Source organism: Melospiza melodia, chromosome 3, assembly GCF_035770615.1.
Source record: "Melospiza melodia melodia isolate bMelMel2 chromosome 3, bMelMel2.pri, whole genome shotgun sequence".
Classification (NCBI taxonomy): Eukaryota; Metazoa; Chordata; class Aves; order Passeriformes; family Passerellidae; genus Melospiza; species Melospiza melodia.
Genome location: NC_086196.1, coordinates 21,444,261 through 21,558,194, shown reverse-complemented (window position 1 = coordinate 21,558,194; position 113,934 = coordinate 21,444,261). Strand labels below are relative to the sequence as shown.

Sequence of the window (113,934 nt, the reverse complement as noted above, 5' to 3'; positions counted from 1 at the left end):
TGTTTGCAGCTTTGTTTTAATTAGTTGTAATAGCCCAGTATAAATGAATTGCATCCTCAGAAGAGAGGTCAAAGAAAAAACATAATAGCTGTCATCAGGCTAGGCAACTCCTCTGTCAGATTGCTGCTGTAATGGCCTCATGGCAGAAACACGATTAATCATTGTCTGTATTTAGCCTGAATTTCACAAACGGCTCCCTCTCCCCCAGCTCTTTTCTTTCAAGATTCAACAGTTACAAGTACTTTATTCCATACCTGTGCAGGAGTGACATTTCTAATACTTCATTCAGAACTTCAAAAATATTTAGTACAGGACAAGCTGTCATCTACAGCAATGTTTAAATCAGCATAGGGTCCTATTTGAAGGATGTATATTTATACGTCACAATTACACCACAGAATTGAAACTTGTCCTGGCTCCCTGTCTTGTTCTCAGCCCAGCAAAATGGAGCTTCTGGCATGTGGCAAAGAAATGACATGAGAAAAAGGAACAGTACTCATTAGTCAAGGCTGAACTGATTATAGGAAAAAGAATGTGATTGACTGAGGAGGTTGATAATAGTGGAGGAAATAGACCAAGAGTGGTTGAAACAAAGGACAGAGGAATTTGTTTCTGCTGGCTGATGTTCCTCCACTTTTCCAACTAAGATTTTAACCAATAAAAAACAAACCACGTTTGTGGTGTTGTCACAACAGTTTCCAGTTAAAGACAAATGAAGTCAGGATAAACTTCCAGCATCCCTCATTTTGGTTGGTTGCTAGCCAAATGAGGAGAACCCAAAATACAGTTGGTTTACAAAGTCATTTGCAGTTATTTGCAGACGACTTCTTACAGAGTTCTTATAGATCAGCATTGACCCACATTCCATGCTTTGAAAGATATGGCACTAGGACTTGATTCTTTCAACAGCCAGAAAAACAGCTCCACAAATTCCTTACTATCACTGGCTGTATTCTGGTGATCCTTGCTGTGTCCAGCTGGTGACAGTTTTTCACTGCCCTTTAGCAATCATCTGCAAGGCAGACTCTGACCAGTGCTCTTGGCCAGCTGGAGGGAGCTGTGCTGTACCCAAAGGGTCCAGCCTGTGACCCTGTGTAGCTGCTAAGACGTCCCTAATGGAGTGTCTGCAGAGGGTAGGAAGAACAGGAAAAACAAAGTTTGCTTTGGTTCTTTGACTAATGAGAGAATCTGAGAATCATTAAAGTTGGTAAAGACCCCCAAGATCATTGAGTCCAACCTTTGACTGCAAACCACCACATCAAGCAACCCAAAGCACTGAGTTCCACATCCCGTCTCCCTTGAGGAGTTCCAGGGATGGTGACTCCACAACCTCCCTGGTGGCCCCTTCCAGTGCCTGACCACCCTTTCACTGATGAAATTCTTCCTGATGTCAGTCTGAACATCCCCTGGCACAGCTTGAGGCCATTTCCTTTTGTTCTGTCCACCCCTACCTGGCTGTCCCCTCCTGTCAGGAGCTGTGCAGAGCCAGAAGGTTCCCCCTGAGCCTCCTTTTCTCCCCTTTCCCAGCTCCCTCAGCTGCTCCTCCTCAGACCTGTGCTCCAGAGCCTTCCCCAGCTCCTTTCCCTTCCCTGGACCATGCAACTACCTCCATAACAGGTTAAAAAAAAAAAAAGGTTCAATATTAGTATGCAACCTTCTTTTCCCCCTTGCTTGAAAATCTGTATTTTGATGCAATTTTTATTTACAAAAACCCCCTTCTCTGTGGTTTTATATTTTCTGCCTTATTTTTTTAAATAAGAGTCCTGCCTCCTTCTGTGGAATAAACAGATTCACTCTTCACTGATTATGCAGTGAAGGGAAAAGTACTGTGTGCATTGAATGAATATTTTTCCAAGTTGTACGTTTTAAAATGAAATATATCTGCTGCTGCTTCAAACCAGCAGAGGGAGTTTGCTCATCCAAATTAAAATTTTTAAACTTCTCAACACAACCCTATTTTTTCAGTGCTGTTGTTACCTGGTAAGATCTGCTGCTGAAAAGAGAAGGTGAAATTTTACCATCCAGATTGTTTAACTTCTTAGTCCTTGAGGCTGCTTGCTTCCAGTCAATTTCTATGGATGTCATTGTGCAAGAAGTTGCTGCAATGAAAAATTCATTAGAGAATAAAAACATGAAAAATCAACTCAGCTGGAATGTTTGGGAACCAACTACTTGGTTCAAGGGGAATATACAATTATTGCAGTGCATGTGCCACTCAGAAGTGCATGAAAACACTGTGTGGTAACAGCTGACACACTTTTTTTGGGGGGGAGAAAAAAAGTCAGTTCCTTTATTTTTTGCACTCTAGAGAGAAGCTTTGAAAGTTCCTGATTTAGGTTTCTTTATTTGGAAATACTGGAGTAGTTTTAAGATGACCACAGTGGCAAAAAGGTCAAGTGAAATGTTCACTGTAGAAGTAGTAGGGAAAGACTAGTTTTTTGTTTGTTTGGTTGGTTGGTTTTTGTTTGTTTGTTTTTTTTTTTTTTGTGAGATAAAATAAATCAGTTCTTGTGGTGACAAATTGTATCATTCTTATCTTCCGTTATAAACCTGCATAGCAGGAACTATACAATGATCTCTCTTGCAAAATAAAATTATAGCAGTTACTGATGTTAACAGTGGATATTATCTTGATCTGCAAGTATGTCACAACTTTTCCTCTCTCAAAAACAAGGTAGAAATTCAGATATTCCGTTAAGCTTAATCACAAAACACTTAAAATGCTAATCTTTCATTTAAAAAAGTTTTCTTGGACAAATTTGTGAGACGATTGTGTTATTTTTGGGAACCTAATTGGATTTAAAAATACTCTGAAACAAATATGCACTTTTATAATTCCATACAGTCAGAATATCAATTCTCTACGCCTGGAACTGAAAGGAAGGTCAGAATAAAAAGCAAGAGCCAGTGTTCCCTGTATATCTGCCCAAATATGAGTAAAACTATTTTCAAAGGACTGCACAAATACCAATATTGACTAATATTCAAAGGAAAATGGCTTATTACAATTTTCAGCTTTTACCGAAGTGGAAAATGAGGAAGGAACTCATTGTAGGTGATTTAGAAGGCGATTTTCAGTAGATAAGCATTTAGCACATGCCACTAGACATAGAGAAAAGAAAGAAGTTGTCACGTGATTTAACAGTTGAGTGAAAATAGTCAATAGGCTGGCACAGATGTATTTTCTTTACATGTGTTACAATTGCTCACCCTTATGAGATTGCTAAATACAGGTCCCCATGTTGCTCTGAGTCACACATGAGCAGACTCCTGCACTTTTGCAAACCTCATTGCCGTGAAGTCTTGTCAGACTCAGCAAAGCGTGGGGCAGACACAGCTGCCAGTGCCCCACACCTCACAGGGCACAGCCCAGCACCAGACAGAAAACTGCTCAGGCTGCAGGGCGTGGATTCAGCAGCATTGCCCACAGACAGACTGGGGCTCAGCAGCCCCCACAGGGGCTCCCTCAGGAGCCATCCCATTTCTGCCTCACTGGCACTGGAAAGAGGATGGAGGCTGAGGCACAGGACCAGCAGATGCTGGTGCTTTACCATTGGAGCAGATGGCTCAGAATAAAACTCAGGTTTTGTACTCAGGCTGCTAAGAAGCTTTGAGCTAGACCTGGCCAGAGTTAGCAAGGCATGTTGAAATAAAACAGAATTTCACAAAGCCAGTATTTTACCTGTCCACAGCGTAAGAACCAAGAACCAGGGCTTTGCTCTCCCGTCTGTTCTAGGCTGAAGGGAGGGGCAAAGGCAGCTCTGTGTCAGCATAAGTGCATAAGAACGGGAATGAGATTTGGCCAACTTCCAGAAAGAAGGGTGGATGGAGTTCCCTCAATGCTTTTTAAACATGTATATTGCTTCCAGAAAGAAGGGTACGTGGAGTTCCCTCAATGCTCTCTAAACATATACACTATTGACATTTTATTTCTCACCTCTTGTTCATGCACTGTCGGTTTCTCGGTTGTTTCAAAGACCTGGAAAGGCCCAGGGTGGCCTTGGGCAGCCCGCGCTTCAAAGGACGAGGAGAGACTTCTGATCTTGTTTTGGTCTCAGTGTTTATTAATTGTTTATCTAAAAGATTTTCTTTCAGCCCTGCAGAGGTCTGCACAGCAAGTCAGCCATGGGCACACTGAGAGCCCCCGGGGCGGTCACTTATCTTTATACCCGAAGTTACGTGTACAATATTTATAATTTTTCCCCAATACCTTCTACCCTTATTAACCGGTGCACTTTTAGTAAAGACCAATCCCAAAGTGCCACCATCACCACAGAAGATGGAGGCCAAGAAGAAGAAGGACAGGACACGCCCCAGTTCCTCCATCTTACTTCTCTAGACCCCCCTGTACAGAAATCCTAAACCCTGTGTTTTATACTCTAACTAACTTATCCCTTCACCATTCACCCAGTAAAATCCTCCCAGTCCTCATACAGATGTCATCTCCTGTGTAGGATCAAAGTCCAGCCACCAGACACTTCTGGCAACATTCCAGGACTCCCGAGCCCCCCAAGGGTGGTCTCGGTCACTCTGCACCCTCATCCTGAGGTGCTGAGATCCCACAATGCACACTTAGCTTTGTGGCAGAGTTTAATAAAGTAAAAACTGCTACATCAGATAAAAAATATAATTCCCCTTATCCTTTATCCTTCTTTTTTTAGCACATAGCTCTATAAAGGAAGTGGAAAAAAGTGATACATTAGACAGATGAGGATAATTTATTCTCATGGAAGTTATTTTCTGAATTTTTATTGGAAGAGACTTCACTCTAAGGCTGATGTTTCCTTTCTGTCCTGAAAGAAAAGAAGAAAAGAAGGAAAGAAGAGGACCTCCTCTTCTTAATAAGTACTTTAAATCTGGGGGTGCGGGAGGGTTGTAGTTTTATAAAAAATAAATTCTCCTTTTAAAGGTAGCATCGTGGAGCCATTTATCAGCAAAACACTGCACCTGCTTCAAGGAAATTCTGTGACTTGTATATTCTCAGTTCTGCAGTTGAAAAAAATGGGAGCACCTGCCTCAAAGTGTGGTAAAGCAGATAAAATACCATAATAAAATGTGATATATAGTTGTTTATACTCTCAGACTTCATGTGGTGTCTTTAGTGCTCATGATCTGACTCATTTTCCCTTTCTGTGCCATGAGAAAGATGCTAAGCAAAAGCTGACTCCTGGAAATACTTGACATTCTTTTCAGGCTAATTTTGTCCTGAGCTTGGCTGAAACAGCTCATTTGGAACCACTCATAAAAGGATGTCTGCAGCCAAAAAGAGGGAATATTTTCACTTCAGAGAGCCCTGCTGTGTTACATTCCCTGATTTTCATCAAAACCAGACCATGTTTACTTGTCCTTTTGGCCTCAGGGTCAGGGTTTTTTCTTTACATTTCTTCAGTTCTAAGTAGTTGTTTCACTCATTCCTGAGTTTCCCACAAAAACCTAAACAGTGGCAGCCTGATATAGCTTGGAGCACTTTCCTACATGCATCTGAAGTAAAAAAAAAAAACCAAAAAAACCCACCCAACAAAAGAGACCCCTACCCCATAAACTCTTCAAAAGCAGTGCACAAGCCCACAAACACGTGCGTGATGTTAATGACATTGGCCAAGGGGATGGTTAGGTTGATGTCTCAGATCATCCAGTCCAACCTGTGACCAGACAACACCAGGTCAGCTAGACCCTGGCACTAAGTGCCACATCCACTGCTTGCTGAACATCCCTCCAGGATGAGATTCCACTGTCTCTGAGCTGCCCATTCCAGTGGGCAATCAACCTTTCTGTGAATTAACCTTTCTTCAACCTGAGCCTCCTCAGCCTTTCCTCCTAAGATTTGTGCTCCAGACCTAGAGGAAGAAGAGGACTTCATGCTGGGAAGCAGGGCAGGGATGTGGGGTGGCCCCAGCAGAAAAGGGAGTGATGAGGGGGATGGTGCTGTTCATGAGTCCTTGAGGCCAAAAAGGTGAAAGGAACCCTGTGTGCTTTAGGAAGAACATTGCCAGCACATCAGAGAGATGATCCTGCACCTCTGCTCAGCCCTGCTGAGGCATATCTGGAATGCAGTGTCCTGGTCTGGGTTCTGTGAGAGACATGGAGCTCCTGACGTGAGCCCAGTGGAGACTATGGAGATGATGAAGGGAGTGGAACATCTTTCTTACAAGGAAAGGCTGACGGGGTTGAGGCTGTTCAGCCTTGAGAGGGGCCTCATCCCAGTCTGTCCTTTCTGCAGGGAGGGCTCAGAGCAGGGCCCAGGTTCTGCTCCAGGGGCTCAGCAATGGCACCAGAGGAATGGGCAGGAGCTGATCCCAGCAAGTTCCACCAGAAAATGAAGAAGGACTTCTTTACGGTGCAGTGACCGAGCGCTGAACAGATTGCCCAGAGAGAGTGTGGAGTCTCCCTCACTGGAGATATTCCAGAACTGTCTGGACACAATCCCGTGCCATGTGCTCTGGGTAATTCTGATTGAGCAGGAAGGTAGAATCACTGCGGTCCCTTCTGACCTGTCCTGTTCTGTGATTGCATGAAGGGGGTGATGAGGGGATGTGAGGAATGGTGAGATGGGTTATGAGAAAGGAGGCTGACTGGGGAGTGATGAGGGATCTGTGAGGGGGTCATGAGGGGTGATTTGATGAGGGCGGTGATGAGAGGAGCACGGAGAGGCGGATGAGGCGTCTGACGCGCCGTCTAACGCGCCGTCTAACGAGGGGGACGATGAGGGTGTGCCGGGGGCGGGGCCTGCTCTGAGGGGCGGGCCCGGGGGCGGAGCGAGTTCTCCCGTGGGCGGAGCCGATGGGGTGACGTCACCCCGCCTGGCAACGGCGTGGGGGCGGTGGCGGCGCGCGGCTCTCGCGGGACTTGGCGCCCCCCGCCGTGGGCGGGGCGGAGCCGCCGGTGCCCGAGCTCGGCTGCGGCGGCGGGAGCGGCGGGACGGGACGGGCGAGCGGCGCCTCTGCCCCGGGCCGCCCGGGGCTCGGAGCCGCCCCTTCCACGCCTGTAGCGTCACGGATGGAGCCGTACTGCCAGGCTTGAGCGTGTCGGCGGGACCCAGAGCCGCTCCGCCGAGCCTGGGCGGGCGGTCGCAGCATGGGTGAGCGCGGCGGGGCGGGCGGCGGGACCGGCCCCCTCTTCCCGCTTCTTCGGGGGCGCCTTCGCCGCCCTTTGTGTGAGGGGAGGGCGCGGACCCGCGGAGCCCGGGGCAGCCCCCGAGATGCCCGGGGCGGGAGCGGTGTCGGTACCGGTGGAGGAGCTGCTGGGCCGGCGAGTGCGGCAGGTGCTCGGTGAGCGCTCCCTCCCGGGAGAGGCCGGGGCCGCCCCGTCCCGCCCCGGGGGCTGCGGAGGGGCCCGGGCTGGGAGGAGGTGCCGGGGGTTCCGTGCGTTTCCGTGGGGAGAGCGAGGTAGCTGTGCAGCAATGCCTGGTGCTGCTTGGAGGGAGTGGCTTGGTGAAGCATAAAAGTTTTTATGGCTAAATCCAGCCCTTTCGCCTTTTTTTTTTTTTTTTTTTTTTCCACTCAGCGTCAATTTGAGCTGCGCCTTCGCCCGTTTCTGCACCAAGGCGGAAGCACTCGCTGTTTTTAAAGAGAGTGAGTGTAGAACCCCTGGGAGTGTTCCTGTGTTCAGGATGTGCCAGTTCAGGTTCACACTGGGAACAGTCATTTGTGATGGGTCTGGTTTTTAGTGTAAGCGTCGGCATGGGGAAGTATCAACGTGTGAACTTAAACATCGCTCTTGAGAGCCCTCTTTGCTTATAGCGACTTCCCCTTTATAGAGATTCCGGACCTCACCGGGGTCCAGAACGGTGCGGGGATCAGTTCGTGTGTCTCTCCCACCTCCATCCTGCTGTGCTGTGCTGTGCTGTGCAGCCCCGCTCTACTCGGGTGGCAGCGCTGGGCTTCAGTGTCCGCTGTGCTTGTGCTGCTCTGTGCGAACATGCCCCATCAGAACGGGAGTAAAGCTTTTTCCGTGGAAGGGTACCTGGCTTCTTTTGGACAGCCTTTCTGCCTCCCCGTTGTGCATGGAAATGAAGAAGTGCACGGTGTACAGATCAAACGTGCAGTTAGTGAAGCGAGAAGCGCTCCTCCTGGCTGGTGTTCTGCTGATTATCAAGATCTGCTTTCAGAGCGTTCATCTCAGTGGAAGTTGTCTTATGAGGTCAAAGCACACTTAAAATGAAATCTGAAAATAGAAAATGAATTAGTGTTTTAAATTCTGGTAGAAGACAAACATCTCACTTTTAGATGCTTTTTGTGGTTATTCAGAATAGGTAAGACTTGCTCTTAATTTCTTTTTGGGCTGCATTGTTTTATTTGCAAGTGAGAAATGTCTGCCCAGGTCATTATAGTGGCCTGTGATGGTAGTTCCTAAAGCATAAAGGCTTAGTGTGCTAATTAAACATATTGAACTCAGGCTGTAATACTGAAATGAGAAATACCTCAGGATTGACCCATGGTAGGTTTGGGTTATTAAAATCCTTAGTATACCCAATTAGTACAGTTAGGAATACTGTATAGCGACTGAGTCCAGTTCATGATTGTATGTGACTATTCTATGACATGGTTTTACGTATTTTTGTCCTTAAGTTTCCTTTTCTAAAGGAAATCCTCTTCTCATGAGCATAATGAGCATGTTATTACTGTTCTAGATATGACTGAATTGGGGGAGTGCACACACTGAGTATTGCTGTTGTGTGGGTTATTTATTACCATAACAATTTGTGTGTATGTGCAGTTACAGAACAGTTCCTGCAGGATGGTGACCAAACTCTAGAAAAGAGTGTATAATAACCTCAGAGTCTTTTAAACAGATTTTCTCTGAAGATGTTGTCCTTTATTCAGATTTTCAAGTATTTCTTTATTGTGGTCCAAAGGGGTGAGGAATGTACAATAAAACAAAAAAGTAAGAGTGGAAAAAGAAGTAACTGTAGTGTGCTCTGCACTCACTGTAATTAGTAGTTGCCTCCCAATTTATCTCGAGAAGTCATTAGTTGATTATTTTATTACTGGTCTCATGGTAGAGTTGGCTTTTGATAAGAGATTGTCTGTTATGTCAGCTTGTGGAAGGGATTTTACATGTAAGAGGTAGCTTAGAGGGGAGTGTTGAGATATCTTTGATGAACTCAAGGATTTTTGAGATTTATGGAGAAGTAAGAACAGCCAGTATGACTCTGGAGGAACCAAAAGGAGAAGGGAGAAGGGCAGAAGTACAGAATGCCTTGGAAACAAGTTCTTTTCATGTTCTTCTGGTAGCTGGAAATTAATGTTTCAAGAGCACGTGTCATTCAGGCGTCTGAAGGATGGGGAGGGGGATGTGATCAGAGGTGACACACACAAGACCATATAAAGTTTTTGGTAATGTCCAGTGACACCCTTGAGTCCTGTCATTATAATTCTCTACCTTCTGCACTACAGTAATCATATGTGTATGACTCTAGAAACAGCTTGGTAAACAGATTAAAGGGAAAAAATGTATTCAGATGTTCTAGGTAGAAAAGACTTTATTTATTGAATTGTCTTTTGCTGTTTTGGGTTGATATTAACTTGGAGAGATTAGCTTCCAGCTAACTGTCATATGGCTTTATAGCTAAGAAGGAAACATTCCAGCAGCAGCTGATAAAGTGCCACAGTGGAAAACTGCAATCCACTGAACATCTGTCAGTATCTTCTTAGTTATATGCATCCTCCCATCTTTTTTATTTCCAAAAATTTGTGCAGACTTTGATTTGTGGTTCCCATGGTTAGTATATCTGAATTTGCTACATGTTCTCTTCAGAAAAAATTATAATTTTGGGATACTTTAAGAAACCAGACATACTTCTTCATTGCCAACAGAATAAGTATAAATATATTTGGTCTGCAGAGTAAGTTCAGTGAACATTAAACTTGTGTGACGCCTTTTGCTAGCTTCATGTTGGCAACAAAAAACAATCTAGGAGGTTTTAGTAAGCAGACTTAATACTTCTGACATGTTGCTGTGAAAACAGTGACAGTTTCAGTATTCCTCAGTAGTATTCCAAGAACCTGTTAGAACATTACTTCAGGATTTGCTCTTCAATTCAAAAAGAAACAAAAACCCCCTCACAGAACAGTCCCCCAACCAAAAATATACTCCATATACCCCCAAACAAATGGGTAGGATAGATGAAGAGTCCTGCACTGCTGCTGTTTTTACCAGGAAATATGTAAGGTGGGATGTGCAGTTGAGTGCATTTTGTAGAGTAAAATGATTATCAGAAGTTCAAGTTGTTAAAAAACCCTTCTGCACTAAGGTATTTGATGAGCCTGATGTTGACCAGCTGTACCTGTGGTGCTCAGCAAAGTGATTTTGTACTACCATTTTCTTTATTGTAGACAAAACCATAAGGGAGGGTGATGTAAAACTGACTCTGGAAGATAGATGCCTATGCTACTGGGAAACCAATTTACAGTAACTGGGAAGAGTTGATGGATCCTGACTTTGGGTGAAGACTGAGCAGAAATTGCTTCAAAAGGTGCTAGAGAATCTGTCAGCTCAGCTCTTGCCTTTTTTGTTTTTTGGGTTTTTTTCCCCCAAGAATGTAAGAACTGCTGTGCTGAGAGTCCTGACTGTGGAGACAGGAAGGAAGAAAAGGATATGGAAGGCAGGTTTGTAGTGGAAAGTTTTTTTTTTGTTTCTTTTTTTTTTTTTTTTTTAATAAAAACCCCTAGTCTGGCAGTAAGTGATTTATGAACTTTCTCAGAGGTGTTTGTGGTTTCACGAGATCATTTTTTATACATAGTTCAAGACCGTGGTTGTCCATCCCTGAGGGGCTCAAAAAAGCCTTGTGGTTTTTGCCAACCACTCTCTGTGACAGTGGGAATCCCTGTTTAGCATATATGGAAATGAGTGGGGGAAATATGTCCTTTCAGCATGAGGTTTTTTTGCTCTGAAACTGCTCCTTGTTCTGCCAGACTTCTTTGTGTTTTTGAGAAATGGTGGGTGATTGTTTGGTGGCTTCATACTGATGAGTCTCTCTACATGTACTTTTATCATGTGCCAGTCATTCCAGGTGCTGGTCACCTTTACTGGATAGTTATTTTAGTACTGACCATTTTTTCATCTTGTTGAAAAGAGTTTTTCATGTTTTTCAGGAGTTAACTTTGTGCAGGGGTGGAACTGTATTTACTGTCTTGATTTGTTTTCCATACAGTTCTTGAGAGCTTTAGTTTCAGCTAGGTAGGACCTTGCCCTCGAATTACCCTCACCTTCACGGGCTTTCTCCATTGTCTGCCTGTGCTGGGTTTTTTTTTTTCCCTTAGTGGGTTTTTGTTGCATAAACACAGGAAATGTGTGGTCGGGCACGCTGTGCTGCCTGGGGCTAAGTGAGGTGGCTGCTCTGTCCTGCTCCGGCTGCCACAGCTCCGCTCTCCCCATTCATTTTACCTCCTCGAGATGCTGTCACATGTGACTGCTGGTCTGCTAGTCCCTTAACCTGGCTTGATAAAAATGATTTGTTAGGAAAGAGCAGCAATGAAAAAGCTTCAAGTGTCTCAAATCATCTTGACAGAAGTGGTGAGTCAATCAGGTGAAATTTGTTGCTCGTGGGTCTGCGGTGTAGCAATTTCTGTCAGCTGTGATTGTTGTCTGGGCACTTAAAATGTGTTCTGGGCCTTGGCAGGGGTTAAACTTTTTTCTTCTGCTCCTTTTAAAGTGGGTATTTGTTTGTCATTTTTTCAACTGCATCCTGTAATACTGGAATCATCTACCAAGGGAGGTGGTAGAGTCACCATCCCTCGAAGAGTTTAAAAAAAGACTGGATGTGGCACTTGGTGCCATGATCTAGTTGAGGTGTTAGAACATGGGTTGGACTTGATGATCTTAAAGGTCTCTTCCAACCTAGAATTTCTGTGATTCTGTAAGGTAGCTAAATTCCATTCTACTTTTTCTTTCCATAATGATGTTGTGAATGTGCTAATGATCTAAAATGTTCCCAGCATTCAGTGGAGGTGACGCCTGAGCCTTTGCTGTCCCTTACTTTGGATGTAGTGTGGTGAGACACAGATTTCCCCAGTGCTGTGGTGGTGGGAGCACAACTCTGCTTGAGCATCACCCGTGGCTGTCCTGGTGCACTGGTGACAGCAGGACTGAAGCACTAAAACTGCTTTTCCATTTGCCTCTTTTCTGATGTGAACTCTTGTTATGTTAATAAGTGTCCTTTCACCCTAAATTATTCCCTGTTTCCCAGCATAAACTTCAGACTTCATTTCACCAGCATGGCTATTTACTTTCTCTGACTAATGTCAGGAAGAGTTTTTGGGTGGGATTGTGTTTTACTTCACTACTTCCATGCAGAATTGACTTTCTTCATATACAGTCAGTATGAAATGTTTCTTTTTCAGGAATCTTGAACAAAGAAAAGGATGCACTGTAGATATTTTTGAACAAAAATGTAAGTCTTGCCACTGCCAGAGTCCTAAATCAGGCTGAAGGAAGAACTGCAGGATGTGTCTGTCTGCTAAATTAGTTAAATCTTTCCACTTTGGGGTGATGTACCCTGTAGAGAGTATAATATGAGGTAATTTAGAATATTAAGTTCACTTTTCTTAAAGGAATATTTATTGCCTATAATATGCTCATGACTCTGAGATTGGCTCAGCTCATCAGAGCCTGGTGCTAAAAACAGCAAGGTTATGAGTTTAGTCCCTGTATGGGCCATTTATTTAAGAGTTGGACTCAATGATCCTTGTGGGTCCCTTCCAACTCAGAACTTTCTGTGAAATCTGTATTAGGCCAGGACTGCTTTCAGCAGAATAAATTAGAATATAATATTTTGAATAATGTAAAAATGAAGCATTTTCTTGTAATTTCAGCAGTTTATGCAGTGCTGAGCTGTGGTGTTACAGATGAGGGCTGCAGTTGCTTTCCACTTAGTGCTGAAGAACTTTGTGATTGCAAATTGAGTTTAAATTTGACATTTGTTGAAGAAATTCAAAGTGAATGTTATTGCTTTCTAGTTTTAGCTAGATGAAGTGTTGCATTAAATTATTTAAATGACTTAAGACTGCACTGTTTCTTAACAGTAAATAAATCCCTGTAAACATGGTACATTTTGTCATTAGAGGCAAATGGTTTTGGAATTAAGCAGTGCTGGGCAATCTCATTATTTTTGCTTCTGCAGCAGCTGTGAATAGGTTTTTGTGGATGGCAGTTATTAATGATTTTTGCTTTAATTTTAAATAAAGCAGTTTTGCTAGAGTTCCTGGAAACTTGCCTGGCTTACTATTTAAAGAAGACTTTTAAGTCATCAGTTTCTGCCTCCTTGATAAAGTTACTGAGTGGTTGGCCTTTGTCAAATGTTTTTGATTGTGGATATAGTTCGATCTTTTTAAGCTGGCACTGAAGTCTGAGCCTTTGCTTACCTCTGACTAATAAGCATTGTTCTCTTCCCTTGCTTGTATGAACGAAATAATCTGAAACTTCCCTGTCTTCCTGAATCAGCTTTCAGCAAGGCTGGCTGTCCAAAAACTGAGACTGAGCTCATGGCTGCAGGAGGAGGATGAGGATGCTACTGACACTGACACCAGCTGCAGCACACTTACAGCAGTTGTCAGTTTGGACACAACAGAAGTTTTTTATCTTCCAGTTTTGGCTCTTCAGTTCAATTGTGGCTTTGTAACATACCAATATACCTTCATTCCTCTTAGTGTGTTTTTATTTCCCCAAGTTGCGCTGTTTCTTCATTTTTCAGGAAAAATATGAAAGAAAACATTCTTGTCAGAATATTTCAAGTTGTTTCTTCTCAATGCACCTTTGGCACTCAGGGAGAAGGGTCTCCCTCTTTGCTTGAAGAAATAAAACCGCTAGTTTTGTGAAGCGGGGAAGAATCTCATCACTTAACTCTGAACTTGTACCTTGAGCTATGAACAGATTTGTTTGAAGGCTGCTTTGCATATAATCTCCCTTGTCACACCGTGGGTGCAGTTCCAGGCTGTGCTTCAGAGATAACTCCAGGCTGCTGCTGGGGCTGTGCAGTGCCTGTGGCTGGCTCCAGTGGCCGTGAGCCCTGCTGGGAGCTGAGCTGCCTGGTGGGGACAAACTCCTGTGCCAGCTTGGCCATCATGGCAGCAAGCTGGATGCAGTCCTTACCTCCTGGGCAAGAGAGTGGATGGGACTGAATTTCAGGAGTCAGGGAATGTAGAGTGTTTCTCTGTTTCTGTTTTAACCTGCAGTTACTTTGCACTAGATCCATGCTATAATTTCGTAAGTTTCTTTGGTGTGTCTATGTTAATTGTTCTCCCTAAGTGTTGATGATCCCCCAAACTGGTTATTTCACAGCATTCTTTTTCTGAATCTTTCAAGGGTTTTTTTAATCCCTCCCAATCCATTTTAAGCCAGCTAAATGTTCCTTTTAAACTGTACCTCTAATTTGCAATTTTTTTATTGATTTAATAATACCTTTAAAGAGAAAATAGATTCTAAACAACTAAAACCTGTTACTGAGGTGCCTTTTGTATTTCTGTAGGTGTTGGTTTTGGTTGTTCTCAATAATGTTCTCAATAGAGAAGAGGACTGAGCACAATATGTAAAAGTATGCTATGCATCTGTTCTTCTCTATCCTGATTTTTTGCAGTTGGGCTGGACTTGCAATGTTCCCATCACTTAAATGCTTTTATGTAGTTTGGCTTTTTTAGCACTATCATAAACCAGTAAATGCAAGATTAAGCAGAATAAGCCTGCCTAAAACTTGAGGTAAATCACATTGCTATTTGCACTCATTTCAACATCTAAATGTTTCTGTCAGGGAAGTTATTAATTGCTAGAACAAATTGCCAGGGGAATGCTAGATCCATCATTTGTTGGTATGGGCAATCCCTGGATAATGCAGATATCAGTGTGTTCTTTAATCACCCATTTTGGCAGGTTTAGTGATCATGTGTCCATACAATGATCTAGTCCAAGACACTGGCTAAGGCTGAATCCAGCTGGAAGAAAACCAGCCGGCTGATTTGGCAGCAAGCTAGACTGACACACCCTGGAGCAGCACAACTGTGAGACCAGCGCAGGGGAAGAGGTGGTGAAATGAGTAGGGAGAGACCATGCAGGGTCATGGCTTTAGCCTCAGATTGGAGTCACTGTCAAACTCTGGTCTCTGTAAGTGACTAAAGCCATCGTTCCAGAAAAGCAGAGCCTGTCTGTTTCCCTTTCCAAAGAGGTTCAGTGAAGAATATTCTTTTGTTAAGAGATTTTGGTACGGGACTTGACAAAATTAGCAGGATTTACAAGCTGCATGAGTGTCTGCAGGGTGAGCCGTGGGCTATTTGTTTGAAAGCTCAATGTCCCATGCAACACTTCTTGCTGTGTTCAGCTGAGTTTGTGCTGTTCAGAAGCCAGGTGGAATGAGATTCTGTGCTGGAAGTGGGGCAGTGGAAGTGCTGAGGTGAGCAAGGCTTTTGAAGCCATGAAGATAAAAGCAAGTATGTTAATCCCATGCTCTCCTGGGTATGGTAGATAAAGAGGCAGCAGATTTTCTTGAGAAGTGCAAACAGCAGAATGTAGCCTTTTAATTAAGGATAAATTATCATGAACTGTGCTGTTTTGCTCTTGAAAATCAAATACAGGGCTTCCTTTGCCTGACCTGCAGGTTACTGAAAATACATCTCATCCTTCAGCACAGGGAAGGAGAGTGTCTGTGAAGGGGAAGATTATACTAAAAACCACTACATTGACACATTCACATTATCAGAAGCCTAAGTGTAACAGGGTCTGCTTTTACAGCCTACCAGTATCTGAATAAGGATGTGGGGTCAGGAAGTAGGGGAATTGGAGACTATCTCAGTTGAGACCCTTTACAGCTTGAGGAGAGCTTGAAGGCATTTTTTAAATCATTGTATGCTATAGAAATGAATATATAAAAATTGAACTGTGTGGTGTTGTCAAGCAAAAGCACAATTAAGAGTGTATATAAAATTGCTTCCTCTTGTTTTCATGTGCTCATCACCTTACTAGATGCTTATTCTGTGGGAACAGTTTGCTGTTCAGTCTTAGCACTTCATCCTTACTGAGAGACAACTATAAGGTACGTGTATGGATTGTAAAGTAAATAGCTTCTAATGTGTAGGTTGTAGGAGAAAACCTGCCCTGGTAGATAACCAGTAACAGAAAGCCTCAGGCTGGATGAACAGCCGATGAAATAAAGCTGTTTATGAAACAGGAGACATGCTGTCAGTACAATGAGGCACAGCCTACCGTCTCCATGCAGCAAGGAGACTGGACTGATTTCCCATCAACACAGAGCTGCTGGATCCTGCTGTTCACTGCTGTATCCTGGTTTTTCAGTTCTGAGCAGTGACTGAAGTGGTAAATCCTGAACCTTGGTGTTTGAAAAAGCTAAGGTTATATTGTTGACTCTTCTCTCTTGATTTCACTTTTTTTTTTTTTTTTGGTGTATGTAGTTGGGTTCCCAGGATTATGCCTGTACTTGTGAATATGTGGGAACAACCAAGAGTATTTCCTTTGTGTTTCTGAAATCCAAACTACTCCTTCAAGTGACTGTATTGAGAACAGTGGAGGTGAGGGTTGGCTTTCTGTGAACTTGCCTCAGGTGCTTTGTCTCCTGATGGCAGCAACTGCTATCCCTTGCTTTTCTGCTATCCCAGACTGCTTTTCATGAACTCCTGCAAGGCCTCTGATCCCTTCTCAAATTCTTCAAATACCAATGGTGGTGTTACTATCAATGAACTCTGTGAGACACAGCACATGCTGTAGTTGCTTCCAAGCTGCATATTTGGTGATTAGCCAGCCATCAGGTTAGACGGGTAAGTGTTGGGGCAGTCCTGAAGTCTTTTTTTTGGAAGGACTGACATTTGAGTGCTTCAGTGCTGACTCTACAAAAAAACCTAAAAATAAAAAATACACAGCTCTTACTTTTAGAGATGCTGCTCTTCTGGCACGTTTCAGCCAAATGGGTGTACAGGGGAAGAACTGTTGGGAGTGAAGCAGGAGGATGGGCAGGTAGGGATGCTCACATAACACTGATTTCTTCAAATGCTCAAGATTATGACCAGGTACCTAAAAAAACTCCCCAGTGAATGGGGTGGAGGATGATTGGTGTGCTGCAGTAGTAATGAGCTACCTTACTCTCTGCCAGGGGGCACGGGCAGGACGGTAGCCAGCAGGTCCAGGGAAGTGGTTGTTCCCGACTCCCTGGCACTCATAGGCAGGCTCTAAAATACTGTGTGCAGTTTTACTCCTCCCTCCCCTCACATGCAGAGGGAATGCCACTGAACTGGAGAGTTGAGGGTGGTTGGGAGGCTGATGCATGTGGTGTGCAAGGAGTAGGTGCAGCCTGGAGAGAACAACCTACTCTCCTTGGAGGCACGGTGAAAAATTATGAACCAACACCTGCAAGTTAGGACAGAGGTAATTCCCACTGAATATAATGTAGAAAAATTATTATGAGAATTCAGTATCAGAAAAGGTGCTTGTGGTAGCTGTGTTATCTCCATCTTTTCAAGGCTTCTAAAATATAGCTGGACAAAGCCTTGAACCAACCTCATTTGACTTTGGGATTAACCTTGTTCTGACCAGTTTGGAATAAGTAAACTCCAGAGGTCTTTTCAATCCCTATTTTCCCGTGATTGGAAGCATTGCAGAATGAAATAATGATCTTAATAAGAATTACTTAAATCCTTCTAAATACATGTGGAAATAGATGTTTGAAGGATTTGCTCTCTGAACTTTTGGAACATAATTGACCTAATGAAACAATTTTGCCTCCTTTAAAACTGTCTGATTGAGATTGTAGGGTGCCCTTGAGCGTTTGCTGTTTTGACTGGCTTTTGTGAAATCCATTTCATAGAGATTTCTTTCTGCTTTTCTGTCAGATATTCATTTTATTGTCTTGACTAAAATGTCCACAATAAAAAGTAAATGAACTTTATGTCACAATTAGTATGCCCTGACAGCATTGAGTCAGATACAAACACTTGTTCCTGTTGTAATGCTAAGCATATTTTGTGGTTTTTGCAAAATTCCAATCTGGGACCATTCAGACTCTTGCATCATGTCTGTTTTTACAGATGAAGGGAACACTTTGTGCATGCTCCAAATTATGCTTTTAAGTTCCTGTAAATTTATTTCAAAGTCAGATTCTTGCCATGTTTGCACAAGTACTAATTGTCATTCAGAATTAGAGATGTGCCAAATTGTAGGCTGTCGGTTAAAGCATTTCTGCATTTCTTCAGAGCATAAAAGGAGTTTTCATTTAAACCCAAAAGGCTTTCAGAGATTTTCTTGTTTTCATAACTCTTGAATTCATAACCTGGGGCTATGATCATGATGTCCTTTTTGGCTAGGAGACTCCTGGAAAAAAAAAGTCTGCAGCAGAAGCTCAAGCTTTTATAGTAGTGTGGAGTCCTGACAGAAGAAAGGAAACTTCAAATACAATTTTTTAATTTTTCAGGGGAATGACTTTGTTCAAAGAGTTCTCAGATAAGCAAGTTTCACACTTATTTTTGTGAGCTAATTATCTAGTGAAGGCTTTAAGGGAACACGAATAAATATGGTGTTGACCTTAAGGTACTTTCACTGCTTATTTGGTGCTTTGGATTTGAACAAAATATAGATGAGATATGATTCTTTTGTTCTTCAGTGCTTTTTGGCATGGCTTTGTTTTAGCAGAACTTGTAATTTGGTGTTTTGTGACTCACCTTGAATGTTTTGCCAAATAGATGTTACAAAATTAACTTAAGGAAGGAACAGAGGAAGAGGCATAAATCTATATATGGAACAATGTCTGAGTCATGGCTTCAGAAAATGTGGTGTGGTTTTTTTTAAATGAGTTCCCCTGTGCCCTCAAAGATCCCTGGTTTTCTCTGCAATGTGAATTAGTAGCATTTTTTCACTTCCGCTCGTGGAGATATTTGCTGCCTTTCCTGCAGGTGTCACCTCTCATTTCTGGGCTGGTTTCTTGCTCTGACTGAAGGAAATAACTTGCAGCACAAACCATCACATTCTGCTTCATGTCACTTCCCAGGCAAAATGTTTTGACCTCCTCTATCCTTATAAAGTATTAAATACTTGGAGGTAGTTGAGGTTTTATTCTAATACTTCCTGTTTCATGTCTTGTGCTGTAAAGGGAAGGGCCCAGCAATGCTGCTCATAGAAGTGGGGGTTAAATTAAATCCACAATTGTAACATTTATTAAATTTATGACTGAGTTTAAGACAAGTATTTCTGATAATGTTGGAGGAGACTTGATGGGGTACCTGTAGAGTTGATAAATCTGGAGTGAGGTATCCCTAAAACAGTTTTCTTCCCATGTGGTTGTCAATGGTGACTTATCTACAGCACACAGTTGTAAAATTATGAGGGTATGTGTGAAGACAATTTGCTTTAGGTAAGTGAAAATTGACAAACGTTCAATTTCCAGTTGTGTTTTATCTTATACAGTGTTAAGCACTATACTGCACTCCAGAAGATTACAGGAGCCTGGAGTGGGAAAATGAGGCGTATGTGGTTTGTGTCTTTCAGAGCAGGCTGCTGGGCAGGGTTTCTGCTATACTGTTTAGTTTCCTTCCCAAAGTCTCTTGCTAATTGCACCCGAGCCGGCACAAGAAACTGATGTTTGAGGTGGTTGCTGTTAGAATGCAATGAGTTTCTCATTAGTTAAAATAATGTGAGAGGAAAAGCGTACATTTTAAACTGTTTTCAACTGTTCATTTTCCTAATTATTCCAGGCATTCTTACTGAGCTGTAAAATTCAACACAAACTTTTTATTAAAAATGCATGGTGAGTCATATCTTGGAGAATGCACCAGTGCCTTACCCAATCTAAAAATGCCAGGCGGATCCAGGGCGGCTTCCAGATGGACGAGTTCTGTGCTGACAGTCCAAGTCTCCTGGCTTTAGACTGTCTCAAGGGTAGACTGCTATTTTTGTTTTTATTTTCCTTTTTTTAGGCAAGCTATGGATGTAGAGGAATTGTTGCTTTAAGCAGAAAGCTAGAACTGGGTAATGCAGCACAGAGCAAGTTAGAAAATAAGTAAGGAAAATTAGCAGATACTGCAGGGTGGACAGAAAGAAAAGGAAAAACAAACTTTGAATAAAGTTGCCTTGTCACAGACTTGAGACACTGGCACAGACTGCTCAGAGAAGCTGCAGATGTTTCATCCCTGGAAGTGAGCAAGGCCAGGCTGGATGGGGCTTGCAGCAACCAGGTCTGGCGGCAGGTGTCCCTGCCCATGGATGTTCTTTAAAGGTCATCCAAGCTATCCTGTGATTCAGGCACAAATGTATTTTATGATTTTTTTGTTATAAAACATACAAATAAATTAACAAATCCCTGCCATTAGCATGTTCTTTTCAGAGACATCCTGTAACTTTGTCAGATTTCTTATAATCCATGAGATCTCTCATATACCTCACTGAAGTTTCTTACTTACACTTTTGATTTTACCTTTACAGCTGACAGGAAATTCTGCAAAAGTTGGCCCAACTGAAATTAGTCTCAGCCACTAAACACTTCTCCCAAAAGTACCTTCTCACTGCAATGCCACTGACATCCAAATCACAAACTCTCAGACAGTACAATCCCCAGCCAGCTCCTGGTGCTGTCTCACCACCCTCAGCAGCAGGGGTTCCTTCCTGAGGTCTAATCTGAATTTCCCCTCTGTCAGTTTAAAATGAGTGCCTCTAGTCCTGTCAGTACAGACCTTGGGAAAAAGTATATACTGAAAGGATGCAATAAGGTAGTTATCACTAGAAAGGAGAAAATGTGGTGAGACCAAACAGGAAAATAGCAGAAGTGCCTTTGTGCCAGCTTGTTCCTTCCTCTCTTGCAATGGTGGTTTTTTTCCCTTTAAGTTCAAAGGACTTAACGTGGGAAGCTGACAGTGGCAGGGCTGTTGGTGCTCAAGTGTGGGGAAGCAAAGACTCACATGAGATAGGAGATAGTGAGTTTCAAAGTTGCTGTGTTGCCATTTTTTGGTTTGCTTATTGTTGCTGGTTTTCTCTGGGGTGTGTGTTTATTCTCGCTTAATTATTTTTTTTTCCTAAAAGCTATCTTTATAGCAGTTTAAAATATCCTCAGTGTAAGCACTAGAGACTACTTACAAAGTTTTTAACAGGTCTTGTAAACTATCACATATCCAGCAGTTCTGGCTGGTCAGCCCATGTGCTGAGGAAGCAGAAAGGGATTTGTTGAGAATTTAGCCTGAGTGCAGCAGTGTCTGACTGCCCTCACTCATCTAATGCTGTTTTGAACTGCTGAGCCTTCTGACATGGGGTGTGTGGAAGAGAGTGAAGGCTCATACTCACTTCAACATGAACTTAATTTAAACAGAGCAAATCCTGTTGTATCCAAACTGAGTCCCCACTGGGTGACAGCAGGGTGTTTGTGGTGCTTCCAGAGACTGGGGGGACAGAGCTGAGCTGGTTTTATGTAGAATCAGCTTGGGTCCAATGCTGTGTGTTTGTATGTATTGGAGGCATCCTGCTTGAAAGGATGGTTTGTTTGCCCAGCAACCTGAACTAATAAATTGTACAGATTTAGGTTCTCTGTCTTTGAAATAATCCATGACTGGAATAATTAGCTTACAGCTGTTTGGGAATTAATTGTGTGTGCTTTAAAGAAAATGTACATAAAATGGCATGAAAATATTTCTTTTTATTGGCATTGTGTTGTATTATTTTAAACTAATGAAAGAGTTCTCATGGCTCTGGGCATTTTGCTTAAAATAAGGCCATAAATCAATATTTGAATAAATGAGGTCAGCATTGTCTTAAACTGCAAAGAACCTCCTCTGCCACATCCCTTCCTTGTGGCAGCAGAGTTTGCTTGGCTGGCACATGGGATCAAAGCTTCAGGAGCAGGAGGAGGTGTGACTGCTTTGGTATAAAGCTGTTTATCTGGACTGGAGCTGGCACAACTGGTGTGGCTCCCTGGGGAGGAGGCACAGGTAGAAATGGCTCTGCCATGTGTCACTGCCATGTGTCACTGCCACTCCGGGGGCTGTACAGGAGACACCCGACCTCCTTCTGAGCTCCTGTGCAGGTAAAGCATGTCATTGGTGCTGCTCAACGCTTGCTGTAGCCCTTGTGATGCAAGTTTGTAAGTCCTCCACGTGGAATGTGTGATGGCTCTGCATGGCTCACCTCAGTGAAATGTCTGCTCTTCTGTGTGGTGTGGCTCAAAACTGGTGACTGTACAGTTAAATATGTGTGGACTGCATGGTCTCCATTAGCTAATTACACTTGTTCAGTTTCATAATAGCATGGAACTGCATCCTTACCATCAGAGTTGACAAGAATCCAGTGGCCTTATATCAATGATGTGTTATGTTGGGATGTGATTTCATGGCAGATATTGGCTTTGAGCAAAGCAGCAAGTTGTGGAGGGGCAACTTGAGTGGATCTGTAGGGGGAAGTTGCTCGTGTGAGGGACCACACTCAGATTTCAAGTTTTGGACATTTTTATATCATTGTAGTTTTAATCTTGTCCCATGGACACAATGCCTGTTAAAGATTAATGTGCATCAAGTGTGTTCCTGGGTTTAGTTTCAGTGAAAATTCCAGATTACTTTGTGAGACTGTTCCGCACTGAACCGAACCACCACAAATGAGGGTGGTTTGGAGCTTCACTGAGCAGGGTGCTCCTGATCTGGGATGTAACAGGGATGTAGAGGTTGATCTAAAGTGGGTTTGGAGCAGTCCTATGTCTGACCCTGCAGTGAGATGTCTTAAGGAGATAAACTTGCAGAAAGTTGTCACTACAAGTTTTCTCTTGAACTGCTTTCTTTATCTGATTCCCCAGTATTATAAATAACTACTAATTTAAGCAGAGAGCAGGGGAAGGGACCACTGAATGCACATAGAAGAAAGCAGGGGATCACAACATCCTTGGGTTAAGCTGCCTTGGAAATACAGCTCCGTGGGTTTCCCCACTCTGTTGGTGATGTAGCTTTATTGGGCACCATGAGAAGGGAAGTAGGAAATACTGAATGTTTCCATCTGTTCAAGGTTCAGTCCCTCAGGTGTTTCTCAGTTGGATGGTTATTGGGGTGTGGAGGGAAGGCAAGGACTTGTGCACAAGACCAGTGCTCAGAGTGGTTTCCCTGATAGTGAGACATGTGAGGCACTCCTCTCTGATTGAGGGAGAGCAAACCTACATCTGTACCCCAAAGGAATACTTGGATCTTTGGGGAACTGGTCATTCTGGTCATTTGTAATCAGGAGTGTGAAGCAGACGCAGAGCCTGGAGGGAGCCTGGCTGCAGAGCAGTGGGAGCTCTTGGCCAGGAGGGATTTGTCTTTGGTTCCCAAACCCTGGTGCTCACCTTGTGCATGTGTCTTTACAGGGGAGCTCTGTAGACAAAACTCACAGTTTGAGGTCAGGAGCTAGAATTTTAAGGGTAGTGGGAAGTCTGTCAGGCCTTTCTATTTAAGCATCTGGGTTGTCATCAGTGACTCAGGTCAGGGTGACAGGAAATTATATGGTATTGAAGTGGAAGGAAAACATTCTTATAACCACGTCTTATGTTTAACACTTACGGAAGTGTTTTCATTGTTCAGTGTTTAAACACCTGAGCTGCTTTTTCAATGTTAAGGTCTGTCTTAAGTGGCTGAACATATACTATTATATTAGGATTAAACCAGCTGGAATTCCTACAACTCATAAATGGTAGAAGCATTTTTGTGGGAAAGCAGTTGGAAAGATCATTCTCCTTAAGTTCAGCACCTGATTTTGAAAGAGTTGTGAAGAAGAGTATGGTAGTGAAAAGGGTAAGATTGTGTCCACTGCGGTTCTTTTGTCTTTAGTCCAAACTTGGTCTGTGACAAGATAAAATAAAATATCTTTGTAACTCTATTCATACATATTAACAAAATTGTTAAGCTTTGTTTTATAGGAGACTAAACTTGGCTGGTTTTATGTGATAAATGTACAAGTGGAAATAACAGTACTAATGAAGTTTGTTTTATTCATCTAGCAACTGTCTGTTGTGATAAACTGGAAAAGCAAAAGCTCAGTTTCTAACATAACTGCAGTTCTGCTGGCAAGGTACTTCTGGAGGTCACACGACTTTCCAGGGTTGTTGTTCCAATAAATGACTTTGAATTGGCCTGAAACCTGCCTGAAGAGACCTTTATGGAGCACCGCAGCAATTCTTGCTGCTTCACAATTGGACTCTGTCCCTCCAGGCCTGCAGCAAATTTCAGCAAGTCTTCCCATTATATACAAGGATTTCAGTTATCTGATGAATCCCTCTCCCATCTTTTTAAAAAATGTATAAGCTAATAAAGTGTGTTTTTAATGGACTTTATTTTAAATCTGGTCTTTTTTGTCTACAACAGAAAAGTCACTGGGTTCTGACAACATTGTAATACCCTAAACAAAGTACCAAGAATGTAACATTGTGCTCTTTGCTGGATGAGTGCCTATTTCTATTGAAGACACAGGCATGCTAGAATTTTGATATGTTTTCCACTCTTCCTTGATCTGTGTTTTAATTTTTATTTCAGGGCTACCAGAGGGACTTAGTTACCTCTTACAGGCAACTTCAGAAAGTGTCTGAGTAGCTGAAGGCGTTCTTTGTTTAAAATCAGAGAAGATGGGTATAATGTGGCCATGCTTTTTGGGAGACTTGGCCTCTGTCTTGGCGCTGAAGAGCTGCTTGTGTAAGGTTTGGCCAAGTGGGGAGCCCAGCTGTGCCAGCAGTGGCTGAGTGCCTGGTGCAGGCGGTGTTGCTGACTTGGCTGACAGTGGGAGCTGTTAGGTAGGAGGACACTTTGTGCTGTGGGGAATAACCTAGTCTGTAGCTGCTGCTGCCTGGCTTTGATGGGTTTGGTGTTTTATCACAGAATCAGCCAGTTTGGGAAAGACTTCTGAGATCATGGAATCCAACCTATGACCAAACACCATCCAGACCACTAAGTGCCACATTCAGTCTTCCCTAAAACATCTCCCTGGGCTGGCCATTCCAATATATGAGCACTCTTTTCACCCTTTTATGAAGAATTTCTTCCTAATGTCTAACCAGTTGTTTCACTCCTGTTTCATTAGTGAGGTTGTCATCTTATTAAAAAGCAAGAGCTGAGCAGACCCCTCCCACAGAGCCATCTTCCTCCAAATATATCCAGTCAATACTTTTTTTGTAGCTCTGTTGATTTTAATCAGTCAGTTGCCCCTGAAAATAGGTCAGAACCTTCAAAAAACACCATCTGGAAGGTTTCCTGAGTATGTCGGAAAGCTGTCATCAGATGACAGTGTGTTTATATATGTTTAAGTGGCATTTGTTTGTTTTCATTTTGTCCCACTGCCTCTTGTGTTTTCATTGGGCACTGCTTGGTCTTTTCCACACCCTGACCGATGAGATATCCCTGAGCTTTTTCCCAACTCTTTCAGCCTTTCTTGTATGCAGATACTGTGAAAAATCGGGAGGAAATTGTCTTCCTCTCTCAGGTGAACTTTAGTGTTTCTGGATGTGCTAGAAAAGCACAATAAACCTCAGAGTGTTCCTGCTTAAGCCTATTTTTCATTTGAAGCTTGATCTTTATGGACTTTAAGCTCGAGATAATTGATTTGAGTGAAGTTTGTAAAGGAGAAAGCAGTGTAAAAAGCAGAAGGGAGATAAGATAGGGGGGTTTGATAGCTTGTGTTGCTGAGGGGTTCTGCACCTTATACCAGTTGAGAATTTTTAAAAACTGTTTTGACCAGCTTTTACTGCTGGAGTCCACCTTACTGCTGACTGATTGCAGTGTATCTGTTCTTGAGTAAAACTTTTAAAAGTGAGAACCTGAAGCATTCAGAACTACTACAAGCATTAAGAAGTATAATCAGTAAACTAATGTAATTTCTAGTTAGTGTTATTATAAGGAGTTGTGATTCCTTAAAAACATTTTCTGTCATTGCTGGACTCTGTTTTTACTTGGGTAAATATAATACTCTGGTATTTTTCAGAGATTTATTTAATCTGGACTGGTTTGGCAGTACAAAGGTTTCTTGCCCATCACCGGGTGATTCAACTAGTGCTACTTGCTAATATTAAAAAACAAAACTTGTAAGTGTTTTGAGGACCACATGGTAGCAAAACATGGGATGTGTAGCTCCTTGCTGATCCTCTGCCATCATATGAAAAAAAATCTATGGGATGAAACTATTTTAACATTCCCCATGGTCCCTTCCACTTCCACAGACAACAGGTAACAGAGTTCATACCTGTTTTGTCTATGTATCCATGAGAGCAAGGGTGGCTTTGGGTATCACTCACAAATACAGGAGGAAATTCAGCACCTCAATTTCAAATGTAAGAAGCTGATGATTGTTTACTGCTATTTGTCTTTGAAACATAAAGACATGTGGATGATGACTGGGAGGTTTTTCAGGTTCTCTGTTTGTTGGTGGCATGACCAAGTAAGTGTTTTGTAGTCTGGAAAGGTGACCACATGAATGTTCTGTGCATTTCAAACACAAATACAGGAACATTCTCCTAAGGGAATAAATAAGCTTTCAATAGAATTGGTTCATGTTGACACAGTGTGGGTGTGATTATCTACTGCTGCTGTGGAAAAAGGACCAGGTGTTTGGCAGTTCAAGTCACTGCTCTGAGCATTTACCATGACTTACACTGTTTTGATCCATTTTCCATGTTTAGCTTTGTAAAGCTGTTCTATAGGATATGCTATCTGCTAATGTGATTCAAAACAGTATATCATGAGAGAAATATGTGACATGGATATTTCTTACATTTTTCTGCATTTATAGGTTTCCAGAATGGCTGGGTTGCTTTGGTTGGAAGGTGATGTTTTCATTTGCAGACTCTTAGGTGATGAATGACTGTTGTCTTTATGATTTGTGACTGCCAGAATTTTATGTATGTTTGGCAATATTTTGTCAGCCACTCAAGAGACAATTGTGTGCAGAAGCAAGACAGAACTACTCTGCTTGCTGCAGGCAGTAATGGGGGAATATGATGCTTTGAAACAAGCTTAAAGAGTACATTTGGCAAAGGTATATATCTACAGTACAGAAAGATGTGCTAGAAGTTCCAAGTGCATATCATAGGCAGACAACTCTGGTGATAACTTCTGTGCATAAGAAAGAAAATGATTGTTTTTTGTTAAAGAAAGAAAGTTTAAAAATTGAGTCTTCAAAAATCTTCAAATTAACTCTGGCAAAATTAAGTCTTCATGTTGATGTCTACTGCTTCCTTTGTTAAAGGGTGCATTCAGAAAATAGTTTGCCTGACATATCGTTCAAGCATCTCTTGCATTCATAGCACCATCACGTAGTTCTGTTTTTCACTAAGGGTTTTCTGGCTGTCCTTAGGCAGCAGAGGGATAAAGGCTTAATTGCAATCACTGCAGCTGCACTTGTAATTAAAACTGCCCACTGATCAGAATTACACATTGGTTTAATGCAGCCTTAAGTTCAATAACAAGGAAATAATGCTTCTTCCTATTTGATTCCTTCATTTTAAATTAATTGTTGGGTATTATTATGCACTGATAAAATAGATTAACCTGGGAAAAAAACTTCCACAACCTTTCAGAATTTCTGTCTTTTAACCTTGTGCTCTCGTGCATTGTGATCTGCAGAGGCGAGGGAGGTTTCATTGAGGACAGTGTTTTAACATTTGGCAGTGCCTGGATATTTGACTGAATTTGAGTGAGAGGGAAGATTATTTGATTGCTGCAGGTTTGTGGAAATTTCAGGCATGAACAGAATTCCTTGATGAACAAATGAGTCTTTATTGCCAAACAAGCCTCAAGCTGCCAGTGAGCAACTCTCATGGACCTTGTGCAACAGATGGATAAGTGTGTGAATGCACTGCTGTGCTCCTCTGAGTAAACTTAATTGTACCAAAAGTAAAGCTCACTTGCTTATTCTACTTCAGACAAACCAAATTACTCTGAAGGAGGGTCTTTTTTTACATATTTGCAATTTAAGTTGTATGATACTGCCAATCACACACCTTCTGGCTGTATTGAATTTCTTGGATCAAACCTGCAAAAATTCTGTGTGTGGAGCAATTAGTTTTTTGCAGACATAGTAGCAGGCTTAAGTATGAGGATTAACAAAGCATTGCAAGTATGTACCATACACACAGTGTCTGATCCTTGGCCCCAAATGGGCACTGAGTCAGAAGCACTTGCCCTGTGGGCAGTGATTCATAATTGGTAAATCTTCAGCTGGAACTTGGTGGGGAAAAAAATCATTGCCAGCAATTCCTTCTATGAGACATGAACAAAAACTTACCCACCACCACAAAAATACGACCTGATGTCCTCTTCCTAAATTTACTTTATTCTGATAGGTGGCTATCCAATTGTGTCTCCCTCTCAAAAATACGTGGGAATGTCACAGTTCACAGATGAGCATTGCTGTGAGGGAGATGCTTGTTGTTAGCATTCATTGTTAGGTTTGCCTTTTGAACATGCATGGCTTTCAAGTTGCATTTCCCAGTCTGGGTTGTTTTAATGGTGTGTGTTTTTGTTTTCCTTTTTAGTGGACTATATTGTGGAATATGACTATGATGCAGTGCACGATGATGAGTTAACAATCCGAGTTGGGGAGATCATCAGGAATGTGAAAAAACTGGAAGAAGAGGGATGGCTGGAAGGGGAGTTAAATGGCAGAAGGGGCATGTTCCCTGACAATTTTGTGAAGGTGAGTTTTCTGCATTGCCTTGATTTTACTGTGGTGGTGTGGCTGGGCCACTGTTACTGAAATAGTTGGAATACATAGATGTTGTATTTGTAACAGGATGGTTTTTTTTAATGGGAAGACATTCAAGGTGCTAACATTTTTTAATATGCTTTTGTAGATTTTTTAAAATTAACTTCTGCTGTCTGTTCTTACTTTAGCATTTATTTTGGCCTGTATCCTTGAATGATGTGTTCTCTGTCACTCTGACTTCAACCAAATTGTCTGTAGCCATGGTTATCTGCTTTAGTGGGATGAACTAATTAAAAAAAACAAGAATATAAAAAAACCCTAAACCTACCCCTGCATAAGACATCCAGCCATGAGAGAGTTGGCAAAGTGGAGTCACAGCTCATCTATAATGAAAAACTGCATCCTCAGTTTTGTGAGGATCCACATCCTCAGGCTTTGCTGATGTGGATTCTTCAGCCTGGATCAAGCTGCTTTATTTGAAGGGGCAGTGCTGTTTTACCCTGGACTCTGCTGCTGGCACTGCCTTTTTTGTGATTCTGCAAACTCCTTGGTGTAACACTTCCATATAGTCCAAGTGAATGTAGGTATTCCTGCCCCTTTTGAAGTGAAATTAATTCCTTTCAAACCAGAATTGTCCATTGTATCTTACTGTGATACTTTCATGTTGCGAAAACCTAAGGGGATATTGGTCCAGTGCTATAAACACTTTTTTACACTTACTTTAAATTTGACAATTTTTCTAAAAAATTGAAATTATTATTTTCTGATTTACTGTGAGGGGTTTTAAGATTTTCCTTTTAAAACTGGTGGGGGCAATCCAGTTGTTCTTAGAGAGAGTCTCCTACCAAGGGAAAGTTTGTACAAATGCTTTTCACTTGTCTAACATTTTCAAGTTGTTGGTAGTTTAGTTCAAAGTAATTTTTGGGTTTTGAGTCCTGTATAAATAGTAATTTGACCTCAAGTGGTGTTTGATGATTACTCTGCTGGTGTTCTTAATTAGCTCTCAAGTGCTGTGTAGAGAAAAAGCATTAGCCTTGGCTCTTTTCTGCTCTGTGTGTCAGCAGCTTGTCCTGGGTCGGATGTGACACGTTTCTGTGTTAATTGCCATGCTTGTTGGATCTTTTCTTCCCCTTCTGCAGCTGTGGCTTTTATAAATTTTGTTTAAAATTATTTCCATCCTGACATCTCAGCTGCAGGTATTTTTAACTTACCAGCTGTTTATATGTGCATGGCATGGTCGGATGTCCTGAATTACAGAGGACAGTCAGTTTTCTAGAAGGTGTAGAGGTTTGGAGAAGCAGAAGGGAAGTTGTGTAGAAGAAAATGATCACTTTTGTTTCATGACAACAGGGGTAACTTGCCTTCTTGGTGCTGGAGCTGAGTGCAGTTATGAGGTTGATGTTGGGAACTTTTCTTCAAGATAGTACGTTTAGGCTGGAAGGCTGTTGTGCAGTGGTGAGATCATGGGAAAGCATTAATTGTTAGGGCCATGAAAGTTGTGTGTTTTCTTCATGGTTAATTTAATTATACTTTCTTTGTAAAAGTTAATTTACAGATAGTGATAGTTTGAGAGAGACTTTCTGGGAAAGCTGTTGCACAAAAGTGTTTTGGTGGCGTGTTGTTTGTTTCTTGTGCCTCCTCCCAAATCATTCTCATTTGCTGCTGTGGTGGGTTGTTGGATCATGCTGCAGGATCTATGGGATATTTCTGTGACCAGACTGCTGCAAGTACCAAGCCTCAGCAGCTAAACTCAAATGCCCCTTGTTGGCCTGGTGTGCTGCTAACACCTGCAAGGTGTGGGTGGCCTGCTGGAGGGGGTGGAAATGAGCTCAGGCAGGGCTGGACTTTGGCCCTGTGAATGAGGAAAGTCCCTGGAGAGATGGATTTATTGGTTTGCTGCTGAGAGCAGCCACCACCATTGGGAGTGGTAAGAACTGTGAGGATGCTGACAAGAAATGAGTATTGCTGACTTGTCATGACCCACATGAAAGGGAAGGAGCACAGAAGTCTGAAAGAGGTCAGAAATGTGACCAGAGAGCACAAATTGCTGTGGGCAGTACTAAGGGTTGCTCCAAGTTTTACAGGTTTGGTTGCAAAATTCTGGGGCTCTACTTAAATATTTATCACTTCCTGAAAGGATCATCTTACTCTCCTGTTATGAGTGTAATTTCATGCATGAAATGAGGATCTGGCCTTATAACCTCATAATCTGAATGCATTATGAGGTTAAATTTGTGGCTTATTGGTGTAATATATATATACACAGTGGTTTGTTAAGAATTGAACTGTGGCCAGGATTTAGCCTCTCCATGGATGGTAAATTTTAATTTGTGCTGATCTGTAAAAGATTAAAATTTGAAGCTGAAAGTGCACGTATTATCCACTAGATTTGCCTTCATGTGTAAAATTAAAAAATATAATAAATATGACAGATTGAACTGGGTAAAGACAAACATGTTTTCTTTTTAAAATGTTAGATGCTATTAGAAAAGATAAAATTTTTTTTAATAAATAAAAGCCTTTGATTTTCATCAACTGGAAGAGAACTGGGAGAAGGTTCTAATTCAAGCCAGTTGGTTTTGGCTAATTTTGTTAGTTTGTCTGTTCTTCATCCTGTGTGAGGGCAGGAAAAGAGCTTGTTGCCTTGGTGCCAGCTGCAAACTGTCCTTGGCTGCTGGGCAGTGCAAGGATGCTTCTTGCCTGTTAGAAGGACAAGCAAAATGTGGGCAGGAGGATTATTGCTGCATGCTGCCCGAATATGTTGGATGCCCCAGATTCAGACTGTATCCTCACTGCTAAAGCAGATCAGTCCCCTTCTGTTCCCTCCTTCTGGGCTCTGCCCATACATAGGATTTACTGTCATTTTATGCCATTTCTCATGCTTTGACAAGTGCATCTTTTCTGTCTGAAGTATGACTAAGTGTTGTCAGCTTCATTTTGGGTTGTTAAAGCAGGAAATAGATTTTTGATTATGTCTTCCTTTTATTTCTCAAGTCTTCTAAATATGCACAATAATTTTAAATTGTGGTGGTAGGCTTGTTTCATGCAGTGGTAGCAGTTGGGTCTTTGCTGTCAGAAGTGCAGCAGAGGAAGCTGAGACTGTGGTTTGAGTTGGGTTAATTTGTTGTACACTGTGGGTGTGCTAAGCACTATGTGACTTTGAAGCACTCCTGTGGAGAAGGGAATTAATGGAAGCTTCTTGTGGATACTGGTGTAATGCTGACACTTGTTACCTTATAACATCATCTGGTAACTTTCTGGTTGGGTTTCAATGGCTTCTACTGAAGCCTTTTGCATATTGATGGGGAGATCCTGGAGAACTACCCGAGCTTGGTGATGTCTGGTTCCTGGTGCCAGCTGGGACCAGGATGTTTTCTGTGAGCCCATCACTTGCTGGGTTAATGAGCAGTCTGAGATGGTCTGTCCCAAAAGGTGCAGTTCTTGGTGCTGACTTGCATCATTTTGCTTTAAAAGAAAGAGAACTGGTAGTCTCAGTTGAAGGGAACCCCATAAAGCTTCTGAAACATCCTCAGATACTACTGTGCAGTGCCTCTGAGTGGGGTGGGGAGTGGGAGGTGTTGTAAAAGTTGGCTGTGAACTCTGTGTGTGGGATGTCCAAAGCAGACCTAAAACCAGGAGATGGTGGTAAATGTACAGTTGAATACAAGCAGGTTAAAAAACAGTGCAAGCAAAAAATTACACTGCCTACTTGTGAAGCTCATTTCCTTGAATTCTCTTGTCAGTGCTGCAGCTTCATAAAGATGTTCTGCCTGTATTGCAGAGCTGGGTTTTGGAGTGCACATGTTTCCAGTGTTATTAACAAAACCTCGTCTGAAATTCCTGCTTAAACTTTGTGCATGTCCTCTTTGAGTGGGGTTGAAATAGAGTTCTTGTTTCTGACATTGTTATTGCCATTTATCGTCTTCTTCCTGTATGGGCAATTTAAAATAAACAATTTCATAAATTCCTGAAAGGATTTAGCAATGGAACCTAGCAGACTTTTATTGTTTTCTTTGAGAGCAGCTTTTCCTTTCTAAAATCCATCACGGTGAAAAATGTGCACACATTTGTTTGTTTCCAATGTAATTTAGAGAAGTGTAGTAATGCTGTTAGATGGAATGTGTGAGGTTTTTTGAGATATTAATGTGTGTGAAATGTGGAAGACTTTTTGATTTTGGGTTGGGTTTTATCTCTGTTTGCTTCTAGACTTTATGTAGACTTTACTTTCAGTTCTCTGAAAGTAAAGGTTAAGAGTCCAGGCCTCCTCTCCTTCAGGAAATTCCCCAGACCTACCTCTTTTCTCTGGCCCAATGAGTCTTAACTCCTTTTTTGCATTTACTTTGACAAGATGGACTAAGATTCGTTTTTGTTGATTTATTTGTTTTGAGTAATTCTGTTCACTCTCCAGACACCTGTTGTGTTGATAACTGAAAGTGTTGATTTCATATTCATCCTTCTGCTCATTTTCTTAAGGTTTTTGTCTCTACATAGCTGAGAAGTTTTTTTTAAGAACCGAAGTTCCTTGTTTTATTTCATTTATTGCTATCTTAGTTTTGTAAATAGTTGTATTGTGAGTAATAGGCTTTACATGGTAGTAAAACCAGTTTGATCATAAGCTCAGGGCAGTAACTGGGATGAGGGAGGAGCAGAGCACAGATTAATCAGTAGCTCTCATTGGTTAAGGCAGAGGAGTTTGCCAGCAGGCTCTGGGGACGTTTGGGTGAGCGGGCTGGGCACTGCTGTGAGCGAGTCTGGGCCATGCAGCCCCTCAGCCTTGGTGCTGCTGCTGCAGGAACAGCCTCCTGCCTGCACAGGTGGGAGCAGCTGCTGCTGCTCTAGCACCGAGCCTGGAGCCTCTCCAGGTTAGCACGTGAACTTTGCTCACTGTGACATTTTTCTTCCTCCCCCTAAATAAAAAAAATCTGCAACACTGGGTGTGTTCGAGCAAATATGTCCTTGGAAGTGGTAAGCTTGTTTAATTTTCCTTATGTTTTTAACATCAAATGTTGTAAACAGACTTTGTGTTTCGAGATAGTGAATGGAGACAGCATGAATTTAAAAATTATGCTTGCAATATGGTTTTGAGAGTTTATTTAGTATATGGTGGAAATTTATGGTCTTAGAATTGTTTGTGTAATAAAATTACTTGGAGTTGGTTTAGTTCATGTCCCCTTCTGTAGTATAGGGAGATGCTTGGAGATTGCAGACAGCTACTTTGCTTGCAGAAGGAGTTCCTTTCTAAAAGGATGATTTGTTTTTAGTTGATTCTTTATATTCAACTTCCTGGTATATGTGTTTGTGAAAACAAAACACAGCCCAAGTCTCTTTTCTTCCCTTTTCATCACCCTTAGATGAAGACTTTAGAGTAGCACAGCTGACCTACCTTCTTAAGGCTGTGTTTGCTGCCTCTGTCCTGTATTATCACTGTTGGCATGCTGGTAAACACAAGTGTGCTCTGAGCCAGTGAGAGAAGTTTTGGCTGAAAGCTCTTTCAAGCATCGCATCTCCCTTAATTCCTTTTTAAAAATTGACCTCACCCAGAACTGTAAACAGGACTCATGGAACTGGGAGGGATCACAGACAAGATGGACCCTTCTAGGTTAGTTCTAATCTGGGCATGATTAAAAAGTGTAGTAACATCAGTTAAAAAAGCAGATGAATAAATAACCCTTTAAAGCAATGGGTATAGGTTAAGCCATATTTAGTTTGAAATAAATAAGATGTATTTAAGGACTAGAATAAAATACCTATTTCCAAAATGTTGGCGTCTGCTCCTTAAAGTATTCTGTCCACAATCTTTGCATCCAAGTAAGGCTTGGAGAAAGCAAGATATACAGCAATTTATTAGTCCTGTTGGTCAAATTCCATTTCAGTTTATACAGCCTTTTTCTTTGCTTTATTATTGTTTTGAAGAAACTGTCTCCACTAGCAGTGGGTTGTGTAGAGATGTGACAGAGTGCTCGGAGCAGCACTGCTTCCCAGGCAGAGTAGGCAGCCCTGCTGGTAAGGAGATGTTTGCTTCAGAGCTGGCAGTTCTTGTTTCTCAGAAACAAAGATTACATGCAAGATTGAAAGCCATATTAAGTAATTTCAGTTTCAGTGCTGAGTATATGAGAGAAACGTTGGGCTCTTTGTCTTCAGGCAAGGAGTGAAGCTGAGCACTCAGGCTGGTGCTTTAACACCTGTTGCCAGTACTATGATGTCAACCCATTGTTCCTGCTGATTTTTCTTCAGGCTTTTGGGAGAAATAGGGCCACTGGAGGACAGTGTCATTTCAGGGGGTACCTTGTGGGTTTGCCTGAGCAAATCCTGCACCTGCTAATCCCATCCATTGGCACATGCCTGAGATTTGTGAGAATGGTGATAATGATTCCTGTGCTTGTGGGGTGAGAGACAAGTCTCTGCTATCCAGCTGTTTTGGCCGGAATAAACAAGGAAAACAGTTTTTTTCCAATTGGAAAGTTGATAATTGGCTTGGGTGAGCCTTGCTTAGGATGTGGAAACTATTGTTTCTAAAAACAACAGTAAAGAAAATTAAATCAGCTGAAAACATTGACAGATATAACGAGTGGCACAGATATGTCAGCATTTTCACTGTCTTTCAGAGCTCACTATAATTTATTCCTACTCCTGTGATTTTCCAGTTGAATCACTGGATTGACTGCCTGGGTTCAGACCAGTTGGGTCCCAAGCCTGTGAAGTCCCTTTGTAATGTGACTGTCACTGTCATGGAGAGGGGGAGTCTGGAGGTGTGTTTGATTTAGCACTGTAGAGCTGCTGTTGCTGACCCAGCTCTGCCCACACAGCCATTTGTGGGCACCCGTGTGTCAGGTTGTCTTTTCAGCTGTCACCACATCCACACAGGAATTTCCTTTGTTGGTGTTGGTTGGGGATGTGTGAATTATTTCATATTCCAAGGCAGTATAAGTGTCTTGTTTAGTAAGAAAGAGCATGCAAGTGAGTTGACTATTTGAAATATTTGTCTTGATGGACTGTTAGATCTGAAGTGTCACAGATGCTTTCCTCAAAAGTGAGCTATTTAACTGCAGGAAATTTGTTGAAATGATGTGCCCCTTTCCTTGTCCAAGATGACCTGTGCTTTAAGATGTTGAAAAAATCACCTGAGAAAAAGATTTCACTTTGCATTCACAAACTATTGTTTTATTGTAAGAATAAAAATCTGTGGTGTTGTGAAGTCTTCAGTGGCTGAATGTGAACAGAATAGGGAAAACACTGGTGATTCTTGTAATATTTAGTATATTTTCAAATATGGAATATATATATATGTTGGTACTGTGATGTCAAGAGCATGAGAGAAATGGAAAAAGCTCCTAAGTTTTGGCTCAGTGGCAGCACTGATATAGAACTTTAGGGAACTTAAGGTGCTGTTCTGAAGGACATCAGGATAAAGCGTGATTAATGTGATTAATGACCTGTGTGAATACTGCTTAATATGCTAATCATTCCCTCTGATTTGAGTTATCCAAGTTTGTTGCTTGTACCTGTGCCTCTTGCTTTCCTAAATGCCATATCAGCTTGTGATGTTGTTCTGTGGTAGTGGCACACTCCTGGATACTCCCGAGCTGCTCTGATTGAGCATGATGGTTTGTGTGGAAGGAGCAGCAGGTTTATACATGTCCTTAGTCATGTAATCACGTGAAGCAGTCTGCCCCTTTTCCATCCTTATTTAGTTGTTACACTTGATTCATGTGTAATTTTATAGCTTTCTCTCCACACAGGAGCAAGGCAACCATTCCCTGCCTAGAGGCTGCAAAGAGGGTGTGCTTCGTCAGGAGGTGTTTGCAACCATCACTGAGTAAACTGTGCAAGGTATTGCTCAGGCAGCACAGACTGAGTGGGCTTGGGCAGGAACATGACTTTTAAATTTAGACTTTCCCTGTGTACAGAAGTCTAAAATGCAGCTATAAATATGCACTCTGGAATTAGCATATGTAATAAGACCAAAGAGGTTAGTTATCCAGGTACTGTTTGCTGTAAAATGTTTGTTACATCCCAGGAGGCTCTGGCTGCACATTCCAGCCATGTAATTGTAGTCCTTTGCCATATGTCTCATAAATCAACGTGTGTGTACACCCAACACAGTTAATGTTAAATCAGTCAGTTTTTTTGCTTTTTATGAGCTGGAATGAAGTAATCTAAGTGTGAACTTGAAGCTTAAACCTGCACAAGGGTAGCTCATCTCTGTCCTGTCATCTCTTAATATTTGCACCAATTGTGTTTTTTTTTTTGTTTGGCTGCTCATCATTTTGGAGGGGGAGGTTAGGTGTTCTCTACTACAGTGCTTTCAGTATTGAGTTTCAAATGTATGTGTTCCTTGAACACTGGCTTTATTCAATATTATGAACTGATGTGAAAGTTTATTATGGTAAATATTTTCTAGGTTTAACAAGTTTTTTTGATGCTTTTCACTTTGTAAAAATGTATTTTGGTGTATGCATGTGAATTCATTGTACTTGTTGTAATAAGCTTTTGAATTCTTGGAAACTGATGGTGATTAGCATGTTACATAGATGCTTTCAAAACAGGACCAGAAAGCAAGATGCATTTTCAGTTAAAACTGTTAGTTAATGTATGAATCTCTGGTAATGCCTAATCTTTAAACCTTTTCTAATCTCCACTGAGACTCCAGATTTATATTTTTAGCCCTTATTTGACAATCTCTTAAGTATTTAATTTTGTGCCCTGGGCAAGACTTGTGGAGGGATGTGGATGTGTCAGTGTTTTAACTTGTGGCCATGAGTGAAATGCTGAAGGTTTTATAGGGAATGCAAAGAGATGGTGCCTTGGAAAAAGGATGCAGGGAAGAAGAAAGCTGGGTGCACCAGAGTGGAGGCAGAAAGACAGAATGATGGTGAGAAGGAACTAGGGATGTTCTGAGTTGAACATCAGAGTGAACCTGTAGTGGTTACTGGATCCCACATTTCTCTGGACCAGCAGGAGAGGCAAGTAACTGGGAGAAGGGAAAGAAATGTCTTCCAGCCTTCCCGTGTGGGGAAGCGGACAAAACACGTGTGCTGTGGGAGCTGGAGCTCTGTCTTGCCTTCTACCACGTGTGATTCTTGCTTTCATTGATCTGAAGCACTATTTTGTGGCTGGTGGTTGACAGGACATTAACTGTTATTCTATAAAACAATTACAAGAAATATAATTAAATTTTCATATATATGTATTAGCAAATATAATAGAGAAGAAATGTAACCAGCTTTTTAAAACAGTTTTATCTGACTATGAACATGACAACACCATAAAATATTCTTAAGGTATTCTTTTCAGAAGTATTTTAAAATGAACTCTTTTCTAAATTAAATGATTGGGAAACACTGATGTAAAGATCTGTGCTTCCTCTAGTTACTCCTGTTAATTTAGGATTACTTGCTCTGCTGTTGGTAGACCTGGTGAGCTGACTGCTGAGCTTTCCTGCATCTGGGCTTTCAGGTTTTGTTTGAGGTCTCTTTTGCATTTTGCCAACATTAACAAGACTTCATGTCCGATTCTGTTTTGACGCTTGCTTGGTGCAGAGTCTGTACATATACAATTCTCCATGAAAAAATTGAATTATTTGTATATATAAAAACTATATGCATGTATTTTTATAATCTGTATCAAAATGTGAAACTTTGAGCCTACTTCTACATTACCTCTATAGAGTGTTCCTTATGTAGAAAGTTCAGCTTTTTCTCTGCTCTTGACCTTCAAGTATCACAATTATTTGATGACTCAGGTTTTAGTCTGTAAATCTGCAGCAATTCAGTTCATTTTTTATGCTTCCTGGAGATCCCACTTACTCCACATGTTGCATATTGTGAGAAAGAAGTGATGGCTTGCCTGATGATTGTTTTCCTCCCACACAAGGAGACAGTATGTTTAAAAGATCTATATTTAGCATAGATTATAACACATGTAAAAATATTGGTAATTTGTTAAGTTGTGTTATGTGATGTGGGTGTGGTTTAATAGAAAGCAACAAGTCAGACTGTGAAGAGACAAAGGCAGGGAGTGATGCTGCCTCTGTTAGTTCAGTGTGATGGAGGGTCAGCACTTAACCCCAGTGATTCACTGTTAAACATTCCCTACCTATTCAACCTTAAATTAAGCTCCCCAAAATCAACCCATGACACCTGTTGCACTTTCCAGGAGGTAAGTTGTCTTGCAAAAAAAAAGGTTATCTATCTTGTCTGTTGTTCAGATGGTAGCTGCTTTCATCTTTAGGTGATTTGTTTCTATTTTCAAGAATAATGTTTAATTCTCTGGAGGGTCAGGGGCAGCCTCTCACCTCTCTCAGCCAAGCTCTTCTCCTGGGAGCTGGAACCTGCTCTGATCTCCTGAATGCTCCAGGGAAGGAGCTCAGCAGCTTCTCAGCTATTTTGGTCCCCTTTAGCTCAGGTAAAGTAATGAGACAGGTCGGAATAGCTGCACATTACTCATCTTTTCTTTTGTTGCCTTTATTAAATATTTGGCCTCTGGGCACCAACATTGAGGATGAGAAATCATGTTTTCTACTCAAGGTAGAGACACAGGCAAAATGAAAGGGTGTGGGATATCTAAGGTTTAAGTGACTGGAGCTCTTTAGGCTGCCCTGTGCCTGCCTGTCTGTTGCTGTTACTAAAACTGGAAATGAGGTGCTTAAATAATTAGTTATGTGAAGATTTTTGTGCTTCAGGAACTGAGGTTTCATTGCTCTTGAACAGGTTACAGATAACAATCTCTCCTCTGTAGGCAGCTGTACAGATTTTGATATATATTTATGTACAGTCACATTTCTATGTGGCTTTTTCAGGAATGGGACTTTGCAGGCTGTGAACTTGTATAAACAGAACTATTGCCTGCTTCCAATTCGTCCCTCTCCCCTAAAATGACAGGTTCAATTCTGAGTTACTTATTTTCTACTCAGGAAAATGTGAGTTGTGGGCTTAATTTGTCAGTCCATGAGTTCTTCATTGCTGTTCTGATGGAGAAGAAAAGAGATAATTGTATGCGTAGAGTCAAACATTTGCCTTTGTGTATTCTTTATCTCAGCCTCTTTAGAGATTGAGACCATTATCTGCTGCTTGAGATCTTGCTTTAAAATGTACTCGGCCACGAGGAGTAATGCACATCATTTTTGCACAAAGTGATGTTACAGTGGAATTAATATAAGAAGTCTAAAGATGATTGTTCCTTGTGTAATGGCATATATAGCAGGAGATGGCAGCTGACGCCTTAATATTTGTGCTTGAAGAATCTAGCTAAGGATTTAGATTTGCTGGATAATGAACTTCTCTGTGCCCTATAATTCAGGAATAGAATTTGTATTTTTAACTCTTGGCCTTTCAGACGCTCTGACCTGCTTTCTGCATCTCCACTGCCTGCCTGATTTGAGAGCTCTTGGCTTCTGGCGAGGGCAGTGGGGAGGATGCAGCTGTCGCCGCTGGAGCCGTGGTGGGCGGGCAGTGCTGGAGGCCAGGCTGCTCCTGCTCGCCTCGGAAGTAGGTCAGGAGTGCCCGCTTGTTTCAACGGCATCGTGAGCCTGTGCCTGTATTTACATGTGTTGCATTTCTGTCTGCATATAAAGAATAGTTCTTGCATCACATATTGCTGCACGTAGAGAATTTTGAGATTTTTATTTGTTAACGGACATTTCCTTGAGGGATTATAAAACCGTGACAGATACAATTAAAGCAAAAACCACTTTTTTTTGTTTGGCTAGTTAAATTTATATACTTGTTTTTTGCCTGTCAGGCTGCAGTGAGTCTGTAAGTGTTGTGAAATACATGTTTAGTAGAGATTATGAAAACTTCAAACCTTTATTACTACTGCTGTAGTTCACAACAGAGCAAGTGGGTGGTTGCTTCCCAGTGGAGTGTGTTTCACGCCAAGAGACAGTCTGTATTGACCTTGTACTGCCAAGTCATAAATGCATAAAATCTGCGCTGCTCATGGAAATACTGACAAGCCTTGAACTGCATTTGGACTGGCAGAATAAAAATATTCAAATTTCCAGCTGCAGTTAATGTCATATTTCCATTTTGGTTTTGCTGGCATTGGCCTCACCTCAGAACAAGATGAAGTGTCCTGGAGCTTTTTGTTGGTATTGTCACAACACAGACTTTCTCTGATAATTTGTGTAAACAAGGCTGACTGCCTTGTGAAACCCATGGACAGGAGTCTTGGGCATTGTGGTACCTCAGAGGTGGCACCTGTAGGCAATGTCATTTTCCAACACTGAAGTTCAAGCAAGCTGTTTGGAAGAGATGTAAGAATTGCAAACTCCTATTAATGTCATTAATAGGGCATGAATTAATGTTTGCATCAATAACTGTCAGTTTTGAGAGATCTTTGTGTAGAAACTACTTCCTTTGTAGGATGATAGCCAGGATGAAGATGCTGGCAGGGGTGATGGATGTGTATGTGAGAGGATCCTGATGTGTGCTTTTGAAAATGAATCTCGGAGCACTTCCCTGCTGTTAGAAGACTGATGTGAACTACAGGGTTGTGGTGTAGTGGATCTCATGCAGGTGTGGAGACCAGGGATTCCTGAATTTGTTTCAGTTTTGGTTTAATTTTAATATGGTTTATTATGCCCCAAGGAAGGATAATTAATGTTGCAGTTCTTCTCTAACAATGAGAACAAAAAAATATTCTTGCTTTACAAGAATGTTACGAAGGGTAGAGGGTTAAATATGAAAAAAATAGTTCCTGGCCCATTTAGTCATTGCTTACTGACACCTTCTGTAGTTCTTTGTCAAAACTAGATTTATGCCTGGCTGCTGTGGCAGAACTCTTGTGTGGTTGTTTTTTCTCTCCTTGCTGCAAACAGCTCCATGTGATGCTCCAGTGCTGTTTTCTGATACACAAAGTAGAATGTCACAGTCGACTCTGATTCAAACCTAGCTGGTACCAGTCCCATACTGAACGTCTGCTCCTTGTAAATCTGACAGATTTGCAGTCTCTGCTCCTGTTTTTATCACAGTCACCTTGAACTTCTCCTTACATCCTCTTTGCTTTGTGTGTCTTGGATTAGGCTGATTTCTCTTAGTTGTGTATTGAAGTGTTCCCAGCTTTCCTACCCTGGCTGTGGTAGGAAGGTACAGAGAGTACCTTGTGCTGCCGGGCTCTCCCACTGTCTGGTTGTTCTTTTTGATGTCTGCTGAGGAAATTCTTCATCAGTAAATCTTCAGCCTTTGAATCAGGCAACAAGATTTTCTGTGTGTAATGACTATACACAGAATTATTTTAGATCCTTTGTTTTAATGTAATTACAGTGTACTTCCTGCTAAAATTTGCTATTTTCTTGTGTTAGACCCACAGTATTTTCTACCTGTCACTACTTCAGGTGGGCACTCAAGCCTGGCAAGAAAGTTGCTCAAGCATTTCTCTTTTTAGTTTTGGGTCTTGGGTCTTTTGTAGTAGGCAGTGCTTTTGTCTGAAATAATTTCCTTTTATTTATAACCTATCCATTATTTTCCTGCCCTTGATGCCGGACTTAAAAGCATATTGTCTGTTTAATTCAAATTACAGATTAAAGTGGTACTTATCTCACAATATTTTCTAGCATTTGGAAGTAGTGTGTCTGTTGGTTTTTGTTCTTTTTTCATCTAATAAATTAATTTTAGAAAAAAAGTCATGTTTTGACCAAACTGCCTGTGTGGAGCTTGCCCACTTCCTTTTTGCATCTCTGTGCTTTTTACAAAGCAACTGAAGCAGCTGCTTCTGAAGTCTTTTGCAAAGTGCTGACCTCTGGAAGGAGCCTGGAGCTGACTCCTCACTGGAAGGTGTTAAAATTGAGAAACCTGGGGAAGTACTAGTTCCTGGTGCAGCTTGGAGATTTCAGAGCCTGTATAAATTGCATAGCAGAAAGAAAAAAAAAATTAAAGATCCAGGGACAGGCAGAAGCACTCTAGGCAGATTTTCAAGTACCAGTATGTTTTTAAGATGAGCAGAATGGCCTTGTCAGCAAGGCAGCTAGAAAGGCATTTTGGAGGTGACAAACTTTTCAGCTGTAGCCAAATTTAATTGCTTGTGGTTTTATCAGACTTCTAAGTAATGGACCAAAAACCAGCTGTAGGCCTGAAAATGACAAAATCTTTGAAATGTGAAATGTCTACTCAAATGGGAGGTAGGCAGGATACCTGTGCTATTCAAGAGGAATTGGTTTTTAGTTTGTTTTGGGGTTTTTTTGAACTGGGAAGATGGCATGGATCTCAGCAGAGCTAAGATCTCCAGGGCAGAAGTCACTGTGGAGGAAGGAGAGTAACAGCAGGAACTACTCTGGACTGTTTTCTAAAAAGCCTTTTTTATGTAATGTAGATGAGTGGGAGGAAAAATCCTGCTGTCTGTAGTCTTGCTCTGTTCTTTTGAGAAATTGAAAGATGCTTTGGTCTCTTTAACTTGAGGTGCATAGTACATTTGAAAGCATCAGTGGGTGTTCAGACCTGCTGAGTTTTCCAGCTGGACAGCTACAAGTAAGAAAGCTGGGCTGTAATAGTCCAAAAAGCACCAGACAGACAGGTCCTGGGGAATATGTTTCTCATATTTTTGGCATTTTATCAATGTAAGGACTTTGTTGTCTTGAAGCTCATGTTCAAGAGTTCACATGACAAGAGTAAGTGTATATATATGCCTTGCCAATTCTGTTTTCAAGTATTAAATAATTTATTGCAGCTACAGCTGCAATAACTCCTGGAGTTGTTAACCAGTGGCTACTGATGGTGGATACAAGAATTGTTGTGAAGTGGATCACAAAAAGCTGCAAGTACTTGTGGGTGTTTGCATCCCCAGGGGTGCTGTGGAGCAGACAGGACCATGGGTTAGGATAGGGATTCAACAGCTCCAGCTGCAGGCACAGGAGGGAGGGGAGGTGATCCATCTCCCTGATGGAACCCTTATGGGTGCTCTGGGAACATGGGAGGATCTGAGCTGCAGGAGCTCTAAAGAGCTTCTGGGATTTTGGCTGCTGGAAGCTGTGTTCTGCAATAGATGGGCCATTGATCCGACTTAATGGGTTTGTTCTTGTGCAAAGTGATGATTTCCTTCTTTCAGAGTATCTGTTCTCCAGTGGAATCCCATTAAATGAGCTGATGCAGTAGAGTGACTGTTGCTGCTTGGCCTTTTTGACAAGAACTGGTGTTTTCATGTTTGTAGGCTTTTCAGTCTTGTTTGGCACAATCAATTTCAGTGCTACCATTCTAATTTAGAAAGAGTAGGAGAGTGGGAAACGTTAAGCAGACAAATGGTATCTCTTTTATTTTCCTCTTAGATCTTCCCCCTCACTTGCTCCCACTCTGTTTCTTGGAGCTCACTTTCTTTTCTGCTCACACCTTTCAGCAGTGCAATTGCATCTCTTGTCTGTAAACACCTTGGAGCTTTCTGGGGCAGAGATGATCACCTAATACAGCTTTATGTATGAAAATATTGAATGGTCTGTCATTCAAGTAATATTTATATTCTTAAAAATGTTTTCAAGTATGAGCTGTTTCATAAAAGTTGTAATATGAGACTTCTGGATTCAAAGCTCCTTTTCTGAGATTTAGAGTAGATGGTTGAAATACTGCGCCTTTTTCTGAATTTTCTCAGCACATTACCTGTTTACTAACACAATTGTATGGAAAAGTCAAATTTATTACAGCCTTGGGTATGTTTAGTTGTAGGATGAAGGCCATGATTTTTGAGTATAATGTGTCGTTATACCCCAAAGGGTAAGTACCTGAAATGTGTCAGTCTAAGGTGCACCTGTTTAAAACCACTGACCTCTTGGGTGATTTAAGTGGCCAATGAGTCTTTCAATCTCTTGTTTCAGGAAGTTAAGAAGGATGTAGAGCCCAAGGATGATGCTGTGCCACTCAGGAGGGAGAAATCTGGCAATGTCGCCAGCCTTGTGCAACGAATGAGCAGCTATGGGCTTCCAGCAGGAGGATTTCAGCCTCATCCCCCGTCCAAAGGCTTCAAGAAGAGTACGTGGTCTTTCCAATTCCTTCAGTTGTGCATGCTGCTGACGTGCATTTTAAAAATAAACATGAATTAGTTTTAAGGTTACATGGAAAACTATTAACATAGGAAGAAAAACTGATTCAAAGACAAATTATGCTCCTGTATGTATGGGCAGAAAGCTCAAATGTAGCTTTTAACACCAGTAATAGGGATGAATTTTCCTGTGAACAGGATTTAGACTCCTTCCAGATGACAGAGGGCTTTGTAACTTTATGTGAGCTCTGTTTGTATTATCAGATACGTGAATGGAGAGCTGCAGGCCTGTTCATGATAATAAAAAATTTTCCTGTGGTCATTTTAAAAGAAAAGTTGAAATATGAAAACATCAAGTTTTGCAACAAATTCAGGGCTTTGACAATAAAGGGCTGTATAGTTCGGATTCTTCCTGATAGACTTGCTTCTGGTGTGAAATAAGGTGCAGTTTGTGGTATTACAAAAAAATGGTAGTTTTCCTTTTGTTCTAACAAATAGGATGGCAGGAGTGTAGCACTGGTGCTTCTGTATCCGTGATTTCTTTGTTATAATGCCAGTTTTTATATCAAGGTGACTGAAGGCTACAGAAGAAAGCTTACCATTCCCTGCATCCAGCAAATGGGCTTGTGATTTGTATTTGGTTATACCAATCTCTTGTAAGATATTCCTTTAAATTACTGTGGCTTCCTCTGTCTAAAAAGGTTTTGAAGGCATTTATTATTTAAGCTTGCTTTTTAAAAAAGTTCAGAACTTACTGGTTCTGGCATGTGTATGCTTTGAGGTTTTGCTTATATTCCACTAGTTGTTGTTTAAAACCCTGATACAGGACCACCACCACCTTTACAAATTTTTTGAGACTTTGTTCCAGGAAACTAAGGATTTAAAATCACTTTTTAGTGACGCTGATCTGTGTTTGCATGTTGGCAAAAGCGTGTAGGTGCCTGTTGGGTGTTTACACAGCAGGCTTTGGAAAAATCCAACCTGAAAGATTAATGCTGGTCCTAGATAAATACAGCCAGGCTCTGAAAGGGAAACAATGTGATCTTATGGGTGCTTCCACCTGGAGATACTTTGGATTCTGTGAACATGATCTCACACCAGTTCAGCTGTCAGCTATTGTTCTGGTCACCCTAACCCTGGAATGTTTCCATATCTTCCATGTCACATCCTCATGCTGGTGGTGGTGGCCAGGGTAGAAGGTACAGCTTGGTCTCTTTGCAGGGCTCTGGCTGCTCTCATCCTTCTGGAGAAAATGGTGTTCAAGCTCTTCCCTTTAGGCACACAGCTGTGCACCTGCTGCAGCGACAGTCTCTGCATTTCCATTTCACTTGCTGTTCCCTTTTTCCTGGAAGACTGTTTGAACAGCTCCTGCAGATCCTGTTTGCTATGTGCCTGGGCAATCACTTGCTTTCTAGAGCTAAGTTGTCTCTGTGTTTCTGGTTTTTCACTTGCTGAAATGAGGTTTACAATGTTAAAAGCAGAGTTAAGTTTCTTTCATGCAGCTCTCCCTGAATTCAGGTATTTTTGTGTCAGGTGGGTGGTAAGCTGCAGGCAGAATTCCTGTCAGTTAGATGTCTGCATGTGTTTAGCAGAAAGAAAATACAGAAGTTGTGCTAAGTAACAGCAACAAAGACCTAAATTTGGTTTACCCTATACAAAACAAGCAAAACCTGAAGCCAGACAAGTTGTTTTGGGAAGGGACAGAATTGCCTGCAGGCTGCCAGCCCAGCAGTCCTGCAGCAGCTTGTTAAGCTGGAGTTCTGTTCTCTGAGAGGACAGGTTCCCTTCCTAGGTTATGCTAGGGATTTTCAAAAGTGGGAGGCAGTACTTCCTAAATTGTGTCACTTGAAACAGACCTCAGAGGAGAGGGAGGTTTCTGGATGTGAAATGCATGCATGGGCTCCCTCCCACTCCCATTTAGATATAATTACACTAAGTAAAGGAACACTGAGATCAGATTTATGCCAAATGGCAGTGACTTTTAAATTTTCCTTTTTTTGGTATCGGTTAATCTCCTACCAAACAGAAGCCTTGAAAGCACTGCAGGAGACAGTAAAGACTATTGAACCATTTATTGCAATTACTCTGAACTGAGCAATCCCTCTGGGCTCGTGCAGGAGTTCCAGTGGAGGTAAAAGCAGGGTATATTATGTGGCCAATTATGTGTTACTAGAAATAACCCATAAAGCTTCATATTTCTGGTTTATTTGTTTCTTGCATAGATCATATACCAGCATGTAGAAAATTCTTGATTTGGTGAGCCCTCTCTCAGAAATTTTAGATGCTTGATGCCTGGCCTGTTTTGTACGGAGAATGCTGGGTGTGGTTTTCTAAATGCCTTGCTCTGGACTTTGAACAGTGCTGTAAAAAGGCAAGGATCAATCTTGGAGGCAGTGTCTGTGTTTTGAAATGTTTTTACACAGCTAATCTTAATTGCTGAAGCTTGAGTGTGGAAGGAGTACAAAGTATTAGAGAGAGAGCGTGGAAATCACACAGCTCCTGTAAGCTTAGGCTTTACCACTTCAAACTTTTGATTGATATTTTCATTTAAACTGTGGCAGATGGTTTTTTGAGGAGGATAGGGAGCATGCATGGGTCATAGCTCAAGATGATAATTGTCTTCAAAAGCATGCTGGCTGCTGTGTTGTGGAAAAGGTCTGAAGGCATGGCCTCTTGTTTGAAGGAGAAGTGCATAAACTGTCTGGGTTCAGCAGGAGCAGCGCTCCAGGATACGTGCAGAGTAATTAGGCAGTGTGGGTTCACACCACTGTGGCTGCAGGGCTTGAGTTCTCAGAAGCCACTTCAATGCTCTCCCCTCTCAGGATGTCATTTTGCCTTTTTAATGTCTGCAGTGCTTTAATGGTATGGGGCAAACAACTAAAAACTGCACTTGATTTTAATCTTGTCTTTGTCGAAGACTGCTAATGGACAGTTTCAATTATTGGGTGCCATACTGGCACTGAGCAAAGGTAGGTTTTTTTTTTAATTCACAGATAAAAATGAGTTCATATTTTGAAATATGAGCCCAGCAAATGTTGGCATGACTGCACAGCTGTGGTTAGCAAGGTCCTTGTTAGAGGCCGGAAGGTCTGTGAGCTCTCCAGTGTAGTGCATAACAAAAGCTGTTCCTGCTTTCAGGATTACTTAAGGACTGGGAGCTCAAACTTATACCTTTTCTTCTTCCAAGTAGATACTAACTGGCAGTGATTGCCATTCCTGCAAATTTTGGTTGGGAAATAGCTTGAGAAATCACTGTAGTGGGGATTTACCTGCCTTGCTTGTGTCAACATGCTTTTTATAGCAGGTTGGTAATTGGCATAGTGTTCATTTATCAGAACCATGGCTCCCTAGCCTAAGGTGACCCAAGCAAACCACAAAATCAGCATCAAAAGCCACATAGCTTTTTGGAATGGTTTCTGGGTCTTCAGGAGCAGGGTGTAGGAGGGATGGTTCTCCTTTATGAGTGTTCTTACTTCTGATGTTTCCCTTGGATCAGGGTCCAAGAAGCGGCAGTGCAAAGTGCTCTTCGACTACATCCCGCAGAATGAGGATGAGCTGGAGCTTAAGCTGGGGGATGTGATTGACATCATTGATGAGGTAAGGTGTTCTACAGAGCTGGCCATTCATGTGCTGAGAGTCAAACCACTTTTTTGGCTGATTATGTGTATTACAAGCTTGTCGGGAAGATAGCATGGGAAGTAGTGATTTTGCAGCTAAAATTAATAATTCTGGAGTTTTTTCTCTCAGGATCTAATACTAAAACCATATATGCTAGATGTTTATCAGAAATATTTTATCATCACAGTAATAAATTGTGATCTATTACACAGATTCATTGTTTGAAAGGGTTTTGCAGTCCTTTGGCCCTGTGTGTGTGCTCCTTGGCTTTAGGATGCTTTGTGGTAAAACTGTTGGACCAGTTTCTTTAGGCAGACATACTCCAAATTGGTACAGGTGAAAAATGTTATTTGACTTGATTTGCCAGTTTGAAGTTCTCTCGTAGACCCATTGAATTGGAGTGGTGGTTTCTTATCTTTTCTTATCCATGTGCTTCCTTGGTGGCTGTTCCATTCAATAGCAGTGGTGGGAAGCTTTTATGTGTCAGAGGAGTGTCTCTTCCAAATGTGAAATCTTTCAGGGAAGCTGTGGACAAGATCAGAGTGATTGTGGAAGGAACATTTTTAGAACTCAGAGGAAAACTGTCCACAGCAGGCTCTGACCTTCCCTGGTGCCATCTCTTCCTCCCTGAAGCTCTGAGGAGGGAGAGTGAAGTTTTCTTTCTAGCCATGTGCTATTGGTGATGCTTTTTAAGTAGCTGTATGAGACTGTTTTTCATGTGCATGACCCTCTTTGGAAGGGAGTGCTAACCTGACAGTTGCCAGGAAGGACTCGTCCATTTTCCTAGCAAGGAAAAAGCTATGTCCTTAGATGCATTTGTACTAATACTTCCAGAATTTAATATTTGAGAGTAAACAGAGCAAGTGACTTGCTAAACCTGCTCACTGAACTCGCAGTTTCATAAATGCCTTTGTGTGTGGGTGTTTTTTGAGGAGTGTTCCTGGGTCACCTCAGCACTTTAATTTGTGGATGGTGCCTGCACTGGCAGTTGTGACTGGATGGTCCAGTGTAAGCATTCATGAGAGAGCACATGCAGTGAACTATTGTGGAAACAACTCTTTTGCTTGCATGTGTTGGCATCTGGAATTATTTTCAGAGGGGAGTGTGCTGTCATGTACCAGAGATGGCCAAGTAGCCAAACAGAATAAAAAAATCAGAGCATTTCCTCATCTAGTTTCTTAAGGAAGTGTGGATTATATTTTATTATTTATATTTTTTTCTGTTAGTTTCCGTGCTTATTCCTTTTTAATAATTTGAAAATAAATTTTTGTAGTACCCAGTCTTTGCTACTTCTTCAACAAATTTTTAGGGAAATGCTATCTGATAGAAAAATAGTATGGTTACAGAACTGTTTGCACACTGTTTTCATGGTGATGTAGAAAAGACCTGACAGGTGTAGACTATGTCTGTCTGCTTCATGAAACTGTACTGATGGGACAAGAAATGTAAAGAATGGTGGAAAATACTGTCCATGGGTTGTGCAATATGCTGGGATAACTTGTCTTAGGTAATTTGTCCTCAGTACTATGAGATAGTTTGCTTCTTTGTGTTTATATGTAAAAGGTGCTGTTTCTGTGCATGCAGATGACTTGTAACTTTTACTTCAAGGAAAAATTGTTTGGTCACCTTTGCCTGTGGGGAAAATAAGGTAAAATAAGCTCTGTGAGGGGGATTGGCTCTATCAGTTACTTGAGAATAATTCAGTATTTAGCCCTTGAGTGCTTTTTGTAAATTGAGTTGATGTAAATGACACCACTGATCATGAAATCAAAGGTGAAGGCAAATGAGTTCAGTAATTAAATGGTTGATATTGAAGAGAGCAGAAGTAACTTTTTGGGAAGAAAATTTTGCAATGTGCTGGCTGAATCCACAGGGCTTTTTGTTTCTAGAAAGTCACGTGGGTTTTACTCATGAAGAACATGCACAGAGTGCATATGGTGACTGTCATTGCTCTAAAACCTTGGTTTCTCCTTTATAGCTTCCCCTCTCTCCTGTCAGGAGCAGCACTAAATAGCAGATTTATTTTTGTAGCATTATAGTTTTAGTATTTGCATGCTGTTTTTTCAAGTGAAATAAAATGTCATGTAACATCATTAGGGAAGTTTTTAGAAAAAAAAAAACATAACAGATTGGTAAAGCTGCTTATTTCAGCCTTCTTCCCCATTTTTTCTTTGGAAGACTGCGTTTTTTGTGCAAATAAGTTGATGGGATTCACACTGAAAAAAAAGTTCTGGTGTGTGTACCAGAGCTGTACCGCTCTCTTGTGGAAATTGGATCATATGATAATATTTTGGAATGGAGGAGAGGGGTTATGAAATTGTCATCTGTGTTGCTGCTGCTAACAGATGTGCAGATGTTCTCCACCAAAGCATGGACAGCTTCTTTAGCCTGTGTCATAATGTTGATGAAAGAAACCATTTCTGGCAATGCAATTTGTGTCTAGTCAGGGGTTTATATAAAGGCAGTATGGTGAGGAGGCTGAGTAAGTGTGCCCAGGAAATTCTGGGTTTGTTCCTGAGTGCCTCTGAGTTGGCATCACTTTGCTTTGCTGTAAAGTGCTTTGCTGACCACATCTCTTGGCAGAGGAATAAATGGATGCTCAGGTCACTTTCTGTACTGTAACCATTAAAAGTTCCTGTCTCGTGGCTCCTGAGTGAGTGGTGTGGGTGAATCAAGGCATTTTTATTTTAATTTTCTGTTATGTGTTCCATCAAACCTGAGGTGCCAGAGCCTGGGCAGCACTTGCCAGAAATCTGTGCCTAAAATTTGTTTCAGAGGCCCAGTCTCTGAGTTTGAACCATCCACAACAAAGCTGTATTTTCACATCAGGATGCCTTTAAAAACAACAGTGCTCTTTTCATTGCCTATGTCTGCAGCTGCCAGGTTCTCCTTGGGCTCTGCTTGCCTGGAGGTGGACTGGCATTTAAAAACTGTGCCTGTGTGTCAGGCATAGTGACCTAAAAAGACAGGCTATAAAAAGATAATGCAAACAGCTGCTGCTTGGTTTGCTTTTCCCTTTTCCTCTTGCTTTCCTTTCTTAAGAACAGCTTTCCAGCCTCAAAACAGGACAACCTAAATAAAAGATTCTGAAAATTTATCTTAATTGTAGTTTTTAACTAGTGCTCATTAGGTAAATAAACTGAATTTATTTAAGACATTTTGAAAACTGTTCATAAATTCAAAGGGCACAATTCTTAGTCCTTTGGCATCATTTTACCCCATCACCTCTTGTTGCCCTGCTTTTGCTTGTTCTGCTTTAGACAATGTGGGGTATTCCTGATAAGCTTTCCAATATGTTGCTGGCCTTAGGACTGTGGTGTAGCACCACAAAATCCTTGTGCACTTGGCGAGGTTGGTCAGCTCTGATGGGGCAGGTCCCTGCCCCTGTGGTACATCTAGGGCCAGGCTGTGCTGTTCAGTCTCCTGCTAGGTGGTGGATCAATTAATTTTCCATTTCTCTGATGTCCTTAAGGGCTTTTCTCTGTTCTACTCCACATTATCTGTAGAAGTTTAATCTTTCAAACTCATCTTTTGATCAAAATTGTATGAAGCTGCCCCATGGATGAGGCCAGTCAGAGCGGGACTTGTAGAAACTGGACAAGACAGAGGAAAAGACAGATGGACAGCAAAAACACATAAAAATTTCCATGGACACACAGACTCAAAGTTTCATCTGTATTTCATGAACAAATTAATACTTATTTGTTGTGTTAAATGTGCAATGCCTCTTATTCTGTTTTGAGAACGTTGATGAACATTTTGCTGCTTTTTTGGGATTAACTGAAATGGGCCTAATGTGCTGTTAGGATCATTGCTGTAATGATACAAGTAACAATTAATTGTTTTCTTCCTCTTCTTTTTGTCTAATACTTCTGCATGTTTGGTAGATTTCTTTCTAAAGAAATAATGATAATTTGAACTTTCCCTAAAGTTGGTTGTAGAGTTTGTATGGAATTGAAAGGAATTTCTTTTTTACTCCATTGGTAATGTGCAAAATATTTCTATACAGGTAGAAGAAGGATGGTGGAGTGGAATACTGAATGGCAAGGCAGGGATGTTTCCTTCAAACTTTGTGAAAGAATTGGAATCAACGGATGATGGAGAAACACAGGATGCTCTGGATGACACAGGTAGTGTTCTGTTTGTGCAAACTCTTAGCAAAGTAAGTTTTGATTTCTGGTATAATTTGGGGTATTATGGTTAAAGTACAACCAAGCTGTAAAGAATTCAGTCTTCCTAAGAATGATGTTCCCATTTCTTTCCAGAAAGTGTTAATGCTGAATATGAGGATACATGTCTGCTCCCATTTTCACTCATAATAAAATTGCAGTCAAAGTCTTAATCTTGCAAATGTGTGGTATACACTTTATCATTAGAAATTTTATAATATTCAAAGTTGATATTTTTTAGACTTGGATATAAAATTATTCTTTTGTTTAACAGCTTTTTTTAGTCTTATTCTCACAGACATGAGCTCTCTAAAACAGAAAATTCAAGTGTTTAACCAAGTTATTTGGGAATCAAAACAGTGTGGAAAGCCTCAACTTAAAATAAGGAAGGAGATCCCTGTTGAGTTTGTGAGGTCCCCAGGATGAAGTGAGAGATGAGGAATCTGACTCCATGTCCTCAGAAGGCCGATTTATTATTTTATGATATTGTATTATATTATATTAAAGAATGCTATACTAAAACTGTACTAAAGAAAGAGAAACGATACAGACAGAAGGCTTAACAAGAATGATAATGAAAAACTCGTGACTGACTCCTCAGAGTCCAGCACAGCTGGCTGTGATTGGTCATTAAGTAAAAGCAAGTCGCAGGAAACCAATCAAACATGCACCTGTTGGTAAACAATGTCCAAACCACATTCCAAACACAGGAGCAGCAATCAGATAATTACTGTTTTCGTTCTTTTCTGAGGCTTCTCAGCTTCCCAGGAGAAGAAATCCTGGTGAAGGGATTTTTCAGAAAATATGACCGTGACAGATCCCAGTTCTTAGGCCTTAGATTATATTTTAATCTAACAATAAGATGTTTTTAAGGCAGGATTTACATTTGGCTGTCCTTTTCTAGCCATGACTGTGTAGCTGGGGCAGAAGCAGATCTTCTGTGGCTGAGCAGTGGCCTGGGTGGTGCCAGGCAGGTCTGTGCTTTACGGGCAATTACTCTGTTCCCTTGAAAATGCACTTTAGAAACATTTCAATCTGTGAAGATCAATTTGAAGGGGACTTGTCATATGGTATTGCTGAAACAGGAATGTTTTTTGGGAACATCATGGCAGGAGTTAATTGATTTTTAAAAGACAGTGGTCTAACATTCGAGAAAAACAGGTTGTTTTTTTTTTTTACCTTGTGGTAATGTGCACCCTCATTTACGTGGTGTCCAGTACTGATTGCTTCAAACAAGATCTTGCTCAGACATAGGGAAGAGCCTGGCTTGGAATTTTTTTTGGAAGTTGTGGAAATCACGGTAGCATAAAATTAGACCTTGACTTGAGCAGTCCCAAATAGCTCTGTGGCTGTTTCCTTGGAGGTCAAGTTCCCTGAGTTTAGTGGGGTCTGGTGCAGTGAATTTACAAATGGGTATATATTGATCTTAATTCCTGTTTTCTGAGATCAGTGACACTGCACAGTAATTAGAAGTAATTGTATTTCCTGTCAGTTCCTAACAAGTTGGTGTGTTCAGCCCTCATCCCCCAGGGGTTGTATTTAATGCTCAGTACTTTCACAGTCAGGGTCTGGAGTACCTTTTGGTTCCCTCCTCACTCTTGGGAAACAGTGAAACTTCCTTTCACTCACTTGTGGTCATTCAAAGGTGCAGCCTGGACTTTGCCCACCAAAGGGATGTTTAACTGTCCTGTGAGATATGAGGGGGATATAACTAAATAAAGAGCAGCTGGGTGGACAAAAGGTGAGCAACTGAAGTCAAGAGAACTTAGCTTCACGATACCATCAAAATATCTTAAATTAATGATAGGAGGAAGAGGCTTTAATCTTTATTGCAGTTCACAGGCCTGCATGGGCTGAAAAGAACTTCACCCAAAGGCTAAAAGACGTGGAGGCCATTTTGACTCTGGTTGATAAAAGCTGTCTGCTTTTACATGACTGTCTCCTGTCTGCATGCAAAAGTTGCTTGACTATGTATACTAATTTATGGACTTTAAAGATCTAACCATAGTTTAAAAACTTCTTTAAAAAAGTTGCAAAGCTCTTAGCAACAAAATTAAGTTATTCTCTGAAATACGTTTCTGGGGGGTGGATAAATGCTGTCCCTTAAAACTGAAAGATTAAAAGAATTGTAAATAGTTGAATTATCCAGCAGTGATTGATTTCCAACAACTGTATCTGGTTTGAATGCTTGGAGCATTTTGAGCAGTAGGAAAATGTCTCTGGTTCCTTGAGAGGCATCACTACCACTGAAATACACTCTGTTTTCCTGTGACAGTTGAAAAATGTTTGGATTCATTATGAACCTTTATTGATTATTGCTTTCTGTGGTTGCAGCTGTTCAAATGAGAAGCTTTTAAATGTTGGACTAAAATGCCATTTTCAGAGAGTGCATAAGCAGCGTTTCATACAACTAATGGAAAACAGTGATGTTAACAGGCTGTGGATCCTGAGTGATAATTGAAATAGCAAGAATATTAGTGTGCTGTTGACTTAGTTGCCAGAGTAATCAGGACAAAACTGGTGTGATTTAAGTTGGTCTTACATTAAATATAAAATGAGAACAAATATGAGGTGTTACAGCTACAGTGGTGTTCCTTGAAAAGCTCTTTATCAGGAGGAGTGCACAAAGCTGTGCTGCTTCCACTTTTTTCCCAGAAGAGCAAATAAATAATTTCAGCTTTTAAAATAGCTTTCCCTTTCTTATTTTATTTTCAGAGCCTGTTTTCAATAGTCCTACCTCACCTGTGACCTCTCCAGGAAATGGGAGTGAACCTGCTTTGGGACCAGCACAGCCAAAGAAAATCCGAGGTGTTGGGTTTGGAGATATCTTTAAGGAAGGCTCAGTGAAACTTAAAACAAGATTATCCAGTAATGAATCAGAAGATAAAAAGCAAGATAAGGTTTGTAGTGGTACATATTGTTCTTTTGAGATTTCCTGTAAAAATAATTTAGGAGATATGGAATCTGACCATTACCCTCTCATCGGGCTCTTGCCTATAAAACAAAACAAATCTCCTTGAATATGTTTCACAGTAAGTTGTATTTAACATTGATTCCAAAAGGTCTATTCAAATGTCTTGATATTTAAATCATTAGAGACTAAAAACCAAGCTGATACATAAATTCTCTTTTCAGAGCCATGACAGTGGCATCTCAAACCATCTGCAGTGTGAGGTCCCTCTGGTTCACCTTGTAACAGACTTTATGTATAGTCTGGGAGAAGATTAGGTCTACGAATATAAGTTAAACTTGTTTTTTAAAACAAGGAATATTTTGGCATTTCATTTTGTTTTGGCTTATTTGGGGTTTTTTTCTCAACTTTTGGTGGATGTTGAGACTGCTGTTCTAGGTGTCAGCTGCCATTACCTTCAGTGAGTGCTGCCAAGCTTCATAAATTACTGGTTGTGTAAGCCTGTAAGCCTTATACAGAAATGCAGTTCTAGGATTTTGCATTTTCTTTTCCCCATTTTTTTTAATGGTTGAGTGGGAAAAGGAGCCCTTTTATTCTTTGTTTGAATTTTATTTTGATCTGAACTCAAGAGCGTCCTTACTCCTTGGAAACACAGCAACAATGCACAGTCCTTTCACTTGAGCTTACTATTCCAAGAGCTTATATGTGGATTTTCAGCTTTTGGTAATTAAAGGCAGCTGAGATAGTCCAGTTTTGACTCAGGTGATAGAGACAGCTTTTAAAGCCTTTGTCTATTTCAATTTGTTTGTGGGTTATGGTAATTAATGCTGTTCTGGTGAGTGATTTGTTTTCCTCTGCCATGGTAATAATTGTATTGATGTAGGGCAAAAAGTGAGACGAGTCCCTTGGAGGAGGGGAGGATCAGAGACTTCCTTGAATGTGTTTTTCTTCAGTAGCAATGCTCAGAGCAATGGCATGGTGTGTGTAGTGTTTGTTTCAGAGCATCAGATGATTTTGAAAAATTGCAAGTGTGTTGCCTTCTGTTGAAAGCTTGGGGAATGTTGCTTCCTAAAGAAGGTGTTGTTTCGAAAAGGCCTGTGGCAGACCTTACTGCAGCCTTTCAATACATAGATGGATATATAGATGGAGAGAGACTTTTTACTGAGGTCTGTAATGAGAGGACAAGGGGCAATGGTTTGAACTAAAAGAGAGGAGATGAGGAAGATGCTCTTCATGGTGAGGGAGGTGGGGTGCTGGAACAGATTGTCCACCCAAGTTATGGTTACCACATCTTTGGGATTGTTCAAGGCCAGACTGGATGGGGCTTCGAGCAGCCTGGATCTATAGGAGGTGTCCATGCTCATGGTGGGGAGTTGGACTTGGATGGTCACTGAAGGTCCCTTCCAGCTCAAACTTCTCCATGATTCTGTGAAGTCACATGGATTCTCCTCATTCCTCCCCTTTGTCCCTTGATGTGCTGGGCTGTGATCACGACTGAGATGTTCATGTGAATGCTGTTAGAGTAGGTTTTCAGGACCTAGCTTCCAGATTGCTTTCTTGTCATGAGATTGATCATTCAAAAGGGTGCCTCCCTACTGACTGCCTTGTCACTTGGGAACATAAAGAGCCTTTCCAAACTTGTGCAATTAATATGAAGTCTGCTCAGACCTTTTGGATTGTTCTATTTGACTGTATATATGCAGTGACATATGCTGTGCAGTTTTGGTTGGCCTGTCTGGAAAGGTCTGATCATTTCTCATCAAGAGAGGAAATGAAGTGAGAAAACAGTTTTGCATAGCTTAATGTTAGAGAAATAAACAATTTAGTTTAGCACTTAATATTCCACTTATACTTATTGCCAAAGTCATTCCAAAGGTGGGCAGACTTACAGAACAGCATGGAGAGCCCAAGGGAGATAATTCTCATGAAGCTCCTGTAAAAATAGATGGCTTCCTTGGATTTGTGCTTAACTTGCTTTGGTGTTAGCTGATGAAATGCTTGGAGAGCACTGTCAGTCTTTTAAGACAGTAAGAAAAAAAAAGAAGGCTGTGTAGAGGAGAGGTCTCTTTTCTCTTGGAAAATTCAAGCTGTTCAGCGCAGGAAGGCTGAGCACTGATGGATATGAAGGGCCCATGAAGGGCCCAAGAGTGTATATGCTGCTGCAGGAAATCCTTCCAGCTCTCCCAACATCCCACATGGGCTCAGGCTATTTATACCCTGTCTGCCTAAACTTCCTCTCTTATTCCTAATTGCATCTTACATTGGAAGGGGGAAATGCAGAGAACTATTTCCATGTTGGAGGTGTTTAATCTCAGAGGAGGGTTATTTTAGTGCTTCCTTCATATACCTTTCTGGAGAGAGTTAAATTGCATTGGAACTGCAGGAACATCCCAAATGACCTTGGCTTCTTCTATGGTATGTCAGAGGCACCAAACATCAGCCTACAGGCATTGTCTGGCTCTAAGGAGAGTAAATCCAGGTTCTCTGACAGTAGAAGATCTGCAAAGTAGAACTGTAGATGAAAATGAGCAGAGTAACTAAAGGCAGTGGGATTTTTCATATCAGTAATGCTGTTAGGGCTGCTCAGGTGAGTACTGACTGTAAGATCATATTCTGTGTTTGTAGCTCTTGGTGTGAAGAGGTGGATGCAGCTGAAGCTGTCGGAATCTGCCTGGCAGCTCAGTAAGTTTCTGAGGGGAAAAATTAAATATTCTGTAATACATTTTAGTTAGATGTTAAGCTCTGAAACTTGTGGCAGTGCCTCTTTGTTTTTTTCATTTAGGGGAAATCTGTAGTGACACTTGAACTGTTCTGTACAAATTGCTGAGAGTGAAGGGAAGCTGGGACGGGGTTTTCATGTTCTTTCATTTGTCTGAAGTGCTGTATGGCTGCTGAGTATCCCTGCCTTATTCCAGTTCAGGGTAAGCATGGCCAGAGAGTTACTGAGAGCAGAGCTGTTAAATAACTGCTTCTGTTATGTGCTGGAGGAGGCAATATTCAGGCTAATGGGAGAGTAACACCTGGAACTGCTGAAATACAATGGCTAAAGTGTAGTTGGCCATATCCTGAGATCAGCTTCCAGTTTGAAAGCTGTGCTCTGTTTTTGACCAGTGGACAAACTATTTACAGTGTCTGCAGTGAAGTAAATACAGTAAGCTATGTACTTAGTGGGAAAACTCATTAAATCTCTTGGAGATGGTAATTTTCATCATCTCAGCTAATGAAAAATTCAGTATCTTCCGTAGCCTAATAACAAACAAAACTCGAAAGAATTTTTGTTAATTTTTCTTTTTCCTTAATACAGCCATTACCTAACCATCCTTCTGGAACAAAGTTAATTCATTTCCCCAGTACAACAAAAACTGAAAACACACCTGAAGTAATAAAACCAGAAGCTGAAAGTAAACCAAAAGGTAAGGCTGATGGATATTAAATCTGATATGTGGTAGTCCTTTCTTATGAACTATTTGGTTAGCAATTTGTTTTTTTTGGTGTTAAAATCTAAAATGTCTGTGTGTACTGAAGTTTTGTGTAATGTTCTGTACCCTTGAGGAGTTATGCAAGTGCAAAAAAGTCTAAACTAATTTTTGCTTACATTTCTTTAGAAAAAAAATCAAAAACATTTGTAGGGTTATCTCCCAGAACAAAATAAGGCTGGGATAGGACTTTTATTGCAACAGTCATTTTGCATTAATTTTCTGTTGACATGTTGTTTACTTTCTGCCTGGTTTGATTCTGATGGGATGCTGGAGACCTATTTCCATGGAACAGTCTCCCAGCACAATTTCTGTCCCCAGGTTACACAAGTTCCTTTGTAGGGATTTTCTGTGGAGGTGGCAGCATGCATCTGAAAGTTGGTGCTTGGGTTGTGTTGAGGTCTCTTCCCTTCATAAGCCAGTTCCATTGTGATTCTGTTTATGCTGGTTTTTTATTTTTCTTTTTTATCTCTTAAGAATTTATGACTTCATTTAGCTGCCAAATTGCACACTTTTATCAAGAGAGATATTTTTAAGTCAGTCCAAAACATCTTGTGGGAGTGCCATTCCCTATAAAAAATTAACTTTGATTATGTGATGTGTAGACTGCTCATTTCCCTGGTTCCAGAGCAGACATTCTGTCAACTTCTGTATTGTAATTTTAAGTATATTTTTGTTTTATGTGGAAGTACCTTATTTTGGTGTGTTGTTTTCTGTGGAATGCATAATTTGCAGAAATAAGAAAACTGCAACATCTTGCTTTTAAACCATTCCAGTGCTATTGCTCTAAGAACCAGCAAGACAATGTGCAGCCCTGAGCATTGTGAAATTTGACTTGTCTAAAAATATGCATAAAAATTAACTCTGCCTAGAAAAAAAATCCCAACATGCAATGCTGGACACTCAAAGCATTCAGTATTTAGCTCCTTTAATAGATTCAGGTGCATCTCATGCTAAAAGCGTGGAAGTTGATCTAATCCTGTAGCCCTGCTGAGTCTCTTTCCCAGAGAAGCAAATATATCAGAGAGGAACTTAAATATGACAGTAATGGAAGCTGTAGGAGAACATCAGTAGGTAATACCTATAGACACCAGATAAGAACCTCTTAAACCTTAGGCTTATTTCTCTTCCTTAGTGTTTTATTTAAATATAGACCATAGTGTAGTTGACGTGTCTCACCCTCAGTTTTGAGAGACTAGGTTTTAAAATAAACTGTGTTCATCTCTTAGCATATAAACACAGATCTCTGAAATGTTTAGGCTAGGTTGGCTTATTTTGCAGTGAGGCTCTTCTCGTTTTGGAAGTTTGTTTTGGCCTCCGGTGCAAGGATATAAAAATATTTTCTTTAAAAAGTAAAATTATCACAATTTGATCCCTCTTCCCTCCAGTTATGTTAGGATACAAAATCTATATTTCTTTTTCTTTGTGAATACAATTTGGGCATTTTTAAATCTAAAGATGTGTATCTTGATTAAACAAAACACAGCAACAGCAAAAAGGTTTGACTGCAACTGATTTATTCTCTTGGCACCCAGCAAAAGCTATCATTAAGAATTGCAGATGATTCTGTGATTCGGTGACTTGATGGTGTGCTGCTCTAACTGGAGGGTGAAGCAGCTGCTCATTGTGCTGTCAGTGCCAAACACCTGATAGGTTATGGCAGCAGCTAAAGAGTCCTTTTTGTTTGCTTCCTCTTTCTTAGTGTGTCAGATACAGAAATGCAACCTTTTTAGCTGCTAAATTGTTTAAAATGTGCTGGGGTTAAAAAGTCTATGTTTATGTATTTTGGCCTTTCTCATGGTTGTTTTTGTGCCAGTGTGGGAAAGGAAAACAAATCCTCTTGCCTTTTCAATTGTTACCACAATTTAAAATGGATTAGTTTTGAACTGTTCCAAATGGAAAGAAAAGAATTATTCTTTCTGCTTTTGCAGAAGAGCCTGTGGCCGACAGTTGATGGCTCAGATGAGCTCTGGTTTCAGGTGCTTAGCCAAGGAATGCCTTTGCTTTAGTTACTTAGTTTCACTGCACAATTTCTGAAGTCTGCTGCCTGAAATTTCTGTAGCTGTACATGTTAATAAGGGATATCACTTAATGAAGGATGTTGAAGATAGCTGCCTGTATTTAATTAGGACCACAAATTTGAAATTTAGATCTATTTTGAGAAAATACATAAAAACTCTAATAAGCTTGAAATAATTTTTGTGTAAAGTAGCTCAGAATTGAATATATAAATGCTATTCAGGGGGTAGATGTGCTGTTACAATTTTAACTGTTACACTTTTAATGCCTCTTTTCTCCCTCTGAAATCAGATTGCTTGAATTAAGTTGTGAAAAAAAAGGCTTTGGGGCTTATACTTCTGCCTTCTCAAAGAACTATTTCCTTTGCTCAATAAGTATATAATCTTATTTTTCCTTTCATTGAATATTCATAAATCATTCTCAGGTGGCTGGTCTAGAAGGAAAGTGTGATTATAGTGTGAATTTCTCAGCTCTCAGACAGCATAAGTGAGCTGTTATAAGGAATGTTACTGCCCATGGTATCCAGATTAATTGTGCTCCTCTGTTGCAGCCAAGGAATATTGCAGGACAATATTTTCCTATGATGGCTCAAATGATGAACTTAGCTTTAAAGAAGGCGAGATCATTCAAATAATCAGTAAGGTAAGAAAGCTGGGTCTGCTCTGGCCGTGTGTATGGCTTTGGTGAATTTTGTACAGGGAGGTTGTGTATGAACTGAGAAGCAAGAGGGTCTGTTGGAGCAGATATTCCTGTAGACTGATTTCTCTCATGTGAGAGTCAACTCTTCGCTTCTGCCCTTGATGGAGATACATATGACTTCAAAGATTGTTCCAGAGTGGGAGTTATCTTGGGGTCCTCAAAGGCCATTGGGATCAGTGTACACTCAGTACCAAATGCCTTTTCAGTGAGGAAATGGGAAAAGCTTTCCAACAGCCCCTTTACCTTCAGAAACAGTTCTTGTTCCCTGAGGACTCAGAATAACCAGACAGAAATTAGTGATGCTTTCTGTCTGTAAGAGAAACGTGATTATTTTGTTGAATGTTCTCATTTGTGTTGAATTCTGAAAGCACCTTTTTGATAGATCATTTTGATGCAGAGATGATTCTAAACAGAAAATAAAGCTATCCATAATTAATTTCCCTGCGCTATTCTGCAGACTTTTGTTAGTCAATATGCTTGCCTATATTAAGAAATAATGACTTTTCTAAAAAAGTGGAAAGCTTAATCTTCAACTTTCGCTCAATTGCAGAAGAAGACTTAACACATTTTTCTTTATTAAAACTTTAATTCTGTGGAATTAAGTGATTGCTATTATGAGCATCATTGATCATAAGTACAGTGGAAATGAGTAGTTATGGAAGCCCTTTTGTAAACACAGCAACCCCGTCTCCACTCAATCTTTTGCCTCTCTGTCTTTTTAAACCAATTTATCTCAAGCACACACTGGTTCAAAGTGGAGCTAAGAAGAGTTGTCCGGATTGAGAGGCATCCCTACCCATGGCAGGGGGTTTGAACTGTGTGATCCCTTCAACCCAAACCATTGTAGGTTTCTGTGATTTTTTTTTTGGATCTGAGGCACAGGGGAAAGCTGTTATTTATGCTGGTAAAGTACAACATCATACTTTGTGTTATGGACAGAGGCCTTCATCCAGTGACATCATGTAATGGAGTTCTCTGCCACTGAATTAATTATCCAATACTGTATTTTCTCATAGTGTGGTTATTTTTTCTCTCAGGGGATATATTCTTCTGCTTCTTCACCCTTTTCAGACCAGTGGAGCTAATCCATCACATCTGAATCACTTTTATTTAGTAGAATTGTGCATCATGCCAGTAACATTTGGAGTATTTACTGAATAACTTGCTGGTTAAGGAAGCTGAGAAGATCAAATGTTGTGTGTTAGGTCTTAACTGGGTTTATGTACTTTCCTTCCCTTTGCAGATCTTATCCTTACACCGTTATCTTATATGATGTAATATAACTTCATCCTGCATTTTAGAAAACAAACAAAACCTGACCAAACCTGATCCAATCTGTAGCTGTTTCCCCTCGTTAAGTTGGCCAATTTCACACAAACAATTACTTTGTCGTGAGTAAAAGGGAAGAAGCTGTTGTGTAACTGTATCTATTCTGGGGAAGAGGTAAATACTGGTTGAAATGACCTGTTGTTTGTTTTAGGACACTGGAGAGCCAGGCTGGTGGAGAGGAGAGCTCAATGGCAAAGAAGGAGTCTTCCCAGATAACTTTGCTGTTCAAATACAAGAGTCTGATAAAGACTTCCCTGTAAGTTCTTACACCTATTTTTTAGTATCACAAAAAACTATTAATGAAAATGTAGAGAATAAAAAAAGTCTCAGCACATTATGCTGCTTAAAATATTACAATTGTGGCAGTTTTAACTTTATCTTGACCTAGTTGTATAAAAGAAGAAAGATGAAAAGATTAATCTTTGTGTTTAACTTGTCTATAAATACTAAAGTGAGGCATGTTTTTTGAGATTAACTGTAATTAATGAGGATGATCAGGTCATTTAGAAAAGGATGTAGTTATGAAAGCATGGTGTTACATGTTACTGATTACTAAATTAAACCCTTACTGTTTAGGAAGGAGATAAGCTGTTGGTTTTTTCCATCTCAAGTCCTTAAGTAACTGTAATTACAAAATGCTGAGTGACCCTTCTGGGTCTGATTGGGATTTTTCCATGTCAACACTTGTAGTAGGCTGCAGTATACGAAGGATATTTTTTGGGTAGGATTTAGAAATGTTTTTCACCATCTTGTGTACTAACTTGTAGAAATTCATGTTTTCATGTGGTTCTCAGTGATCTTATAATTTTGGTCCTCATTTTACAATGGGTTTTTTTTTGTTGAGATTAGTGTGGTGTTTTGATTCTGTCACATTTGTGTAGCAAAGATGGTTGTTTTAATTCCCAAATGTACATCAGCCCCAGGTGGAATGGATTCATCTCCAGATCAGGAGTTATTAATTTATCATTTATCCTGAGTTGCCTCACATACACAGAAACCTACCTACCCCCAGTCAGAATTTTCTTTACAGATGGATTCTCAGCTGTGCAAGGGTGGCATAAATGCCATAAAATACAAGAAAAGAGGGTAGGTAGGGTTGCTATTTCACAATATAGAGTTATTTCCTACAGAGAGGGAGGGGGGAACCATTCTTTTACCCTAAACAGCATTTCCCTGCTTTGATCCTTTATTCTGCTTTGTGTGCAGTGTCTCAGTACAGGGATTCACCTTGCACTGAGCAGCTTTCAGGTTCAAGGCATTGGATGGCTGGTGATCATAATCAGCTATTTGATACTGACTTCATGAAAAAACAGAGCAGAGCTGTATAATGGCAAGTTGATGCTGGACTCTGTTTAATTGTTTTTGGTACAGGCAGCAATGCTGCACAGCTGGATAATGTAGTTACTTTTTTGGGAAGAAAGAAAATAGAATTTTGTTACTTAGGTACACTTGCTTTTGTGTCCTCTGAAACCAGAGAAAGAAATTGAATATGGGTTCTCCTGCTTGCTTAGTTACATTTCACATGTTAGAATAAAATCTTGTTGCATTAAAAAGAGCTTATTCAATAGCTGTAGGGGCACAGAAGTGAAATCCATCCATAGCAAATGTTTGAAAAATTCCCACTGCAGGGTGTTTTCGGAGCGGTGTGTTACAGAGAGCCTGTATGGTTTCAGCAGTACCTGTGTGAAGAACAAGTGGTTTTGTAGGCTTTTGTATCATTTTATCAGGGAATCTTGTCCTTTGTACAACCAGAAAGGCCCCTCTTCTAAAGCAATTTAATGAATCACTTTCCAAGGATGAGTGGTTGGGATCTCTCCTGGGAGGTGCCAGTCTCCTTTCAGCAGGACAGAGATTCAACTTCCAAGTGTATCAGAAAGTGATGGGTAACTGTTTCAAAATAGTAATTTCAGTGTACAAACTGTTGCATTGTGATATTTTGTACATTTTTAATGGCTGGCATAGTTTGTCCATCTCTCCCACTTAAATATAATGATAAGGGAGCTCAAAACAATGTTTTTGATGTAACTGCAGTCTTTGAGAGAAATGCTGCCAGCATCTATTAGTTTTTTCTTACAGTTATGCTAATTTAAAAGTCAGTTAATGGAAGCCATTCCTCTGATACTCAATTCAGAAACCTGTTTTTAGTGAAAGTGAACATTTTTGGTTTAAAAAGTTACCTGATTACTCTTTTAAACTGGTATTGTACTAAAATTGAGGTTTACATATTGAAATCAAAATGAGTGTGATCAGAGCAATTCTTCGGACTACAAAAGATGAAATTACTGGATTTAGGGTTTTTTCTCCTCTGTTTATGCACATTGCTGAAGCACTGATTTAATTTCAACAGACCTGAATTTTGATCCTGAATTTTTATAACTGGTTGTCTGGGAGATACCAGAGGAATTGTTGCAGGTCTTTGTGTTTCCTGTCTGAATTGATTGCCTCCTTTGTGAAATACTTTGAAATCAGCTGGTAAACAAGCTCCACGTTACAGTATGCAAAACAAAACACAAATGAGGCTGTCTTGGATACAGTGAATATCTGCTTGCTTGCTTGTTTGACTTTGTTTTTTTCCCCTTCATTTTGCAGAAGCCAAAGAAACCTCCACCTCCAGTTAAAAGTCCCGGTATGTAGTACATGTCTGGTGTTCTGAGAAAATACTAAATTGCAGAAGCAGTGTATGACTTCAAAAGAAAACTTAGAAGTAGTTTTTTATTTCTTAGTAATGCAGCCATAGTCACACTTCAAGCTTACTTTTAATACTTTATATATTTTGCTGTTGCTGTATATTTTTAAAATTATGATGGAGCCTACTTTGGAATCATTTTAACAATGGCTCACCATTTTTGGGCTCAAGTGAGTGTTTATAAACAGTATTACAGTCCTTGCAAAAGAGAAGACACAACTTGGCATTAGTCTTATTTTTAGTTAGTGACCAAGATAATTAAAGCTCTTTGAAAAATGTCTGTGGTTTGCATTTGCATTCAGCTTCGAGACCTGAATTGCCACCTGGAGAGAAGAAATTCCTTTCTTTGAGGGCAGAAGAAAAAGGTAAGGGCAGTTTTCTTCATATTGACTTGGCTGCTCTGGCAATGGGTCTCTGTTCAGGAACCATCATACAAGCTCCCTTGATACCATCTGCTGAAATTGTCATGTCTGTGATGTTACAAAAATGTCTTTGGAGTGGTTAGAGGAATTGCTAAACTCTATTAAAATGTTTATTTCTTGTTATTACATTGCATTCTGAAGATTGGTTATTGTATTGCACAGTAACATAGTTACTATTAAATTTCTGAAGGTGTAGTTCTGTGACCATGGCTGCAGTTTTGAGCAGCAGGAGTAAGTTATTAGAAAGGCAAAGGTCAGCTGCTGCAAAAATCAGTCTGGTCAAAAGTATTTTGAAAGAGCTACACAGAACAGATACAAGACTCCTTAGATAGATGCTACAGTCTCAGAAATGGAGATTTCTTATCTTGTTAATTCTTGCTATATTCCATATTTTCAAGTTCCACTGAATTTGGAGACATTTACTACTTTATTCTTAAAATTTAAAGGATGCCTTTTTCCAGAGGCAAAGCTACTGTTGTCACCCAAACAGATTCTGAAAGGCTTCTTTCCATGTTTGAAAAAACTTGCCAAGTGAAAATGTTTGGTTGTGTTTAAAAGTGAGAAGCTTAAACAAATGTGTTGGTTGGGCCTTGCAGAAGAAATCCTGCAGCTTAACCAAATTACAAAACCACTCTGTCCTGAGAATGGAGAACTGTGGCTGACCAGCATTTCTACCAGTGTGGCTCCTGATGGGTTTCTTGGCTTCCTTGGGCAGTTTTTATAACCCCCATTTTAACAAGGCACCCTCTCAGGTATTGAATATGGAAAACACTTGTTAAGTCACTTCTGTTTGTTCTGTATATGACCAAAGAGTAATTTTTATCTGTTGGAGCAGTGTCTTCAGATGTGAATTAAGATCAGCTGTATGATTCCAGAAATGCTGATCTCTTGGCTCCTTTTAAATACTTCTAAACTGAAACCAGTTTAATTTTAAACTAATTTTGTTTGGACTAAAGTGTTAATCTTTGCATAGTTGAGCTCAACTGTTCATGGAGGAATATAGGCAAAAATATTGAGTGACACCGTCCAAAAAACATAGGAATGTGAAATCTTTTACAAAATTACAAGGTAAAGAACTCTTCTTTACTGAGCTACAGGAAATGAAGGAGGAAAAATTTGTTAAGGATTCAGTTGCAGATCAGGTCATAAGAATTAGTTTTCTAGATAGCACTAGTGTTTTACTGGAAGATATACCCATTTATCAGTGCAATTGGACTTGTGGAAAAATAGCACTGTTAATACTAGTAATGGAATCCATTAAGTATGAAATTGTTCTGTAACTAGTTCTCAGGAAAAAAATATTAATTGAGCAGCTTTAATCAGAAGCTATCAAACCATGTCATTTTTTATGCCTACTGGGAGACTAATCTGTCTTTATTGCAATCAAATATTGATCAAAAATTAGAGTTTCTGTAAGTGTTTCTGTATTTATAGTGAAGGGCACTTAGTGGTGTCTGTCATGTAGAAATTTTTTTCCAGTGTAAATGTCTTCAGATTTCTATTTTCTATTTCCATTACTAACCTATTCATTTTTAGCCAACATTCTTTTTCATTGAGAAGCAAAATCCAAAAAAGACATGTCTTTTTGTCCAGCAGAAATGCCCAGTTTCTGTGTTCATGGTGAACCTTGGCCTTTGGTATTAACTTACTCCACTTAGCTATAGACATTTTTTATATTCAGATTCTGAGTGGGTGTATTAGAAAGGAGAACTGACAGATGAGAGTTCAGGAATAGGGTTTGATGACAGCATTTTTTTTCTGCCCTGTTTATGAACTCTCTTAAAAGCGAATTGTCAATTTGTGCTCAGCACAGCTTCAATAAAGCAGATTGATCTGCAGTTAGTGCTGGCTGGTGTTGGGTGTTAAAACTGGCAGTGTGGTGTGTTGGGTGGGGAGGCAGGAGTGGCTGCTGCTGCTGATGTGCTGCTTTTCACAGGGCAGGCAGCCCCACCGTGTGGCAAATCCTTCCACTGCTTCAGCATCCTGTGCTCTTAGCTGCATGCTGAGACACTGCAGGGAGATGGCAGCCAGTTTGTTTTGGCTCATTTCTCCTCCTGGTGTTCAAGGGTCCCAAAGCAGGAAGACAGTTCTGCCCCTGAGCAATGCTTTTGGCAGAAGTGTCTCTAGGATGTGTTTGCTTCCCAATACTCCTGTGAAAGTACATTGGCTTCTTCCTGTTTTGGGGTTGGAGGGTGCTCAGTGGCTGCAGGACTTATCCAAAGGGAATCAGTCCTAGACCTGGCAGTTCAGGCACTTTGCTGCCATGGAGCTGAAGCAAATACCCAGCCCCTGCTCCCAGGTCCATAGCATATATAAACAATTTACACCAGATCAATACTTGGTTAAAAGCAAATTGCAGAAAGGGAGAATCAAAGCTGAAGGTCACTCTCTCCATCCCAGTTTACTGATTTACTGCCCTATAAGGGCAGTAACTGTAAAGAACTGTAACCCTTTGCTGTAACCTAACAATTATTTTTTAGAATATTCAGTACTTAGTGTATAACTTAGTGTATATTGAACTGTGACATGGTTTTACAGGGAAAAGTAGAAAGTTTGGTCTGGCTAATCCAGTAGGGTAGAGTTAGGACACACGGGTTCAAACCTATTCAACTATTGCTTGTAAGGCAGCTTGAATTTTTCAGTGTCCTGTATGTTGTATGCCAGCTCCTTTGGACAGGATTCAGTTAGATCATGTAGTCATTAAACAAATAAATAAGGGGTGTTTTTTTTTTGTTTTTTTTTTTTTTTTTTTTTTTTTTTTTTGTTTTTTTTTTTTTTTTTTGTATTATTCATACCTAATTTCCATCTCTATGTAGGAAGGCAGACTTGAGATAAAATAAATTCAACTATTCAGATAAAAATTCATTTCTCTCCTCCCCTTCATCCATAGATAAATTATGCTGTTTGTGTGTGTAAGAAGTCTAGTTACAACAAAATAAAACCCCCTACCTCTTTCATAGAAAATCAAATGAATTTGTAGAAAAGACAAAGCAGTACATAGATTTTTGGTTCTTAGCTGTCATTTGCAGTGCAATAATGTGAATCCATAATTTATTACTGCTGTTTCATGTCAGTAGGAAGATTTATCTTACTCTTAGATAAATCTTTTTGAGCTCAGGTAAGTAATTTGTGTGTTTTGATAAGGTGTCATTTAAGACACTTGCATATGTATTTTTCATTTTGATCTTCAGAGAAGGCGTTTCTGACAGCAAGTGCTTTCTAGCTGATTAGCAGTGTAAGAATTCTAGACAATGTGGAGTTTTTAAAATGTGACTTCCTCTGTCAGATGAAAAAGGAGCTTTGGATCAGAAGCCTTTGAAGCCACAAGCTCCTCAAGTACCACCCAAGAAGCCGATTCCTCCAAGCAAGACCAACAGCCTACTGAGAGCAGGGCTCCTGCACCCAAAACGTCCAGACAAACCTGGTTTGCCATCACCTGCATCCAAGTCAGTATCACTGAAACTGCAGGCACCAAGTATAGTCAGTTTGATTTGTTGTTTGATCTTCCCTCATGGATGAGTTGGGAAGAAATATGTGCTTTAAGGGCAAAAAGGATGCAAGGATAAGTTTTGCCTTATACCTACTATTGTCTTAGTTCTCCAAGTCTTTATGAAGGTGAACTTAGGCTTTTCAAATCCTTTGAGACATTGAATCCATCTCAGAGTCAGCATTAGAGCATAACTGACCATGGTGCAGATGAAATTGCTCATCTGATTGCTGCTGTGGCTACAGTAACAGGGTGGAATAAAAGAATGTGGGCATGGCCCTTGAGAATTATTACTGTGTTGAAAAAAACCCTGAAAATTTGAGCTGCCTCAGTGTTCAAGGCTTGAACACTTAGCATGGGCTAAGATAGATGGAGAGGAAGAACTGAGCACAGGTACCTGTGCTAAAGGTATTCACTGTGGTACTCATGTCTGCTCCTGGGGAAGGGAGCACTTACTACAGAACCACATTCAGATTCTCTACTCTTGAGCCTTCTCCCTTGAGTTACTGGATAAATAGATACAAATACTTCTTCTAGATCCACTTAATTTTTTTTTTCCTCATGAGTTTGAAACTTCCACTATAACTAATTTTGCATCCATACAGTCTCCCACACATAGAATTTTCCTTTCTTTCTCCACTGCAGCAGTTGCTAGGCCCTTACCAAGAAGTGTAAACCAGCAGCTGACTGGTAACTGTCCCTTTGGGATGTTGGCTTGAAAGAACCATGAGAAAGTGAGGTTGTGCTACACTTGGCCTTGTGCAAATAAAGCTGCTACATCAAAGAGCTTGCGCCTTAAATAACTTTTCAGTGTAGAATTATGTTATATTCACTTGGTATTTTGGAGGCTTTCCCAAGTAAAGATTATTATTTTAAAACCACAAGTCATATTGTTTTCCAGCTTAGAAAATAATTGTTGTTCTAAAGGGATTCCCATATGCAGTTAAATAGAGGTCTGTAGTAAGCTGTGGGCCTTGATAATTGAAATCTTTAAATCTTAGAGATATTTAAATGTCTTAAAGTGTTTAGCATTGTTTTAGGAAGATCAGGCTGCTATCTCTTTTTCTACTGCAATAAAACTTTTACAGGCTTTGAGAGGTGAATTAATGAAAGGGGCACAGTTTATATATAGACATGTACAGGCCAACCAGATAATCAGGCCTGGTCAGCATGGGTTTGTGATGGCAAGATCTGTAAAGGAAAATGTTTCCTATTATTTTTTATTTATTTTGGTGGAGGTTGCACTACTTTGGATTTTTTTCATTGTTGTTCTTGGGATTTTTGTTGTCTGTGAAAGATGTGAGCAGATATGGAAGGAATGCATAGTAGAACAAAAGCTACAAGGTGACTTTTTCCATATCCAGCAAGAAATACCTTGTTCCTGTCAGCCCTTTTTCCTGTACAGGAAATTTTCTTTCATGTTAAGGGGTCAGTTTCTGAATTATTTCAAGAGGTATTAGTGAAAATATTATTTAGCTCACCTGTTGTTTGAAGTGTAATATTTTGAACTGAAATGCCAAAGTGTGTCCTAAAAGTTCTGGATTATTTTCACATGGGTTTTGTGCACATCTAGCAACTCTGCAAGAGATGGAGCAGAAAAATTGGTTTTCATAGGAGTAGAATTGATCTCGAGAAGCCTTGATTTTAAAACAAGGCTTTAGAAAGTGATAAAATCTACCATAATTTTTCAGTTTGCTTCTAATTCTTGGTATTTTTCCATTTTAAATTATTTCATCTCTTGACTAGGCAGGTTTTGTTTTGTTTTTTTCCTTACCACAGAACTAATGGAGAAGTTGTTACTCTTCGACCGAAATCTGAAGTTGAGCCAGTAGCAAAACCAAAGTTAGACTCTGAACCATTGCCACTCAGACCAAAATCAGTAGAGGTAGATTCACTTGTGGTAAAGAGCTCTAAAGAATCAGGTAAGAAAAGAAATATTCTTTTGTGCCTTTCTGTTTGGATTGCTGTGTTTTACAGGGCTGGAATAAGCTTTTTGAGTGATTTACTCAAAATCACTGAGTTTTCACTCACTGAGTTCATTTATGCCTGTGTGTTTTTTTAGAAGTGCTGGAGGCAGCTGAAGGTAAGAGTCAGGAGGGGATGAGCAGATGTCAGCAGGGTGTTTGCAGGTAGCTGCTGAGCTCTGGGTTGGAACAGTGGGTAGGAGGGGAGACAGAGATAATGGTTTGTCCTTCTAATTTGAAAGCTTGCTTTTTTTGCTGCCACTTTCATCTTGAGTTTTTATGAAGTTGTTTTCTTAATGGCTGGTTCAGTTTGTTCTGCTTTTGCAAGTCAGATAACTGCTTTTCTAGCTAACTTCAGAATTCTTGGTAATGCCATTACCTTTGGCCTCCTGTGATTTAGTTCAGAGCTATTCTAGATTTTATCATACCTTAAACTGGGACCTTAAAAAAGCATGGAGCATTGTACATTTGAATACATGCCTATGGCTTTGCTTAAAGCACCTTGAGCCAAACCTGGCATCTCCTTAATTCTAAATATATTCAGTAAAACCTTTGATAGTGGTTAAAGCACCCACATTTAATGATCAGAACCTCTGAATTACTATCTTGATACCATTAGCCCTAGACTGACAGTACAACTGATACCAGACCTCTGTGTGTCACTTAGGCAGAGATCAGCTGCTGTGGGCATATTTTTCTAAACTCTTAAATTATTTATATTTTAATGATTAACCACTTCAGAAAAAGCTGTAGTGAATTATACCTGCAGTGTCCATCTTGCATATCTCAAATGCAACTTTTTGTCTCAGAAAAGATTTCAGTAATAACAAATTTAAAAATAGTATAAATATGTTTATTTTTAAGGCAAATTACAATATTCTAGTTGTAGAATAGTTGGTCCAAAGTATAATAAATTCATCTGGAAGATAAAAATAATGCATTGAAAGAACTGAAGCAGTTAAGGAATGGAAAAGAATACTCCTGACTTTTTTTTCATTGAGCATGTTAAAATATGCTTTTTAAGTGTAAGTGCTTTATATGAGGAAAGGTTAATTCATGTATGTCTCTAATACAGAAGTTGTGCTACTCAGGTTAGATTGTAGAAAAAAATTCTTTAATATGGGGGTGGTAAGGCCCTGGCACAGGTTGCCCAGAGAAGTTGTGGCTGCCCCATCCCTGGAAGAGTCCAAGGTCAGGTTGGATGGGGCTAGGAGCAGCCTGGAATAGTGGAAGGTGAAGATCTTGAAGTTCCCTTCCAACCCAAGCCATTCTATGATTATCAGCTTTTGAATTAGTGTAATACATTCTATGATTATCTCTAGGGTTGTGTTTGATGTGTTACTGTATAGTGTAGTATCATTTAAACTCAGGAAAAACTCCCCATGAAAACAGCTGGAATATAGTTTTTTTTTCCTTTACATTCAGTTACCTTGAAATCTTTAATAACCAGAGCGGCAACATAATAGCTGTGTTGTCAGGTGTTGATGTATATACTGCAACTCAGAATATTCTGTGATAGAAAAAGAATAATTTTACACAGATTGATTAAAAAAAAGAATTTTTTTTTCCTAACGTAAGTTTTTACAGGCTTCTGGAGAAAGTAAAGATTTTAATACCTAGGCAGGGCCCAGGGGTACACAATGTTCAGTTCAGTTGCGTTTGGTGCACAGCAAGCAGAGGAGGCTCAGGCAGTTCATGTGGGGCTGCGGCAATGAGAAGGGTCAAGGAGCTGCAGTTGAAGGAAGGTTTCAGAAATCCTCTGTTTTGTCAAACTGGCATTCCTTAAAACAATCTGCATAAGTCAGTCCTACTCTCTTGTGAAAAGGGACTGATCCAAACTCCTGCCAGTAAAATGTAATGAATCTCATGCTCTAATTCTCTGCATACTGTGCTGCTAAAGACATAATGCCCTGTGCAGCCCAGTCTATATTAAAAAAACAATAAAAATATGTTGGGTCCTTATATAACTTCTAAGACTGTTTAACCTTACAATAACTAGAATAGGTATTAATAAAAGATGAGAGAAAATAGATGGCTGGGGCTGGCAACTGCTTTACCAGAGTCTTTATTTTTTATTTCTTTCCCCTATCTTCAGATTATGATCATGGGGTAGATGAATTGATGAATTTTTAGGATTTTTTTTTTTTTTTAAATATGGGTCCTGGTTTTTTGCAACATAGTTTGACCATGAAGTGAAGTTTAGTTTGAGCCATTTACAGTTCAGCGTAAGAAGCTGTAAATATTCTGTTATGAAAGAACCAACCCACCCCATGCCAAAATTGTCACCAGCCATTAGATGAGGACAAACAATCAGAACCGTTTAGAAACATTGATCAAATTGAAATAACTCCTCTTGAAGTTTTAATTGAAAAATTGCATAAATGTTTCTCTGTTTGATTAGCATCAAGTACTGTAAAAGACTAAAGCTGTAATGCTGGCATGCTGAACATGTAAAGCAATTCTGTTTCTTCTACAAATGTTTCTTTTTCCTGCTTTGTAAAATAATTTTTTTGTTCAGAATCTTTTTCTAGACATTCCTCTCCTTGACTTTTCTTTCCAGATTTTGTTTCCTATCCTGTTTGCCATGTTTCCCTTCTTACGTGTCAGGAAATTACCCTACCCTTCTCCATTTTGGTAAGATAACAATCTCTAAGGAAATCCAAATGCTTTATTCCATACACATCCTCTTCCTAACATCGTGAACGTGGTTTTCAGTTGCAATTATTGGTACTAAAATTTTGGGGGTTCTATTAAAAATGCACTTTTTTTTTGTTTGAATGCCTGTTTTCCTTAGCTGTTAAAGAAGTTACTTTAAGTAGGCTTTTCCTTTAGGAACTGGTGGGGACTAAAAGTAAGAAAAAAATTATAGTTGAGCTGTTGATAAACCAAACTTTGTGTTTGTTTGTAGTGAAATATGATCAGTACCTTTAGTACATCTGGTGTATGTAGATTGAATGGCTTTATCATTCTGTACACACAAAGAACACAGTCATGAAGCTTCTGGGCACTTAAATATTTTATAGCTTATAGCTGTCCCCTGAATTTCTGGGGGGAAATCTCAGCAAGATGAGTAATATTAGAAAGGATGGCATCTTTTTACTCCACAGATCAATGTGAGTTCTTATTTTCTAAAATATTGGATGCATTTCACTTGTATCATGGGTATTTAAACCCCAGCCATGTGAGATGGTGGAACCATGATTTCTTCAGCCACCTTTCAGCTTTGCTTCTTTTTGTGAAGGCTTTTTAAGACAAGCTGCTATGAATACACTTGAAACATTCACAAATCTTAACAAAGCCTCTCATTATTTGTGCCTGTTAAAGCTCCTAACAGCTCTGTGGTAGATCTGTGGTAAGCTTGTAGAAGAAACATTTCTAATAGTCCATGCTATGTAACTTTAGGCTTAGTTCATCTTCTTAGAAAGGTGCTCTTGCTCAATCAGAAACTCCTTCTTTTGACCCAGATTATCACCAGATGTGTGGTATTGCTCTTTTGGCACTATGATGGGATTTCCTTTAACAATTGCTGACAGGCTGTCTGTAAGAGTCCTGTTTGATAAATGATTTCATTGATTGACATGGGTGTAGACTGTGAACTTCCAATGGATTTCATCAGTAAACCCCCTAAGCCCACAGTAAAACCAATCAGCCTACCACCACCACCACCAAAAAGCCCAAACCCCAATCTCCACCAACCTGTGTTTTAATTTCTTCCCTATACCAAAGCAATAAATTGGAAAAGTAAAAACAAAAATTCAAGTAGAGTCAGAATTCCCTCTGACTGGAATCTGCTGGCAAAATCTGAATGTTGAACAATTCTCTCAGGTACAACAAATTCCTTTAGAAGATGTTAGAAATGTGGGAAAAGTCATTGGTTTTTGTAACATCCCACTATCTATATTTAAATAGTACACAGTTCAGGACTCTAGCAGTCTTCAAGCCTTGTCAAGTAATGTGATTTTTTTTTTCAAACTTACGTTTAATATGCCTGATGTTTACTGTTCATGGAGACGGGACTGGCATTACAATCATAATAGCAACTAAATTTATAATTCTTACTGAAATTTCTTGCAAAATGATTTGTCATTTCTGTAGAATGACAAAAGAAGGATCATTTAAAGTCAGAAATTAGTGAGATGAGGGAAAAAAGACATAGAAGCTTTTCTTGTTACCTTTTTAATGATAACTACCTAACGTAAATCCTAATTTGCCCTTTGGCAGCCTGGTCTAGGGGAAGGTGTCCCTGCCCATGGCAGGGGCTCGAACCAGGGGGATCTTTAAGGTCCCTTCCAGCCCAAACCCCTTTGTGATTCTGACAGCTTTGTACTCTGGGATTACTGAAAATTGATTAAAGACCATGCAATGGCTCCGTGGTCACTGTTGCTTGCAGTGTATTAAAGGAAATATTTTGTTGGCACAGACTGGAACAGAAGTCCCTTTTCATTTATTTCTCCCTCATCCTCTTTTCCGTCAGCTGCTTGCCATTCATCACTCTTCTGTTTCTTCTTTCTTTTTTTTTCTCCCCTGCTTGTTTAACTGCAGGTGTGATTGCATGCTTACACAAGACTTTCTTGACATTCTCTTGAATAGAAGTAAAAAGCAGCAAAACTGATTGGTAACCATGCTATAAAGGAATGGGTGATGAAGTAGGTCTGGTCAGGGCTGTCTAAAGGAGCTGAATGTTCTAAGGCCTTCAAGGATATTAATGCAGAGAGCACATTAAAATCAATTAAAACATTCAGTGGAAAACTTAGTACCTACTTAGTACCTAAAGGTAGAAAATAACTTTGACAATGTGTGAGTAAAACTTGGGTTAATCAGATGATTTTAAGACATCCAGACATTGAAGGAGTATGAATGGTCTGGCTCAGTGTACCCAAGGCTTTTTTCTTATCTGACCTTTAATGGGAATGCAGGAAAAGACATATCATAGGTTCTATTTGCTAAATCATAATGTCAAGTAAGAATCAGAGGTCATGAAAAAAATCAAACCCAAAGTCTTGAATGTTGTTTATGGTGCCTGTAGTAAATACTGTGTGGTATTTAAGTTAGCCTATAGACTTTAGTCTATAAACTAAGTCATGTATTTGGGTTGTAAATGATACATAATAACTGTAATCTTATGTCAATGCTTAAATAAAAACCACCACTCAATCTCACAGAACATCTGTTGCCAGGTAAGTATATTTATTTTTGTGGAGAAAAGGCCAAGTCCTGTTGTTACTTAGGTGAAATACCTACGTTACTAAGACTAGTCGTGGTCAGTTCTTCTATTATCAATTTTTTTCCTGAAGTTGCCTGTTCCCAGAGGATGTAAAGCATTTCTGCTGATCTGACAGAGAGAGTTTTCCTAGAGGTGTGAGCATAAAAAGCCTAATGAGCAAAGAGATCTGTGTGATTGAATAAAGTACAAGAGAGGTGTTTTGAAGTGTTTTATTAAAGTCTTTTTGAAGTTGTGTATTATCTTTAGCTACTGAACATGAAAAAAACTACCCTGCGCAGACGTAGGTGCAGTTAATGTATTGTTAACTTTCCCCAATGTGTGGAGTACACCAGTATGTAATTTACCATTTTGCTTTTATTTTTGTCTTAGTCACTAAACTTGCATTTTCATGCTTTTCATGTGATAAGAAGTCAAGTTCAGTGACAAGAAAATATACTCTCAAGTAGTTGAATATGGCAGTTCTTAGAAAAAGTAATAAGCATATTTTCTGCAGATGCTGCCATGTTGCTAGAGCATTTCTTCTGTTCACACAAATTAACTTGAATTTAAGTCCTAGTTGAATTAACTCTTATCTTTTTTCAAGGGAGAAAATAGAGTTTTCCAGATATGTCAAAGTCATGCAGTTGTTTCAGATACCTCATGTATTGTATATGTTGAAAATCCTCAAAACAACAAGAATTCTGATAATTTTTTTGATGTTTTAAGTAAACAAAAAAGTGATAAAAAGAACGCAGCAAAACTTTCTGGTCTTGATGGTGGTCTCTGTTTTCCTCTTTTTGTAGATCTGTTAAGCTTTGATGATGTTGTAGCTACCTCAGATAATCTGTCACACCCGACTGCGAACCGGCCCAAGATGCCTGGTAGGAGGCTGCCTTCCCGTTTCAATAGCAGTAGTCCTGTGAGTATTTTGGGGGTGTTCTCCTAGTAGGGAACTAAAAACTGGCTTCCCAGGAAACAGGACTACATTGGGGAACAGTCTTTTGAGCCATTTACCTGAAGGGCAAAATGCTGCAGGAGTTCAGTTCCTGTAGGTTTTGTGTGCAGGGAGATCCATGCCCAGCAGGGAAGTGAATGTAAGAAACAATTGGAACTGTGTTGCAGCTGAAGGAGTGTTTCTGTTCCATGGGGTTTTGCTGCAGGAAATGCTCAGCTCTTCTGGCCTCACTGATGGTGCAATAGTTGTTGTACATACACACGGCTCTGAAACTGTCTGTAGTGACTTTGACAATTGGCCACTATAAACTTGTAATTTAATGCTGCTGTAACGTGAGGGGTGTGATCCTAGTGCTGATGTGAGGTTGGCAGATAATGAGAAGCAGGTGGTGCAGAGTCCTTGAAATCAGTTTTTCTCACTGGATATGTTGCATAGTTATGTCAGTTACCATCTACAGTTACTGCCCATTTGTGTTTTGTGGAAGCACCTACAGGCTCCCAGAGGTGTCACAGGCTTAAGGATTGCAAATATGCTTGAAAATCCTGCCCGAGATTCCTGTGTTTGATTTAAGTTCAGCTCATTGTGGGGAAGGAAAGTTCTGACTGTCAGGGATAGAAAAGTTTGATAGTGTAACAATTTAACTTTTGTTACTTGGTTTTCCCCTTTACTATTTCATTTTTAGAAACACATGAAAGTCTACTTTTTTAAAATGTACTTTTAATCTTTGTTGTTTTTAATTCTGAAAACTTTTTCATTCCTTATGAATGGTTTACCAGGCAAGTCAAAATGTGGGTCCAGAAAAAATTTTGAAGGTGCAGAAAGAAGAAGAAAGTGCCAAACCAAAGCCAGTTGAAACAAAGAAGGTACGATGCTACCAAGGAGCCAGAGGAATACCAGGCAGCTTGGTGTTCTGTTCATCCTGTTTGCATTTCCAGTACAGGTTCATGAAACCATCTGAATGCCAGTGCTTGTAGTTGAGTGCAAGTGAGCTCAGTCATTTAGTATAAAGTTCATAGTAAGAAATTTAGTACTGAAGTTCATTTATACTTACAAAGTGCATGAGTTCTGGTGAGAGCTGCTGTATCAGGTGATATTTCCCAAATAAGTTCCATATCTGCTCTGCCTTCAGTCTCCTGACAGACAGAATAACTGAGCAGATCAGCAGAGTGCACAAAAGTTTCTGCATAGTGATCCAGTGGAATCCATTAAATCACTTTTTTTTAAAGTGAAGAGGACTGAAGTGTAAGTACTTTATTTAGTGACTACAGGACTCTCAGGTAAATCCTTAATTAAGAGCTGTATAAAGTAACTATCTCTTGTACTCCAATAATCCATTCAAACTGGACATTTTTTTACCTTTTAGGTAGAAAATTAAGGGAATTTATGCACATTTAGCTCCCATCCTGGTACAACCTGTGTACTGTAAGCATTCAGTTCATAAAGATTTCACTTCTTACCTTTCTGCCAATTTATTTTTTAGCCATCTGCATTCAGCCCACTGATTCCACCTTCATCTCAGAGACCAAGCTCTGTCATACTCGACTTTTTACCTGGAGACCTCCAACTGAAAGGAGAAACACATGAGGAAAAAATTTCTGTGGAAGAGCTCAGGACTCAGATTAATGATTTAATGGGTTTAGTAGATGCCCTGAAGAAAGAGCATGGGTAAATATTTCCTTTGTCAGTCTGCAAGGGGTTATATAGACACCTTATAAATGTCTTCAATGCCAGACTTTAAAATGAGAGCTATTCTATGCTAATAACATATTAATACATAAATTCAGGTCTTTTCTATTTAAATTAATCTTACTAAATGTCCTGAATACATGCAAATTTGATGTCAGAGTATTTTTGGAATTTGTACATATTTTTTCCCTCCTACTTTGCACTCCTGCATCCATTACGTCTTTTTGAAAGTATTTATTGAACAGTTTGTGCTTTCTTTGTAAGGAAAAGTAGTTAATTTTCTGTAGTAATGACATAAATACATGGTGCAGGCCTTGTGTAACACTGTGCACAAGTACTTGCAGTATTGATATGACTTATATTTTAATTTGTTCTCTGTGTAGAAGTAGCCATGTTATTTTAGGTTATTTTAGCTTGAATTAAACTTTAAATATTAAATAACAGCACAAACATTTAAGTAGCCTCTTAAAATTGGGATTAAGAATTTGGGATAGGTGAATAGCAGTAGGTAAGAAGTGTTGAGTGATGGCGGAAATTTGTGCTCCAACAGATGTGAGTAACAATTCACTGGTGGGCATGTGCCTTGTTTTGTGAATCCCATTTGTAAAATACAAACAAGGCCTCTGCATCCTGTCCTCAGCAATGTGAAGTTTCTTTTTCCCCCTTCTCAATTCTATCTTAACTACTTCTAGGAGAGAACTGGAAAAACTAAAGAAGGATTTGGAAGAAGAGAAGCTGTTGCGAAGCAATCTGGAGGTAATGTTACCACTGTGGGAGGGCATGGGGAGTTCAGGGCTGTGTAGGCTTTGTTCTGGGATTTGCTGCCACAGGAAAGTCTTGACAAACCTGCTCAGTCTCTTTTTGTTTTGCTGTTTTATTTTGTGATTGAATGAATTGCCTCATGAAGCATTTGGATGTATAGAGAAGATCCAAGTTCAGCTTTCTTTTTCTGGAATATTATTTGTAGCAATCAGTGTAGGGGTTGGGGTGGCAGTTCAATTTAGTGCTGTTGGGTTCTTCTCTTTTCTAGAAATATATGCAACTGGACAACTTCCAGGAGACACAGTTAATACTATGCATTTATAAGATTGAAAGACCTATTTAATTTAAGAAATCAAAAGAAAAACAAAAGTAAACTTCTCTGAATTTTGATTAATTATTTAAATATTAAGTATGGATGATTTGCCAAAAGAACAGAATGCATCTGAAAAAATTCCTGATGAATGAATGCCACTCCTCAATTTACTGATGAAGAACACTACCTACAGTGCAATATGATGCCATTAGGTAGTTAATAGGATGAGCTCATTCTAGGAAATTATTTCAGTCTGGTACTGAAAAGGGGCATTTTACTTGGGAAATTGTACATCTTGCTGGCTACAAAGCTACTTGAAACACATGAGAGAAACTTCTGGTGAGTCTCTTTTTAATGCGACTCTAAAGCAATCAGTGTAGGTGGCTTAAATAAGCAGTAGAGATGAAGAGGATGTAACTCCAGGTGTCCTCTAACTCCATGTCAAGAAATACAAATTAATCCAGGCAGTGTTCTGCATGAAAGGCTGTTCTAGGAAGCTGCTCTCAGGTGATGGTGCAGCATTACATGGGGACCTGTCAGGTGATTGGATAACCCAGCTTTGACTTATTTTTTCAGAGAGAGTTTATCCAGATAAACTGATTAATCAATACTTTTTTTTTAATTTTAAAAAGATTATACCAGTACTGTAGTAAAATTTTAAATTATTTTAAATTCCTGTTCTTTTAGCAATATATAGTGGTACAAAATCAGCTTTAAATACTGTACTGTTAAATGCTTCTATGGTATAATACCTAAATGTCTTTGAAATGTAAAGCTTATAACTTTGGTGGGAGCTCTGAAGATTTTATAGCTACTTTAATAATGACTTTGTTTTCAAAATGTTTGTTTTTTCAGCTTGAAATAGAAAAATTGAAGAAAGCAGTGATGTCTACATGAGACAGCTATGGACTCAATGTTTTTAACTCGCCAGGAATTCAAAGCTGAACACAAGGAGAACTGACTCTTATTTCATTATAATGGATGCTCTGGTGTTCTACAGTCTTAAAGAAAAAATATAATAAAAAAAAAGGAATATAGTCTTATATTCAGAGAGATAAGAAAACAAAAAAGAATAATGGTGTAATTTTTTTTGCCAATATAAAAGAGGCCTTATTTCTTACTGTGCTGGAATTGCAGACCTTATTTTTTTGGTTTGCTTGAAAATACTACTGAATCTGTATAGAGAGGAGAGGGAATTCTTAATAGATTTTTATTGAATACCTGTAGCTTAATTTTTAAAGAGATCTATACTATAAATAGGGTGATCTGTCTTTGCAACTAATCTGTAAAATAGTCTGTTGGAAGGGATGGAATGACTGTGTTGTAATTGTAGTCACTACTTTTCCCCTACATGCAAAAGGGAATATATAATATTTGTATAATTTTGGCAGTCTTACCCAGGGTTATGCTGTTGTGCCTGTCTGCAGTGAGAATACTCAACTTTTGAACAGCATAGTATGAATAATGAGGTAGGAATTTGTTAGTGCAATGAAGCAAGTGAAACTCCTATGCATTGTAGAAAGATTGAATGATCTAATTCCAGTAGCTCAGCAGAACGGTTTGTCACTTGCACTATTGGATTAAAAAGGGATTTAAGACTTAATTGTGAAATCATGACAAAATTAACTGTTAAACCACAAAATGCAAGGAATACAGAAACAGCAAGAGTCCAGTTTCAACTCAACCTGTTGTGCCTAAAATATTACAGTGTAGAGCATGAAACAGTAAACCTTAAGTCACAGCATCTGTACTTCTGTGTTTCTGAAGTCATCAGTCTTTCTAGTGGTTCAAGTATGCATCTTGATTTGATTTTACAATAGTCAGGTTTTGTTTATAATATATCTCCAAATAAATCCCTTTGGAACTTTGATACTCTCAAAAGCTCTCAATATTTATATATTTATGCCATAAACTTTCTCAGTATATTGCGTACCTCTAAACTTAGTAACATCTTTGTATTTTAATAAGTGATTGGAACAATTGCTTTGACATCATTGTGCTGGTGTCCAAGATGGTGTCTTTACTTCATGGAAAAGAGGTTGAGATCTTGTGGATTACCATTATCTTTAACCCCTGGGCTCAAAACTTGCACCAGAATAATACACAAATAATATGCAAAGTGATTGGAGACAATAGTATTTATTGCCATGTTTGTCTGATTAAAGAATTAAAATATATACAGCTTTAGAAAGCCAGTCAAATTCATTAGTTCTGTTAATCAGCTCATCTCCTTTAGGTCTGCTATAACTTAAAAGACAAAAACATGCCTCATAGTTTGGCAGCTTCAGCAATAAAAGAAAGTAATTCAGCTTCTCTTCATGGGAGTAGTCATAAATATAGTAATTATTCAGTATGCCACTGTTCAAGTGACATGGAAGTATTACTTCTTGAGAGTAATCCCACACTATGGGATTCTTCCACAGTTTGTGTCATAAAATCCAAATATCAAAAGGTTGATTGGGGAATGTTTGTCCATTACTGATTCAAATAGTTCATGAAATCTCATTGAAACCTGATCAATACACTATGCAGGTATGGAGTAATATTTGCTAGTCAAAATGGTAGTAAGCTGATTCACTCTTAATGCTTATAACCTTGAATTGCTCAAGTGCATCACAAATGAGTTGTGAGGAATCATGTGCTGTCATCAGACACTAAACTCTTGCCTGGAATTCATGCCTGTAGAGCAGGTGATGCAAAACAAGAATTGAGCCTAATGGAGGACCCAGTTTTGTTATACAAGCTCTTCACTGTGATTGGAGCATGAAACAAATCTTGGAAGGGGTTGCTCTGCAGAAATTGTGCCTGTGTGTGAGCTTGCAGAGGATGAACAGAACAAGACAATCAGCTAAAGCCACAAATGAGAGGTGTTTGTTATATAATGGCCTTTGTTTGCTATAGCAATAAATGACCCAAGTGCAATGACTTGATTTAATAAACCTTCCTTTAAAAGTCGCTGCTATGAGTATTTGTAGCCATAAGGAAGTTGCCCTGATGTGTGTCTGTCTTGTCTTCAGCTAGTGTTACATACTGGAGTGGAGGGGGAGAGGGTAATGGTTTTGAGACATTCCACAGTACAAGTTCCTAAGAGCAGTGTGCTTCACTGACTTGTCTACCGGTGCTGTAAAATGATGCATGCTATCCAAACTCAGCAAATAAAATGAGTATAAAAACCTCTTCAGGCATCTGCTCAGTTCTGTTCAGGATTGTTTTGTATGCCCTTAAATTCTTTCCAAGGAGGAGTGTAGGGGGTGGAAGCAAAGTATTTATAACAGACCCCTTTAAAGTTTTCAGATTTCCATTACCTCACTGGGATGCTCTGGCTCCTGACTATCAGGGTGGTTCAGGATCCTCACAGTTGGAAAGCACTGTTTTCCTTTGCAAATGTAACTGGGAATTTTTAACTTTTCAGGATCTATTGATTCTCCCCATTTTTTCCCCTTGGCTGGTATTGAGCTGACCTTACTGTGCATCTTCAGAGGCTTTATTTAAGATCCCTATTGCCAGTCAGTAACATGGATAAATGCATGTTTGAATCCCCCCTACTTAAGTATATAGTGAAGAATTGAAAACTGAGGGTATGGCATGTTTAATAGGGATATGGAAGAGGGAAAAGGCACATAAAGAATGAAACAGCAGAAGGGCATTTTTAAACTGCCAGGTTTTAATTTAATCTTAAGATTCTCTAAAAATCTTTTGGTAGTACAGAAGGTATAGTTTAAAAAAGCAAAATTACAGGTGTACTTACTTGATTTTTTTCCACAAAGATGATTTTTTTTTTCATTAGTATTCATGGAAGGGGATTTCTGATGGAAAGCTGTGATTATTGCAAGGTTTGAATTGTATAGCAAAGTATCTGTTGATTTTAAATAAATACCCTGTATTCATTAAGATAGCACAGGTCTGTTGTTACCTCTTTCCAAAGGAAATGGTAAACCCAGGTTCACACAGCTGCCTTTTGGCTGCTCTAAAAGTTACCTGAGATGTCGCTGATCTCTGAGAAAGCAGATGATGAGCACAGCTGGTTGCAGATCTTGGGTAATTGGATTTTGCAAGAGCTGAGAAGACAAACCCCTCCCTGCATGTGCCTGAGGAATGCAAACAACTCCAACCAGCTTGTAAAGCATCAGACTGATGCTGCTGGGGTCAGGGTTTGGAGTGCCTCTTTGCTGGGAGTCATGGTTTCAGTCTCTTTCCAGGCCCCCTGGGAGCCTAGATTGACCCAGCTTCCTTCTGGGAGAAGTGTGTGGGTGTCTGAGGGCTGCAGGATGCTGGGCTTTGTGTCCTTCAGAGAAGTCTTGATGTTGAGGAGGTGTTGAGAATCAAGGGCCATTCAGTTTTGCCATCACAGTAAAGGTGCAGGGAGTGTGTAGAAGCCCAGCTCCAAGACATGGGCAAGAAGCCTTCTGAAACCTGTCCATACCTTGACATGATTTGGTTTTTAGCCTTTCTTACTTTCAAGTATTTTTCTAATTGATCTCTGTATTGTATCAAGTGCAAGTAATTTCACCTTCCCAGGTGGGTTCTGTTGGCTGTGCTTGATTGTGCCTGGCTAAGTTCCTACTGGATCCTGATGTGAGGCTGGCTGTATCAAAGCAGAACAGTAAATGATACCTGTCTTTAGGTTAAAACTGGAGACATGCCTGTGACTGAGGACTGGCTGGAGTTGTGACAGCAGACAAAATGACAGGAAACCCCATAAGCTCCTGATGAACACATTGCAGGAATGTAGAAAAAAAAAAATCAGTGATCAGAGATCTTCCAAATCAGTCCTGTGTGAAGGAGTGTTAGGAACTGCTCTTCTGTAGTGATAAACTACTTGCTGTACATTTCTGACTATTGGAAATCTGGCTCTTGGAGGTGAGGTGATATTTCAAGAGCCAGCAGTGACCATGGCACAAGGTTCAGCTGATAACTGTCACCCTTTATGATGGGATAGCCCTGAAGAAAAGGTTATTATTTGCCCATTGAGTTTTTTAGCTGCACCAGGTGCTATCAGTAGTGTGCTCTTGCATTTATGAAGGACAATGCATTAACTTGACCAGATTTTGATCATTAGTGTTCTGAAGTCTTTAAGAGATTTTTGTTCAGGGAAGTTGTAGATGTCCCATCCCTGGGACTGCTCATGAACAGGTTGGAGGGGGCTTAAAGCACCCTGGGAGAGTGGAAGGTGTCCCTGCCCGTGGCAGGGGCCTGGAACTGGATGGTGTTTAAGGTCCCTTCCAACCCAAACCATTCCTTGAATCTGTGAAATACAGGAGAGCAGAGCTGCCTCCTGCACCCAGAGGAAAGGCACCAACCCCACAGGTGTGACTCATCCCTGTGGACTCCTGGCAGAGGTGGCAATCTGGCAGATTTGTGGGTGTGTCTGTAAGGTGTTTTGTCATTTTGCAGTGCAACACCTTCATCTGCAGGTTCCTCAGCCTAAATCCAGTCAGGCAAGAAAAGAAGCAGCTGCTGCCCAACATTATTTCTTCATGGGAAAACTCCAAATGAGTCGGGGCACCCAGGCAGGGCTGGGTGAGACTGGGGCAGGATGGCAGCAGATGAGTGGTTAGAGAGTCGCGTCTGAGACCTTGGGGATCCCTGGCTGGGTTAACTTTGCTCACAGTATTCCCCAGACTTCTGAAAACAGTGAGTATTTCCACAGAAAATAAGAGCTGCTCATTAGAGCTGCTGGAGAATTACCAGTGGTCTGTGAAATTGGTTCATTCATAATCTAAAATGCATTTAATTGCTAAGGCTGTCTTTACTTGTGCACTTCTTTCCTTAGTTTTATGCTGTCTTTACATCTGTAAAAAAAATTAGATATTTTAATTAACCTCTGGTGTTTTTTTTTTTTTTCTCTTGTAGTTTTGTAATTGGTCTCTAATCAGTCTTATCACTTTTAAGAAAATCTGGAGTTTTCTTATGGCTACATATAAAGATTACTGTCCTCTTAGAGCTTGCTTCACTTAACGCTACACTTTCCAACTATGTTTCCTTTAAAAATACAGCTGACAGCATTCTGAAGAATTAAGAGCTTTATTTTTTATCCTTGGATGACCATGTGAACACTAAAGCCTCCTGCTGCAGCCTTAACTTGCTTGGTAGCAATGGCAGGTTATCATGTTATGGTGGTTTATTGAGTTTTAAGTAAGCCATGTGGCCATTCAAGCCCTAAAACCAATAGGTTAGGTTCTGTAATAACGGGTTTAATAATTCTGATAAATGTTGAAGTTACGAGTTTGTAGTGTTTGGAAAAATATATTTATCTAGCAAGTTATTGCAAAGTCAGTATAAATCTTAATTTTATAAAAAGTGTGCTTGTAATTTTTTTTGTGCAGGACACCTTTCCCCGTAAATTTAGCTGTAGTTTGTTTTCTGGAGCAGTGGACAGGGGAGAGAGGTGACTCCAGATGATGAAGGACCTTTTGGACGGAGACTTTGGGTCCAGCACTGGGCAGGGTGTAACTCCCACAGTTGTCATTGTTTGGACAGATCCCTCTGTTTGCTGTGTCCATGTGGGGCCAGACTGCTGGGCAGTGCATCCTGCCAGTAGTTAAAATCTGCATTAATATGCTTGGGGTAGAGGAAAGGAAGATAGTTCTATAGAGTTTTACAAGATACTTCAATTTTACACCAACAGGGGTCAGAGTAAGGGATTTGAACATAAGGCTGTGGGCATTAACCAACATAGGGATTACTTTTTAAATTCATGATTAGTTTTGTTTGGTTTTTTTTGCTGTTTTAAGAGACTCTTTGCTCTCTTGTAGCCACTGCCCATCCAGACTCTCCTTGCTCTTTCCCTTCTGTGGAGGGCTTTGGAATGAACTGGAGAAGGAGGATTTCTGGTGACAATCTCCTGAGCTGGGTGTGGAAGTGTCCCCTTACTAGAAAGTGCTTTTCACATGGGAGGGTATTGACACCTCAGCTGCTCATGTACCTGTGTCCTGGTGCATGGTTGGAGCAGAAACTTCTGGAACAGAGGAGTATCATGCTTACAGCTTCTTACAAAGGCAGGGATTATTGGCAGTAGATAGTTTATGGTAAGAGACAAATCATCCTCTCTCTGTTTATGCTTTCATGTGGCCCAGTGCCACTATAGCCATGTTTTTCCCTGAAGTAACAGTGACTTGCGGCTGTCTTGCTTGTTTTGCCCTGAGTTTCTCCAGCTGCACCGTGGTTGCCTTGGCAGGCTGCTGCAGTGCTGGGACTGGGTGGTTTCCAGGATGAGTCAAACAATGCAGCCGAGCGAGCTCCATGTTCCACTGCTGGCCGGGGCCGGTGGCTCGGTGAGCCCGGCATTCTTGGAGATGTCCCAGATCTCTGCCTCACTCAGAGGTAACAGCCCTAGGTGGGGTTCCACCCGTGATTAAATACAAAATGAATGTGAATTAATTAGTGGTAAGGCACGATGAGCTCAAGGATTCTGAGCTGTGAAATGGAATTGGCAATAAGCATTTAATGACTGCAGAAATCAGAAAGGAATTCAGTGCAGCCTTTCACCCCAAACCTGTAGGTGTTTCCCAGCCACCTCCCCTTCTTTGGCAATATTGATCCCAATATTCTGCTTTGTTTTGCCTGATCCATTTTATTTCCTTAGAAGAGCTGGTGGCTGCTAGCTTTTAACCTAGAAAATGTTTTTCATATTAACAGCTGAATTCAGAGACTGGCATGAGATTCTCCTTAAGAGCTACCTAAGAAATTCAGTGCATTTGTTGAACTCTTTTATGGTAATTTCATGATTAGGTCATAAACCCTACAAATCTGAAAACATAACATGGTGGACAAACATCAGAGATGAAAGGGGCAGCCAGCTGTGTGCCTGGGCCTTTGATGCTGTCAGGGGGGAGAGCCTGGAGCCTCTGGATGGGAAAACACATCTCTGCTCTCCCAGTGCAGGACCCCTTCTGCTTCTGATCAGCATCATCTGTGCTGATCAGTATGTGTCAGGGGGGAAATTGAGGGGCTTCTCTCAGGGCATAGTAATTTGAGAGGTTTTTCATGTTGCCTTCTCTTGAGATCAAGCTGTCATCCTGTTTTGTCACAGTTCTTGCTTTAGTGGTTTAGCTCACTAATTTTTATGTATTTTATTTTTGATTATTTTTTAAAATTAAATTATTCTACTTTTACTTGTGGTGATAGAAGATCAGTGTCTCAGTTCTTCTGAGCCCACAGCAGCTGTTGTTTTTGCCTTGGACATGTCTAGCATCTAATAACGAGATTTGATGTATCATGTTGTTTTTCCTTCATTCCCTTTGCTGGGCTATTTTTCTCTAACAAATATTCTTGTAACAAGTTGCATCCCAGGATGTTTAGCTTTTATTAAGGACTGTGGGAAACTTCATGGAGGGAATAGAGGTCTGAATTCTTCTGCAAAGGAAATAACTCTTCACTCTGGCCCTTGTTTATCACAGTTTGATTTCTGGGCCCTGAGTGCCCACGTTTGCTACTAACATGGCAGGAACTGTCCAAGGAGAGCAGAGCATTGAACCCAGTGGAGATGAGACTGTCTTAAATCACTTCTAAAGGGACCCACAGGCTGAGGGGCTTTAATAAACTCTCCAGGTTGCAGTTTACAGCATTGAACAGATTTTTTTTTTTTAAAGGAAGGGCTCACAAGTCATTCAGTAAAGGAACTGAATTATGAATGCCTGAAAATCACCTTGCAAGCCCAGTAAGGACAGTCTCTGGCATAGGTTTAGCTGCTTTTTTACTAGTAAGTAATCAGACTGTGCTCAAAAAGTGGAAACAGAGATGTCTAAACTTCTTTAACATCTTTATTCCAGGAGGAAATCAGCAAATGAGTGATGATGGATGTAAGGGTGATATACTGCCTGCTTTTTTGGGCTGCACATTTCTTCATGGCTGTGCCATACACCACTCCCAGGGTAAGTTTCACTTGACCAGGCTGTTCAAATCCTAATCAAGTGACCTTGAACACTTCCAGGGATGGGTTAGCCACAGCCTGTTCCAGTGTCTCACCACCCTCATCATAAACAACTTCCTCATCTGACATCTGTGCATGAGCTCAGAGTGTCACTTCAGTAGCAGGGTCCAACTGAAGGCTTCATATATAGAGGCAGGCTTTAAGTAGAGAATTCTTCGTTGGTCTGTATGAGCAAAGGGCCACAGGCTTTGCATTCTGGACCTCAAAAGGACTATTTTTCTCTTGAAACCTTTTCTGGTTTGTACCAAGGAGTCATCTTTTACTTATTTATGTGAACATTGACTCGATGTTCCACTTCTTATTTTGCAGGTTCTTGGTAACGAATCAAAGACTGGTTATGAGCAAGGTACAGTGCCCTGGGTAATGCTTTGTGAGATGTTTGTGAGCCGTCTTTGTGAGATGTTATCAGTTATCAATACTTCACACCCCTGATGCATCACAGACCATGGTATGCTGTCTTTCACCTTGTAACAGTGTCTGCTTGGTTTATTTTCCAGATGCCTGTGTAAATCTCATTCCCTGCCAAGATAATGGAGCAATTTGTATTCAGCCTTGCTCTCCCTCCTTCCATGGGGAGACAAGCTTTGTCTGTGAGGACAGAAAGTGGCAGATGCTGTCAGATGCTTGTGCAAGCCTGGATGTTCAGTCCCTTTTTCAGGTGAGGGTGCTGTTGGGCACCTTGCCCTATGCTTGTAACTTCTTGGGAAGACAGACCCTCCTTCCATGCACTTTCAGTCTTGAGCAAAGGGACATGGGATCCTAAAACAGGGAAAACTTTGATAACAGGCTCTGACTTCATGGAATCACAGAACTGTTTAGGTTGGAAAAGGCCTCTAAGATCATTGAGAGAAGCCATTAGCCTAGCAGCACCATTTCACTGCTGAACCTCATCCTCAAGTGCCACCTCCACACCTTTTTTGAGCATGTCCAGGAATTGTGATTCCACCACTTTCCTCGGCAGTCTGTTCCAATGCCTGACCACCCTTTCAGAAACTTTTCCTAATATCTAAACCTCTCTTGATGCGACTGGAGACCATGGCCTGTTGTCCTATCACATGTTACATGTGAGACGGGCTGACCCCCACCTCACTATTACCATGTTTCAGGTAGCTGTAAAGAGTGACATGGCCCCCCTTGAGCCTCCTTTTTTCCAGACTGAACATTCCCAGATCCCTCAGTCACTCCTCATCAGTATTTGCTGTAGTTCTTTCACAATCTTAAATCAGATTATATGAAATAAATTTGGGGGATTCTTTTGTGGAAACATAATTCAGAAATTGCCTTGTTCATTTGGCTGGTGTTCCTTATGTGGATCTAAACCAAGATACGAACACAGTAGGTTGAAACTGAGGAAAGGACAACACCATAGTGTGTAATAATCAGATGATTTATGACAAATTCTCCTCTGCTGCAAAATCCTTAATCAAGTCACTTCAAGAATAAGACACTGTATTTAGTTCTTGCCCCTTCCTTCATGTGTGTAGTAAAACCATGATATTCTTCTCAGGTGAGCTTTGATCCTGGGTTTCAGTCCATCTGGCACCTTCTCTGCACACCCAGCACTGCATCTCTTGCCTAGTTGTAGCTGTGGCTTCATTTTCATTCTTTTCATTAATTTTCTCAAATCTTTTTCCTCCCTCTAGAGGATATCCCAAAGTGAACTCCCATGCTCTGGAGGACATCTTCCTTTTTTAGGAGGAGGAAAGCTAGGGCCTGGGAAACTTGGAGATGGAGCAAAACATTTTGGTGCTGGGAATCATAGCTGCCAAGCTGATTTTTCATGCATCATCCCAGATATCCTGTCTTCACCAGCCATCCCAGGAAACATTGCTGATATAGTGGAATTGCTAAAGAAGATTTCCCTGCTGCTATCAGAGAATGTCACTAGAGGAAAAATGCAGGTATTTAATTTTATTTGCTTTGGGAGGTGCTTCTGAGCTTTACAGAGCATCCACAAGTATTTTGTCCTTATGGCCATTGTCCAATAAAGTGCTGGCTGCAGGTGACATGGAGATCACCTGGAAAGAGTTTCCAGAGTAGAAAATTTTGTTAGCAGAGAAACTTTTTGACTTATTCATGTGTGAATAAGTCAAAAATAGATTGTGGAGTCAAATGTCTTTAAAAGCAAAGGTTTTCAGGATCTGCTGTTATAGGCATGGGCTAACAGTACAAGGAAGAATTACTTTCTAAAGTATGACACTGTAGGGAAGGCAGCCTTGTACAACAACAGCTGAGATCTTTGCCTGATGAACTCAGAGATCTGAGAGCAGGGGAAGAAATACAGAGAGGGTGGTAAAAATCAGGGTCAGCATCTGGAATAGAACTAGGCTGTCCTTTTTGCTTTATATTTACTTCTCTAATCACCTTTTGATTGAGGATATGAAGAGGATAGGACAATTCTAGTAATGCGATGTTTGGGTTTGACTGGGATGGGTCATAGGAATATATTCATTGTCAAAAGGATTATTCCTCTTATAGAAATCACTCATGAATTAAATGAGCCTTTTTGGAGGCACTGCCAGAAGAATAATATTTGGTTTCTTCTAACACAAAACAATTTCTATTTTGCTTGTTTCTTTCAGAGCTACAGCAGGATAGCAAACCATATTCTGAATAGCTCCATCATTTCCAACTGGGCTTTTGTGAAGGACAGAAATGCTGGTTCAATATTACTGGACTCGGTGAATTTATTTGCTGGGAAACTTCTTCTAAGGAATGGGTCAGAAAGTATCCAGGAGCCCTTCATCGCCACCAAAGGCTACAGCATACACCGAAACACTTCAGGAAAGAGCTTTGACTTTTCCATGGAGTTCAACAGCACAGGCAATATTACTGGCCACGTGGTGATTCCAGAGCAGGAGCTGCTGAGGTTGCCCAGGGCTTCCAAAGCCATCAGCGTTGCATTTCCAACGCTCGGAGCCATCCTGGAGACGAACCGGCCGGACCCCGCTGTTGTGAACGGGATGGTGCTGTCGGTGTCGCTGCCAGAGGAGCTCCAGAGCGTTTTGCTCACCTTTGAGAAGCTGAACAAGCTGGAGCAGGTGGGGGCTCAGTGCGTGGGGTGGCACTCGGCCGAGCGGCGCTGGGACCCGCGGGTGTGCCAGGTGCGCGCGCACAACGCCAGCGCCGTGGTTTGTGTCTGCGCCCACCGGCGCCGCACCTACGGAGCCTTCTCCATCCTGATGGCCCCGGCCGTGCCACGGAGCTCCCTGCTGGACTACATCACACGGGTGGGCCTGGGGCTGTCCCTTCTCAGCCTGGTCATTTGCCTCGTCATCGAGGCCGTAGTGTGGCAGCACGTCACCAAAACTGAAATCACCTACATGCGCCACTTCTGCTTGGTCAACATCGCTGCCTCACTTCTTGTCGCTGATGTCCTGTTCATCCTGGCAGCCATTGTGCACAATGCAGCCCTGAACTACCAGCTGTGTGTGGCAGCCACTTTTTTCCTTCACTTTTTCTATCTTGCCCTGTTTTTTTGGATGTTTACCCTGGGCCTCTTAATTCTCTATGGATTATTATTAATTTTTTTTAAGATAACAAGAACTGTGTTCTTAGTTGCAGCATTCTCTATTGGATATGGATGTCCCTTGGTCATATCTGTCCTCACTGTTGCTATTACTGAACCAAAAAATGGGTATTTAAGGAGTGGAGCTTGCTGGCTCAATTGGTATGAGACAAAAGCGCTTTTGGCTTTTGTTGTACCAGCCCTAAGCATCATTGTGATGAATCTCATTGTGGTGGTCGTGGTTGTGGTGAAGACTGGGAGATCCTCCCTTGGAGAAGGCTGCAAGTCACAAGATTTGAGCAGCATGATCCGAGTCAGCAAAAACGTTGCCCTTCTGACACCTCTGCTGGGCCTCACCTGGGGCTTTGGCTTAGCCACAATCATCGACAGCCGCTCTCTGGCCTTCCACGTCGTGTTTGCGCTGCTGAACGCCTTCCAGGTGAGCTCTGGGACACTGGGAGCACTGTGGGTGCTCAGACCTTGAGCCTGGCATAAAGGTATCAGATCAAATAGGGGCTGGCAGCAGGTGTATGTGAAAAGCAGGATCTCAGCTCTCCCTTCCACCCGGTGCTTTCCCATGGCACACGCACGAAGCATCCCAGGCTGGTGTTCTAGGTGCAGATGGGTCATGGGACAAACTGGTCTGGTTGGAAGTGGGATGAAGAAATAATCCCATGATTAATTTCTGTTAGATGTGAAATACACCAGTTAATGTCCATAACTGCAAAGATGTCTGATCCTTATCAATTAACAATTACACAGAAAATTCTCCCTTCCGGTGAAGATGACACTGGCCCGGGTTTCCCAGAGAAGCTGTGGATGCCCCATCCCTGGGAATGTTCAAGAGCAGCCTGGATGGGGCTCTGAGTAACCTGGGGTAGTGGAAGGTGCTCCTGCCCATGTCAGAGGGTTGGAGTTGGATGTCCTTTAAGGTCAATTCCAACCCATTCCATTCCACAGCTGATTCCATGGTTTTGATTAACTCATCAGCATAAACACCCAGTGTTACCTGATGCACTGCTGCACACCCAGTCTGCCTTAGCTCTTCAGGCAGGAGATCAGGCTGCACTGAGTGGGCTGAGAAAGTCCTGGTTTGTTACCCATCAGTCCAGTTCACAGTCAGGATTAACACAGGTTATATCCATTCCTGCTGTTCCCAGAGAGCTCTGGTTGGATAAACCCATTTTGTGCTTTGCTGTTAGCTGAATCACAGGTGATGAGATCTCTCCTTAATGAAAAGACATCTAGAAACACTTAAGAAATATCATGTGGTTATGCTGATTTTGTTAACTGGTTTTGCAATTTCTTAGGGATTCTTCATCCTGTTGTTTGGGACACTTCTGGACAGAAAGGTACTTATTCTGGATTATATGAACATTTTCTATACCTTGAGGAACTGGTCCCTTTAATGTTATTTATTTAATCTGCAGACAAGAGAAGCATTAAGGATGAACTGCTTTTCATCAAGGCGGAAGTGGGGTCTAGAAAAGGTAAAGGCTATTTATTTTCCTGTTAATGGCTAATTTACCAACTTACAAACCTGATTTGTATGTTGGAAGAATGGAACCATCCACTACATCTTACACCATGTAACATTTTTCAAATGTAAATTCTTGCTGAAGGACATACAGGTATCTCAAAAGTCTGCTCAGGATATTAAGGTTCTAAAGATCAGAGGTGGCAATTGATAGATTTTTGTGACTCTTTCATTACCTACTGCTGTGGTTACAAGTTAAAAGTGGTATTTTTAACCAATCTCTTCACCTGCAGATGTCAAAGCCCTTTTGGTAGACAGTCATAGTAAATTTTTTCCTCATATTAGATTTACTTTAAGGTCACTGAATAACGAAGGAACAGAATTAGGAATCAGAAATCCCAATATAATGACCTGTTTGCTGCCTTCACAAAAATATGGATCTGTATGTCAGCAGGGCTGCTTTAGGATGTCAGAGGATTGTTCTGCTTTTATCTGAGGGATGGAAACCACTCAGAGCCCAGCCAATGTCTTTGGTGCTAATTGATGTGCACTCATGAGAGCTTGAGGTTCTTCCAGATATCATAACAATTCATTAAAGCAATTCAACTTTAAGGAAACAAACTGTGTTTTACTAGCTTCCTAAAAAACTTTGGCAGAACTGAAATGTTGACATCACTCAGCTGGTGTTTCTTATCTCTACAAGAAAACTTTTGTCTGTTGTCTTTAGATTTCTTTTGGTACCAAGTCTTAGTGGTTTCACACAGTGTCTCAAGAATTACCTGCAGTGTTTTGCTGTCTGCCAAAAGAAACTGTGCCAGTACAGTTTGGACATGGGAAAAATAATTTTTTTGCTTTTTCTCCAGTCTATTACTCAGTTATGATCCTTGTATTGAAAGCTGCAGAGGTTCTTCCAGTGACTCTGTGTTCAAATGTTTATGTGGTTTATGAGGGGAAAATAGAGGGGTTAAGGCAACTGTTCCTCCTCTCTGAAATGGGTCATTTGGGGCAGGAGAGACTGTGCAACTTTGAGATTACAGTTCTTTTATAGATCCAGGAAGATCCAATAAAGATGTTTCACATCTTGTCAGGCGTTAGGTCAGGATTGAAAATTTGAAAGATAAAATTCTCTCAAGACACCATCAGTATAATAGTCTGGAAACAATAGATGGAAATGTCACTAATCCCATGACTCAGCAACATTTGATAAAAATATTGAGTGATCTCACCGGGCAAAACTTGATGTGGAAACTATGGCTATGTGTGCCTGGGAATTTCGGTTGATGTTGTCACCACGTGTAGGTGTTTATTGTGGCATAACAGAGGGGAAAGGTGTGAGTCATCCACTTTTGTAAACTTGGGTGTAAACATGGAGTTTGACTCATTAGACCTGGAGAAGTTTGTCACACCTGAGATGATTGTTTAAAAAAAAAAAAGTCTTGTTTCAGAGAGCTTCAGAATCATGGGATTCTTTAGGTTGGAAAAGACCTCTGAGGTCAAGTTCAACCATGAACCCAGCGCTGCCAAACCCACCATTAAATCATGTCCCCAAGGGTCACACCTATGTGACTTTTAAATACCCCCAGGGACTTCATGGTGACTCCACCACAGCCCTGGGCAGCCTGTTCCAATGGTTGATGACTCTTTTGGTGAGGGAATTGTTCCTAATATCCAATCTAAATCCCCCTAGCACAAGTTGAGGCCATTTCCTTTTGTCCTGTTGTTGCTTGTTACATGAGAAAAGAGCCTGACCCCATCTGGCTGTCCCCTCCTGTCAGGAGCTGTGCAGAGCCAGAAGGTTCCCCCTGAGCCTCTTTTTCTCCAGGCTGAGCCCCTTTCCCAGCTCCCTCAGCTGCTCCTCCTCAGACCTGTGCTCCAGAGCCTTCCCCAGCTCCTCTCCCTTCCCTGGGCACGCTCCAGCCCCTCAATGTCCTTCCCGCACTGAGGGGCCCAAAGTGGGACAGTGCATCTGGGGGTTCAGTGGTCACTGTAAAACACTGGAAGGGTGACGCAGACTCTTCCTTCAGTGAAGTCTCTGAGCTTCCTCAGACCTGCAGCAGCCTTTCCTGTGGGTCACATTTTAAGGTGACCATCTTGTGCTGTTTTTCAAGGATGCTGTGGCACCTCCTGTTTGAAATGGACCTTCCACCTCCACAGATGATACTTGTAATCTGACCTGATTGTTTTCCCTCCTAGTCCTAGCAGTGGCTCTTGTCTTCAGTGGATTTGAGCAGCGAGAAGAAAAGGAGAGATGCAGAGAGATGCTGGTTTGAGGGGAGCTGAAGAGCCTGGCCAGCTCAGAGCATGGACAGCCCTGTCTGGGAGCACAACCACAGGAAGCATTATGAAAACCAGAAGAGAAAAGGCCCTGAACCTGCTGTCAGGAGAAGGAAACCATCAGTGTTGCTGCAGCCCTTGGAGGAAACAGGCTGAAACACGAAGCTTGTTTCTCACCTTCCTGAAAACTGCTGTGAGGAGAGTTTGTCCTTGTTTGCCATTTCAGTGCTTCAATTCTTTCTCCTTTTCTTCTTTTCTTGTTTTCTTTCTTTTTTTTTTTTTGGCAGTGCAATGAGGAGCTGTACAGTACATGGAGCTGTTCTAAAATTATTTAATTTTTCATGTGGTGTACAAATGTTGAGCATTATCTAGCTGATTTTGGTTGTCTTTTGGGCAAAGCTGATTCTATTTGTTGCTACTGTATTCATCATTTCCATTTGTCCTCCCAGAGTGATGGACAACTCTGTTTCTGCATTGCAGGAACACTGTTCTCTCCCTCCCAATATTTGTTGTCTCCATCTCAGTACTTGTACTTGTGTGTCAGAGGAATTGTACAAAGCCCTTTTCTGATCTGCCAGGTCAGAATTTTCATTCTTTTTCCTGCCCTGCAAGACAATGACAGAGATGAACAAGAGAGAGGACTCTGCAAATAATCAGTTTCCCCCTTTAGATGTGGGAAAGCAAGCAGAGCTGAATCAAATGATGCAGATCTCCTGTGCAATGTCCTAGCAAAGGAGATTATTTCTGCACGTGAGATGGGGTGTCTGGACAGAAAATCTGTCCTTGTTCTGAGAAACCTTTTCCAATGAGGGCCTTGATAGAAGCATTATCAGGATCAATTGATGGTTTCAAATGAAAATAAAGTTGAAATTTTGTCATTGTTTCTAACAAGTGATACTTATCCTTCTCTACCAAAAATGTAGATAAATGCCCCGTAGTACTACCTCAACTCAAAAATCACTTAAACCCATGTGACTTCACATACATTTCATACATTTGAAATATAGAAGATTTAAGCAAAATAACACAGTTCATTGTCATCAACAAGCCTCTATTGAAGAGGGACAAAACTGCCCTGGCATGGAAAACCCACAGCCAGATGTTCTGGTAGGAGAAGCTGAGGAGGGTCTGGAGGGCAGAGCTGAGCCTGGGCCATGGGGCATTTCTTATCCTCAGGACTCTGCTGCTTCCTCTCCTCTCTTCTTTCCTCATAGACTGATCTTGTTACAGGAGTCCATCCCTGCTCCTTTCACACAGCTCATCTGCATGTTGGAGAACTTTATTCAAATAGAGGTAAAATTGGGTCTGTCTGCTGCTGTAACAAATTTTAAAGACCATTATCCCAAGGTCTGCCTCTTGGTGTCATTTTATTAATGAAATGATTGGTTTTTTTTTTTTGGAACCTGAAAATTTAAGCAAGCTTAACACAGCACCTGCCCTCCTCTCACATGTGTGCATGTTAAACCAGTCTGTTAAACAGTGGAATTTATAGATGGTCTTGGGTAAGGCTTCCTTTATTATACAGACCCCTTCCAGAATCCAGGAAATTCAGCAGGATCCTGCCCCAGCAAAAGCACTGAGAAAGGAATCTGTTTCATCTGCTGTTTATCAAAGGGTGTTTGAAGCATGGTGCTTATTTTCAACACCTGGCACATATCAGTATTTTTCCCTGTGTTTTATGGTCATTTAGGTATTTAAAAATAACAGGGGTGGGGGAGATTTACAGAGAACCAGTTCATGGTCCAGGATGAGGAGGAGCACTGAACCTCTATTTTTAATTTTTAAAACTGTGCAGGAGCATTTAATGAATAAATATATTTGAGGAGTGGAAGCTGTAGCTGTCCTTCGTGGGCTGTAAACTGGTGTTTTTCTGAATGCCTTGGGCTGACAGCCCAGCTTTAATTGCAGCTGAGGAGAGGGAACCACCAGAGCTGGAATTCTGCCAGTTTCACAAATTACCCGTGTAGCAGCAGCTTAATAAGGTCAGTGTTGTGTGGGACAGTTGGACTCCTTGATGTGCAGGAGCTGGGTTGGAGCTGTTCCACCCTGGCTGCCAAAGTGGTGAGCCCTGAAATCCTCCAGTGCCCTCCCTGCCAGGGTGTCACAATTCACTGCACATCCCATTTCCCTCCATGGCTTACAGCACTGGCTGTGTGGTCACACAAACAGGATCTGCAGGGCCACATCCTTCCCAAGTTCAGTCTCATTTCAAGGGGAAAGCACAGTTTGGGACATGCAGCACTATTCACCTCCTGCCCCACTGGGAGGATGCTCCTAAAATCCCTGGTGGATGTGCTCCCAGGAAAGGGCCCCTTGGTAGGGGGGGCCTCCTTCTCTGCCTCCTTCTCTGGCCCATTTCAGTGTTTTTTTTTATGCCAACAGCATGATGGGAATGTATTTTTGGCACAGAAATCTGTGAATGCCATGAGGTCAAAATGCTAAATTCACCAGTATTCCCCTTCCCTGCCCCCCAGGTCGGATGTCCCATTTGTGTCCTGCAGGCAGAGCAATGCTGATTATGTAGTTTACAGTTTCTAACATATTCTGTATTACGAAGCAGATTATTTTTGTTTTCAATCTCTCAAGGGAGGCACAATCAATATCAAATTGATACTGGCTCCAGCTGAACCTGTATCTTATCTGTATCTGTAACCAGCTTATCTATCTGTACCCGCTGAACTTGATAGAAGTTCCAGCTGAACTTGAGGAAGAACTTTGCTGTGCAGTGGGTGAGCAATGAACAGATTGTTCAGAGAGGCTGTATAGTCTCCCTCACTGAAGATATTCCAGAACCATCTGGATACAATCCTGTGCAGTGTCCTCTGGGATGATGCTTGAGCAGGAATGTTGGACCAGATGACCCCAATGTGGTCCCATCCAACTTGACCCATTCTGTGATTCTGTAAAATGACATTGCAGTTGTTCAAAATTTTAACTTCCCTGTTAGATTTTAATGTAAGGAAATCGGAAATCTTTCCATGGTTTTTCTCTGAACACTGTGGTTGGAGATGTTTTTCTTCAGTAACTTCCACCTGGACACAGCAGAGAAGCCTTTCCAGTGGTGTAAAGCTTGTGAACATGTTTACATGACATGTGAGTTTCAGATCAGATGTGCCTGGACATTGGGTGTTCCTTCAGGCCCCTCAGTTCCCCTCGCATCCAAAACCCAGCCTGGCTCCAGTGACACCCTGGGGCTTTGGGAAAAGGTGCATGTCCCTTCTGATCTGACAAAAATAGTTCATCTGTCACTAATTACTGCAGCCATGTGCTATGGCCGTTCATTTTCACGACTGGAAAACATAATCTGAGGTCTATTTATTTACTTAACTGCAGCCAGTCAGTGGAATGGCACTTTTATTTGCTCAGCAGTGCTAAACTTTAAAAGCTCTGTGCTCCCTTGCTTACTTAAGCATCAATCTTTAATTATAGCTCTTGAACTCCCATGAAAGACGTATGTGTACCCTTTGGGTACTTTTGTTTCAGGTTGAGACCAGTAATAAATCATCTCTTTGGGCTATTTGAGGATTAAGTGTTGAACAATGGATTGATTAGCAAGATCATTCCAAGCCTTGGGCAGTGCAAGTTGAGTTTTATCACGTAATTCCTATTCATGCTGCAGCACCTCTGGGCAGGGAACAGACAGACTGTTGCAATTACTGGGCTGTTGGAAGATGGAGCTATATTTAGCATGAGTTTGGCTTTAAATATCCTTTTTTAAGAAGGGTAAGTTAATAGGGGAGTGAGTGTTTTGAGAAGCAGTGAGTTTTCCTTAACCTGGTGCTGCTAAACAAGCTTTCATAAACACCAGTTCCTGGGCTCTGTGCAGTGGTGTGAAGGCAGATCCCCAGCCTGTGAAATGCTCCCTGGTGCCCTCAACACTTGATCCCTGTCCCAGGCTGTCCTTCCCACTGCAGTATTGACAGCAGCAGCCAAATGGGAATTTCTGGGGTTACAGTGGCTCTCTCCAGCAGAGCTCTCTGGAAAAGGAAGCTGGGGCATTTCTTTCAGTATACCTGCACTGATGCCAACCCTTTTAATACTCCCTGCTGTCCATTAGTATTGTCTTTGGCCCACATCCTTGCTCACAGAGTGTTTATCTTCCAGAAATGCCCCATTGATGTAAATATTTCATCCTGGCTTTTTGTATTAAAAAAGAGCAGAATTGGGCTTGGGGTACCCCTGGACTGTTTAAATCCCATCATATCCCTCACCCTGCTCTGTGCCTTTCTGCTGTTCCCACAGTAAATTATCCATTTTTTCCTGGATAATGACAGTTACTCCTGCAATCCTTGTTTCTCTTGTGCTGCAGCTGAAAATCTCCCACATTGCTGAGATGGTTGGGTTGGGAGCCCTGGGACAGCCTGGATTTCTCCTGCATTATTATAAAATGTTATCTTAATCCCTGCTCATTGCAGAGAGCCTGGGGGATTCATCTGGGCAGCTGGAGAGGTGCAGCAGAAATCCCCTGGTTATCTGCTGTGCCTCAAGCGCAGAGCAGGGATGGGGCACTGGAACAGGGGATTTTAACTTCTTTATCAATAAGCTGTAGAGCTCCTGGGGTGTAATGTGTGTCAGGCTCTGTCAAAAGATCTATTGAAGACAAGACTTGAAGGCTGACTTTGAAGTGTGCTGATTAGCACTAAAATTTCATTTAAAACGAACTGCCAAGCTCTAAGTGGCTTGAAAATGTCTGCTTTGGGGAAAAGGCTCACTGATACTTTTTTAAAGCTTTTATACTCTAAACCAGAAGTAACTGCTGAGATTAACTACAGGCTTCTCTTCTCTCATGTGATCAAACCGCCTTTCAAGTTTCTTTTGATAGATTGACCTGTCTTTTCCCTTTCAGAAGAGGAGTTGTAGTATTGAATTTGTATTGATTTCCATTTTTGGTAGCAGACAGAGCAATTAATTTAGTACACAAATGCACCCATCAGGTTACAAGCTGTGTTAAAATAACAGGAATTTGGGTCTTCGTCCTGTAATGAATGTGTGTGAAAAGCTGCAAGGAAAAAGGAGCTCTCCCAGGTGATCTGGAGTGCTGCAGTTGTTTGGCAGCAGCAGAAGGCAGCCCCTGTGGTGGATGCTTCACTGTGGGGTGTTTATGAGGAATAAACATGCAAAATGTGATGCTCCTAATGACTATGTGGTTCCTTTTTTCTAAAGGAATGATTCCTGTATTGCTGGTTAAAATCTTAGATTAGAATCACAGAATGGTTTGTTTTGGAAAGGACCTTAAAGATCATTTAATTACAACCCCCTGCCATAGGCAGGGACACCTTCCACGATTCCAGGTTGCTCCAAGCCCCATCCAACCTGGCCTGGAACACTTCCATGGATGAGGCAGCCACAGCTTCTCTGGACAACCATTTCCTGTGTCTCAGCACCATCAAAATAAATAATTTCTTCCTAATAGCCAATCTAATTTTTCCCTCTTTCAGTTTGTACACATTACTCTATGTCCTGCCAGTGCAGTTCCTGAAAAAGAGGTCTCCACACAACCTTCTCTTCTTGCAGAATTATTGTTAGTTAATAATTTTGTGTCATTATGGTTGTGTTGCTTCTGGTGAAAGGTGACTGAAAGACACCAATTCTAAGTTTTGAAGAAGCTTTTGTCTCTGAAATATCCTGGGGAGGGTCAGTCTGAATCAGGTTGCACATCTCTGTAGCAGCTTTTGGATTAAGTTTATGATTTTGTTTTCTCTAACAACATGTTTCTCAGTATATTAGCTTGATTTTTGTATTTATTTTTTTAGTAAGGATTTGTAAAGGTAGAAAGGGGTAGATTTTTTCTTCGGCTTTGTCACCGGACTGAAAGGTGTGTGTAGGTATGCACATGTATCAAAATACACTGCACAGCTTTTGTGCAGTAAAAAATACATCTCTTCATGCAGTTTCAATGGAGGCTGTGCCTGGAATAATTTAGTTTTGCTAATGTCTTTCTATGGCTTTGGATATGTAGAGCCATTTAAAATAAATCACTGAACCAATTAGGCAAAATACCTTTGATAGGATTAAAATTTCCCAATTTGTGGCCAGCAGCAAAGATGTGGTATCTGTTAGAGCTTGTATGGCTGGGGCCCCAGAGCAATGCAATTGTTTGTTGCCTGCACTCATCTAAGGAAGATGAGGAAAAAAAAATTAATTTTTTCTTGTGTGTCCTCAAAGATATGGGCAGTAACTTTTCAGAGAGGCTGAAGTAAAGGCAAAAAGTTTTTCCCTCAAGGCAGACTGAAGGATTTTAGAGATGGAAATTATGTGGACAACATGGAAATATGAAAACAATATGGAATAGAATAAAATAAAGTCCTTTTGCTTACAAAGAAGTCATGACTTTTGGTTAAAAAATGGAATGTTTTAGAGATTTGCTCTTTTATTATCAGCAAAAAAGGAATTTTCTGGGAGGAGCAGAAGAATCCTTTGTCCCCTTCAAAATGGTCCACCAAAAGAATTGAAAGCAATCACATGATGAAGAGTCAGTGAAAATATATTTTTTTCTTTTGTCAGTGTTGAATTTGAGATGAAAATCTGTTTTTGAGTCCTTGTTCAATATTTCCTGGCTGTAGTGTGGACCCAGCACTGGCTGTTCTTACCCTTTTGTTTGCTGCTTTCTGTCAGGAACTCTGTGGTAGATTTTCAGATGTACTGTGTCTTTATGTTCTCCTCAGTTCTCAGCTTGTTTACTCAATGTGCTCAGTGAAGAGCTGAAAACCATCCCTGGAACTCATTTTGCTCAGTGTGAGCTGAGCACCTTTGGAAATAGGTGGTCTGACTCTCAGTCACATGGAAAACACTGAGCTCTTCAGCCTTGTGAAGCCAGGGAGGAGCCCAGGACAGGCTGAGCATCCCCAGGCTGGGGAGCAGCACCCAGGTAAAACTTTGGGCTCCTTGCGTGACCTGGATAAAAGCATTTTTAAAAAGTCAAAGTCATCTTGCTCAGCACATTCACACTTTCTTTCTCCTGACAAGAGAGACTCTGAAGGTGCAAATCTAATGGAATCTGTCATTTTAATGTCATAGATTTTCACCCTCTCATCAGTGTGAGCACAAGCCTGTGGGGAATTTGCAGTGTGAGCTCTGAGCTCTCCATCCTGTGAAGAACCTCATTTATTAACCAGAGCCAGCTGCACAAAGCAAATCCAAAAGGCAGTGGTTTTTAAAGCAAAAAATTACTTATTCAAAGGAATAAAACCCACAAACTTGTTCTCTTTCTTGACCTAATCCAAAACAAAAAAAACAGATTTTTCACCCCCGAGACTGTGGCAAAATCTTAAATAATTATTTCAGATATTAACAGTTTTGAAGATGAATTAGAGATCTGCATAGCCTCAGATCTTAAAGAGGTTCTTACAGAAGTCTGTAAGAAAAATGCAGGGAGTGTGTAAAACAATTCTCCATCTCCCCGAGACCAACTTCTCACAGGGGAGTTTTTCTTTCAGTGTAGCAGAAAGCATGCTTGAGATTGTTAAATACAGCCCATTTTCACTAATTTATAATCACTTCCTGTCTCTCTGTGGGCAGGGAAATAATCCATGCTCACTGCTAAGCACCTCATACACTACCCAAATATATCAGGAGTAATGCCAGCGCGCACCAGCCCTTTCTATGATTCCATGATGCTGTTGATAGGAAAAGTGTTGCAAATTCAGCCATGTTTTACTGGGAACTTTCAGAAATTGCAGATATCTGCATTTGGCTTTGTATTTTCTGTAAATATTGACCTAACTATTTAGAGCAAAGGTGATGAGGCAAAGACCTTTAGTCACTCAGGAAAAAAGTTCACCCAACTTTTGAATTTTGCAGTTGAATGCTTTCCTCAACTTCTGTCCCTCCCTCAGTTCTGAGACAGACTGTGCAGCATTCCATAAGAAAAGTGAGATCGCCTTGGAAAAAGTCCATGTCTGGCTTTTCCTCCTGGAGGGGTGAGGCAGGAAATGCTCCAGAGCATCACTGCAGGTGTGGACAGTGTGAGGATCTGCTGGGGCCATGGGTGGGGTCAGGGATGGGCAGGGAGGAGGAAGAGAAAGGAACGAACTCCTGGATCATCTGCGCAAGAAACTACATGGCCAGTACCTGTGGATTTGTTAATTTTTGGTATGAGTGTTATCCAGGATGAGTCTTCTTTCTGCATCTCTCTGTACCTTTCCGTATCTTTCTGTATACTTTTTAAAATTTCTAAAAATGACACAACAAGTGGATAAAACCGGAATTCTATTCTCAATTTCATTGCACCAATATTTTATGGAAAAAGTTGGGGTTCTTTCAAATTCATAAACATTTGGTTAAGCAATTTATGGGAACAGTGAGCCAGAATTCTCCCTGTAAAATCTTTCATTTCCAGATTTGCTTGCTACCAGAACTTGGCTCATGCATAGTTGTACCACAGACTGCAAATACAACACAAATAACAAATGCCGTCTCCAGTTCTGCTTCCTGTGTTATGGATAAGCATGAGCAGATGTTTTACAAGGCCAGTTCATCCTGTCTCACTCCATTTTCTTCCACAACCCCTGTATTTGTTGCAGGCTCTTTCCACATGGAGTAACTGATACCAGTTTGGTACCTGTCTGACTGGAGGTTTAACTGAAATTTAGCCAAAGTGTGTCTAATCTAAAAAAATGCCCAAGACACATTAGAATTAATTCACAACCCTCCCCCTTCCTCCATGCCTGTAACACATTTGTCTCTTTTTCTTCATATTAAAATACAGTTCTGCTGATTTGCCTCTGTGACTAAATGTACTTTCAGAAAGCCCTCTTTTCTTAATCAGTTCTCTATTTTTCTCTGCTATTTGGGATTTTCTAAAATAGTTTTTCATTGGAGCTGCCTGTTGCATTCTAAGATGTAATCACAGCTAGATAAAGGTTGGAAGAATTCCTTAAGCAAAAAATGGAAACATCTCTTTGTCTTGGCAAGTTAATACACAATTTCATCTTTGCATGTACAATGGCTACAGCAGCTGAACATTTTATGCTGTTGGTACTTGCTTTCATTAGAAATGTGAGGTGATATGACTTTTCCTATTATTATCTTATTTCTCTTTAGGGGAAAATGTCAGTGTGACCTGATTAAATTAATATTCTTGAGGCAATTTCAGGCTATGAACTTTTCTCAGAAAAAAATCACTCATATGTGCTGATCATCTTGAACTTTAGCATGAATTGGGCACACACTAATTCTGCTGGCAAATTGTTAATTAAAAAAACCCTCGAAATTATGCTTTCCAAAGCTGTTAAAAGCCAATCACAAATGTATAGACAAAAATCTCTTTCTTTTAGGGTTCCCTACGATGACTTGTGAACAGTGATATTAGAAGTAGTTTAGTTATTTCAGGATTCCAAAAATGTCAAGAAGATTGAATGGATGGTATAATAGATACAGAAAATCACTAGTTAACTAATTTCAAAATTGACTTGGGGTGTAAGGAGAAAACATTGCTGTGAAATATCTGGAACCCTTTCTTCAAATTCTGTGGGAGCAAGAAAGAAAAACTTACCTATAGATTTCTGCTTAAGAGTAGTCATTACAGGTTTACAATCAGAAGTAAGAAACAAGGATTATAATGTCATAAAGTGTTCAGAAAAAAAAAATAGTGCCCAATCTCATCCTCATGTAGTTGGCAGACTGTAGATCTTAGCCAGAAAACCTTTCCATGTTTAAACAGACCCTGATTTTACTGGGAGTTTAGAGGACCATAAAGCAGTAATAAAATAAAATTCTAAGACATCTCTCAACTGTGCACACGAAGGCAGGTCATGGTGGACGCGTTTTCCAGGGATGCTGTCGTGGTTTAAAAAGACAGGTGTCTGCTAAGGAAGGCAGGATCTTCCCTTGAAATGGGAAATGTAAACCCCCTCCCTCTGAATTATTATAATAATTTTGAAATTAAGGGGCTCTCAGGCAAAGATATGGGAGTAGGAATAACAGTTTTTTATTAGGGAAACAAATAAAAATAATTTTAAAATGCAGTAATACAAACTGACAGAGTCAGAATACAACCTGACACCCTGTGGGTCAGGGTGGTGGCAGCAGTCCCATTAAGTGGTGGCTGCAGCCCTCCTGCAGTGACAGGTGTGGTTCTGCTGAAACAGTGATCCTGTAGAAGGGTGAATTTTCCTCTGAGTGTGCAGTGGTGGTGTAGATGGGCCTGGTCTTCCTCTGGGAATCCAGTGGACAAAGGCTGCCTCTGGTGTTCCAAATGTCAGAGTATATCCAGGTAGGAATGCTTGGCTCCTCCCCCTGGGTGGAGCATCTCTCCATAGAATGATGCAATTTTATCAGTCATGAACTGGTGACCCAATTTACAGAAGAAAACTGCCCCACCTCTAACAGATGGCAATAGAATACACACTCCCAGCCACATCTTGCATTTCCAACCTAAGACAGAAACCCTGGAGGCTGTGGCTCTCAGGGCTGGTGTGGAGCTCCCAGGCAGAGTTAAACACATTATCCTTACAGAAATGGTTTAATGACTGATCTGTGTTAGGCTGTGACAAGGCAAAGGTAAATCTGTTTTCTTTTCATGGCATAGACGCACAAGAGACCTCATCAAAACAAAGATGAGAATTTAGTGAAGTATCTATAAATATTCATTGTTTTATGAATGACTGTCTCCTCTATAATGGTTTGAATTCCCTTAAAGTTCTTAGGAGTGAAGGAAAGCACTGAATGCTTCACTCACACCTGCATTTTTTCCCTAGAGTTAGTTTCCAGAATAGCTCTGTATTTCACTTTTGTTACAATTACTCAGGAAAAAAAAATGCTGGATAGAAGTAGAAAACTTTTCTGTTCTTATTGTAAAAGAAATTGCCAGTATGCTGTTTCAGTTTGATCTGTGCTTCCTGGTTTTGGTCAGGTTGAAATAATGAATTAAATCATGGCTCCTTTATTTTTCTCTGCAGAAATTAATTAAGCTCTTTCCCAGAGAAAAGCTCAGGGACCTTGGAAATATGCAATACACCAGCTCCTACCAGCACATGTGTGTGCAAATGTGCAGCTTATATATAATTTATGTGGATGCCCTTGGATAATCTAAGCATGTTCAGCAGTGGCTGGTTAGTGTGTAATTCCATGTCATGCTATGCCTGAGTCTTTTTTTTAACATCATTTACCAGTCCTGAAGGGATTTCTCTCAAAGTTCTAAAAATTCCAGCTTTCATTCCAGTAATTATCTTTTATCGTTCCTTCTGAGCCTTCCAGGGGACATTATTTTCAAATGCTGTGTTTGTCCTTCTAATGTAGTTATTTATTAAATAATTTTATGCTACTTGGATAGACTTTTTCTCAAGTTCCAGTCTGTGTTATAAGGCCCAGTCTCTGGCTGGGAGCTCCCAGTATCCCAGCAGAGATCCTAACACTGGTGTGTCACCTTTTAGAGGGAGAGACTGCAAACAGCAAGGGATTTAAAATAAACAAATAGATCCCTCCTGAATATTTGGAATGGCTAAGGTGAAGGCTCGTCCACCATCATGGGTTTGCCTGTTTTCCAATCTCTTATTCCTTTAGGAAGAAAATGTTTTTAGAGGGTAACACTTCAGGTTGCACATTTTTGACTGGGACTTTACTCAGTTGCCACGTGGGACATTAGGCTCTTGTAATGTGAAAGCTCTAAAATTAATCCTCTGAGTGTAGAGGGCTCTTGCACAGCATTTTCTCCATGGGGCTGATGGTATGATTTATACTGCAGTAAAAACATGAAAGAGTGGTTTAGAAAAAACTGAGTCTGTTCTCATTGACCTGTCTAAGACTGAGCCAGACTCATCTGCTTACCATGGCCATGAATTCCATCCTCACCTCTCTGTGCTGGGGTCATTCAGTGCTCCACCTCTCCTTTGGTCTCTGTCTCTCAGTGAATATAATCTGTTAGGACTATTTTAAGTAATTTCACTGCTTCATTTGGTTTTTCTCACCTTTTAATTCTTACTCTACTAATTTTATCATTTCCCAATTAATCTACTTTGGTCTCAGAATGTCAACCATCTTGTTAAAAATATACTGTCATAGTAAATGATTTAAACACATGCTAAATTTACTTACAATAACCATATACTTAATATCTGAGATATATAATCAGAAAATAAATTCTCTGCTTCTTTGCATGTTGAAAAAATGAAAACCCCACCTTGAGCCATAGTTTGATTTATATAAAAGCTTTTTGGACTCAATGATAGCTCACAATTTGAGAACAATAAGAGCATTAGCTTTGCAACACTTGGTGTAAACCGAACAAGAATTAGTCTTTAAGAGGTGATTAATTTGCTTGTGGAGAAAAAGTACAAATAATATAATGCCTGTTTCAAGAATTAGGCAACATTTTTTTTGTTGTTATCAGGACATATTTTGTATAGAAGCAGAGGTACTTTTGTTTCCTCTCATATTAACGATCAAAAAGCCCTTAAAACCCAATTTGCGTTTATTCAGAACACTTAGACTGCCTTTTTTTTTGTTTTTACTATTGCAAAGATTCTTCGTTCTGCTTCCCTTACTAAGAAGTGAAGAAGTAGCTCTCTTATTAGAAATGCATTGAGAGAATCATTAAAATTGGAAAAGATCTTTAAGATTATCAAGGCCAACCATTAACCCAGCCCAATGACTAGTCAAAAAAGGAAATTTTATTTGCAGGACTTGCTTTTACTGCCTTTAGCACCTGTGTAATATTGCTATGGGATGACACAAAAATGCCTCTCAGGATAATTGGAGGACATTATTTTAATTGCTATCTTAACAAAGAACTTTAAAAAAGAATTCAGTCTCTTATTGACTTTAATATTTAAAAGGACAAAGTGCTCATAAACCCCATAGACTGGGAAATTAAAAAGTCAATATTTTCTCAGAAACTGGGGTACTTCTACATTTGTAGTTCCATATAGTCATATCTAACTGTCACAGAGACAAAAAACCATCCTTAGTCCGAAGGCAAATATTGCTTTTGACTGCTTTAAGCTGCCAGGAATACACCAGGTGTGTACCTGTCCCTGCTGCCCATCAGGAGAAGACTAAACCAGCACAGGCAGGGTGAGTTGGGAGTAGGAGCATTATCAGGGTCACAGCAGCTCTTTGGCCCTGGTGCCAGCCAGGATTTCCATTGTGTGAACAAACTCTGGTCTCCAAAACGATGTAGCTACATCCAAGCCCTCTTTTGGCAACATTTCCTGGCCCAGAGTTGGGATTTCTTGGTTGGGTGCTGGTTTGTCTTGGCCAACTGTGTGGCAAAAAATTCACCTTAATTGCAGGTGACAGATGGAGTGCCAGGGAAGGATTTTCCAGCAGGGATGCGGTCAGTGAAACCTGAACCACCCTTAAGTCTGAAATAAGTTGAAAAGGGGTGAGGTAGATAATGTGCAAGGATGAGGGAGGTGCTTAGGAAATAATGTGAGGAACTGCTCTTATGTTTTTTCCTGGGCTCAGTTTATCTGGACATGAAAGGCTCTTCCCATCATGGTCTCCACACAACCCTCATTCCACTGATGTCAAAAAGCTGGATGGTCTCCGAAGTTTTATCACAGAAATCTTTCAAAAATACAGAGAAAATGAATCACTCAAGTATGGGATATAAATACAAATAAAATATATAAAAATATAAAGAAATAAAATATATTAAAATTGTATAAAATATACAAAATATAAACCCTGGGTGTAGTGTCTCTCACCTATAACAACCATATTCAAGTAGAGAAATAGGAACATTTCTTCTGTTATTTTCCAGAACAAATAATTACTTTTAAGGCAATAATCTTCTGCTGTGATTATATATATATATATATATATATATATACATGTATAATTTTTTTACTAACTACACCTTTAGTTTTTAATTAACCCACTAGAAATGGATCAATGATGAAAGCTCCACAAGCTGATATTTCACATCTCCAAGCACATCTCCAATGCCTTCTAGGTGACTTGAGGAACTTACAATTTTTCTTTGTGGCATTGAAGGTCATTCTGTTTAGGACTAGGATTTTTTGGTGGTAAAATGGTTAATTTGATGGCAGAACCTTCTTACCACTGCGCTGTCTGCAGAGACTTGCCTGCTCCCACACCCGCTCTTACCCAGCTGGGACAATCTGTGTTGGCAATGAACTATGGGCATAACCCAGAACAGGCACAACAATCTCTAAAACACCTCACAGCTCCTTGGCTTTCCTTCCAAGTAAGTATAGCACAGTAAATAAACTCCAGCTGGTCCAAGGACTAAGATGTGTAACATGCACAGGGAAGCAGCAGTGCCTAGGAAGGGAGCAGGGAAAGAGGAAAAAAGGCAAACAATAGAGCTGAGGTGTGGAATTGCACAGGGAGCTGAAAAGAGAAGATATCCCTACCCTGAAACTCTAAAGGGGATTTTGGGGTCCATTCTCCTTTTTTCTTTTATTCCTTTGAGCCTCTTTCATCTTCCAACCCATTTTACTTCAAGACTTTTCTCTCTTGCTTTTACCAGTTTGAAAATGTTTCTTTTTTCCCCCCCTACCTTTGACTGCTGTTGCTGCATATTCTTCCTCTCCTCTCCTCTCCTCTCCTCTCCTCTCCTCTCCTCTCCTCTCCTCTCCTCTCCTCTCCTCTCCTCTCCTCTCCTCTCCTCTCCTCTCCTCTCCTCTCCTCTCCTCTCCTCTCCTCTCCTCTCCTCTCCTCTCCTCTCCTCTCCTCTCCTCTCCTCTCCTCTCCTCTCCTCTCCTCTCCTCTCCTCTCCTCTCCTCTCCTCTCCTCTCCTCTCCTCTCCTCTCCTCTCCTCTCCTCTCCTCTCCTCTCCCTCTTCTCTCCGCTGTGCCTAAAGTGTACCCAGAGTAAAGAATTACTTAAAAATACAATTTACACATGTAGTTGCCATTGGACATCTCAGCTGGTGGCCTCAGCTGAGTCATCCTTGTGTTAAACTGCCTGATGTGTCTGCTGCAGTTCTTGATCTCTGCTCCTTGTTGGAGGTCATGCAGGCAACAATCAAACCTTCTCATTGTGGTGAATAAACCAGTGACTCCAGGGGAGACTCATGAGAGATCCTGGGAATCAGGTATTACCAAATTTTGCTTTTAAATGAACATGTATAATAGAGCATGAATCAACAGAGGTGGATAAAAAAATATTCCATCTGTTTCTTTCCCCTCTTCCTCCAAGGAGAAAGGAGCTGAAAAAAGCCTGGAGTCATAGGAAAAGATAGAACATTACTTTAAGAATATGGAATTCATTAAAAATTCCAACTTTTCATGGAATCACAGAATCATTTAGGTTGGAAAAGACTGGGTTGGAAGGTGAATATCACCAGGTCCAACCATTAACCCAGAACTGCAACCTACCACTAAACCAGGTCCCTCAATGCCACATCTACGTCTCTTAAATACCTCCAGGAATGGTGATTCCATGACTTCCCTGGGAAACCTGTTCTGGTGCTTGACAATCCTTTTGGCAAAGAAATATTTCAGATCACATTCATTAAAACAAAACCAAACCAAACTGTTATTAATTTCATGCCTTCTGCCAAGTTCTGCAAACGGTTTGTATTTTTTGGGGATGTGATGCCAAGACAGTCTCAATTCTCTCTGCTGCTGACTCAAAATGGTGTAGTCAGACCAGACTGCCAGTATGCCCAGAAACTGAATAAACAGGAGCTGAAATGAGAACCACAAAGTTAAATCATTATTATCTCTAAAGGATTGTGTTGGAGCAGTGGAGACTCCACAAGCAGTCTTATTTCTCCCAATTAGGAGAAATGGTTTGGATGGAATCTTATCACTTATCACCACTTGCTAAACCAACTGGCATAAGTTGGATTAGTTTAACAAAAGTTACACAAATAGCGGGGAGGTTTGCAGCTGAAAGAATGGCAGGTACAAACCCAACCACATCTCTTCAGGTAAAGACAGACAAGGGAAGGGATTTGCTATAAAAGAAGGGATTTGCTGCTTCAAAAAGTGAATTTGGTGGTTCCCCTTGCGTTGCCTATGGTTCTGCATCTCCTTTATCTATGTTTTTGCTGTTTTTTCAAAGCATTAAAAGACATAAACTTAGAGATTTGCACTAGTTTCTGTTTTTGAGGGAATCAACAAGTTCAAAAGTTATTGGAGAAACTGTGGGCAGTGTAATTGTGTAGTCCTCATTCCCCTAAGACTCAGGGGAAACTCAGACGTAAGTAAACTACTTAACTTTCATTCCATTTTCAGAATTAACATGAATTTTCAGGGATGGAGAAATTAAAAATTAGTTTTAGAAAGTATCTAACATCAGAAATTTTAATTTCAATTTTAAAATCAAACCACATTTTCCCATTTCTCTTTAACCAATTTTCTCTTCTGAATGATTCTATGATAAAAGTGTTTCTGGGTTTTTTTGGTTTTGTTTTTTTTTTTTTTTTTTTTTTTTCCCCTCATGCCTAAAGATAAAAAGCTGACAGATACTTAAATTTTGATGTTTCACATTTCACCAACTCCCATTAGGTAGGGTGGATTTTAGCTTGCACATAAATTATCTTTATATGGCATAGGATAACCTCTGGAATTCTGCTCACCTGCACTTCACTGGTTGTTTCTTTGCTCTGTGCCATCCCTGTCCCTCCTCTGGGGAGGCTGGGGACCAGTGCCTGAAAGCAGAGCATCCCAAGGTGTCCTCTCTGCTGGAGAAAGGCCTTTTTTGAAGTGAGATGTACCCAGATGGCCTGAGAGAGCTGTCAGCAGGTGGCCTAGTTTGAAGTTGTCTTTGGCAAGTTCTGCACACCCAGAGGACAGAATTAGTGGCTTGATTGATCACACAGATTTTATATGCCTTAGTAAGAGAAATGCAGTGCTCCATGCAGGCGTGCTGAAGGAGAGATTGCCACGTTTTGCAGTGGAGGCTGGTGAAAGGTGTTTTGGATGGGTGAGGAAAAGTTAGAGTTAGAACTAATTTTAGACCTAGTTCTTCAGTTCTAGAAAACTTGACATTTTTAGAGGGCAATTCACTTGACTACTCTCAGCTCTTCATTCTTAGTGAGATGAAATGGCCTCTGTGATTACATATTTGAGAAGAAAGGAAAAAAGCCTCCCTGTTGGGGTGAGAATGTGTGAGAGGAGCAGCTCTGCAGACACCAAGGTCGGCTCAGAAGGAGAGGCAGGAGCTGCTCCAGGAGCTGGAGCTGAGGCTCCCCCGCAGGCCCTGGTGAGGCCCATGGAGAGGCAGCCGTGCCCCTGCAGGCCGTGGGGGTCCCTGCGGAGCAGAGATCCACCTGCAGCCAGGGAGGAGCCCACAAGAGAGCAGGGATGCACAAAGGAGGCTGTGGCCCAGCAGGGAGCCTGGGCTGGAGCAGGGTCCTGGCAGGACGTGGAGCCCCATGGAGAGAGAGGAGCCCAGGCTGGAGCAGGATTTCTGGCAGGATTTGTGAACCTGCAGGAGACCCCACTGGAGCAGCCCATTCCTGAGGGACTGCAACCTGTGGGAGGGATCCACCCTGGAGCAGAACTCCAGCCTGTGGGAAGGACTCACACTGGAGCAGTTCATCCTGGGATCTGGT

The 113,934-nt window shown here is 40.7% G+C and overlaps 2 protein-coding genes across 5 annotated transcripts; both read left to right on the top strand.

Moving 5' to 3' along the window:
- Window positions 1-6,931: 6,931 nt before the first annotated feature.
- CD2AP (CD2 associated protein) lies at window positions 6,932-83,450 on the top strand. 3 transcript variants are annotated; one of them, XM_063150953.1, is made up of 18 exons: window positions 6,932-7,078; window positions 28,445-28,605; window positions 44,411-44,564; window positions 48,071-48,171; window positions 52,202-52,322; window positions 55,077-55,261; window positions 58,577-58,685; window positions 61,318-61,409; window positions 62,947-63,051; window positions 65,385-65,421; window positions 65,784-65,846; window positions 69,190-69,349; window positions 71,170-71,312; window positions 77,361-77,476; window positions 78,289-78,375; window positions 78,993-79,177; window positions 79,891-79,954; window positions 81,129-83,450. In XM_063150953.1, exons 1-18 carry the CDS (start codon window positions 7,075-7,077, stop codon window positions 81,168-81,170), a joined length of 1,929 nt encoding a protein of 642 aa, XP_063007023.1. In that variant the 5' UTR covers window positions 6,932-7,074; the 3' UTR covers window positions 81,171-83,450. The 3 variants fall into 3 exon arrangements, with proteins under 3 accessions (XP_063007023.1, XP_063007024.1, XP_063007025.1); XM_063150954.1 differs by lacking the exon at window positions 6,932-7,078 and adding an exon at window positions 7,524-7,571; XM_063150955.1 differs by lacking the exons at window positions 6,932-7,078; window positions 28,445-28,605 and adding an exon at window positions 33,370-33,579.
- A 2,232-nt stretch (window positions 83,451-85,682) lies between these two features.
- Window positions 85,683-97,446, top strand: ADGRF4 (adhesion G protein-coupled receptor F4). 2 transcript variants are annotated; one of them, XM_063150952.1, is made up of 9 exons: window positions 85,683-85,907; window positions 89,045-89,146; window positions 89,515-89,551; window positions 89,703-89,863; window positions 90,849-91,106; window positions 91,788-93,152; window positions 94,024-94,065; window positions 94,144-94,203; window positions 96,384-97,446. In XM_063150952.1, the coding sequence occupies exons 2-9, from the start codon at window positions 89,066-89,068 to the stop codon at window positions 96,387-96,389; spliced, it is 2,010 nt and encodes a 669-aa protein (XP_063007022.1). In that variant the 5' UTR covers window positions 85,683-85,907; window positions 89,045-89,065; the 3' UTR covers window positions 96,390-97,446. The 2 variants fall into 2 exon arrangements, with proteins under 2 accessions (XP_063007022.1, XP_063007021.1); XM_063150951.1 differs by having other exon boundaries at window positions 94,144-97,446.
- Window positions 97,447-113,934: the final 16,488 nt, after the last annotated feature.

Coding starts and splice junctions, on each gene's coding strand:
- CD2AP (XM_063150953.1), top strand. Junction 61,410..62,946: donor TCATTCAAATAATCAGTAAG/GTAAGAAAGCTG, acceptor TGTTTGTTTTAG/GACACTGGAGAGCCAGGCTG. Junction 79,178..79,890: donor GCCCTGAAGAAAGAGCATGG/GTAAATATTTCC, acceptor AACTACTTCTAG/GAGAGAACTGGAAAAACTAA.
- ADGRF4 (XM_063150951.1), top strand. CDS start 89,066: ATGATGGATGTAAGGGTGATATACTGCCTGCTTTTTTGGGCTGCACAT. Junction 89,864..90,848: donor ATGTTCAGTCCCTTTTTCAG/GTGAGGGTGCTG, acceptor TCCTCCCTCTAG/AGGATATCCCAAAGTGAACT. Junction 94,066..94,143: donor GGACACTTCTGGACAGAAAG/GTACTTATTCTG, acceptor TTTAATCTGCAG/ACAAGAGAAGCATTAAGGAT.